Below are 144179 nucleotides of genomic sequence, written 5' to 3' on the forward strand. Positions count from 1 at the left end.
ACCTGAAGATATTACAAACCTGAAAATTGGTGTTTGGGATCTGCTTAAAAAATAAAGAAACACGTATTTTTCTTTTTTTGGAAAATCCAATTAATGGGGGGGGTGAAAATGGGGTGATTTTTTAAAATGAGTGTATCTATATCTCAAAACTTTTTAAGTTTATAGATGTAAAAATTGGTATTTAGAATCTCCTTTAAAAATAAAGAAACATGTATTCTTTTGTTTTCGGAAAATCCCAATAGGAAGGGTGTAAAAGGGTGAATAATGGGTTGATTGCCTTTCATGAGGCTACTTATATTTCAGAACCTGAAGATATTACAGACCTGAAAATTGGTATTTTGGATCTACTTTAAAAGTAAAAAAACACGTATTTTTTCGTTTTTGGAAATCCAAATATTGGGGGGTGAATTTTTTAAAATGATTGTGTCTACATCTTAAAATTTTAAAATTTACAGATATAAAAATTGGTAGTTAGAATCTCCTCTAAAAATTAAGGAACACGTATTTTTTGTTACCTGTAAATCCTAATAGGAGGGGTGTAAAAGGGTGAAAAATGGGTTGAATGCCTTAATTGAGGATACACATATCTCAGAAACGAAAGATATTACAGAACTGATAATTTGCATATGGGATCTCCTTTAAAAATAAAGAAACACGTTTTTTTTAGTTTTTGGAAAAGCCAATTAATGGCGGTTAAACAGGAGTGACAAATTGGGGTGAATTTTTTGAAAGACTGTATCTACAGAATATCTTGGAAACGTAAAATGTTACAGAGTAAAGAGTGAGTGTAAATCTCCTGTAAATGTAAAGAAATATAGGTGATTGGTTTTGGAAACTTCACTTAAGGGGAACTCAAAAGGGGTGAAATTTTAAAATGAGAATTTTTACAGTATATCTAAAAAAAACTTAACATGTTACAGAAGTGAAAAATGGTATTGTTTATCTCTATTAAACATAAAGAAACGTGTACTTTTAGTTATCGGAAATACCACTTGGGTGGAGGGGGGGTAAAAGTGACTGAAAACGGTGATGAATTCTTTTAATTAGGCTACTGATATCTCAAAAATGAAGATGTTACAGGCGTGAAATTTGATATTTGCAATCTGCTTTAAAAGTAAAGAAACAGGTATTCTCGGAAAATCCAATGAAGGGGAGGGGGGGGGGGGTTGAAAGAATTGAAAAATTAATTGACTGAATTGTATGAGAATACATACATCTAATAAAAACTAAAGTTGTTACAGACGTGAAAATTCTTATTTGGACCTCCTTTAAAAACAAAGAAGAACGCGTTTTGGTGGGGAAACCATCTTGGAGGGCGAGAGTGTAAAGGAGTTGAATTCCTTTCATGAGGACACATAAATCGAAAACTGAAGACGTTAGAGTCGTGATAATTGGTATTTAGAAGATCCTTTACTGTTAAAGAAACAAGTATTATTTGCGGGAAAGTTCAATTAAAAGGGGGGGGGGGATTATTGTGAAATGAAGTGAAAAAAAATAATTATTTTTTAATCTCAAAACTGAAGGTAATAGACGTGAACATTGGTGTTTTTAATCTCCCTTAAACATAAAGAAACAAGCATTCTTTTAATTTTTTTGGTGGGGTGGGGGGTGGCGGTAAATAAACTTAACGGCGGTGGGGTGTAGAAGGAGGTGAGACCAATTGATTTTACTGTTATTAATGTACTTATAAGGATACTCCGTTGCTCAGGCGGCAGCGCGCCGGCCTCTCACAGCTGGGTTCCGTGGTTCAAATCCCGGTCACTCCATGTGGCATTCGTGCTGGACAAAACGGGGGTGGGAGAGGTTTTTATCCGGATACTCCGGTTTTCCCTATCATCAGCCATTCCAGCAACACATAATATTAATAATTATAATAATAATAATAATATTCCGGACCGTCGTCAAATGTGCGGACCGCGCTGGAAACGGCTCCTGGACGGGTAATGACTAAGAATGCAGCCCGGCCGCGGGTTCAGTGCCGCCGAGGCACCCAATATGACACCACGCCGGATCTCCTGAAGGATTTTATCCATATTAAAAATATTATAGGAAAAGATGGCAAAGATTTACGGACCCAACTGACCGGGAGGAATACCTGAGCCTAGCCCGGGAAGTACGAAATCGATTGCTGGAAAGGAAGATTTAAAAGTGGGAGGAAACGTGCCGTAAAATCATAGAAAACCAGTCAGATCGGGAATTTTGGTGGATTCTCGCAGAAAACGAGTCAGATCGCGAATTTCGGCGGATTATATATCTAATACAATAAGCATTCAATTATAAATTTCAGTATAATACCGTAGCGAAGCACGGGTATCTTGCTAGTATCGTATAAAGGATCTCTGGTGACACAATATTTGTTCACCCGACAAAATTAATTAAATTCAGCCACAGACACCCAAGAGAGTTTCGGAATACTCTGCCATTTAGAAGGCCAAAGTCAATATCAACTTTGAAAATGGTGAGTGAGCAGCAAGATACCTGCACGTTGTAGCTGAGGCCATAAGACTATTATTATTATTATTATTATTATTATTATTATTATTATTATTATTATTATTATTATTATTATTATTATTATTATTATTATTATTGTTGTTGTTATTATTGAATTGTTATCCCCAAGTAAGTATTAAGATTCTTCCCCTCATCCCAATATCTCTTCATTCGTTCACTGAGAGCCTTTCTGCGTTCTTCTGTCTACACTTGCACATTTTCTTCTATCAAAATCAATCAGTCACTACTGATATGCATTTAGGGCAGTTGCCCAGGTGGCAGATTCCCCATCTGTTGTTTTCCTAGCCTTTTCTTAAATGATCGCAAAGAAATTGGAAAATTGTTGAACATTTCCCTCGGTAAGTTATTCCAATCCCTAACTCCCCTCCCTATAAACGAATATTTGCCCCAATTTGTCCTCCTGGATTCCAACTTTATCTTCAAATTGTGATCTTTCCTACTTTTTAAGACACCACTCAAACTTATTCGTCTAATGGTGTCCTCCCAAGCCATATCTCCACTGACAGCTCGCAACATACCACTTAATCGAGCAGATCGTCTCCTTTCTCCCAAGTCTTCCCAAGTCTTCCCAACATGTTTGTAACGCTACTCGTTTGCCGGAAATCACCCAGAACAAATCGAACTGCTTTTCTTTTGATTTATTCCAGTTCTTGAATCAAGTAATCCTGGTGATGGCCCCATAAACTGGAACCATACTCCAGTTGGGGTCTTACCAGAGACGTAAATGCCCTCTCCTTTACAACCTTACTACAACCCCTAAATACCATCATAATCACATGCAGAGATCTGTACCATTTATTAACAATCATATTTATGTGATTACCCCTATGAAGGTCCTTTCTTATATTAACACCCCAAAAGGTACGTTCACCCCAACAACGCAGTAATTAAAACTGAGAAGACTTTTCCTATTTGTGAAACTCACAACCTGACTTTTAACCCCGTATCTCATCATCATACCATTGCCCTCCGTCCATCCCACAACACTATCGAGGTCACCCTGCAGCCGCTCACAATCTTGTAAATTATTTACTAGTCTGCGAAAAGCCTTATCTCTGATTCCACTTCTATACACATATCGCACCCTCAGAACAAGACTGTCGTAACTCCCAATAGTTGAATTTTGAGTTACGAACACATTAAAAACTGATATTTTGTCCTCTATCGAAAAGTAAAACGGTTGTAACTGTAAGCTATACCATTCCATTCAAAACACGCAAACAACAGTTTTTAGGTTTTGTGAATTTGTAGAGGTACATACTGAACCCTACAGAGGCATGATCCAAGGACCTCTGGTCAATACTGATGTTTCAAATTACAGACGCAATGCTATTTAAGGAAAGGGATACCGAAACTAATTAGCATCCATATTGTGACCGTACACAGGTCTCGGCTGACTGAATATGGGTCAGTGTGCTACTGGGGTTCGCTTTGTTGGCGAGGCGCGTGTGGCCTTGGCCAGGTGATAGAGAACCAGTTTCTGACTTGAAGGAGCTAGCTGGCTGACTGACAAAAAAAATAATAGAAATAAAAGCGAACGATAGATAAAAATGACCAGAGTGTGTTCATCTTCAATTACATCGATTTGTAATAAATGAAATATTTATAATATCTTTGGTGTCGTGATATGCATAATTAAGCAGGTAAACATGAATCATATTTGACTGAACTGTGTTAATAATGTCACGTGTGAATTATAAAAATTAATAACTGAATTTTTACTTGCTTTCAACGGTATTTCGGCTAGAAATGATGGTGAAATTATGTAATAAAACCCCAGAAGAATTCAGTACTTGAGTTGACTTCACTTCCGACCACGAGTGCCACGCACGATATTTAAAGCAAGTCATAAGAGTACAAGTTCTCACATGCTGACATGTTCCTGGTCTACTATCTACAGTCACTTCGTGTACTTCGCCAGCGGATTTCAACGCAGAACTTCAGTGGAATACTATCGTCAGGGATAGTGGACTCATTCCTGTGTTCGACGCTTTCTATAATTATGCAAATCTACGACTTGAGTTAGTGCAGTAAACAGACGTCGAAATAGCAGATAAATTTTTTAAAGTACGTGTTGTTTTCATCCTAAATTACATGTGTGCTCAGGATTTCTTTTAACACATTTGGTACAAGTTTCAGCAACCTCACGAGTGTAAACGTGGAAGAGGACCTCTACGTTATCATCCCCACAAGAAGATGAAACTTCGTACTATGGACTCCACGTATTTCATCATGAAGTTCTAAGCCCATGACCAGCGTCGGCAGCGGCGAAATGCAGGGACTTTCGCCTTAGAATGGTTGATTGAGGACTCCGGACTTCCACATGTGAAGACAACTAAATACGTTAAGTCGACTACGTCTTATTTATATCTGTTCTATGTAGCTCTTTATTTCTACTCTTCATCTTTCCTTAGATTTGTTCTATAATATCTAGTTAAGTTATTTTTACGACATTTCACTGGTTATTTCTAGAGGTATGATAGGACTTGTAGCTTAATTTGCATACTTGCTTGATTCATGACCACGTGTTGACAAGTTTGATCATGATGGATCAGTTGAAGTTATCCATGTGTTATCGGAACCATCCTTTCATACTGTACGAATTTCATTATGATAGTGAGTTAATCTGTGTCCGATCAATTTATCGAAGTGGTATTTTTAACGTTTTCATGGTTATTGGACGTTTACTCGTACCTTATATTTACGATGCATATCATCAGGATATTAATTCCGAATCGAGTGTATGAATTTATTTAGAGTACATGCAATATGGTATGTGATAATTAATGGGTTAGTTAATCATCGAGACAAATTTAATGAGGATATGACTTGTTTTGGGACGATGACACGTCCTTATAATTTTCATGGCTACACATGAGTGATAACGGGTTACGATGAGTTAGAGTCGTCGTTATGATGTTGTACTGTACGTGTGATTTATGAGGAATTTGTACGTGCGATATGAGTTTTTGTGAAATTGGAATTTTCACATGTTAATGTAGTGGTATTTTTATACATGATGTCGATCATGATATAATGGAAATATGGAATCTTCGAGATTTTACGAGGTGTAGTTAACATAATAATGTCTTCTGATGATAAGGACAAGTCCATGATGATCGATATACTCCATAATTCAGGATAATATCCTAATAGTACTCATGAAAGTCAGTAATTGCAAGTTTAAGGTACGTGTAAATTTACTGGAAGACCTTAGGTAGGGAGAATAGATCCTCAATTGAATATTCTAATACTGTTACTGTTTGAAACCAGACATGCTCACTTTCGATGTCTTTTTTCATACTCACGTGGAGACTTTATCCTTTCACATGTTGGAACGAGATTGATTAACACCCGATGATGATGTGTAAATATTGTAGATATTTTCTTCTTTGAAATTATTCCGTAGCTAGTAGTAGATTTAGAGATTTTCTAGTGGTAAGACTGTTATTTCCTATGTTTTTGTGTTGTGGTGATATGTGACACTTTCATGGTGTTAATTCGTTATGTGGACGGGATTTCCACGTTGAGGATATATTTTTTCCTATTTATTGATTTCTCTGATGGGTCATAATACTAAACTTTTGTTCATTTAATGACCAAGCGATAAGTTTGTTATTAGTTCTCACGAGGAGATAAGTGGGAAGACGTGAACAGATATACTCGACGTCTCGAATTAACTTTTACAAAACAAAGGCAAATTCAAATTTTCATTTCAATGTTAACAAAAGTTTTATGAACAGAATTTAACTCAGATTTTAACACGGTAGTAAAACGAATTAATCATGGATATTTTTATTGTACACTTTATTCAAATTAATGCATTTTTCCAGATTGTTCGAGGAATACTACGCAAGACCTCATTTAAAAAAATTAACTTGACTTTAAATTACTAAATGAATGTTTTAAAACGAAGAAAAACAATGTTATATTCAAACACTCTGTTAGAATGGTAGGGAAATAAAGTTACGTGTACCATCCCATTTGTTTGTACTTTTCTTTGTCACATCACGAGCAATAGTAATTAACGTAAAGTAGCGATCATTTTCATTATCATAGATGTCAGGATGGCTAATATTTTATTTTCATTGAATAAAAAGTATATGTTCTCTCTATTTAAAACATTCTTATTTTCCGAATCTTATGTCAATCCCGCCACTTTCATATATTTTTAGTCAGCGGTCCTGTGAACTGAGAACCCCTGGGGTGTCTCTTGTTCACCGGCAGACCTAGTCGGGGACAACATCATTAAGACAGATAGTATGAAGTCTTTTAAATTTATTATACAGAATTTCATGGTTTGCGATCTATTGCCCAATACTTCCCTTTGTGTAACGGGGCCACGCAGCAGAAGTCAAGCCTACCCAAACTCGGGCGAGGCTGCAGTCGGTCGTTTCCCATGACGTAACTCGAGGGGAGACATCCCTTCCTCACGACTAAGAGAATGAGGGGAAACTGACTTTTTCGAAGCGAAATATGAAGCCATCTTTAATTCAGACCAGCCAACCTAATTATCTACGATGCAAAATTTAATCTAATATGAATTCTTGAGTCGTTCTTCATTTTAAAAGAGACAACAATTATTGAGACATTTATTTAGAGTCTCTAATGTCCTATTACTCGCTAATTTTTGTAGGGAGAAAGAATACAGGCTCAGTTGTGCGTGGAAAATTACCGAGGGTCATCTGCTTATCGTCACCACACATCCTCGAGACGGGACTTCACCCTAGCAGAGAGGGGGAGGCAGTACAAACATTAATTAATTAAAGGAGATCCAATTAAGGATAATCGCACGGATATGACTCGATCACATCAGGTGAATACTGGTCACCTGATCGTCGTACTATTAAACCTCAATTTGCCGTGGATAGGCCATATGCAGATTAGGGGTGGGAGAAAGTGCCTCCTTGTAAAAACCACTGCCGAGGGCGCGGCCTCTTATTCGGGACTCTCAGCTTGCAGACGGCAGAGCTATGTTTTGCTAAGCTCTCATTAATTCTTTGTTCAAGAGAATTTAACTTCAATTTCAAGTGAAATAATAGAATTCGCATAAATAGTGTATAGATTTGGTCTCCGTGACACCAGTGTTAACTTTATATAAAACCGTGATGTGTCGCGAACATTTAGTGCGGAAAGTAATATTATTATTATTACTATAGCACGATAGTATTAGGTAGCGACAAAAGGTATAGTGGCTGAGAGATAGACGGAATTCGGTACTGAACCGCGGACTACGTAGTAGTATTCGAAATCGTGACCGGACGTTCACGCTGAACGCTATTAACCAGAGTGTGAAATTAAACAGTGACCTGTTTGTGTACAGGATTAATGCCAGCGGCTCCATCAGCGAGGAACTATGGTCTCCCAGCCTGAAGGTGGAACAGAACTGCAAGTGATCACCGCGGTGTCCATTGATCAACAGTACACCCAGGATGGATCTCCTGAGTTAATGAAGGTGTCATCAAGTGATAGAGATGAGTACGAATCATATTATCTGGCCTGGTTAGAGGGGATGGGAAAGGTTTATCATAAGCTGACGCTATAAAGGTTAGGGATGTAATTTCATTTGAAAATGAAGTGCCATAATGGAGCACGTAGTTGTTAATTCCTATTTCATGTAGTCAATAACAATCTGAGTGATTAATTGTAAATGATTTAATAACTATAATATGTTAGTCTTGCTGGTGGTAGAGATTTATTCATTTATTTTACCTTGGGGAACCTTTGGTCGATTATTGCGTCAGAAGACCAGTAGTAATGAGTCTAGGGTAATTCCAGCTAGATTATAGTTAGTCTAATATTGATAAGTGCATGACTGGTAAAGGGGTAATTATTATGTTACGTGAAGGCACAGAGCTACGAGATTTGTCGACAGAACTGATACCCCAAGGCCTCCCCTGAAATATTTAGATGGGGAGTGTTATAATCTAAGTCGGATTATTTGATTTAATTGATCAGGATTTAATTAAAATTCGAGTGTGAGATAAATATCGTGTGAATATTGAATTGATTATTGTTTTGCCGTATGACGATAAAGTAACCAAGTGTTAACCATCAATTAATTAGAAGTTATTAATTAGGTGTTAATTGCCGTTTGAGTACGTAATTATATTGTAATTGCAAAGTAGATTCCGCACGAAAGACCGGTATGACCTAAGCACCAGGTAAGTCATGTGGAATGACCGTCTAAAGATGAAGATAATAATAATAATGGTGGTCATGTAAATATTAGCATCGTAAAACCGGTGTCGTGTTGTAAGATTGAGGTGATGTTGGAGTCATGGTTTGGCCATGAAATATATGTGTTGAATTCAAGGAGATTTATCGGAAGCTGGCGCGATTTGTGAGGATTAGACCTCAGGTTATTGTGGACGTACTACAGAACGAAGTGGTCCTGTTTTCTTATGAAAGGAAATGTTACACCTATTAATGGGAGGGTTGTTGACCGCCTGTGGAAAGGGGCGAAACCGTCTGACCCTGCCACCAGAAGTGTTTTTGTGTGTGTCCTATATCTGTGAAAAGAGGGGCTTTTAAAGTAAAGAGAAGTAGGCTTGTCTGAACGGCTAATAATGTGAAATATTCAACACGCTAGAATGATGTATGCGTTGACAAATGACACAGTGGATGATGGTAATGTTTGCTAGAGAATCATTGTTAATTATTTGAATATAATTTAGCTAGGGGTTTCAGTACCATGTCTTCATCGCAAGGGATGTCCGACTCGTTGGCTGAACGGTCAGCGTACTGGCCTTCGGTTCAGAGGGTCCCGGGTTCGACTCCCGGCCGGGTCGGGGATTTTAACCTTAATTGGTTAATTCCAATGGCACGGGGGCTGGGTGTGTGTGTGTGTTGTCTCCATCATCATTTCATCCTCATTACGACGCGCAGGTCGCCTACAGGCGTCAAATAGAAAGACTTGCACCTGGCGAGCCGAACCCGTCCTGGGATATCCCGGCACTAAAAGCCATACGACATTTCATTTCATCCCAAGGGGTTGTCGGTTCAATGCTCAACCAAGTATTGGAAATCTACAATGTTGAAAGGAAGAGTTGGGTGCCTCACGTACTTATTGCATATAATGTGTGATTTTTTAAAATGTTGTTTTCTGTGTCCTGCTGGGACTATAATTATGGTCGGCGGTATGTATCCCAGCGTGGGTTGGTTCGAACCCGGATGTTCATTCCACATTTGTATATTTTTATCGTATTTCATTGGGATTTCTTTTTATTTGTGCATTAGAATAGGGATCGCTCAGCCTTGTTGCATGCATGTTAGTTTTTTTGTTAATAACGTGATATAGCCTCAGTGTTGATGGTAAATATTTCCGTCCGCTTCATGGCACGATATATGGCTTTGCGATAAACTTACTCATTTCTATCACGAAGAAAAAAGATCCACTGAATAGTCCACAAAGGTGATCATTAACAATTAATGTAATTTATCTGTGAATAGCAATGCGTCATCCCCATCATCATTAAGGTTGAATAAACCGGTTTTGTTAGTTAAAATTTTAATTCGAATGTGTTCTCATTTTAGTTAAGTATGACCCGTTTCTCCTACCCTGTATGCCTTTAAGGTTTCTTTAGTTAAGCGCCTATTTTCTTATTCTTTCGACCCGTCAACGCCCTGTAGACGTTTTTTCGGAGCCTTTGGGTAGGGGCGGGTACAATACTGATAAACTGTCGTAACTCTATTACGACAGTCTTCCTATAGAACATTTTGCAGAGGTACATACTGACAAACTGTCCTAAGTCGTTGTGTATGGGGCACATTATTATTGTGTGTATAGTGTTGACAGTATTGTGCTTTCTATAGAAAGACAGTGTTGTACCAAGTCACTGGCAAGTTGCGATTGTGTAGCGAGTAAAATTCCACAAAGTGATATAGATGTAATGATGTCCTGTCGAGATTGCAAACGTGTATTCCCAAGTAGAGGATCGTTGCTATGTCACATTTTTTCTGGCGAATGTTGTATTAGTGTAATTGTAAGAGCAGAAGAAGTCAATGCTTCAAACTCGCATCTGATGCATGTTGACACCGATAATTTGCCACCTCAAGTAACATACATAGACCTGCTGCCGTGTCCACTAGGGGACAAGAGAAATGCTGATTTAGGAAAAGCACTTGGAGGTAACTATATTAAAGTATGCGATTCTGATCTGCAGTCTGTCCTTCAGGCACCGTGTGGTGACCTATCAGTGATTTATTATAAATAACGGCTAAATGTGTACAATTTTATAATTTTTGATAATGCACCCAAAAAAGGTTATTGCTACCTTTGGAATGAAGCATCTGGTAAGAAAGGAGCAATAGAAATTGCATCTTGTGTCTATGAATACCTCAAATCCATTGAGTGTGAAGACTTTATATTTTACAGTGATAATTACCCTGCATAGAAACAAAATAAGTTCCTGGCAACAATGTATCTGTATGCAGTGGATACCATTCCAAACCTACAATCCATAACCCACAAATATTTAATTGTAGGAGATACACAGCACACTGGTGGTTCTATGCATTCCTGCATAGAGAAGCGAAAGAAATGAGCTTTAAAGAGTGGCCCAGTGTATATGCCTGCGTAGTGGACCGGAATCATACAAGGTGCCACGAAAAGAGGGACAGAATATCAGGTCAGAGAGATGAATTACAGTGAATTCCATGACTTCAAGAAATTAACTGACAAAATGGGCAGCAACTGTACAGTGAATGATAAAGGAGAATCAGTTAAATGGAATGAATTAAAGTTTTGAAAGTTGAAAAGGGCCAGAAGTATACTCTATGCTACAAGACAGACTTCGAGTGTGAAGAGTTCAATTATATTAATATTAAGGGCCGTCAAAGGGGAAGGAGGGCAACTCGACACACATCGATTTACTCCTGCCTACACACGACAACCGTGTATTTCGACTGAAAAGAAGAAAGACCTAATGTCATTGTGTGATGGAAATATAATACCACGAGTGTATCATGTTCTTTACCAATCATTGGCAGTTTCACAAACTAAATTTTATAATACTATTTATTCTTTTTATTTTAAGCATTTATAGTCCATTTAATATTAGGACATATCAATTGTAATATTATTCACTTTAATGACACTTTATTTAAATCCCAATGATGTTTCAACTCACTTCAGTGAATTTCCTACTGTATTGTATGACTGATGTAACTTTTTCATTTCAACAATATACCAACACATAAACTGTCGTAACTATAGTTTGTTGTTTATTTTGTGGCTGTTTTTATACATTGAAAGTAAACAGTGACATTTCCAGGTGCCAGATTGATATAAAAGTGTGAGTAAAAAAATTCTAGTGTCTATCTTAAAACCCTGAATTTTGAAGTGCATTCGAAATCTTTTATCGCAATTTACTCAAAACAGTGATTTGGTAGTTACGACAGTCTTGTTCAGAGGGTGTGATATCATTGATATACATAAGAAAACATAAAGGTCCCATAATACTGCCTTGAGGAATTCCCCTCTTAATTTTTAGAGGGACAGATAAAGCTTCACCTACTCTAATTCTCTGAGTTCTATTTTCTAGAAACAGAGCCACCCTTTCAGTCACTCTTTTGTCAAGTCCAATTGCACTATTTTTTGCCAGTAGTCTCCTATGATCTACCCTATCAAATGCCGTAGACAGGTCAATCGTGATACAGTCCAATTGACCTCCTGAATCCAGGATATCTGCTATATCTTGCTGGAATCTTACAAGTTGGGCTTTAGTGGAATAACCTTTCCTAAACCGAAACTGCCTTCTATCAAACCAGTTATTAATTTTGCAAACATGTCCTATATAATCAGAATTGCTGTTAATTACTGAACACCGAAAATAATACACAGGAATTAGTTCTACACAATTCTAAACTACAGTTAAGTCTACCCTAATTACTGCAAAATAATTCTAGTAAGGGATTTAATACAGATACAACAGATACTATTGATACTACAGATACTATACTACATAAATATTTCACAGTTATAGAATAAATACACTTATATATAATAAGATTCCTACTATAATACACTACAATGATTTTAAACTACGTTCAGACGTATCCTAATTATAATAGGTTATTATTAAGCACAAATAGAAATGAAAATTGCAATTAGGCCTAACGTTTGAATTTCGCAAGAACTACCGTACTCAAGGATTACCAACGAAGTTAAACGCGTAGACAGAAGACAGAAGACTATTCCTTTAGTATTACTTTATCCTACTATGCTCTAATAGAAATGAAGCCTTGCGTTTGGTTAAATGCTTAAGTATCGAAATGATTGCCGTACACAAATAAAACCACGAATATAACAGGCAAGATACTATCTAATATACCTTATCTTCACTGCTATTCTCAACTGGAATGTGGTTATGTGATTATTACAGCTGGTGGATTACTGTTATTTTCACTATTGCACGGGACGGAGAATAAAAGTGTCCTTAATTAGGCCTACTGAAAAATACGAGGTTGTCTGCAATAATTTCTCAAAAATATTTCTGTCAAAACTACTCCTTCTACTCCAGAGACTTTAATTGCAATTACCGGGATAAATGAACTTTATAAGTATTAGCTAACAGCTCATAAATACTGAAAGATCGAGGGAGTGAAATATAAATTCCGGATACTTTAACTACCTACTCAGAACTACAAATGATTGGAATACAAGATCAGCTGATTTTTATTTATATTTACTTGACTACATTACACCCTTTTTTCACGACTGTAGCCAACAATGCAATATTTCAATATGAAGAGCGACAATAATCAATAACAATACAACGACTGTTAACTATTACCGTGTCATCTCGTTAACTTCTTTTTAAATGGAAGTTTACAGGCGGATCGTGTTATTTAATGTAGTAAATTATTACCTTCACGATAATTTGAACGGATATTTATACGAAATACCTGAGAAGTTTCGGCGGAAGTTACGATACTATTCCTTATGATAATCTGCATTTGTAAGTATTATACAAACGAACCTACAGATATTTACAAATATTTTTAAGTTAATTTATTACCTAAAGTATTTCCTAAACCTAAATTCGAAACAAGGTACACCTAGCTAGCCTACTTAACCTAGAAAACGTAATTTATTGAAGACCAACTGAAATACTTGTTAAGTTTCTTTGCAAATTATGTTTGCTTACTAGGCTTCCAAATGTTGTTCTACCTTGAAAGATTTATTCGGTAGTACCAATTAATTTTGGGTCTTCGTTTATTTGCATTAAACAATTGTTGTGGATTTTCAGGAATGGATCTACTTAGAAGTATCTTCGTCAGTCTGTTGGTATCCATTTTATGTAGGTGCCGGTAGAATTTTAATCGCCGTATTTAGATCCTAGGTTTTAAAAATAATATTTCTCTCCTGTTTTAATGTTACCAGCCGCCTCTTATCTGGGTATAGGATGCATTAAGTGTGTCTGGTTTGATGACTGTATTGAACTGTCATAATTTTGAGGTTTTTTTAATAGGTTTTCCGTTGTACCTATTCCAGGTGTTCCAGCAGTTCGTTCTTAGTTTGATTTTTGATTGATCCTTGCTTGATGAATAATTTCGCCTAGATACTTGAAATCATATACTTGGGAGATTTTTCAAATTTGGTGATTAATGGTTGATTTATTTTTCCTCCTCCTCTTCTTCTTATTATTATTCTCTAACAAATGCTTCACACAATACAGTCCCGGAACGGTCTATATAATTTGACGCCGTATTTCAGCGTAAATTAGACTCTACAGATATAATTGCAGATTTCAGCAGGTGATTTGCTTAACGTGTACATTATGCGGCTCTTACTGTAAAACTTATTGCTATGTGCATATTTTCACGTAGACGTCTTCTACTTTATATTTTACATGTAATTCAATTAATGTGCGTAATCCACCTTATTTTGTGAATGAATCACAACCCACGAATCTTAAGTTAATTAGCAGTTATGGATGAAACAAATGCTCATCAGATTTCGATATGGAAGAAGATGGAACTGGTGACGATCCCATGGAAATGAAGTCCTCAAAAATATCCGATAAATGGCGTGAATATTTTCTGAAGAAAGTAAGAAATGTACATATCGAAACACCTTACTGTTCTGTTGTTATTTGAGTGATTATTCCGTAGACTGGTTTGGTGCAGCGCTACATGTCACCCTATCCAGCGCAAAATTTTCATTTCTACGTAACTACCACACCTTACATCCGCTCTAATCTGATGGGCATAGTCATATTTTGTCTAAACTTGCCGGTTTTACCACCTACATTTCTCTCACAAAACAACTGAACAAGTCTGGTGAACTGATTAGCCAAATCGACCTCCTCTTAACAATTCGATTCAGTATCTCTTCATACTTGATTCGATCTACACATCTTAACTTCAGCATTCTTTAACACCACACTTTAAAAGCTTTTGCGGTATTGTCTTTCTTTCTGACCTAGTTATCGTCCATATTTCACTTCCATACCATGCTACGCTCCAGTAGAAAGTCTTCAAAAACATCTTTCTAATTCCTATATCAATGTTCGAAGTGAGTAAAATTTCTTTTCTTCAAAACGGCCTTCCTTGTTTGTCCTACTTTGCAGTTCATGACATCCTTACTTCTGCCATCGTTAGTTATTTTACTATACAAGTAACAAAATTCATCTACTTCCATGAAGACTTGATTTACTAATCCAATATTTCCTGCATCATCTGACTTTGTTCGATTGCATTCTAGAACTTTCGTGTTGGACTTTTTCTTTAAATTTTCATTTTTTATTCCTTCACCAAAGCTCTGTCCGTATTCCTCAGCAATTTCTGCAGATCTTCAGCAGACTCAAACAAAATAACAGCATCATCGGCAAATATCAGGGATTTTGATTACCTTTCCAAATTTCTCTTTGATTTCCTTTACTGCCTGTTCTATTTAAGCATTGAAAAGGAGGGGGTATCAACTGCAGATATGCTTAACTCCTTTCTGGATTGCTGCTTCTTCTTCAAAGCCCTCGAATCTTATCACTGCAGACTAATTTTTATGCAGATTGTAGGTAATTCTTCTTTCTCGGTATCTGAACCCGATAACCTTAAAAATGTGAATTAGCTTGGTCCAATCATTATTATCGAATGCCTTTTCTAGATCTACGAAAGCCACGTATGTGGGCTTGTTCTTAGTAAATTCAGTCCTCTAAGTTCGGACTAAGGGGCCGATGACCTTCGATGTTAGGCCCCTTAAAACAACAAGCATCATCATCATCATCATCAAGTTCGGACTAAAGTCAGGATTGTTCCACGTGTTTCTATACTTCATCAGAAGCCAAATTGATCTTCTCCCAACTCACTTTCAATTGGTCTTTGCATTTTTCTCTAAATAATATGTGTTGAAATTTTGAAGGCGTGAAATAGTAAACTAATGGTGCGGTAGATTCGCACAAGTCAGCACCGGCTTTCTTGGTATAACAACATTCTGCCCAAAATCGGATGACACTTCCCCTATGTCATACATCTTACACGCTAACTGGAATAGCATCGCTTTGCTGATTTCTTCTAAGGCAGTCGTCTATTCTCAGGATATGCCATCAATTCCAGGCGCCATGTTCCGATTTAAGTCTCTCAAAGCTCTGTTGAATTCTGATCCCAAAATTGGGTTCCCCTTTTCATCAGCATGAACAGCCTCTGCTTATTCCACACCCACATCATTTATTTGTTCACATTAATATAATCGTTAGATATGTTTCTGCCTTCTTCTGCCTTGTCTTCTTTCGCTAGAAGTGTTATTCCATCTGAGCTCTTTATATGCATACGCCTAGTTTTCCTTCCTCCAAATGTACATTTGATTTTCCTATATGCATCATCTACATTTCCTAGGACCACGCAAACTTTAACATCCTTGCAGTTCCCTTCATGCCACTTTCCCTTATCTGTCCTGCACTTACTATCCACTTGATTCCTTAATTCTATTCTGCCCTCCTCGTTTTTTTAGTCTTGTACTTTTGTCATTTGTTAATCAATTATATCCTGAGTTACCGATTGATTTATAGTTGATATTTTCTTTCTTCCTAACCTTTCTTCAGCAGCTCTACTGCCCTCATTATGCACGACCGTACATTCTTCTTCTATTTTATTTTCTTCAGACTTTTAATTTTGTCCTTATGCAACATGTTTCTTGAAACAATCCCTCACACACTTTTCTTTCAACCTCTCCAGGTCTCAGCTCCTTGCGTTCTTTTTTTGTTTCATCAATTGGTTATTAATCAAAGTATTAGCAATGACTAAATGATGACCCGAGCCGACTTCCTCTTCCATTCCTTTTTCCCAATCCGAATTCTCCTACAATATGTCCTTCCTTTCCTTGCCCTACTACTGCATTACAGGCTCCCATCACAATTAAATTCTTATCATGTTTTACACACTGTATTAGTCATGCACTAATGTGCTGGGCATTTGCTTGGTATCTATCCAGACAACAATTATCCTTTCACTATGCTGGTCGTAGTAGCTTACCCCCTGCCTTTTTTCTTATTCAATATCAAACCAACTCCTGTATTTCCTGTGTTTGATTTTGTGTTGAAAATTCTGTATTCACCAGACCGAAAATCCTGATCTTCGTACCAAAATACTTCACTTATACCAACTACACCTAAATTCTATCCATCTCACTTTTCAGATTATCTAACCTACGACAACTATTCAAACTTCTAACATTCTACGCTCCGACTCGCTGAATATCAGTATACACCTTTCTGATGATCGCCACCCCTCCCCCTCTCGTGTACTAGCCACCTGGAGTTCCGAATAGGGCAATATTATACCTCCGGAGTATTTTACCCTGGAGTAAGCCAATGTCAGTGCATCATTCATACAACGAGAGCTGTAGGCCCTCGGGAGTTAGTTTCTGCAGTAGATTCCCACTGCTTTCTTCCGTATAGCAGTATCAACACGGCTAAACCATGGCAAGGGCAAATGTCTGTGATGAGCACAGTTAAGTAGTGGAAAATAACTGTTTTTACGATAATAATTTTGGACAGAAATACTTATTCTAGGGGATGAATGTTATGATGTGAAATGAACGAACTTTACATTTTGTTATTGGCTTATTATTTAAAAGTTATTTCTTCATGGTTAATTTTTATGACAGTTTATTCTTTGTGATGCATAAATTAAAATTTTCCAACAACTACCCACAGCATGTGGGAACAAAGTAGACTACAATCACGATATTTGTTAAAATACCTTTTGATAGGAAAATTTCAAATATCGCTATTCAAATTTCCTTGAATTTTTTAAGAATTATGTTCTATAAATAGTGAGCTACATTCATGATTGTAGTTAACGACTGAGCAAATAACACACTAAAAGAGTGTATCAAATTACATTGGTCTCTCATCAATAGTTACTGAGATACTGGACTTTTACTTTGTACAGCTCCCCGGTAAGAGTAATTTTTGGAATAACTATCATACTATCTCCGTAACCATTAATCACCGAAAAATGAAATTCTCTACACTCTTTTATTGTGCAATTTTCTTTAAAATGGACTATAAGCATGAATGTAGCTCTTTATTAATGAAAATAAGTGCAATAACATTTTCTAGCAAATTTATGAAAATTTTAATAACCATGCTTGAACTTTTCTTGACAAAGAACATTTTTACAAAATAACGTGTTTGTAGTCTACTGCGTACCTGCATGCTACTGGGTAGTAGCTGTAAAAATATAATTCATATTACATGAATAATTTTCGAGTTTAATTTTCCGACAGCTTGGAGTGAATTTGCAGCCTTTAAAAGCAGTGCAAGGAATAAACTATCATAAAAATTAACCACGAAGTATAACCAGCAACAAGTAAGCTAATAATAATATACAATGTTCGTTCATTGCATATAATAATTTTAGTCCACCTGGAATAAGTGTTTCTGTCCAAATTAAAATAGCAAAGTTAGTGATATTTTACTACATTACCATGGGCTTCACATACACGTGCCATTAAGTGTTAATACGAGGTCATGTCAATCAATCATCTAGATTGCCGCCCTTGCTACTCCCGAAAGTATGCTACCCTCCTTTCGATGAACCATACGTTGGTCTGGTCTCTCGACAGGCATCCATCCGATATGGTTGCACCTGCTGCTTGGCTATCTCCTTCACTAGGGCGCACAAGCCTCCCCAAAGCGGCAAGGTAACATGGTTCTCAGGGGAGGCACCTTACTGTAACGTTACTGAAATTGAATTAAATTACAAATTGTACACGAATATTTCACATTTAATCCCATTCATTGGGTTTTCTTTTCTTTTTAGAGGTTAGAAGGGCAGAAAACGATCACGCAGACAGTCAACGTGAAAGAAATCAATAAGACAGCATTTTTTGTTAGTCAGGATAGAAGCACCAAAAAGGAAACAATAGACTACTCTTAAAAATTCTTTAAAAATGTCCTTTCCCATCCGTGCAGGACAAAATCTAAAAACAATGATGTTGATAATGTAAAGGAAGCATTATAAAGATTATCGGACGATGAGACCTATGGTAAAATAACTGACAGGTTGGAGGAGATTAGATTCCGAGCTGAAAGTAATCACTAATGACCCAAAACCTCCAAGTATGTATAATTTATATGTACATAATAGCAAAATCAGATTCTGTAAGGAATTATACCGGGTAGTTCTGAATATCAGCCAGCAATATACAGGTGAAGCGTAATTCGCGCACTCGGGCGTCGCAGCGCGACTCCTCACATGCCAGCAATAAAAAAATATCTCTTACAAAATTTCGTCTTGCGAGTATATCCGGTAGAAAACGGACGTTAAAGAGTAGCAATCTGGCAACAGTGTAACCATATGTATGGTAACTACCGCTGTCAGCAGGGCGACGTCGTGCTGTACAGTTGGTGTAGTGGGTAGAGTTTTTGGTTGGCATACAGGAGGTCGATGGTTCGATCCTGGCTTGAGGCGCATTTTTGATTTGCTAATTTCCATCTGACATTACCTACTGTGATACAGTAAGACACCGTTTCTGAGGTAACATGTATCCTACATTTACAACATAATAATAATAATAATAATAATAATAATAATAATAATGTCCGCCTCTGTGGTGTAGTGGTTAGCGTGATTAGCTGCCACCCCCGGAGATCCGGGTTCGATTCCCGGCTCTGCCACGAAATTTGAAAAGTGGTACGAGGGCTGCAACGGGGTCCACTCAGCCTCGGGAGGTCAACTGAGTAGAGGTGGGTTCGATTCCCACCTCAGCCATCCTCGAAGTGGTTTTCCGTGGTTTCCCACTAACTTAAGGCCACGGCCACTTCCTTCCCTCTTCCTTGCCTATCCCTTACAATCTTCCACAAGGCCCCTGTTCAGCATAGCAGGTGAGGCCGCCTGGGCGAGGTACTGGTCATACTCCCCAGTTGTATCCCCCGACCAAGAGTCTGAAGCTCCAGGACACTGCCCTTGAGGCGGTAGAGGTGGGATCCCTCGCTGAGTCCGAGGGAAAAGCCGAACCTGGAGGGTAAACAGATGATGATGATGGTGATGACTAATCTATGGGACCATTGGAGAAGGGTACAAAGAAAACAGGTTTCACATCTAGTAGATAAAGTGGTGCGAATAAACTCACGCCCACGACGTGGAAAGGACGCCTTTCGTCCATTTCTAGGATCGTAGTATGTAAGTGCAAATGGTTTCTAGAGGACCGACTGCAATCGCTGTTGACGATTAAGATGCCGGATACCATACCACCTGGACTACATTTACGAAATAAAAAACATACGCCTCAACCCAAGATCGACCACTCGACCTCCTGCATGCTAACCCAAAACTCTATCCATTGCACCAACTGTACAATACGAGTAACGTCTGCTGACAGAGGTGGTTACAGTGTTGCAAGATTGCTAATCTTCAACGTCGTTTTTCTGCCGGATATACTCGCAATATGAAATTTTGTAAGAGACATTTTTTTATTGCTGGCATGTGAGGAGTCGCGCTGCGACGCCCGAGTGCGCGAATTACGCTTCACCCTGTATATATATATTCACAGTCTGAAAGAGACGAGAAATTCATTTCGTTATAAATGACAGCATTGCTGCAACTGATCATGTTACTGCATACTGCTGTTCTAAATGGTCTGGCTATATTTAATCCTGAAGTTTTCACTACCTTATACAATCGTATAATGGAAATGAGAGTGACAATGGAAGAAAATTATTATAATTATTAAAGCGACTTTATTGTGGCGAAGATAGGGCTAATGGCCTTTTCTTACACTTACACATATCATCATCATCATTATCTGTTTACCCTCCAGGTTCGGTTTTTCCCTCGGACTTAGCGAGGGATCCCACCTCTACCGCCTCAAGGGCAGTGTCCTGGAGCTTCAGACTCTTGGTCGGGGGATACAACTGGGGAGTATGACCAGTACCTCGCCCAGGCGGCCTCACCTGCTATGCTGAACAGGAGCTTGTGGAGGGATGGGAAGATTGGAAGGGATAGGCAAGGAAGAGGGAAGGAAGCGGCCGTGGCCTTATGTTAGGTACCATCCCGGCATTCGCCTGGAGGAGAAGTGGGAAACCACGGAAAACCACTTCCAGGATGGCTGAGGTGGGAATCGAACCCACCTCTACTCACTTGACCTCCCGAGGCTGAGTGGACCCCGTTCCAGCCCTCGTACCACTTTTCAAATTTCGTGGCAGAGCCGGGAATCGAACCCGGGCCTCCGGGGGTGGCAGCTAATCACGCTAACCACTACACCACAGAGGCGGACATTTCAACAATTTACATTTTAATATATAGTGACAGGATAAAAACTGAAATGACCTAATTTAAAAATAGTAAAACTTTATAACCTAAAATATGAACTAACTAACGTACCACTAACTATAGTACCTACGTAAAGTATAATTAAAATATAAAATATAAACTGCAACAAGTTACAATAAACAACCATATTCACTGTTATTCATGCATCCCATTCACACTCAAGAAAAACTGAAACAGATAGATAAACTATTTAGGTTTTCTTTTCCGATTTCAAACGTATTTATAAATTTTTCAATATTGCGTTTAACATTTCTAAAAAGTCATTATACACTCACAATACATAAAATGTACCTTTAAGGTGTTATTTCTGCCATAATCTAATTTACGAGTAAAATCTTGTATCATCTCCACTGAAAACTGTTTAGAAAATCGAGTAAGAACAACTTGATTGTAAGACATCGATGTAGTATGCATAGTTATGAGTGCAACGAGGAACTAATAAAGTGTGCATAAGGTGGTTTTTAAATGTGCTAATTGTAAATGCGCGACCGCCGTGACGATGGCTTCTATCAGGTTGCAGAACTGAAGGACTAAATTCCACCACCCACGCCACATTTAAATTCGGGTTCAGGAAACGGATAAATCACATTATTAACTATTTTAAATTGGGTTTCTTAAACAGTTCCATTCCCTTCTTGTATCTCAACTTTTAACATTCCGCTAGCTCTTACATGGACGCGAAACAGGGATAAATGTAGAGTCAGGTAAGGAAATTTCAACTCGATAATTAGTCTGTCGTCGACTATTATTGATAGTTATAACCAGAGTCCAGATTTTATGTAATTACATATTTTTTGCTCTGTATGTATCGGTCTGGAAACTTCAAATGTTTAAGAATTAGGCTAGTAGAACCATAATATTTCATGTTAATACTACATATTTTTACGTATTTCATACAATACTGTGTATTTTTAAAGTAATTATACAACCTGTGTCTGGAAAGTTCGGTGAATGGTCGCCTAGCTTGTCCCCGTGCTAGTTAGGACGATGCGCTCGCCCATACGCATTGCGAGACATGACACTAAGTGCCCGCTATCGGGCAACTCAACACAGTTAAACGGAGTTGAACGCTGCAACACATCGCATGGAGTCAGTGTGAAGACTCGTATCATTGCAAAATGGAGTGCAAGACGGAGCAATGCGTTAACACGAAGTTAACCTAGGCAAAACGGCAACGGAAACACACGCAATGTTAGTCAAGTTTACCACGCTCAAGCAGTGAGTACAAAAGTGCGGTTCTGACTGGTTTAAACGCTTTCGAGATGGAAAGGAAGGTGTTGAGGACGAGGCGCGTTCGGATCGACCAACCACAAGCACATCTCCAAACAACATCGAACGAGTGCGACAGATGCTTGCGAATGATCGGCGACTGTCCTTACGAATGAGAGCAGATGAAGTGAATGTAGGCAAGGGCATTGTAAGGACCATTGTTCACGAATATTTGAAAAACTGGAAGATTTGTGCCCGGTTTGTATCGCACATCCTGACAGACGAGCAGAAACAAACTCGGACGGAAACGTCGAGAGATTTCATTGATGTTTGTGATCAAAATCTGAAGGTGTGGAAAACCATCATTACAGGAGACAAGTCGTGGTGCTACCAGTATGATCCGGAGACCAAGAGACAGACAATGGCTTGGTGTTCAGCGCCTTCTCCACCTACCAAGAAAAGTCGGCTCATGAAGTCCAAGATTAAGAAAATTTTGATCGCCTTTTTCGACAGCAATGGTGTCATTCATCATGAATTTGTACCCCAGGGTACACCTGTCAACGCTGAATTCTAAGAGGGAGTTTTGAAATAGCTACTGCAACGCATCAGAGGGGTTCGACCTGAAGTGTACCGGAGTGGACAGTAGAAGCGCCTCCACGACAATGCTCGTTCGCACACCGTGATCCCGTGACCCAGTTTCTCGCTGAACGCCAGGTGACTGTTCTTCCACACCCTTCGTATTTTCCGGATTTGTCGCCAGCAGATTTTTTTTGTTCCCCCGTTCTAAATTAGCCCTGAAAGGCCATCACTTCGGCAGTGTAGCAGGTATCCAACAACGCGTGACAAGTGTTCTCCGGAAGATTCCAAAAGAAGCGTTTGCTGCCAGCTTCCAGCAGCTTTACGGCCGATGTCTAAAGTGTGTTGTAGCAAACGGAGTTTAGTTTGAAGGCCAGTAAAGGAGTTTTGTGTGTAACTTACGTTGTCTTTATTTCAGGAGACCATTCACCGAGCTTTTCAGACACAGGTTATACATTTTTACACAAAACCAGCATCTATGCCAAATACTTAATTAAGTGCAGTGAAGTACTGTAGTCCTAAGTTCCTCGCAAATCTACACATTGCAAGGGATACTTTGACTCTTGCAACGGTAATGCTGTGGAATCCTATAAAAGGGAAATAGACTGTTCTTTCATCTGGTTTGCTGTGGATGAAATCACGGAAGTTTTGGGCCGATGTATTACAAACTTGGCTATGGATAGTTTGAGGTCGGACAGAGTATCGTAACCGTATACCATTGCCTGCAGAGTTCTGGAACGCACATACCGTGCAGCGATTGCCTGAATCGTTATTGATGGCCTAAATGCATTGCGGCCTGGGGGTGCACAAAAAGAAAGAGTTATTATAATGCATACTGACTCAGCAGCCTATGTTCTGAAGGCTGCAACTGCACTTAAGGTATTATATTCCCACCTTATCCATTCTACATACACTGACTGACAGAGCAAATGCAACACCAAGGAGGAGTGGTTCGAAAGGGATGAAAGTTGGGAAAAAACAGAGTCGGCACGGACGAATAATTGATGTTTATTTCAAACCGATATGCAGGTTACACAATGCGCACGGCATCGACTCAGTAGGATGTAGGACCACCGCGAGCGGCGATGCACGCAGAAACACGTCGAGGTACAGAGTCAATAAGAGGTCGGATGGTGTCCTGAGGGATGGTTCTCCATTCTCTGTCAACCATTTGCCACAGTTAGTCGTCCGTACGAGGCTGGGGCAGAGTTTGCAAACGGCGTCCAATGAGATCCCACTCGTGTTCGATTGGTGAGAGATCCGGAGAGTACGCTGGCCACGGAAGCATCTGTACACCTCGTAGAGCCTGTTGGGAGATGCGAGCAGTGTGTGGGCGGGCATTATCCTGCTGAAACAGAGCATTGGGCAGCCTCTGAAGGTACGGGAGTGCCACCGGCCGCAGCACATGCTGCACGTAGCGGTGGGCATTTAACGTGCCTTGAATACGCACTAGAGGTGACGTGGAATCATACACAATAGCGCCCCAAACCATGATGCCGCGTTGTCTAGCGGTAGGGCGCTCCACAGTTACTGCCGGATTTGACCTTTCTCCACGCCGACGCCACACTCCTCTGCGGTGACTATCACTGACAGAACAGAAGCGTGACTCATCGGAGAACACGACGTTCCGCTATTCCCTCATCCAAGTCGCTCTAGCCCGGCACCATGCCAGGCGTGCACGTCTATTCTGTGGAGTCAATGGTAGTCTTCTGAGCGGACGCCGGGAGTGCAGGCCTCCTTCAACCAATCGACGGGAAATTGTTCTGGTCGATATTGGAACAGCCAGGGTGTCTTGCACATGCTGAAGAATGGCGGTTGACGTGGCGTGCGGGGCTGCCACCGCTTGGCGGCGGATGCGCCGATCCTCGCGTGCTGACGTCACTCGGGCTGCGCCTGGACCCCTCGCACGTGCCACATGTCCCTGAGCCAACCATCTTCGCCACAGACGCTGCACCGTGGACACATCCCTATGGGTATCGGCTGCGATTTGACGAAGCGGAAAACCTGCCCTTCTCAGCCCGATCACCATACCCCTCGTAAAGTCGTCTGTCTGCTGGAAATGCCTCCGTTGACGGCGGCCTGGCATTCTTAGCTATACACGTGTCCTGTGGCACACGACAACACGTTCTACAATGACTGTCGGCTGAGAAATCACGGTACGAAGTGGGCCATTCGCCAACGCCGTGTCCCATTTATCGTTCGCTCCGTGCGCAGCACAGCGGCTCATTTCACATCATGAGTATACCTCAGTGACGTCAGTCTACCCTGCAATTGGCATAAAGTTCTGACCACTCCTTCTTGGTGTTGCATTTGCTCTGTCAGTCAGTGTATTTGGACAATGCTAATCACAGATTTGCCGAAGAGGTACAAAGCCACTTCCCTCAAGTCAATGAACTTCTTTCTTCAACCACGAAGGTGTTTGTGAAGGCTCCCTTACATGCGCAGGCTTACTAGGAGCAACTAGCAAATAGCAAAAGCGACGCTTCCTCCACAGCACATATTAACACGATGGGGCACATTGATCTAGGCACTTAATTTTTACAATGAACAATTTCAAGAATTTGGGACGGTTGTTGACTGTTTCCCTCCTGAATTAGCCGTATCGGAAAAAAATATTGCAGAATCCTAAAATTGCACGGGATGTCGCGTGCAAGAAATCTAATTTCAGCTGGATTCCTGGAAATATTGAGGAAAGGAATGTTGTGGACTATCACTCACAGAATTGATGGACTTGTTCTGTGGCGTAAAATATATAATTAATGCTGTTCGTGGGTCAGTAGACAAGAAATCATGAAAAAATGAGTTAATTCTTGAGAAAAATCCGGGTTACACCAGTTCGTTCACTTTTAGGCAGATCCTCAACGGAGATTTGTGAGAACATCTAAAGGACATCGCTCCTAGACATATCCATTTGCTTGTGTATGCACAAGTGACCTTCTGCCATATCGAGTGATAATGATAATTTTCTGTTTTTCAAGAATGTATGTTCAGATCCGAGCGGAATCTGGCTCCTGTGAACAGTGAGAAATACCCTGTAACGTACTCTTATTCGCACCTTGACTAACTTTTGCACCTCATTCTAATTTACACACAATTTTTATTAACTTAACTTATTTTTACATTTCATGCTCAATGAAATCAGTTTTAAAATATCTTTGCAATTTTGATATTACATATTTCGTACATATTATAAGGTTCTGTTTATTTTTTGTACGAATTTCATAAATTATTAGTACATAAAAATTCGTACTCTAGCTATAACGAATGCCACACCTATTAGGACTTCTCTTGCCTTAAATGAAAAGGGTACAGGAACACTGAGATGCTCCGTGAAGTCTGATTCACCACGCTGTTCCGTGGGGACAGGAAACATGTTGCTTCTTCATTTCGTCGCTACACGTGATGAGCTCTGCTGTAGCAACTTGTGCAGAATGAATGTGCAGCACGTGGTTAGGAGTTAACATATTAGCCGAGTGTGCCAATGCGGGATTGGACACTTCCACTCCGTGGTATCGCAGGGGAATGGAAGCGGTGATTCATACTTCAGTTATTTAAAAATACAGAATCCCACAAATTCCTTCCTTCAAACACCCACTACCAATATTCGGAGAGAAGGCTTTAATATTAGACCAGCTGGACTATGATATATTTAACCATTCCTTCAAGCGAATCTTTAAACTGTCGCTGGTCCGTATCAATATCTACGGTAAACTAAGAAAAGTACAAATTATCAATAAATCCGGAGAGATGAAACAAGTATTGGTTTCTCACGCAAAGCATCTTTACATTTTTATGGTTGATTTTGTGTATTAGTCATTCAGTACGAGCTACAGATGTGAGACTTTGGCAGAGGGTAGATCCTATAAGAATTGTAAAACCTGAACCCTTATTTCAGGCCTGCCAGTTTCACAAATTTGTCTCCTTCACTAGCCTGGCAGAGAGCGGGGGTTTGTATGTGGATAGCTGTAATATTGTTCTCCTTGTCTATGGCAGGCGTCATTCAATTGAGCGTCGGCTGATTTGAAGGTAGGAAGAGTAGAAGTTAACGAGGTCACAGGGCTGATAGCAATTATAGTGAAAGTTTGCCAAGCCGCTTGGTTCATTCACTGTCACTTGTTTGTTTTATTCAGAAAGGTACGTCTTACCTTAGAGGGTCGAATTAAGAAGGAAGAGCCAACGTACATGGCATTGGTAGATCTAGAAAAGACATTCGATGACTTTGACTGCATCAGTTACCGAGATAGAAGCATTGTCTACAATCTATACAAGAGTATATCTGCAGTGGTAAGAATCATGGCTAATGCAGCAATCCAGAAACGAGTCAGGCAAGGCTGCAGTACGTCTCCTCTCCCTTTCAATGTTTATGTAGAACAGGCTGTAAAGGAAGTCAGACAGGAATTTGAAAACGAATCAAATCCAAGGAGAGCAAATCAGAGCTCTGAGATTTGCCTATGGTAATCTTATTTTATCTGACTTTGGAGGCGATCTAGAAAAATTGTTGAATGGTATGGATAGTCTTGGAAAAGGAGTAAAAAGTTAACATAAATCCATAAATGCATAATGGATGCTGTAGAATTAAGTTAGATGATGCCAGCAATATTGGATTGGGAAATGCAATCTTTAAGAAAGTAATGAATAATTTTACTTGTGTAGTAGAACAACTTATACTCACAACATACAGACAAGCGCAAAGAAGGAAGGCCCTTATTAAAACATGCAAGAAATTTTCTCACTACGAACAATGATATAGAAATCAGGAAATTGATTTTTTTTTTGCTAGGGGCTTTGCGTCGCACCAACACAGATAGGTCTTATGGCGACAATGGGATAGGAAAGGCCTAGGATTTGGAAGGAAACGGCCGTGGCCTTAATTAAGGCACAGCCCCAGCATTTGCCTGGTGTGAAAATGGGAAACCACGGAAAACCATTTTCAGGGCTGCCGATAGTGGGATTCGAACCTACTATCTCCCGGATGCAAGCTCACAGCCGCGCGCCTCTACGCGCACGGCCAACTCGCCCGGTAAATTGATTTTATGACTTTCGTCTGATGCGATGCATTGTATAGAGAATAAAATTGACAATTACTACTTTAGAAAGACTGATAATAGGAGCTTTAGAAATGTTGTGCTGGAGAAGAATACTGAATGTGAGGTGGGCGGAAATAATTACAAATGTAGCTATACTGAATCAAATTGGAGAAAGGAGAACTATTTGATGAAGTTTGACAAGGACATATAGAATGATAGGAATAGTTCAGTCCATTTTTGGGGAAGTGTAGGCCGTAAGAACCGTAGTGGTAGACCAAGGCATGCATTTGACAAATAGATTGGCTGGAAGATGTAGTAGTTACGTATAAATTAAAATGTAAGCATGTAGTTGGACGGCATAGAGAACTACATCAAAGCAGTTCATGGACTGATGATGCGTACAGAAACATCATAGTTGAAGAGAAAACCTTGCTATAGTAGCTTCCAGAATACATAAGATCCCTGACAAAATACGTCACGTATCGAACTCCTTCAGCAGATGACTTTCCTCTATGACACAACTGAAGAGATTTCGCCAATATATCAGAGTTTGAGAGAGTAACGTATTATTGGCATGCATGAGACTGGATGGTTGTATCGACGAACCACCCGTCACCTAGGTCGTTCAGACCAGACAGTTAGTGCGTGCTGGAACTATGGATGTGTGAGGGCACGCACGCTTCGATAGTTTTCTTTTAAAACCTCATGTGTCCAAATGCTCCTCCTACCCATTATATTCTTTAGACTGGTCACACCTCCCGGCAGCATATTAATTTGCAGTCCATCAGAGTACTATCCGATGTGCTCATTTTTCTATGCCGATGTGTAAAAAGGAATGGACCTTACCATACCGTACTGTAGGGATGTTGTTTGCATGGCGAATTTACGCAGCCCTACAGTACTTAAGGTTCATTTCCCTTCACCCATTAGCATAGGAAAATGAACACAACGAAAATAATTCTGATGGAGTGCACATAAATATGTGGCTGGGAGGTGTGACCAGTCTTAAGGAATATAATGTGTAGGAAGAGCATTGGGACACACGAGGTTTTAAAAGAAAGCATCGGCATGAAACTGGGCTGATCATGACGTCGCCTGACCAACCCGAGTGAATCATCCGATCCTCCAACAAGAGTCAGGAGATCCTACTGTTACGGTGTCCGAATTCCAGGAACATGTAGAAACTTCGTTTCACATCCCTTTGTCTGCGTAAACCATTTCCAGGCTCCTGGCTGAAGGAAATTTAGCCTCACGATGTCCATTACTTGCCATGCCATTGACATCCACCCAGCATTTCATCCATTTAGAGTGGTAAAGGTAATACCATTACATAAACTGAATAAAAGTAACCTGTTCCAAATAAAACGTATGGAGTCTCAGACGGATGACAGTTTAAAGCAGTAATCATTTTTTATGATATCGACCATTTATATTCATTTTGTTAACACTGTTTAACTAGTTAACACTATTTGGGATTGTCTAAGAATTGATGCCGAAGACGCAAATAAGACGTACACTTGTTCTTTTTAGTATATTCCAGTGCATTGAAAATTCATTCACCTTTAATGGACGTACATTTCTTAGATAACTTTAGAACTCTTCCACGAACTTTTCACGAATTTAAAGTATAAGTGCTTACTCAGCCAGTAAAAGCGTTTCTCAGTGAGCTGAACCCTGTCACCTTCTTTTTTATATCGTCCGCTAATTCAGTTCAATTTAAACAAGGAATTTTTCATTAGAATTACAAAACATGTGTTTTAATGGGAGAGGAACACCGATTAAACGAAGACGGAAAGCTTGGTACGTTCTAAAACAAGCACCAAAGTATATTTTCGTAAATTAATGAAATACATATAGAAAGGAGGAAAGAAACAAGTAAACGCATAAACCTTAAAACGCGTTAGTTCCTGAAGTAGTTATTTGTTTAGTAGTTTATAATACTTCAACATTTCTTTTGTAACGAAATGCTTAAATTTTCATAGCACAAAACCGCAGTAGGAAATATTTTGTGAAGATATTCGGGAGTTAAGAAGCAAAACCTCGGCCATTATTTTTTCTTAAGACTGGTCACACCTCCAAGCCACATATGAATATGTAGTCCATCAGTACAATATTCGTTTTGTTTCATTTTCCTATGGTTATCCGTAAAGGCAAATGAACCTTATCATAGCGAGCAGTAGGAATGTATATTTGCATGACCTGTTTACGGACTCCGACAGTATAGAGTATTTAAGGTTCATTTTACTTTACTCTTCCTCGTGGGAAAATGAACGCAAGGAACACTGTTCTGATGGACTGCATACCCGAATGTGGTTGGGAGTTGTGACAATTCCTAAGGAAAACAATGGCTAGGAGGAGAATTGTGAGATACCAAGTTTTGTCTATTAACCCGCGTATTTAGGTAGTACACTCTGCTATATTGATAGCTATTTAACTTCTAAATTGCATGCCTTATTCGATTTTCAGTGCCATGTCACAAGAGCAAGCAAAATACAATTTTCTCAATCCAATACTATGTTAGCGATAATTGTTGTGTGGGCCAGGTACAATGGACGGAAATGTGGTTAAATCTAAGGAAACTTTAAGTGGACGATAACGAAGTGAAAGACATCAGAAGTTCCTATAAGAACTGCAGAAACCACAAACACACGGGAATTACGGTCCGGATGTATTACAGGTATGGGTCAGGGTGAGATTTATCACCTTGCGACTGAAAGACGATGAGAAAGGGGAATAAATTCTTATTGAGAAACTGGAGAATATATTTGGAAGAAACCTTTTTTAATTAGAATGTAGTGATGACGTTGCACTTATCGCCAAGAATGCACAGAACACTGAACATACAGTATTCTGACAACATGAAATAAGCGGATGTATCATGATCGTAAACTTATGGCAGAGAAGACCATGGTGATTTCACGTGACCCGGTACACCCTGAAATCATGTTCAAAGAGAAAAAAAATTGTATACATTTTTTAGATTTAAGTATCTATTGGCAAGACGTTGACAATGAGAGGACAAAATGTGTTGTGTATCGAGCAGTACGACTTTCTAATCTGACATATAACTAAGAATCATGTGCTTCGGGAAATTGACATTGGTGCGTATCACTGAGAGTACAGATGAGATACCTGTGAAGACTGAGGCAGGAGTCCAGTTCTGTACAATCAAACAATCCAGATTACCATGAATGTGGAATCTCTCAACATTCAGATACGGGAGTCACACCTGAATTGGTTTGGCTATGTAAGAAGAATATCTGGTTCCAGATACCCATGACTGATATTTGAAGAATGCTGTGCAAAGAGTCTCAGACTAATCAGATGGATGGAGAGTATTAAGACAGCATAGACTAGAAGGAGGCCTGTATTCTAGTTCATGACAGAAAGACTTGGCATGAAAGAGGAGTGGCCAAGCAAGTAGTAAGTTACCAAGCAGTAATTGTACAGGTAATCTGTAAAGGCCAATAAGTGTATTTATACTTTATGGTATAAATTAAACCTAATAATCGAATTTTAAGCCTGTTATTTTATGTACTGAACGCTTCATTAAAATGTTATCTTCAAAACAACAACAACAAGGGTTTACCCTACATCTGGATGTCTGAAGTAACGAATTCAGGTATGCACTGTTATGGACACTAGTTATTGTCGAGTTCTTCGAGCTGGTGCAGGTCCTTCGGGACACAATCCAAGAAAGTCAGAGAAATCAGAGTCACCAGAATCACTATCAGAGGTGGTCCGAATTCAAACCTACCACTCCTCGCACCTAGATAGCAGACGCAAAGTCGGCGTGTCTCCTCACAACAATTGTATGATGTGCCCTGTCCCCTTGACGTCACCATTACCACATACTATTCTTATTCGAAGGAATACAGAACCAAGTTTCATCACTGAGCATGAAACGACGCTAATAATCATCAGTACATTCTTCGTGGTTACAGCACCACTCCAAATTAAACCGCGTCTCCTCTGGTTTTAATGGAGGCTCACAAACGGGACAATAGATCCGTTCTTCGGCTGATGTAATTGTCTAGACACTGTGTGAAATACTAGATATTGTAGTAGAGAATCCCGTTATTGTGTCAATCAATCAATCAATCAATCAATCAATCAATCAATCAATCAATCAATCAATCAATCAATCAATCAATCAATCAATCAATCAATCAATCAATCAATCAATCAATACTGATCTGCACTTAGGGTAGTCGACCAGGTGGCAGATTCTATATCTGTTGTTTTCCTACCTTTATCTTGAATGATTTCAAAGAAATTGGGAATGTATTTATTGTGCTCGAATGACAAGTGAGTATGTCATTTGATTGAGCAATGAGTATAAACATTACTGCAGTTTCCTATGATTAGGGGTTGACTTGAGCCTTCTTGACCTGTATGGGTGCCCTAACGTATCCACTGGTTCCAAGAAAATAATAAAGGCCACAATGAAATCTGAATAGCCCACATGGCATGCAGTTGCAGGTTTCATCCGTCAAACTTCGACAAGAGCAAATACTACCTTCTATTACATTTATGAAACGTACTGCATGTGAAGAGACCTCCCTCACTATATTGACTGACTGTCTGACGTTTAGTACATGCCTAGTAGGAATATCGCTATAATTGTGGTGGCACCACTAATACACACCGGTCGCTGTGACAGATGTTACAGATCATTGAAAATCAATCAACACTCAACGATGGCCTGCACGCATGTCTACATAAATAGAAATTGGACAGTTCTTTGCGGGTGCTTAACTCTTATTGTCAGTGAGTGCATTTTTATAGGTATCTCAATTTCACTATATGTACGGATTTGCTTATGAAATTTATAAAACACAAAGTTTCATCTGTTGTCGTTATATTTATAACGAATCATGTATGTGTCATTCGCTGCATTCCAAAAATAAACTGCATTAGCATATTACGAAGGATCATTATCGATATTTCCAAACAGGAAGCGCATTCTACGTCAAAAAATGTGGAAGAAAAATGTCATTTGTCAGTGAGACATCTGTTGACATACAAGAAGGCAAACATATTGATTAATAGATTGAACATATGCAGGAAATAATTCCCATTTGCTTCGACAGGTTAGAGATCACAAACTGAAGAATTTTTCTAGGAGTACTGCGCGAATTAGACGTATTTGAAAACACTTACGGTTTACTATCGTTTATTCATTAGAACTGTATTAGGTAGTTTCATACAAATTATATATATACTAGCAAGATACCAGTGCTTCGCTACGATTTTATACTGAAATTTATAATTGATTGCTTAACGTTTTATATATAATCCGCCGAAATTCCGTTCTGAACCGTTTTCTGAGAGATTACGACAAAGTTCCTACCATTTCACAATCTTTCTTTCCAGCAATCTATTTCGTACTTCCCGGCTTAGGTCCAGGTATTCCACCCTGTCAGTTGGCGGTACTGAACCCGCAGGCGGACTGTATTCGTAGTCATTACCCGGCCAGGACCCGTTTTCAGCGCGGTCCGCACATTTTGACGACGGTCCAGAACATTGTTATTATTATTATTGTTCCGAGGTATCTGTGGAAAAGCAGAGGTGAAAGAAGGTGCTGGGTGGAACAGATCTCAACTACGAAATTAAAGTTAATTTAAAATTTAACAAAGGTTATATTTTCTTTTCAAGATCAAGAAATAACAAGTATAACAGGTACTCAGTAGCATATCAACAAATTAAGAATGTACAATTGCAATTTGCTAATGGATTTGGGCTTCGAGCCCCCAGACACGCAATCCTTGAGCAATGAGCCCAACTTTACCTATGTACAAAGTTCAACAAAGGGGCAGAAAACCCCAATCATGCCAAGGAGCACTAGCTCCCAATTACCCAGTTAAGCCTGCTCGAGGCACACAGAAAATGCATTTTTAAGAAAGAGCAACCCGCTCTCAAAGTTCAAGCCTGTTCAAAGGCCACACCAAACTCCACCTTCAAGCTGCCCTCCGGGCACACAAGAGCAGGGGTAATGATACCCAACCTACTGAGGCCTATTCAGTAAAAAAACAGGTTAATTACATGGCCCAAAATTCCAACTTGACTGGAGGCGTAACTTGCACTCCTAATACACTTTTACCTATTTGGCACTAGGCCGTATACACAAGGGCTAATCCCATACTAAAGAGGTAACTTGTATAAGAAGACTTTATTACATTTAAAAAAGAAGAAACGGTTGTGAAAACAAAGTCACCTCAAAACAATAGGAGTGGGAGCTCGAGAGGGTTAGCACTCTCTATCCAAATTTATAGTTAAAGAGCCGAAGTTTTACCAAGTGTCTATTACATTTTAAGGATAGGTTACATGAGAAAAGTTTCGAACCTGCCCCGACGGTTAAACTGCTGAGCTAGCAAGAAATAAAGTTATTAAACGGCCGTTACCTTGTGGATGAACTGCTGCCCGAAGAAAGAGGCGCTTCCCGCCCCCGGCTACATAATCACACTAGGAGAGATGTTACTGAAGTGGCCCCGAGACCAGAAAATCAGCAGTTTATATACCCTCGCGGAAAATTCGAGACGTTTCATGAATGATTACAACCCGCCCACAAAATTTTATTGGGTAACAGCAAAAACTAATACACCAGATAAAGAAGAAACACCTTATTGGTGGAAAATTAAATACAGAAATTCCTCATTGGTCAAATTCCAAACTGGCGGAAAGAGAAGGGTTATACTGCCAACCCAAACAATGACTGAAAGAAATTTAACAAAGAACAAACTTATGAATACCAAATATCTTCAAAAAAAGTTCCTTCACTTCGCACTAGGGTGCACAATTGTAGTTCTTACGTAGTGCCACCTAGAAGAGAATGTTCACACTTCTTACTACAGAGGAAACAAATACAAATCGTAACAGGCATAGTTCAGAACACCTCAAAATTTACAGTAGAGACATCTTCTGAGAAACCTTAGAATTAATGTGGTTGTTAAAGTTCAGGCTTTCTCCAGTAGAGGAGTTTCAACTGGCGCAATGTTTGAATTAGCGGCGTGGAGGTGTACCGCCCGGTACAATTATTATTATGATTATTATTATTATTATTAGGGTGGGTTATTTTAGTTGAATTTAGGTTATTATTATTATTATTAATAATATTATTATTATTTATTATTATTATTGTTATCGTTATTAATATTATTATTATTATTATTATTATTATTATTATTATTATTATTATTATTAATGTCTGGACCCCACAGCGAGATGCAAGACCGCTACTTGCCGGTAAATTACATAAGCTGCCATGTGTTTAAAGGAGATTCCAAATACCAACGTTCACGCCTGTTACCTTCAGTTTTGAGATATGTGTATCCCGATCAAAATAATTCACTTTTTTCACTTCCTTTCACATTCTCCTCCCCCCCGGGGAATTTTTCGACAAAAATACTTGTTTCTTTAATAGTAAAGATTCTTCTAAATACCAATTATTACGACTCTAACATCTTCGAATTTGAGATATGTGTCCTCCTAAAAGGAATTCAACTCCTTTTCATCCCCGCATCCCAAGATTATTTCCCCCCAAAACGCGTTTTTCTTTGTTTTTAAAAAGGAGATACAAATATCATTTTTCACGTCTGTAACAACTTTAGTTTTTATTAGATATACGTATCCACATAAAACTAATTCAATTAATTTTTCAATCCCTTCACCTCCGTCCCCCTTCACTGGATTTTCCGAGAATACGTGTTTCTTTACTTTTAAAAAAAAGATCCCAAATACCAAAGTTCACGTCTGCAAAATCTTTCGTTTCTGAGATAATAATATCTTCATACAAATATTTAAACTAATTTTTCAATTCCCCCCATTTTAAGTGGATTTCCGGAAACAAAAGCTACGTATTTATTTTAAAGGAGATTTCATATACGAAACTTCACGGCTGTAACATCTTCAGTTCCTGAGATATCACTATCGTAATGAAAAGGAATTCAACCCCTTTTTCATTCACACTTACCCTCCCCCCACCCAAGTGTTTTTTCCGAAATAAATATACATGTTTCTTTATTTTTAGTAGAGATAAAATACTATTTTTCACTTTTGTAAAATATTAAGTTTTTGAGATATACTGTAGAAATGCTCATTTCAAAATTTCACCCCATTTTTCGTTCCCCTTAAGTGGAGTTTCCAAAAACAAATTACCTATGTTGCTTTACTTTTATAGGAGATTCCAAATACCAATTTTTACGTCTGTAACATTTTACGTTTCCGAGATACACTGAAGTTATAATCTTTCTAAAAAATCACCCCAATTTGTCACTCCCATTTAACCCCCATTAATTGGATTTCCTAAAAAAAAATACGTGTTTCTTTGTTATTAAATGAGATCCCAAATACCCATTATCAGGTGTGTAATATCCTCAGTTTCTGAGATATAAGTATCCTCATTAATGGCATTAAACCGCTTCTTCTCCCTTTTCCACCCTCCTATTGGGATTTTCTCCGAAAACAAATAATACTTGTTCCTTTATTTTTAAGGGAGATTCTAAATACTAATTTCTACCTCTGTAAACTTTTAGAGTTTCGAGATATAGATGCACTTATTTTAAAAATCACCCCGCTTTTCACCCCCCCCCCCCTTTAATTTTATTTTCCAAAAACAAAAATACTCGTTCCTTTATTTTTATAGTATCTCCCAAATACAAATTTTCAGGTCTGTAATATCTTCAGTTTCTGAGATATAAGTATCCTGATTCAAGGCATTCAACCCCTTTTCCACCCCTCCCACCCCTCCTATTGGTTTTCCGAAAACAAAAAAGTACGTGTTTCTTTATTTTTAAAGGAGATTCTAAATACCAATATTTACATCTGTAAACATTTAAAGTTTTGAGATATAGATACACTCATTTTAAAAATTCACTCCTCTTTTCACTCCCCCCCCCCATTAATAGGATTTTCCAAGAACAAAATACGTGTTTCTTTATTTTTAAAGGAGATCCCAAATACAAATTTTCAGGTCTGTAATGTCTTCAGTTTCTGAGATATAAGTCCTCATTACAGGCATTCAACCCCTTTTTCACCCTTTTTTACACCTCCTATTGGGATTTTCCGAAAACCAAAAATTACGTGTTTCTTTATTTTTAGAAGAAATTCTAAAAACCACTCTTTAGATCTGTAAACTTTTAAAGTTTTGAGATATAGATACACTCATTTCAAGAATTCACCCCTCTTTTCACCCCTTGCGATGGAATATCCAAAAATCCTCCCTTAGCGACCACCTACATTGTAATATAAATGTATCCTCAAAATTTCATTTCTCTATGTCCAGTAGTTTTGGCTCGGCGATTGTGAATCGGTCAGTCAGTCAGTCAGTCAGTCAGGTCAAGTGACTATATATATATATATATATATATATATATATATATATATATATATATATATATATATATTTGAAAGTAAATAGTAAACATACATAAACCATTGGTGACCCCTATTCGGTAGCAATGCCTCCAGATTGATCAACATTTTGATGGCTTACTTGTAAAACCTGGTATGACTCAGTGCTCTCCCTATCTATTATATTCCTTAAGGGGAGTGGTACAGTAAACAACCTTCAAAATTCGGACATTCTAAAAAATGTTTGTGTCAGCTTCTACTGTAAATACAACAACGAAACTTTCTAAATGAAGCATACTACACGTTTACTATGCAATTACATAACTCAGAATTAATTTTGGCATTATGAAACTCGCCAATTAATTATTCAAATGGCGGCTCTTTGTGTGTATGTGCTCACCGTTTCCTTCATAGCTGGGACATTTATCAATATATTAGTGTTCAGCTTTTTAAATGTACTTATTGAAGTTGTAGCCACAAAACTGACCACTTTCAGAACTGTATTAGTAAAATTAGTATTTTTACTAAATATTACTTAAATATTGCATATTTTGGCCATTTTTCTTGCATGTAGATATTTCTTCCAAATAATTATCAACCCTAGGCATATGAGTTTGGTCAGTTTCGTAGACGCTGTCACTAAGATCATGAGAGAAATGTGGCATTGTAGTACACCATATAATTTAGGAGTTACAAGGAAATGGTTTTGAAAAATATAGTTTTGAGAACATAAGCTGCAAAGTTGTATGATCCCTGTAATTACACAGCAGCCTTCCAGTGGCTGCTAAAATGCTCATGGGGCATAGGATGTTCCCTCTAAAGCAGTTTTCTCAGTTTCATTTTCCAGTCTTAATCTTCTTCTGCTTTTTCTGGCCTCTTTTATGGCTTCTCGTACCAGTTTTTCAGCAGACTTTATACACACCTTGTTCTCTTGTAGCATTGCACGTTCACAAAAGACACCAGGCTTCATGCCCATTTTTTGAAGCACAGCCAGCCTACTCTTCACTCCTTCATTAAATATCATAACTGCATCATTTGTGGCAATCTTCACAATTGTCTTTCCATAGATTCCAGTTTTGGGGCACACTTTCCAAATCCTAGCATTGAGAGAATCATTAGCATTGTGTGTATAACCTCCTAAACAGTTCAGTAGCAACTAAACCCTTGAAAACGGGCTTAATCACATCTATAACAGCTCGTGTTTTTGTATCTGTATTCTTGAATTGTGCCTGCAGTGACAGCTCACTGGTACAGGCACCAGGAATTATCTCCTTTTGGGCAGAACTAACGATTTTCTTCAGATGAGCTTTTTGGTACCAATTATCCCAGATAGCAGTTCTCCTATCATTTACTGATGTTGAATTACTTATTATGGTACTTCCACAGTAGGTCATCAGAGTGTTTATTGCAGAATCTGTCAGTCTGTTTTTTTTTTCAGACAGTAATTTGCTATCAGAGAGATTTTTCCCTTGAATTCTTTCTTTAGATTTCTCAGTCGTGTGCCCATACGTTTCTGAACATGACCAACACATTCGGCTTTGGTGACTGATTTACTAGGACCATACGGTTGCATATCTGACACAGTTTTGAACGACCGTATCACGATCACCAATGTATGTTATGTACCGTACATCCCTACAATACGGTACGTTAAGATCTATTTTCCTTTACACACCCGCACAGGACTATGAACGTATATGAATGTATAGGAAGAGCATTGGGACATACGAGGTTTTAGAAGTAAGCCATCGATTTAAGAAATCTACAGCACTAAATTTTAAACAAATCGATGCGGATACTTTCATTTGCACGTTACATCTTAAAATGAATATAACCATTGTATAATAAGCATTCTGCAAATGTGAACACCGGAAATATGTAAAAAGAATATTTAAATATTGCAAATAATCAGATATTTTCAGTGCCTTAAAATATAACGACTGCTTTGTTTAAAACCTCGTACGTCAGAATGCTCTACTACCCATTATATTCCTTAAGACTGGTCACGCCTCCCAGCCACATATTTATATGGAGTCCATTAGAATAATTTTCGTTGTTTTAATTTACCAATGCTAAAATGTAAAGGAAAATGAACATTAAATACGCTGGAGTATATGAATTCGCCAAGCAAACAACATCCCTACAATACGGTATGTTACGATCCATTTTCCTTTACACATTAGCATAGGAAACTCAACACAACGAAAATTATTCCGATGGACTGCATATAAATATGTAGCTTAAAAGCGTGTCCATTCTTAAGGAATATAATGGTAGGAAGAGCATTGGAACACACGAGGTTTTAAAAGAAGGCCATCGATAATGCAAACTGAAATGTTCGCATTTACGTTTAGAGCAGTGGTAATATCTTACCTGTCGAAATCACAACAATACATACAACACAATAATTATTTCTCTTCGAACGCTTAAAGCACGTAAGCTATGACAAATTACTAACATAATTTGAGATAATATATCAACTACATTTAGTCTTCAAAGTATGGGAAAATTTGCGTCCATGGAGAAACGCAGGATTTCCGTCTCAAATTCAGAGTTGTCCCTTAAAGTACGGGACGCATCAGAATCATATTTGATACTCCTTTTTACGGTAGCACTGTAGATATTTAATCCCCCAATTCAAGTCCCTGGCATCGGGATCTCAATTCTCCACAGGTGTTCAGGCCTACTGGATGATGCTTTAATTGACTGACAATTTCATCTAGTTCAGTTCTTTTAAACGTATACATATTTCATTACGAATACAGAGCAGTTCTTGATATTGAGAAATGGCTTCATTTCCACCCTATTTGACAAATATGGAGACCATAAAGTGACCACAGATTAACCTGAAAACGTTTATACTGAAAGGCATAAGAGAAATAAGCGAAGAGCCTTATTGAGGTTAATACGCAAGTTAGAAAAGGATAATTACGTATGTATCAATCGGGCTACTTATAGTGTGCTAGAGTACGAAACATTTTGGTTGATTTTCAACATCGCCTGAAGAACTCTGAAACTTCAAGCTTTTAAACAAAGTCACAGGATAGAATTCTGAACAGTCGATTGACACTGAAGAATGCATAAATATCACAAATCCTTGAACATACTTTTTTGCCATGTCGAATAACTCAAATTTGTTCAAGGTTTCACCATCACAGAGTTCTCTTAAAAGCGATAATAGTTACATGGACTTTCAGAAATGAGAATTGATAGATGTATAAATGACACTTAGATATTGATACTGAAACATTTAATGAGTTAAAAGTCACGCCGATACCAAATTTGATTATGAGACAGTATGTAATCGGTATCGATTGCTAAAAGAAAATTATAGATTGCAAATTTCTTTTCTAGAGATGTATAGGAGGTAGTTGAGAAAAGTGTCAGGAAATGTTATTTGAAAATTTCCTACTCAACACGTATTTTCCATGCAATGTTAGAAATGTTAGAATATGGATCATTTACGAAAATATAGGCTAGAACAAGTCCATACTGCACTTTCTAGGATATAAGTCGCCAATCAAACTGCTGTCGATCAAAATATTGTCTGTACTCGAGTTTGTAGGTTGTTTATGAAATAACCATTAGGCCTAAAGTTCCAATAACACCATTGTTTTCTTCGTTTTATTTAAACTTATTTCATGTATATTTAGAATATTTATTATATTCTAAGACTTTTTTGCAGGTGGAACACAAAATGTGCCCTCCTTCATCTGATCGAATCCAAACTTAACAAAATATACATTGGTATGTTTTGTACATTGTTTATAAACTTTAGAATGATATTTCTCCAAGAATAAAAGTTAACAATTTTGTAAGGTAACTCTTTTACGGCTGTAACTGTGATTATGTGTATGTTGGGTATTCAGCCCGAAGGCTGGATTGATCCTCCACAGCTTCATCAACAGCTGTCATAGATAGCCTAGGTGTTACTGAAGAGGCATACTAGGGAAATGAGGAGTGAGGTAGTTTCCCATTGCTTTCCTCACTGAGCCAGAAGTTGCTATTACATATCAGTCAAGCACACTGAAGTGCATGCACCATCTGACACTGTGAGCGATATTTTTACACCATTCATAACAGGGACTCTCTGCATAAGGAATGGGATTACTATCATCGCTCATACCTCAGTCACTTTGATACTGTCAAAGCTAAGGGGGAGACTGTGACAGGCCAATGAAAGTAACAAATTTATTCTAGCTCATGCCAGAAGACACAGTGCATTGTAAACACTATATCTCGCCAGCAAAGACATTAACTATATTTGCATTGAAAGAAATGGTATTAACAGATCGTGAAAACATTTCCCATGAGCTTTTCTCACGAGTGCAGTTTAAAAAGAATGCATTAGAAAATTCCTTGTGCGGTAAGTAGACATTTGCTTATTAAGCTACAGAACAAAAATTACGTAGTTATAATATTAAAAATAATACCGTAATAATAACTGACAACACTAATTTTATACACTAACTTGTAGTTTTTCACAGGTCTCAGGAAGTCTGTGTACCGGAGTAAAAGGCCGCACGATAATTTATATAAGGATTTATTTGAGTTTTATTTTCCTTTTCAGTTTGTAACTGAGTGTATTATTTTCAAGTGAGCTGAGAGCAATAGTACGCTTGGATTTTGTCTCTCGCGAGAAAAACTGATGGGAACTATTTTTCTTGACCTTTTAACAACATTTGTTTTATTGCTAATCAGAGACAATTATAAAATATTGGATGAATCTTTTAAGAAAACGGTGAAGCAAAATGTACATGCAAGTTGTAAATCAGTAGATTCGACTCCAAGTGAGGCGTGGCATGGAGGGGTGACCGGGGCTATTGAGGCACGTCGCGCAATTTTTCCTGCATCGACCAGCTGCATATCCATATTCTTCCACCCAAAACAAATACAAACTTATATTTAAAAAACAGAATTCATTTACGCATTCCACAGTCATACAACACAACCACCGGATACATAAAAATCACAACGCGACCATGAACGCAATTTTTCAACTAGCCTGAGTCCGGAAAAAGTCACCTAACGAAATTAATAACAATTCTTTCTTTGAAAAATATCATTCTGAAATTATAAATAATATATAAAAGATCGCAGTGTATATTATGTTACAATTTGGATTCGATCAAGAATTATTTCAGTTTTATTTTCATTTTCAATTTGTAACTAAGTCTATTAATTTCAAGTGAGCTGACAGCACTACTACGGGATTTTGTCCTTCGCGAGAAAAAACTGATTTGGAGAATCAATACCTTCAATTGGACACCTGGTTGAAACACACTTAACAACGGGCCCATTTTGCGTTCCACCTCAGATAAAGAAATAGACATTAAAAATTTGTAACCTATATAAACTAACTTGACATGAAAGTGATGGCGTTATTGGATTTTCTGTAAGCCTCTTGGTTATTTCATAAAAAGATTTAGACTCGAGTAACTATATTTTTGGTCGACAGGAGTTTACTGATCAATTTATTAGCTGTCTGAATTAGAAGTAACAAAAAATAAAATAAACAACCTATTTATTAAAATAATATTAGGACGGGTCCGTAGTTGAAGGATTGAGATTCAGTGCAACAATGAACGGAGTTTCCTGCATGGATCAAATGATTTGCTTTACGTCGCACCGACACAGATAGGTCTTATGGCGACGATGGGACACGAAAGGGTTAGGAATGAGAAGGAAGCGGCCGTGGCCTTAATTAAGGTACAGCCCCGGCATTTGCCTGGTGTGAAAATGGGAAACCACGGAAAACATATGGTTTTAACCCCATGGGACTCCAGTAGCATCCCTATTCAGTCAGTTATTTTCTCAATATTCGGCACAAAGGCTTTAGCTGCCGGCCCCTCCTCGTCTTTCTTCTTGGTTGTTGGACGTCTGGGATGGAGTGCTTGCTGGATATCTTTATGGCTGTACCCGTTAGCGAGTAGGGCCCTATTGAGGTGGCTGAGTTCCCCGTTTAAGTGCTGAGGTTGACAAATTCTCTTAGCACGGTCGGCTTAATCACTTCGTATTTTTGTCGTGGGTGGTGGTTGGACGTCTTCTAAAGTTAGTGGTCGGTGTGGGTCGGCTTGCGTTATACTGTGTGTCCCAAGTTTAAATCGGCAGTCTTCATTCTCAGAACATCGGAGAAAGGGAGCTTTCCCTCGTTTTCTATCTCCATATTGAACTGAATATCCGTTTAATACTATTCAGATGCTGTAGAAACAGCTGTAATTGTTCCTTCCCGTGGCTCCAGATCACAAAGGTGTCGTCTACGAAGCGCAGCCACACTTTAGGTTTCAGTGGTGCGGTCCCGAGTGCTGTTTCTTCGAACTTTTCCATAAAGAACTTTGCTACCACCGGACTCAGAGGACTTCCCATGGCGACACCGTCCACTTGTTCATAAAAATGTCATTCCACAGGAAATAACTTGTAGTGAGGGGACGGTTGAAACAGTTGGTAATTTCCTCGGGAGAAATCTGAGCGATGTGGTCCAGGGCCTCATTCACAGGTACCTTAGTGGAGAGTGAGACCACGTCAAAACTGACGAGCAGGTCTTGGGCTTCTAACTGGATGTTATTCAGCTTTTCTCTTAAGTGAGCTGACTGTGTGCCACCGATGAAATGTTGTAGTAAGGTGGCCAGATGTTCAGCAATATCGTAGTTCGGTGATCCAAGAGCACTCACGATGGGCCATGGAGGTACGTTGTCCTTGTGGATCTTGGGCAAACAATATAGCCTCGGAGGTAGAGCTTCACTTTTGTAGGTTTCCCTCTTCACATCGCTGGCAATGAAGAGGCCTTGATGAGGTTGTTGGTGTTACGAAGAATCCGATTGGTGGGATCTTTCGGTAGTCAGTGGTAGGTCTCTGGGTCCAAAATCTCCCTCATCTTCGCAGTGTAATCATTAGTAGCTATGATGAGAGTGGCGTTCCCTTTATCCACGGGAAGAATGAGTACTGTCTCGTCCATGTTCAGAGTTTTGATGACCTCCCTCTCTTGAGCCGTGAGGTTGCTATTCGGTGCTGGTGCCTTTCCTAGTATCCATGAGGCTTCGTGGCGGATTTCTTCTGCCTGGTCAGATGGTAAATTGCGAATAAAATCTTCGATATTCTCGACGATCTCCTCCACGGGAATCGAAGGAGGGGTAACCGCCAAATTTCCTCCTTTAGCCAGTAGAGAGGTTTCTGCCTCTGACAGGCAACGGTTGGTCAGGTTGACGATTATCCGTAGGTATCCAAGGCAGGCGTAGTCGTAGGCGCGGGACGGTTCTCTTGATATCGCTCGAACTTATTCTTCTGCCGCTTGGTCGACTGATCGAAAGTCGAAGTAATGGAAGAATATATGATACGATCTGTTTTTTCCCAGTCCTGTGGTGAGAGTGTAGCGCTCAGAATATAAGGCAGCTCTAAAAGCGCCTGGTCGACAGTAGCGAGCTCCTTGCGTGTGGAGCTTATAAGTTCCCGCAGCAGTGAGCGCTCCGTTCTGTCGTAGATGCGATGGGACTGGGTAGAGCTGAACGGCCTCTTCATTCTCAGAAATTTGGGCACTATATCTCTGCATCGGAAAAGGAATGTGAGCGAGGACAAGAGCTGCGCCTTCTTCTTACGTAGTTTATCGAAGCTACGGAATGAGTTTGAAATTTCCTCCCCGCAGAGGCGATTCATGTAGCAGTTGAGACTTTCACGGCCGGCGTTACACATCACTTCACGTGAGGTGGAATTACAACCGCACTTCATTTCACTGAGAGCTTCGCTGCCATCGAAGGCAGTCGAAACCTTTGACAACGCCGAACCCAGTCTTCAGTGAAACGTCGGGACATTCAGTCACTCCTGGACCACGTCCCACAAGCCCGGAAAACGCTGACGTGATGTGTAACGTCGGCCGTGAAAGCCTCAACTGCTACATTCAGAATTGAACTAGAACTCTATATGTACGCAGAAAATCCTGAAATCCTGAGTGACAGGATTGTGGCCTCTCGAATATCTGGATAGTACTTCCATGCTCCAAGCGTAGTAGTCTTTCTTAACGTATGAGTTAACAGTCCTCTTAATTACCATTATTTCATCGGTAGTGGTTTCTTGTACAGCTCAATGAAATCATTACATAGCAATCAAAAATATGATTGATTATTTACGAAGTCTGTGAGCACATGGTGTAACGTTCCAAAGAAATTATGCTTCACTGTTCTTGATTCTGACGGCAGTCCGTGGATTGTTTTGTTACTGTTTGTGTCACCGAATTCTGCGTTAGATACTTAATTTCTCTATGACTATTCAACAATGTCATCAGTTTATTCGGGCGCGCTTGCAGCTACACTGTTCCCCTTGGACAGGCACCGCCTGCTTGCTTGCCGACATTCTAATCCTTTGCGTACGAGTGGACGCACACACATTTTCATGCAACAGCACATATTGGATGAACGGACAGGGAAACAATAGCAACGTTATTTAGCAAATTTAAATACATTAACTTTCAAAGAAGTAGTAGAAAATGTTCTTCCTGTGCTATAGGATAAGCATTTATTCGTCTTAACAAATTTTCATTAACTCGTTGCAACTCTTCTATTGAGATCTTGACTATTTCTTACTGAATGTTATTCTGCAGTTCATCAAACGTACCCAGATTTTATTTGCACACTTTATTGTTTAAGGTATCCGAGAAATAGATGAAAGGCGTTAAGTCTGGAGATCAAGTGGGCCACAACCCTGCACTAATTACCCATCACCAGAGTTGTCAGGGATTACTTTCCAACAAGTCCGAGCTCATCATCAGGATAACTTGATTACAGAACTCGAAAAGATCCGAAAGAAAGCATGAAGATTTGGTCGGGGTGATTTCCGACAAGCGAGTGGTGTTACGAAGATGTTGGAAACATTGTGCCGGGAAGACGTCGGAGTAAGGAAACATCTCGACTATGCGGATAGTCCCAAGGTGGAGAGATGGCCTGGTAGACGAATAAGGTTGAGTAGATTAATTAAAAGTAACAAAAATCATCATTCGTATGAAGATAAAGTTGAAATTCTTGAGGACAAATTGGGAGAAATTCTCGATTGTAGGAAGATGAACCAGGGACTGGAACAATTTACCAAGGGAGATCATAAATTGATAAATTTCCAAATTCTTCGGTATAATTTAAGAAAAGAATGGGTAAATAAACGATAGGGAATCTGCCACGTGAGCGATAACACTAAATACAGGTCCGTGCTAATATTTGATTGATTGTAGCTCCATCATACTGAGAAAACGCCGGGCTTTCGTTCTCCGGTAAACTGCTCCAAAATTAAGGCCTGATATCGTTCATTATTTTGTTTCGCGGAAGAAAATAGGACCAATTATCCTGGTTACACTCATAGAACACTACATACCAAACTTACGAACGTTTAGTGGACTTTCGTAAAAACTAGTGCTGTTCCATGGCTAAATGATTAGCGCCTGGCGTCCTGGTCTTAGGGTCAGGGGGTCTCGGGTATGATTACCATCCGGGTCAGGGGGTTTAGCTTTCTACAGAAAAGAGCAGCTGATTTTTGTTTTTGAAAGTTGCAATAAATGAAAACTCTTTTCTGTAGTAAAACGTTCTGTATACTGCCCCTTAGAAACGCACAACTGAACTTCATCGCAGTCCCATCTCCACCTTCTTGCATTCGGCTGACCTTACATTTGGAGCATATCACTTATCGCGAGCGAGCTGTCTATCCCCATGCGACATTGTCACTCAAGTGTGAGCTTAAACAGATGGCACTGTGTTTAGCATCTAAACTAATCCGAAGGTAATACCACTGCCTTGCAGTTGAATGAACAACAAATTATGGCATCAGCTGTGGTATTTCCATATGAGATACTGGAGCCAAGTACACATAAACCTACGACTGAGGTTAAAACGAGCTCTTGGGAAAATCATTTCAGAAACATTCTTCTGAAAACATACCTAATCTTCAGTATCTGACTGGACTGGCAACAACTATGAGCAATTTTCAGCAGGGAAGGGATGGAGCACTTTTCAGCAAAGCCAAAATCGTGAAGCTCCATGACTTGACAGGCTGACAAACAACTCCTAAAACAGTCGCTGCTGTAAAGTATTGAGATCTGGACTGAAATATTCAATGAAATTGCCACATGATAAGAAAATACAAGAAGAGTAGAGAACCTCAATATGGGTTGCTTAACCGAGGTGTTAAAGATATGTTAGGTGTACCTGGTAGGACATGGATTCTATTTCCCGTTAGAAAGTCGAAAAGTATTACAAACAAGTTTCCTACTTCTGGAGCGGCACGAGTCACTGAAGTTTACTCAGCCTGCGTAATAGATGAGTAAAACATCTTCTGTGTGGCATGATGAAGGACTTTCAGTGTTTACTGTCTTGTATAAACATAGCTCAACCTCGCGCAAAAGAAGATCTGATGGCTACAAATAAAAACTCGGTCTAAGTAACTTCGTTTCGGATGGAGGTCGTGTAATCCGAACACGAAACGTTAAGCAAGTAAACCCTCGAATACCTTACTTTTAATATCTACAACCAATTAGCCCCCTTGTACATACAAACCTCATACGAGATCTATAATATGTGTCTTATACAATGCACCTTCTGGCAATTTCCTGTGGGAATGCATTCAAAATAATGACTCCACACATCCCCTCATGTGATATGTGTTACCAGTTCCACTTAAAACAAGAGATGGAAGGGTGGCCTATCGAACTGTTTTTGGTTTACAAATGTCACACATGCTAATTTACTGAAGTAACTGCAATTCAGTGAATAAAAAATGGTTTCGATAGTAGAAATATGTGGGCTTTTCAATAATACCGTACTACAATGATTCTCGCCCATGCAACATATTACTAATTTTTTTCTTAAGAAATATAGAGCAATCCTAGTAGACTATTACAAAATTGAAAGGAAATGAATCTATAATTATTTTAAACAATGTGATTGAATTTTGAAGTGAATTGCATTGAGAAATCAATAATTTTCGCTTCGAAATAGGAATCCGTTGATAATTTTAAATATTACATAATACCTGACCTAAAGGACGCAATACCTAAAAAGTAACACAACTCTGCAGCCGGAAGAGCTACGTTTCAGGAAATTGAGGAGCTATATATTCTCAAGCACTTGGGATGCACTAATTTTAAGAAGGGGAGTTACACGTGCACATTTTTTGAATATTCAGAGGGGTTCGACAGAGTAGACAGGAATTTTTTTTTGCTAGGGGCTTTACGTCGCACCGACACAGATAGGTCTTATGGCGACGATAGGATAGGAAAGGCCTAGGAGTTGGAAGGAAGCGACCGTGGCCTTAATTAAGGTACAGCCCCAGCATTTGCCTGGTGTGAAAATGGGAAACCACGGAAAACCATCTTCAGGGCTGCCGATAGTGGGATTCGAACCTACTATCTCCCGGATGCAAGCTCACAGCCGCGCTCCTCTACGCGCACGGCCAACTCGCCCGGTAATAGACAGGAATATACGTACTATAACAACTTGCAGTTTTGCAAGAAGAAAGAAACAACTTCCTATACGTCACCTTGGCTGAATGGTCATCATATTGGCCCCCGGTTCAGGAGGTTCCGGGTACGATAATAGACCAAGCCAAGGATTTTAGCTTCGCCTGGAGGACTGGGTATTCATTTTCGCGTTTGTCCCAATAAACTCATCTTCTCCTACATAAAACCCACCAAAATACCAGCCACGAAGGTACTCAGAAGAGTTGGTATTGAAAAAGTCCTCCGGCTGTAAAACCGGGTGCATACCGTATCAATTTCCCACTCTAATCAATTAGAAAGAATGGCCAGGAGAAATAATTATAATAATAAAAATAATAAAGCGCATCCTGAAATACGAGATCTTAATCATCAATGAGAGAGTATGGAGTTCAAAAGCTATCACAAAACCTAAATGAGGCTAAGAAACTAAAGGAGACCCCTGAGTCCTATATTATTCAATATTTTAGTCCAAAATGTAGCAGAAAATGTGACTTCATCAAAGGCACGATCGCTACTTTATGCAGATGATATGATATTTTTCTCCACTCATAGAATTGGGTTACGGAAAGCTATAGACAGACTAAAGGTAAAGGGTAAGTATAATAAACTAGATTAGTAAATCTAAACAAGACGAATACCCTGAAGTTAAAAAGGAGTGGGAACACCAGAAGGTTAGACCTGCTCACATGTGGAAATGCACTCCTGTAAATATTTGAGGCTAACTCTCCAAACAACTTGTAAAGCATTCACAGAACATATCCATGAAAGAACCACTAGAGCTCTTATATCAGTCTTTGAAATCAAATACCCACATACAATTTCAATCTGCACAACACAGCAATATTTCCTGAAAGTAATACCGATAGCAACTTAGGCAGCAAGTAGTTTCTGGGAACATATCGGTATTGCAAAGCTGAGTAAGTTGGAGAGCCGCAATGCTTCCTTCCTGAAAATAACTTTGTGTCTTTGAAAAGTAACAACATCTAGCTTTCTTTATCAGTTGGTGAAAACAAGCTGCTTATCAGATATATCATGACCATACACAACCTCCGAGGAATGCCGGCAGTTGCCGCTGTGTTGCAGGAAATAGGTCAAACAGCAGAGAAGAAGACAAGAACTGATGATGGCTCCAAGGGAGTCGAAACCGGTCTTCTTATAATCTAATATATTTTACAATGTGTTGAATTTTGGAACTTCCCTCAAACTCTATCTTATTCATACACCCTAGTTTTCCCTCCTCCTAAGGCTTCCTTGATTTTCCTATATGCAAAATACAATCTTCAACATCCTTGCACTTCTTTTTCAGCCATTCTTCCTTAGCCGACCTGCACTTTCTATCTACTTCCTTCTTTATTCTCCTGTATTCTTTTCTGCCCTACTCTTTTTAAACATTCTTGTACTTTCGTCGTTCGTCAATCAGGTATACCTATATACTGCATATATGTTTCCTTTGAATAATATGAATATTCCTGAATTCGAGCAGACCGTGACTCCAATTAGTTCAGATTACCAGGGTTTTGTTGTATGATTAGAGGAAAAAGTAGCTAATTTTCTCGTTGCGTTGTACCACGGCCACTATTCCTTCAATATCACTTATGTTGATATAATTCAAAACTGGGTATAGCTATCACCTTATATATCTTCTTTTGCATCCCTGTGACCGCGTCCGTTGCTCTCCTTGGTAATACAACCAGATCCAACGAAGAATGGACCACCTAGCGGTGTTTTTCCACCGAATGCACATATGTCAACCTGGTGACAGGGCCCCGGTTAGAGTGAATCTGAAAGGGGTTGAGATCAATTAAATTGCAACGCGCTGTGTGTTTTGTTCCGTACTTAATCGCGAAATCAGTCAATCAGTCTCCACTGTTCAGCATTTATGGCTGTCACCCAGGTGGCAGTTTTCCTATCAGTTGTTTACCTTAACTATCGTTTCCTTTTTTATTTCATTTGGCTTTGCATCGCACCGATACAGGTAGGTCTTATGGATACGATGGGATAGGAAAGGCCTAAAAGTGGGAAGGAAGTGGCCGTGGTCTTAATTTAGATACAGCCCCAGCATTTGCTTAGTGTGAAAATGGAAAACCATTTAAAGCCCTTTTCAGGGCTGCCGACAGTGTGTTTCGAACCCACTATCTCCCGAATACAAACTGACAGATGTGCGCCCCTAACCGCACGGCCAGACTGCCCGGTAAATTTTTCTTTGAAATATTTCAAAGAAGTTGGCAATTTATACACCATCTCCCATGTAAATTATTCCACGCCCGTATTTCTCTTCTCTTAAACGAGTATTTCTCTTAGTTCCGTCCTGCAGAATTCCAACTTTATCTTCACATATTGATCCTTCCTAACTTTTAAACATCCATTCAAGCTTATTCGTCTACTGATGTTATTTCTTAGGGCTTGCCTAGCCGATGCGATACATGGGTTCGATTCTCTGCAGGAAGTCAAAACAATTAAGAAACGACTTATCTACTTTCGGAGCTGCACATGGCGCTGAGATTCGCTCAGCCTATATCCTACTGCGGGGGTGGGAGACGTAGAGCTAACCACTTTACCGCACCCAGTGCCGTGGTTGAGGACATTGTAAACTTTTGTCTTTCACCATTACCAAGGCTTTTATGACCTTTATGGGGATGAATGTCATTCCACACCACCTCTCCACTGATAGCTCGGAGCATACCGCTTAGTCGAGCAGCTCATCTCCTTAATCCCAAGTCTTCCCACCCCAAAGTGTGCAACATTTTCGTAACACTACTGTTTTCAAGGAAAACAACCAGAAACATTCTTGCTGCTTTCGTTTGAATATTTTCCAGTCCTCGAATCAAGTAATATTAAACCAGGTAAGGGGGTTATACAATGGAACCGTTCTATAATTCGGGTCTTAACATATGGAAGGTCTGAAAGTTCAAGTGCAAGATCATCCAAATCTGGCCAACGAGTCTCCTTCCAGTTACCACCTTATAAGGAATTGCAGAAGAGGACGTCACAGATGCATCCATCATATCAAAAAAAACCACTGGACAAGTAACGGATAGCCCCGAAATAATAAACGAAATGGCGAAGAGCTATTTTCAGTCCTTGTATAAAAAACATTCGCCCAAAATCATATATTACCACCACCCATTCTTTGATGGTATAAGGGCAAGAATTCAGCATAGGGAACAAGAACATTTGACCCAAGACGTAACCTTAGTAGGAATACAGCAGGCAATAATACAAAGCGCACCCAACAAATCTCCTAGACCCGATGGTCTAGGGAGAGCTTTTTAAGATTACATTTTGGTCATCATTAGAGACGAAATTGTTGCAACAATCAATGATGCCTGTAATCCAGAAAGGAAGATCGGCAAGATGAAACAAGACCTTGTGGTTCTTCTCCCCAAGATGACAAATCCAGCCAAGTTATATTACATTCGGACCATAACGTTCTTAAATTTCTACTATAAGCTATTACACTGACTGACAGTGACAATGCAACACCAAGATGGAGTGGTTCGAAAGGGATGAATAATGGGGAAAAAACAGAGACGGCACGGATGAATAATTCATGTTTATTTCTAACCGATATGCAGGTTACACAATGCGCACGGCATCGACTCAGTAGGATGTAGGACCACCGCGAGCGGTGATGCACGCAGAAACACGTCGAGGTACAGAGTCAATAAGAGTGCGGATGGTGTCCTGAGGGATGGTTCTCCATTCTCTGTCAACCATTTGCCACAGTTGGTCGTCCGTACGAGGCTGGGGCAGAGTTTGCAAACGGCGTCCAATGAGATCCCACACGTGTTCGATTGGTGAGAGATCCGGAGAGTACGCTGGCCACGGAAGCATCTGTACACCTCGTAGAGCCTGTTGGGAGATGCGAGCAGTGTGTGGGCGGGCATTATCCTGCTGAAACAGAGCATTGGGCAGCGCCTGAAGGTACGGGAGTGCCACCGGCCGCAGCACATGCTGCACATAGCGGTGGGCATTTAACGTGCCTTGAATACGCACTAGAGGTGACGTGGAATCATACGCAATAGCGCCCCAAACCATGATGCCGCGTTGTCTAGCGGTAGGGCGCTCCACAGTTATTGCCGGATTTGACCTTTCTCCACGCCGACGCCACACTCGTCTGCGGTGACTATCACTGACAGAACAGAAGCGTGATTCATCGGAGAACACGACGTTCCGCCATTCCCTCATCCAAGTCGCTCTAGCCCGGCACCATGCCAGGCGTGCACGTCTATGCTGTGGAGTCAATGGTAGTCTTCTGAGCGGACGCCGGGAGTGCAGGCCTCCTTCAACCAATCGACGGGAAATTGTTCTGGTCGATATTGGAACAGCCAGGGTGTCTTGCACATGCTGAAGAATGGCGGTTGACGTGGCGTGCGGGGCTGTCACCGCTTGGCGGCGGATGCTCCTATCCTCGCGTGCTGACGTCACTCGGGCTGCGCCTGGACCCCTCGCACGTGCCACATGTCCCTGCGCCAACCATCTTCGCCACAGGCGCTGCACCGTGGACACATCCCTATGGGTATCGGCTGCGATTTGACGAAGCGACCAACCTGCCCTTCTCAGCCCGATCACCATACCCCTCGTAAAGTCGTCTGTCTGCTGGAAATGCCTCCGTTGACGGCGGCCTGGCATTCTTAGCTATACACGTGTCCTGTGGCACACGACAACACGTTCTACAATGACTGTCGGCTGAGAAATCACGGTACGAAGTGGGTCATTCGCCTACGCCGTGTCCCATTTATCGTTCGCTACGTGCGCAGCACAGCGGCGCATTTCACATCATGAGCATACCTCAGTGACGTCAGTCTACCCTGCAATTGGCATAAAGTTCTGACCACTCCTTCTTGGTGTTGCATTTGCTCTGTCAGTCAGTGTAACTAAATGTGTGAAAAAGAGATTAAGTGCGTTTATGGAGGACGCCACATCCGAAAACCAGTGTGGTGCGATACCAGGAAGGTATGTAATCAACTCTATGCGTGTACTTCGGGATATTATAAGCGAGCAATTGATCAAAAACATAAAGAAACTTCTAATATCACTAGATTTTGACACGGTAAAGCACTAATGTACAATTGAAACACTAAATGCCCTTGGCTTTGACACTCGATTCACGATTCTCATGGGTAGAATTCTTAATGATGGGTCTTCGAAGCTGAACATAAATGGTTATTTAACAAGGCCAACCCACATCCATAGAGAAGTACGACAAGGGTGTTCGCCGTCAATGTTGATCTTTGTTTTCTCCCTAGAACCCCTTCTTAGTAATCTACAACAAATTTTCAGTACCGAGAATCTAGATATTTTCGCATTCGCTGATGACGTTACTCTAGTAGTAGATCAAACCGCTGATATCCAGCCTTTATTCAAGGTAATCGAGGATCACAGGAGATATTCCGGGGCTCAGCTGAGCCCGAGAAAGACAAAGGCGATGTGGATTGGGAAAACGGTCCGTGTATAATGGGCACTTCCAGAGTGTGAAACATTAACACAAGAAATGAACATTCTGAGAATAAACGTCTTCAACAATGTGCAGAAGATGATCAAAAAGAACTGGGTCGATGCTTTGCATTCTTTAAGGGTCATATTAATAATAAATATTTATTGCAGCTAATAGCCAAAGGAGAGAATGATACAGACAAGGTAAAAACGAATATAGAATACATTATAAGTGCTAGCAGGCTAGTCGTTACAACAGAAAGACGTCATGGATTCAAGTTTATGTGTACAGTGCGTCGCATGATACTTTTCACAATATTTGCCGCAGCGTTCGCATACATATTCTGCGTCTTGGTTGGTGAAACTTCTTCAACCTGCACAGCTTATGATGGAAGCCATGTACGGCAAAGCGTGTGACTGTGTGTCTTAGTTCGTAATTTCCCCGATTCCAATCGTTGTAGGTCATTGCGTCAGTGATATATTGCAACCCCTTATGTACAGATTTCTCCTCTTAAAACAAAGAATAATGTATGTGAATATGTTCAGCTTAAACAAAATATGGTATCTGAGCCAAATCTTTCCCATATCAAGTATGATTGGTAAACGTAAAATTTCGTTATTTGTTGGTTCATTTGGTAGAGATCATTAATGCGCCTTGCCAGAAGTACACTCGTCTTATTTAAATCCCAGGGTGGTTGGGACTAATCGACGTCAATGAGAAAGCAAAGACCTTATTTCTAACAAGAAACTTAAAGCTGTTACACGGAGCAGGGGACCATAAAGCGAAGAATTTCCTCACGATATGCAGCAGTCTTTAACAGTGCATTAACCCACTAGCTTATTGTGACATCGATCATCATGCACCTCACGCAAGATATCTGAGAGTAGAGTTAAGTTATATGCCAAAGGACATCGTCACTTCTCTAGATGTCTCAACGAAGAATGTTTATAATTGTATGCTCTCACAACAGTATTTAGCCTATAACATAACGAAGGCAGCTACGATAATCAAGTGGAATCGAGGATGGAGGAATATCTCCAATCGTATACTTCTAGGCACAATAAAATAAAGTTGGTATATAGTAAGCTATGACATTATTCCGACAAACAGCAGACTTCATCATATTCATTTGATGGAGAGAGATTTGTGCAACTTCTGTCAAAATAAAGACACAATCCAAAACAGACTTACCACTTGTGAGAAGATTCGACCGACATGGCATGAATTTTAACAGATGCTGCAGTGCATCATCGGACGTCCGAACACATAAATCGCACCTGAATGGGTGATCCGCCCTACACTTAGTTTACAACCACCGCAACTAAAGAGTGCTGTCGTGTAATTGTTAGGTTGTTATGTCGGCTGTATGCTGAAATCTTCTGAACCTTCCAGTGAACTCGAAAGAATGTCCGAGATAAGTGATATGTTTTAATGTATATTCAGTGCCCGAAAAGAAAGAGATGGTTGGGAGAATATGTAGAGCAGATAAGCAGAGTTATGTAAGTGTGAAGTGCTGGAACTGCCAAGGGTAATTTATTGTAATTGACGTGAAGGTGAACATTATAAACTAAATTCTTCTATTACTTGACAAGTGTAATCAAGTGATCATTACATTCTACATCAATGTTAAAGGGGTAGAAACCATATTATTCACACCTCATTCAGCTTTATGTCGTTGCCACAATCACCCACATCAAAACTATGTGCTCATACATAATCATCTGTATGTCTAAAGCAACAGGGAAAAATATCTGGAAATAAAAAACCGGCAAACTGTGATGAATTAATAATACTAATATCATTATTTGAAAATGCACTGCTTAGCGAAGAGAAATAATTTATTATCAGGGTTATTAAGTTAATTTATTATTAATGTTGTGTGATTATTAGTTATTATCGTAATCTATTATTATTATTATTATTATTATTATTATTATTATTATTATTATTATTATTATTATTATTATTATTATTATTATTATCAATTATTAGTTACTGTTTTTATAAATGTAGCTGAAAGTGCCATAAAGAGCTACGTGAAAATTTCAGTTTTAAACACATATTTGTAATCCTAACTTTGTTCTATATAACAAGATTATATAAATAAATTGGGATTAAAAACAGCGACTTGCACTCCCTATCTTTTACATTATTATTACATAAACACATACATACATTATCATTATAGACTGTTATGCCTTTTAGCGTTCAGTCTGCAAGCCTCTGTGAATTTACTAAAAGTCGCCACAATACTCTATTTGCAACTAGTGCTGTGGCCTCATTTAGTTCTATACCTCTTATCTTTAAATCGTTGGAAACTGAGTCCAACCATCGTCATCTCGGTCTCCCTCTACTTCTCTTATCCTCCATAGCAGAGTCCATTATTCGCCTAGGTAACCTATCCTCCTCCATTCGCCTCACATGACCCCACCACCGAAGCCGGTTTATGCGTACAGCTTCATCCATCGATTTCATTCCTATATTAGTATTTATTTCCTCATTCCGAGTACCCTCCTGCCATTGTTCACACTTGTTTGTACCAGAAATCATTCTCGCTACTTTCATGTCTGTTTCTTCTAACATATGAATAAGATATTCTTAGTCCACCCAGCTTTCGTTTCCATAAAGCAAAGTTGGTCTGAAAACAGACCGCTGTAAAGACAGTTTGGTCTGGGAGCTGACTTCCTTCTTACAGAATACTGTTGATCGCAACTGCGAGCTCACTGCATTTGCTTTACTACACTACATTATTGTACCCTAAATACCCTCATAACCATATGAAATGGTATAAAAACTAATTTAGAAACTCGTTAATGTGATTATCCCAATTAAGATATCGCTCAGTATACGATCTCTACTGCTCAACGTGTATTTAGATATGATTATGTTAATGGGCTAATGGACTGCAGCCACCGAACTAAGGCTCAATAAGATGGGTATGCTTAGCCGCCATTTTGGTTCATACATGCTCAATGGGCCATGTGATCAAACTCTAGTTTCTCCTACGAGCGCTCGCTTCGTCACATTGAACGTATTGCTTTAATCACCGCGTGCAGGGACGGAATAGTTCTATATTTGTGTGGATATTTATTAAATAATGATCGGTTGTTCTGCACCTAATTGTAGTAATGCCTCTACTGCGGGATACAGGTTGTTTAGATTCCCTTCTGGTCTGCGTTATGCATCCACTCTCTCTGCTACACCTTCTACTTCAACTGCTGACCTAAACCTGCATTCAGCTCCCACTGACAATACTACATCCCTTAAATCAATCACATTGATCATTCAATATTCAAACTCCGGGAACAGGAGTTCAACATCCAAACAACACAGTTATATTTGTCAAAACTAACTTCACTCGACAGAAATAATTTGTTTTACGTTGGTGGTAGTACAACAGGGGCTGCCTGGCCCAGGCGGTAAAGGCGTGCTCCGTTCGCCCGGAAGGACGTGGGTTCGAATCCCCGTCAGGAAGTCGTAAAGTTTAAGAAACGAGATTTCCACATCCGGAGGTGCATATGGCCCTGAGGTTCACTCAGCCTACATAAAAAATGAGTACCAGGTTAATTCCTGGGGGCAAAGGCGTCCGGGCGTAGAGCTAACCACTCTACCCCATCACGTGCCGAGGTTAACAATGGCGGAAGCCTTTACCTTCCACTCCTCCAAGGGCCTTCACGGCCTGTATGGAGGTTTGCTTTGTTTGGTAGTTCAGCAAATGCAGTTTAGTAAACCAAGATCTGTGGTAGGCCTATATGGTTTTAAACTATGAGCTTTCTGACTCAAGCTCTGAAATATTAAAATTGGGGTGGTTTAAAGAAACCAAATTTTGAAGTTATGAAATTAATTTGTAACTGTGAGGTCTTATATATGGATTATAAGCATTATATAATGCAAAATGGTGCAAATCTTGTAACGGAGAAAAGTTTGAATGATTAATGCACCAGTATATGTTCTCCAACATGCTGAAATTTAAAAGAAAAAATTGTTACACACTTCTTCAAAATTCGATCCTATACCGTTGTGGACTTTAAAAAAAAATGTACGGAAACGAGGTGAAATGTATGGAACTGTTTCGGAAAAGAAGAGAAAAATGTAAGCAAGGAATGGAATGTTATTGTTTTGTAAATACTGTACGGTAATAAAAGGAGACAGTAAATTTGTAAAAATTACTTAAATATCTTTTTTTTAATATGCTGCCTGAGCAAGTTTACCAATGTTGCAAACTTTTGAAGTTTAATAAGCTGAGTCGTGTTGAGAAATCATACTACTTCTCCTCAAAGCAGAGGAATCTCTGTAAAAAGAAGTACTGTTAACTTCGCCAAAGTCAAAAATTGTCAATATTCTCCACATCTCGTGGGTCACTCCCCGTACAAGTCACTGGTAACTGATTATCAGTGCAATACTTCGGGTTGGGAAAGAAGATTCAGCTATAGAAGTAGTTACTCTATTCCTATTTTCTTCCCGAGTGTAGTTTATAATAACGTAACATTTGTTTCATGAACGTTCGGTTGAACAAACTAAAATCCTCTGTTCATTACAACTGCATAAGCTGATGAGATTCATAACACTCACTAAAACTGAGCTCCATAGCTGCAGTCACTTAAGTGCGGCCAGTATCCGGTATTCGGGAGATAGTGAGTTCGAACCCCACTGTCGGCAACCCTGAAGATGATTTAACGTGGCTTCCCATTTTCACAAGAGGCAAATACTGGGGCTGTACCTCAATTAAGGCCACGGCTGCTTCCTTCCCTCTCCTAAGCCTTCCCTGTCCCATCGTCGCCATGAGACCCATCTGTCGGTGCGACGTAAAGCAACTTGTAAAAAAACACTTACCAAAAATTAAGTTTATTTTGCACATAGAATGTTTTTTTTAAATACTAGTAAATAAGAAAAGGGACTAAGTTTTTAGAAGAAAGAAATGCAGTTTAAGAATCCCAGTTACTTGGGTGTGTTCGTCTTCGTACATGACATTTCAGCATTATTCTTGTTCGAAGAATATTTTTCTTATTATTTTGACAACATTGAAAATAGCGCTGAATCAATTTTACCCAAGTATGAAATACCGACTGACATCATGGGGTATCAAAATCATCTATCACAATTTATATATCTTCGACATTGACCCATTACCTCGTCAAATTCCACGATTTAAGAATGACAGTAACCTATATCAATACCACGGTGTCCCTGATTTCGTTAGACGGTACCGCGGCGCATAGCTTACGAACAACCTATCTACTTAATAATATAATAGTAAAAAACGATTTATTAGTAAGCTATTTTTCTAATATTTCTCCAGTGAGAGTATATGCCTAGTTTGTTTGTTTATTATAAGGTAAATTATCAACGACCTTGCTTTTACAATCACCGTCTCGAGTAAAAATTACACAATAATGTACGAAATACACTAATATTTATGTTGAGCAACCGTTTGAGTAATACTGAGAATGAGTATTTTTACAGTATGTTAGTTTAGCATTATTTTCTAGCGTCGAGAACAGTAAAAAAGGGTGATATATAAGGCTGGGGCGGTCAACTGCCTTACCAACGTAGTGCAGGAATGAACCATAATGGCGAGCGAGCATACCTAGTCTTTAGAGAGCCCTACACCGAACTGCTGTGTAGTCCGCGTGGTGACATTTCTGTCACCGGGTCTTCGGAACTCAACTTGGCAGGTGTGATCCTGGCTCAGACCGATGGTATTATATTTAATTATGCATATGTATTAAATCAATCATTTCGTAAATTTCAAGGACGGTTTTCAGAAAGATTGCCGGATGTAAATGTTACAGGCCGTATTAGCATCTTCAGACTCAGAGACCAAAGCAACGGAAAGTTGAACATCGTCGCTGCCAGGACAAAACCTCCCATGTGAAATATTTTAGCTTAAAACTTTGGCCGGTCAGGTTCTGTCATCTAAGGTACAATATTGTGTGAATAATATCAAGGCATTCTCGCTCTCCAAAACGTAAGGGCTGCTGGTCAGTATTTCTCCAAAAATATTAAAACATACGAGCTTTTTTCACGGCAACGACGATATCTCTAGTAAGCCTCTTCATTGATAACCTGGTTTCGATGACAGCTGATGCCGGAACTCTTGGGAATCATTGGGAAGGTAACTCATCATACATATCTCTGGCTTTCTTTTAAAACCTTGTACTTCCAATGCTCTTCCTACCCATTATATTCCTTAATACTGGTCATGCGTCCCAGCCACATATTTATATGCAGTCTATCATAATCATTTTCATTGTGTTCATGCTAATGTGAAAAGGAAAATGAACTTTAAAAATGTCGTACTGTGGGAGTGTGTAAATTAGCCATGCAAACAACATCCCTACAATACGGTATGGTACGTAAAGTGCATTGTCCGTGACCAGTCTTAAGATATATAATAGGAAAGAAGAATATTGCGCCGTACGAAGATTTTAAAAGAAAGCCATCGATATACCGAGCAAATGGCTGCGTGGTTTGAGTCACGTAGCTGCCAGCTTGCCTTTGGGAGATAGTGGGTTCTAACTCCACTGTCGGCAACCATAAGGATGGTTTTCCGTGGTTTCCACTTTCACACCAGGCAAATGCTGCGGGCTGTGCCTTAATTAAGGCCACAGTGGCTTCCCTCCCGTTCGTATCTCATTGCAGCCATCGTCGGTGCGAGGTAAAGGAGACTGAAAAATATCAACGCGTTGCCCCCATACAGCGTGGAGCCGGATTCATCCAATCTTAGTAGATCGTCCACGTATACCTCGTATCTAACTAGGCTCTTCCTATCCATTATGTTCCTTAGGACTAGTCACGCCTCCCAGCCACTTGTGGATATGCAGACCATCAGAGCAATTTACGGTAGTATAAAGGAAACTGGGCCTTGAATCATTATACTGTAAGTGTGCGCATATACGTCATGCAAACAAGCGGTACCGTTCGGTAAGGTGAGATTCATTTTCCTTAATAATAATTTCGTATGGCTATTTGTAGCCGGGTGCAGCCCTTGTATGGCCGACCCTCCGATGAGGGTGGGCGGCATCTGCCATGTGTAGGTGACTGCGTGTTATTGTGGTGGAGGATAGTGTTATGTGTGGTATGTGAGTTGCAGGGATGTTGGGGACAGCACAAACACCTAGCCCCGAGCCACTGTATTTAACCAATGAAGGTTAAAACCCCCGACCCGGCCAGGAATCGAACCCGGGACCCTCTGAACGGGAGGCCAGTATGCTGACCATTCAGCCAACGAGTCGGACTTCATTTTCCTTTACACAACGGTACAGAAAAACGAACATAACATACATTGTTCTGATGGACTGCATGTCCGAATGTCATTGGGAGGCGTGACCACTCTGAAGGAAAGGAAGTGCATTGTCAGATACGCGGTGTTGGTTCTTAAGGGACGATATGGGAACGTGGAGAATATAGGAGATGAGTACAGGGGAGTTATAGCTGCGCTTACACGGCAGAGGTTGTCCCTCTCTCCAGTCCGCTAAAAAGAGACCACATAAATGATCAGTAGCAATTCTGAAAGTGAGAAAGAGTTTCAATGCACTTGCACTGCCAAAGAAGAAACTTCTCCCTTCCCAGTGCGTACGTTAAGGCTTAACCACACAACAATTGAGACTCCTCGCCTTCAGAATGTTGATTTTTTGAAATTACATATTGAGATTCATTTTAGCAATATGCTCTCGAAGTTCTTATTCTTGGAATTAATCGTAGATTGAGCCTCCGTGGCTCAGGCGGCAATGCGCCGGCCTCTCACCGCTGGATTCCGTGGTTCAAATCCCGGCACTCCATGTGAGATTTGTGCTGTAAAAAGTGGAGGCGGCGCAGGATTTTCTCCGGTCACTCCGTTTTCCCTGTCATATTATACAAATCGTTTATACAACTCATTAGTAAGACCGAAAATAGAATAAGTTTCTCTTATCTCGAGTCCTTCAGACACTAAGTGCATCAAATTAATTGATACAGTACAAAAGCAGTTCTTGAAATACGTGTGCTGGAAACTGTCACACGAGTACCCAACATTTCTGTCCTACTCCACAATGTTATCACACTTTGGTGTTAAAACTTTGGAACAAAGAGGTAAAAAGTACATGATGTTATTTTTATATAAAATATTGAATAGTAAAGTCAATGGTGAAGAGTTACTTGGAAGTATACCATTTTACGTTCCTCGGAAGTCTGGCAGGTTCAAGTATTTATTTTAGATTAAGAAATGCCACACAGAAGCCCATAAGAATTCTCCCCTTAATGAAATTCTGAAACTTTATAATAAATTAAATGCATATAATTTGGATATCGTTTTCACGAATCAATCTAACATTGAATTGGCGTGTTATACTTTCCTATAATACACATACTGTTGAATATTATCTCCATTTTCTGTACATGTCCTGTTTCATTCTTATAGTTGTTCCTTTATTTCTCTTCTTCTATTTGAATCCACAGTTTCAAATGACCTATAAATTAAACATTTTATTTCTCTTATTAGAATATTATTTTGCATAATGTGTCATGTTTATATCGTACTCGTTTTAAGACTAAGACTGTAAAATTTAACTGGATAGTTAAATGTGTAACTTTCTGTTAGGCACCACTGTAAAATAATTATTATTGTAGTAACTGTATATTTTATTGTATTACCAACTTTGTATTGTTTGGGTAGTTCACTCTATTTTTGTATTGTATTTGTTTAGTTAATGTTTAGTAGTGTAGCTATTAATTGTATTGTATTGTATTGTATATTGTGAACATTGTAAATGGGCAAAAGCCTGTTGTGTTCATCATCCGATAAATGAATACATATTTCATTCCAGCAACACTTTCCAAATATCATTTCATTTCATCTGTCATTCATTAATCATTGTCTCAGAGGAGTGCGACAGGCTTCGTCAGCCGGCACAATTCCTATCCTCGCCGCTAGATGGGGCTTTATTCATTCCATTCCTGACCCGGTCGAATGACTGGAAACAGGCTGTGGATTTTCATTTTAATCGTACTTTATCTTTCAGTCTTCACAGCCACCATGACAATTACATTTTACCCGCACACATCTGTTTTATTCTTCTTCTCTAACTCCACGGTCTGAAAGAGAGGAATTCCATGGTCGTATAAACTAATACAGAATGATTCTAATATATTAGTGGCGAGTTGAAATGACATCACAATTGCTGGCTCGATGGCCTTCATCAGCTAACGTCATATCGTCGCTTGACCGGTAAAACGTTCTATTCCACAAGGCTCTTCCTATCCATTATTCTCCTTAAGGCTGGTCACGCCTCCCAGCCACGTATGGATACGCAGTCCATCAGAACCAATTTTGTTGTGTTCATTTTCCTATGCGCGTGTGTAAAGGAAAATTAACCATATTGTACCGTACTGTAGGAATGTATTTTTGCATTACGTATTTACGCACTCCTAGTGTATAATGCATTTTCGTTTACTCATAGGTATAGGAAAACGAACACAACGGAATTGTTCTGATGGACTGCGTATCCATATGTGGCTGGGAGGCGTGACCAGTCTTAAGGAGAATAATGGATAGGAAGAGCTTTGTGGAATACAACGTTTCACTGGTGGAGCGACGCCATAAACCAGCTTGTGGGTAGTTAAGAAACTGAAAGGGATATCGTCGTTGCAGGGACAAAACCTCCTATGTGATAATACTTTTGGAGATATACTGACCTGCAGCACATACATTACGAAGAGCGAGAATGCCTCGACAATATTCATACAATATTGCACCTTAGGTGACAGAACTTTACTGGCCAAAGTTCTAAGCTAAAATATTTCACATAGGAGGTTTTGCCCCGGCAGCGACGGTATGCTATGTTGAATGCAATTTAAAACAATTTATTTTCTATTAGCTTTCTTTCTAACGTAAGTAGTTTAGCGTTGTACAAACGAGTACAGATTTTGGAATTGGAAAGGTATTACAGCAGGGGTAGCGGCCATGGTCTTAATTTCGGTGCATGCTGGGCATTCGCCTGATGTGAAAATAGGAAACGAGAGAAATCATCTTCAGGATAGTTCTCGTCTTTGCACTCACACTACGTCGTCTGTTATTTTTGAATGGGTGAACAGATCAACATCCTAATAGTTTATGTCTAATCCTACTGGAAAATATCTTAGTGAATACCGAATACTTCATAAGCAAACATTCATTGCTACATGCTCTTTACAAGGCACCTTGTAATATCGCATCAACTGTTAAAAATTGACAAAAATATTATGGACATCACTGAACTGTGCTTTAAGAGAAGGACGAGATGTATAGGATATGAACTGAGTAGTACAGCAGCCTCTATTTCCTCTCATGTGCTTGCTCCAGAAGAAGTCAGTTTCACTTGGGATGGGGTATTAAATTTGGACAGAAATATTTCAGGCAAGATCATTCGTAGATGTGTGTGGGTGGTAAAGGTTTGTTTACTCGTACTAGGGTAATACATCTTCCCCTTTTGTCTGACAGATTAATAGTGTATCACGTTATTAGTGATCGTTACTAACAAGGAGGGACATGTATTTTCTCCAACGCTAATGATCCACATCATGCATAGGAACATCGGTGACCTAGGATCATAAAATAGTTCCTAACAAAACTGTACAGAACAAAATCTGTAACTGCAAAACATGTTTTTATACATTCATGTGAATTAAAGGTATTGAAATTTAAGGTTTTTTTCCCTTTGAATCGGGCGGCATTGATCCCTTCGTTGGCCATTGTTATCTCCTACTCTTAATCCTCTATACAAACACCAATAGGACCATGTCGAGAGTTACTACTAATTTTTTCATTCCTCTCCTTAAGGGAGAGCTGGAACTTTCAGATGGTGACGCCGTTTCTCACGCCAGGAGATTTATGATGGTGATGGAGATGTGTGGAGGCTGTGAGGGGTTTGCGGTCAGCCTATAAAAGGTACTCTTCCGATATTAGCCTTAGTGCAAAATAATGGAAAACCACGGAAAACCACTCTTAGGATAGCTGACGGTGGGGACCAGCCTCTCTCCATCTCCCGTATGCGGAGGTGCACAGCCGTGGCCACCCGGCCTCGGCTCAATTAGTCTCTTGGAATGCAGAGCTGTCTTGCAACTGACCAGCTGTGGCTACTTGTAGACCTAAGCCTATGCTACAACCACCAAACACGAGAGTTAGAAATGCACTAGCAAAGATGGCAAGGGAGATGAACAACGTCTACGAGTGTCTACTTCTGTGAACATTTCGATTTAATCACTGTGTGACTAGAACACCAAACTCTTTGCTCAGTATACTAATTCCAATGTAATGTCACATGAATGTGATAAATATTAGACATTACTAAATAAATATTACTAACCACTCGAGGAATTACATCGAAACTAATGTATTATGTAATGTAAAGAAATTTCAAGGTTGAAAATAAAAGATAGCAAATTCATTCTCCTACTTGGTGACAAAGCATCGTACGTCAGTCCCGAATAATCTTGTATAGCCTATAACACATTTCGTAAGTTCAAAATATGATTATACACCTTCATGCGAAACAAGGATTTTGAAGTGAATAAAACTGGAACAGTTTAATTTTAAATAATAGTATAAATGTAATACCATATATTCTTCATGTAGCCTATATTAAAATTCCGTAGTGAGAAAGAGAATTGTATAGTGACAGGGGTTAAGAAGGTACTTAAGGAGATGTTATATAATATTTCTTTGTAAAGGCAATCAAAATTCAACGCAAAATTTATATCCATTAATTAGGCTTGTTTGGTGACATAAGGAAATGTCTCAGTAATTAATAACGTTGTCAACGATGTTGCTTATCGATAGCTTTCATTTAAACCTCTTATGCCTCAATGTTCTTCCTACCCATTATATTTCTAAAGACTGGTCACACCTATCAACCGCATATTTATATGTAGTCCATCAGAACAAGTTTGGTTGTGTTCATATTACTATGCCAGTGTGTGAAGGAAAATGAACCTTAAACACATTATACTGTAGGATTTAGCCATGCAAACAACAACCCTACGATACGCTGTGGTAAGGTCAATTTTGCTTAACACGTTAGAATAGGAAAATGAACACAACGAAAATTATTCTGATCAACAGGATATAACTACATGGCGAGAGGCGTGACCAGTCTTCAGGAATATAATAAGTAGGAACAGAATTCGGACATACGACGTTTTAAACGAAAGCCATCGTTAAGTTCGAATGGCACTTAAAAACGTAATATTTCCTTAATATCAAGGGCTTTCTTTTAAAGAGCATTGGGACACACGAGATTTTAAATGAAAGCCATCGATATGTGAAGTTTGATTCTTAAGGAAATAATGAACTTTTCTATATGTAAATGTGAAATGTAAATAAATAAGTGTTTAAATATTTTAGGTTTTCTCTTCTGAATTGTTTAAGACTTGTAGTTACGCCAGTTTTGCACTAACCCCTCAGGCCCTGTTCCGTAAACATTCCTCTTAATACTTCACAAAAATGGTGTACAACATAACTCAACGTATTATAACGTAGCAGATGCCAAGCTTGAGTCACTCAAGAATCATAGCCAAGAGACTTCCAGTTTATGTGTGATGTTAGCCCCATGGACGAGGCTTTTCATTTCAATAAACCCCCATTGCATTGATTGGAATTGAAATCTCAGCACCATGTTGAGGAGCCAGCTGCGGCGTCACTTGGCTATCGCGCCCGACTCCATTTCATTATTGTAAATTTCTACTGTTTCATCAATCCGAATTGATTATTTTACCACATGTCTAAAAATAAATTGGGGAAAATTCCTAAAAAACGACAAAAGTACTATTATTTACATTATAATATATTTGATTTTTTTAAACCGGCGAGATGGCTATGCGGTTACGGGCGCACAGCTGTGAGCTTTTATCCCGGAGATAGTGGGTTCGTGCCCCACTGTCGGCAGCCCTGAAGATGGTTTTCCTTGGTTTCTCATGTTAGCACCAGGCAAATGCTGGGGCTGTAACTTAATTCAGGCCATGGTCGCTTCCTTTCAATTCCCAGGTGTTTCCCGTCCCACCGTCGCCATAGGAGCTATTTGTGTCGGTGCTACGTAAAACAAATTGTAAAAAGAGAACTTTTTACGAACATGCAGCGTGTAACGATAAGGTAACGATAACATACTTCTGACATGTAGAAGAAGAAAATATCGTTCCTCCCGGGACAAAACCTCCTATGTGAAATATTTTAGCTTAGAACGTTGGCCGGTAAGGTTCTGTTATCTAAGGTGCAATATTGTGTGAAAATTGTCAAGGCATTCTCGCTCTTCATAATGTATGTGCTGCGGGTCAGTATATCTCCAAAAACATTATCACATAGGAGGTTTTGTCCCGGCAGCGACGATATGCATTGATGCATGTTAACGGTGGGCATTTCCAACATACCTTTACTTTTTTTTTTTGCTATTTGCTTTACGTCGCACCGACACAGATATGTCTTATGGCAACGATGGAATATGAAAGGCCTAGGAAGTGGAAGGAAGTGGCCGTGGCCTTAATTAAGGTACAGTCCCGGCATTTGCCTGGTGTGAAAATGGGAAACCACGGAAAAAGATCTTCAGGGCTGCCGACAGTTGGGCTCGAACGTACTACCTCCCGATTACTGGATACTGGCCGCTACTGCAGCTATCGAGCTCGGTGCGAACATATCATGTAAGGGAGAGTTTCATGTGCTATGCTATCACGTTCTGTTCCTGTGTGTTTCTTAATAGCCTATGCAGATTTGTAGAAAATGGGTTCTAACACGGAAATAAAGCTGTTCCGGACCAATGCTCATTTAGAATGTTTCTTCTTCTACAAATGAGGAATATGTTCTAAAGGTTTGGCCGTATCTTATTGATACCCTCTGATTATTATAAGAAAGTAATTCTGACTATTTTGTAATAATCAAGTGACATAATGACATAATCTCTTGACTGTCTCAATTCTAATGTTTACAACTAGTTCCGTAATTCGGATTAAATCTACACCTCTTATTAATGAATCAATGAAATCTGTGTTGAACTATCGTCTTCTTGGTCTCCCTCTTCTTCTCCATGGTCAAAACCGTTATTCTCATAAACTCCTATCCTCCTCAATTCGCCTGAAGTAATTCCACAATTGAAGCGTGTTTACAGGTACGGTTCCATCCATCGAGTTTATTCCGAACGTTCCCCTTGTTTCGAATACCCTGCTGTCATTGTTCCCACCTGTTTTTACCAGCAATCATTCTAGTTAACCCCATGTCTTTCTGGTATAACTTGTGAATTCAATTAAATCCTCAGCCCACGCTGCTTTCACTGCCATACACCGACATCGGTGTGAAAACAGACCGCCATAAGTGTAGTCTCTTTTGGAATACCGTGTTCATTGCGTTAGATTTGCTGAACCTTAATTCGGTTTCACTTGGGAGAGTCTGCATACTTTGTCGAGTGCTATCCTTGAGTCCGAAAAGGCCCTAGTTCAATTCGCGGCCGGGCTGGAGATTTTAACTGTTATGGTATTTTTGCTGGCTCAGTTACTTGATTTTAGTGCCCTTCTTGATACACATGTACAATCAACCACCAGATGAACACACAACAGTAAATTCTTTCTTCTACGGTGGTTTGGTATAAGAAAGGGCATCCGACCGTAAAACTTGGCCTTACCTACATCAAATGCTGATCCTATTACACTGGGGAAATCGACAAGTAAGAAGATATTATTCTGCCGCCATTGAAAGAAGCGAAACTAATGTAAACGAAGAACATCATGTGTCCATCCGCGATCTCCACGTTGATTTGGAGAATGACCGGACTAGGCTACTTCTGAGCACATGGCAAGAGTCACGTGTGGTTGTCTAGGTACTATCATTACCTCGCCTTTACCGCAATGGCACTACTCTGTTGCCAGATGCCACTGATGTCAACATTTTGATAAAATACAATGGTGATATATGGATTCCGAAGCAAATTATATTCACTGTCCGCGATTAATGAACAACAAGCGGATGACATGTTACACTTGGATATCTAACATCTCAGAAAAGAAATAAATTATGTAAGGTTGATGGATTTGAGAATTTGCCTAAAATACAAATTTTATAAATAAATTGCTAGGGGTCTACTGTCTGCAATGTTATTTATTTCACCAAATGGTGATATATTGATTCGTTTTAGGTCACCCCGAGGTCGTATCAGTAGTTTTCGGTTTTCGTGTCTCTCTGTTTGTCTGTTTATTTATCCGTTTTTCTATTTGTACCACCATCACGGGTAAACGGCTGAATAGATATCAACCAAACATCATATTTAGAGTCTACTCATCCAGGAGCAGGTTTCAACATGCACATCATTTAAACTGAATAGGCTGGGGGTTTATAGAATAGCTAGAAGGGTTTTTTTCAGATTTCTCTCACAGTATTGATTATATGTCGACCAAATTTCATATTTATAGTCTACTCATTCAGGAGCACGTTCCGATATACATATATTTTAAAAATCACTGAATAGACTGGGGGTTTATAGTAAGAACAAAAGAGATTCCTCCAATTTTATTTTACACTATTGATTACATCTATACCAAATTTCATATTGAGAGTCTACTCATTCAGTACCAGGATGCAATCTGAATATAATTTAAAAATCACCGAACAGACTGGGGGTTCATAGGAAAACTTTAAGTCGTCTATTTTCTCTTACATTATTGATTATATTTCGACCAAACTTCATATTTAGAGTCTACATATCCAGGAACAGGTTTCGATGTGCTTATTACTTAAAAAACACTGAACAGTCTGGGGGTTTATAGGAAGACAAGAGGAGGTTTCTTTTCTTTTTCCTCTTACGCCATTGATTATATGTAAAATCTGTGGACTATATGTTAAACGCCCCTTCATTTTAAGTAATTTTTGTTATGTGCATAAGTTACTCTTCAAATTATGGAGAAAAATACTATTTTCTACGGGCTTCATGCTCTGCAGCAGTAACGGACACCCTCGCATACCTACAGTTATTTGAAGTATCAGTAACTTGAGAATGCATAATATTTCTCTCGCCTTGAAAATTAACCCCACCTAATGTATCAGAAGTCGAGGAAGCATCAGGTAGAACCTTTCCTTTGGTGTCTGTGTGTATATCTGTCTGTCTGCTGGCTGGCTGGCTATCTGTTTGTATATTCCTAAAAGTGGAAAACTGGTGGACTTATTTGAACCAAATATTGTATTTGGAATCTACTCACTCCGGATTGTGTTATCAGGTTCATATTATGTCATTTTAATCACATGGAGTTGGTCTTTATGGGAAGATTATTCTCAAATCTGCAACAATTTGTGAAAAACCGGGTAACTGACAATGCAATTCCTAACCATTATCTTCCTTAAGACTGGTCACGCCTCTCAGCCACGTACGGATATGCATTCTATCAGAAAAATTGTCCTTGTGTTCATATTCCTATGCCCACGTGTACAGGAAAATGAACCTTACATGCATTATATTGCAGGAGGGATTCATGTATACATTTCTGCAGCAGGTGTATGCTACAAGGCATGTAAGGTTCATTTTCCTGTACACGTAGGCGTATGAAAATGAACACTACGACAATTGTTCTGATGGACTGCGTATCCGTACGTGGCTGAGAGGCGTGACCAGTCTTAAGGAAAATAATGGTTAGGAAGTGCATTGTCCCTTACCCGGTTTTTCACTATCGTTACAGAAATATTTTCGTTGACATTAGGTCTATCAAAAGACTGTATAAATCAAACGTTTAAAAATATTTTGTTTCCCTTCCTGTTTGCGTATACGTATTTATCGTACGACGGATAACAACACAGATGGTTACGAAAAATTGGATATTTAGTCTAACTCCCGTGGAGCATGTCATGTATGTCATTTCAAGGTGGGTAACGGGAAAAACTAGAGTCAGTTTACTCTTTTCGGTAGGGCAGGTATTAAGACAGGTATCATCAACATCAGAGCGCCACGCATATTTTCAGGCATACAATATGCAGCACGAGAACTGCGGAGAATTTCGAAAAACTTCGGACCAGGAATTGTACCGTACAATAAATTCGGAAATCTTCCACATTCTCTCTCTAGAATTTGTCCAGCATCATATTTTCGTTACTGCCCCGGAATGTGATAGGAAATAAACATTTTAACATGTCGCATTAAACGTGTGAAGAGAGCCGTGTTACTTGGCACACATTCCTGAAGGAAACATGTAATCCACTGCAATTTTCCGTGCGAAAAATTGGTACAAATGCTAGTACTTAATTAATCATCCAAAGCTGCAGATATCGTCGCTCCTTTCCTAAAACCACGAATGTGACAATGCTTTTCCAATCCATTATTTCGCTTAAGACTGGTCACGCCTCCCAGCCATATATTGATATGTAGTCCATCGGAAAAAATTTCGTTGAGTTCATTTTCCTATACAAACGTGTAAAGGAAACTGAACCTTACCGTACCGTACTGTAGGGATGTTCTTTGCATGACATATTTACCCGCTCCTAGCGTATGATGTATTTAAGGTTCATTTTCATTTATACATCGGCGTAGGAGTTAACTCATCGAAAATTGTATATCAATCTGTGGCTGGGAGGCGTGACCAGTTTTAAGGGAAATAATGTTCAGGAAGAGCATTGCCACATTCGCGGTTGTGGCATACGAGTGAAGATATATTGAATCAATCACGATTTTAATATTTCAATAAAAAATAAATTCTAGAAGGGAAATATATTTATGAAAAGGACATATTAAAGAAAATTTAAAAATAGAACTTTTCCTAATTAGAAGCAGATAAAGGTCGAACACCTTCCAAGTCGCATTCCTTTCTCTCTCTCTCCCTCTCCTTTGTTTGCACTGCATCACGTATCTTTAACGTCTTTAATCTTCACCGTTTCGCAAGTAACACTAACTGTACCCAACTAAAGCAGTTATTAACATCTATCTTTCTGGAGGAGTACGCAAGAGGCTGAGATCAGGCATTCTTGTGTCGAACAATCAGGAATATGTATATTTCGAAGAAAATTGTTTCTCTGCTTTAGCTTTATATTCTTTAAACCCATGTAGTCCAGAATAACAGAAGGGCTTAATGATTTACTTTCTTACTTATTATATAATGTATGTCTTAACCTTACTGGATTTGGTATCTGTATTTTCACTTTTTAAGTTTCTTGTTTAGTTTAATACTTTAATATTATAAAAATGTAGTTACTGTTTTCATAAATCTGCATTGTATTATAAGAAGACGCTGCATAAAGGGGCTTTTCAGTCTCAGTGGCATGTAAATCATGATCAATAAATTCAATTCAATTCAATTCAATTCCTCTTCCTCACTGCTGCTCGTACCAGTCGAATTAATGACAAGACAGTCGACAGTCATATCTCATAGACAGTCCGATTCTCAGAATCTCCGCATATCCGCCACCACATGATAAAAGGCACGGCAAATTTCAGCTGTAACACTCACCAGAGCCTCGTTAATGTCTTGACTTTTACGAGTTTTATTATTACGCGCAACATATCCGTTTACCACGCTCCACACCAACACAATGCAGTTTCCATCGAGCCTTCGCAGATGGACGATATCATTGTGGTTGAAGATTCAATACGACGCGAACGGACGATGCCATAGTGGATAGAGATTCAACACGGCGGGTCAAGCATGAGGACTTGGGTCCCCAGCATTCTTCAGTTTGAATTGCTTGCTTATATTAATGACAACGAATCGATACTTGCATATTATTCTTACTGAAATTATTTGAGAAATTATATTTCGGACATTGTGCTTGTAGGATCGCATTATTCAATGAAGTGGCTAACGAACTACTTTCATGTCCCCGCACAGGCGTTCTGCGGTAACAAACGTTAACATGAGAACGTGCTCACGTTTACAGCAGGACTGGTCTTCTCGCTGGCGGTGGTACACCATCCTGAGAGAATGCACGTTCTAAGTACTTGAAATGATCCACCAGTCCCACTTTCATATTCCCTATCTGGAATTCAGCCTGCTTAGGTTTCTCCCCTATTGAGGTACTTGGGTGTTGGAATTGATAATTTTCACATCATACTTGTATATCTCTTCAAACTCCAGGATTTTTATTTGAATAATTTCTTTTCTCATATACTTCATTGGTAATCGTATTTCTAAAACATCCGATAAGTTTTAAACGTAATACTTGGGCGTACCACACATTAGTTTGATCTTTCTGTATTTTCACCTCAAAAAATTTAATAATTACAAATACACATCCCATATCGTGTCAGTAGATTTTTATGGTGATTTTAAAGGCCTCCTTCGATATAATTAGCAAGGAATAATAGGCCTAAAGAAGTTTCCTTGACGAATAAAACATATCACTGCCATTCAATTCCGTAAGAAACAGGCTCTTGCAAAGTGTAACTCCGAGTGGGGATGAGTGATGGATCGCGCAATCGTAGGCTCAAACCTGTCAGAGGTTGTCATATATTTCAACGGCCGGAGAAAGTCCATTGGGTACTCCGTGTTGTATGATGATTGTGAATAAAGGTATCTGGTGATACATTAAACGTTTGCCCGAACTAAATAATTTATATCTGAGCAATAGTCCTCTGCCATCTGATAAAAGAAAACTAGACGTCGAAATCGACACTCGGCCAACAAGAATGGAGTCAAATCAGGGTACTTAATCCCTGTAACAGGGGTCTTACAATTCTTCTCCTTCTTATCCGTATTCTTCCAATATCACATTCCTACGTATAGGATTAGTAGTGGAGCATCCATGCTCAATCAGGATTTCGCCATGGATTTAAGGACATATGTTCTTCCTGCCCGGTGGTGAAGGTGTACCTTACTCGGCTTTGACCTGACCTCCACGGGTTCGATTCATGTCAAGTTCAAGTATTTCTATTCTGAACAGGGTGGTGGAACGGGGTTCACCCAGCCTTGTAAGACCAGTTGATGAGCTGCCTGACACAAAAGACAGCGGACCCAATCGCGAAAGCCAAACGTTAGGCTATCATTGAAAAATTCGTCACGCTGACTTCGTGGCACTCCAGTAACTACAGGGCGTTTGGCTGGGCAGGAGTCATCTTGGCAGGTCAAGGTCCTAATGAGATGCTGCTGCACGGGTTTGGATTGCTTTCACAATTATTGCCACCATGTACAATTTCACAATCGCTGTAAAACGAACCCTGGAAGCTGCGATTTGATTCGAGTGACAAGATTACTTCTCCAGCGTGTCCTCAATGATTCTTCTTCTTCTTATCATTATTACTAATAATAATATTATTTCGCAGTAGCGCTCTGAAGAGTCAAAAGGACGTGCTACTTGTCTTGGAGTCCAAACTTATATTAAAAAGTGCGGCGTTTCTGACCCAACCAATGCGTCGCGGCGCCCAGAAGACGCAGCAGTGGTGCAGCAACCAAGAGCCAGCAACGGTAGGTCGGGTGGTGGTAGGGCGGACGACGACGATGTTGGCAGGTGATGCGGGGAGAAGGAAGGGGCAGGGCGGAGCGGAGGCGGGGGCGGGACGGGGGCAGGCGGGCAGGCGGGCAGGCGAGCAGGCGAACGGCAGGGCCGCCAGTAGCACAGCGGCGCGGCTCGGCGGCGGCTCACACGAGACGACGCGAGGCGAGACGAGGCGAGTGCGTGGCGCGAGGCGCGAGTGAAAGCAAACCTCTAGTGCGATCGCTTTACCATGGCAGTGAGGTAGTGCGTTCCTTAGTTCTTACTGCTGCTGCTTTGCTACTCCCACCTATTGCTCTTCTTCTTCTAGTTCTTTGGTTAGTTTTGGTTCCTGTGCAAGAGAAGAAGTTAGGGAGGGAGGTGGTGTTTCTTGAGCGAATGTGTAACCACCACCAGCACCATCATCAGCATGTGGCAGACCGGGGGAATGGGGGGCCACGCGCAAAACAACCCCTGGATGAAGCTGATGGGTATCGTCCACAAGGAGAGGCGACATCACGACACCGGAGGCACGACCACTTCAACCACCGGCTCCAACGACAGAACCCTCAACCAGTAAGTACCGAACACCAGAATAGTCCATCACCTACCTTGTGCTCCACGCCGAAGAGGTAGGCAAATATACCGAGAATCTTACCATATTTCACAGGTTACAGCCTTCTAGCGACACTGTTAAATCATCAACGAAGACATACCTTCCTCCGTCTTATTATCCAGGAGGTGGGTTTATGGACCGCACGATCTGAAGTTGAACAAAAATCCTTCCCTTATTTAAGCGTTATTGCACTAGAAGATAGGTAGGCTAATAATCAATGTCTTCCGTCTGATTGAAAGACGACTGTCGGCAACCACATCATAATCCAGTAATTGCATCAGGCATACCATCCAGAATACAAGTGTCCATAGCGAATCTCAATCATGAATGCCATAATTCCATTCACAATTCTTTACGTACTGATTGTAAAGGTAAACCTATTTCTTAGGATGAAGCCATTATCACTACAAGGAACCATTCGAACGTTAACTCCGAAACTTGAACCATCTTCCGGAGATAAGTGATATAGTGTACCAATTTCACTTTAATATAATTCAAAAGTTATTATTGAGTAATGCTGGAAAATATTTTCATCCATATGTATATTAGAGTTTTTTAAGGTGAATGGGAGCCAGAACAACATTTCTTGTGCACACATTATTTAGCAAATACCCTACAAATTAAAAAAATTACTTTATAACCCGCTAAATATTCTTACAAACTGCCTGGCACTGTGCACTGCATCTTAAAATTACGTTCTTAATCAATTTTTCACATACATATGAGATTAATCGTAGATCTTTTACAAGTAGAGGCAGCTACTTCTTAGCTCCGGATAACTCCGTATCCTGTGAAATGTATGGGCCGCTTATTTGTTGCATACAAAATTGTTTCGGCTGAAGGAGGAGAATTATTTCCTTCCTCGAGGACTCAATGACAGATTCAGCGTCCAGATTAAGTTCCCTTTACATCTGTCTACATGGAAAATGGTACTTTTGTACTCTGATACAAACCTATAGTCTGATTTTCATTCTCAAACAACTTTCTTGTAGACAATTCTTCAGGGAATGACTACGAGCTATTTTGCTTCGAGGTAAGATTTATATAAGTGACATTAAACACATTCCGAAAGGGAGCAGAAGAGGAAGGATTTAAAATGGATAGATTCTATGAAAAAATTCCAAGCTCCCGAAGGAGAACAATTAGGATTATCACTTAGTATATCCATAGAAATAATATTTCGGAACAAAGTAGACAACAAATTAATGGTTTTCCTCCACTGCTTCCTCAATCAGATGATGTTGGGAGGACACCAAAGTGGACAGATGACAAGTAAGCAATCCAGCATATCGTAGAGCTTGATTTATTCCATTCTATTTTTTAATTCCACTTAATTAGAGTTGCAGCAATCGCTGCTTTGCCTTACAGTAATACAGTTAATTTTTCATAAAGTATGATAATTTCATTTATTGTTTAAAAATTTCAGTTACTCACATTTGAGTCAGCTTAATATTTATCGAAATAATAGATTACTTCCAAACTTCGTGCTCCTTGTGTTCATTCCGAATTTGCAAGACTAAGATGCGTAAGGTCTGTCAAACGGAATTAAATTTCTATAAAATAAGAGAATAATTGCTTCACGTCGGCTGAACTAAAGGATGTAAGTGATATTAAGCACAGTTATACACATGAAAGGTGCACCATATCGACAGTTTCAACTCATGTTGATGTGATAAGAAAAGCATTGACCTATGCAAATGGTAACTGGAAGTAAATCTGTTCTAGGACTTCCTGGTTATCATTTCACTGAATGACCAACCGATTTATGCTGTGTAGTTCTACTCCAAATGAAGATGCGGAAAACAACAAGAGTCACGGCGATTCGATTGCCAGAACCTGTTGGTTGCAGTACAGCACCTATTTGATCTAGCATGGTCTAAAATGTCACTAACATGATGATATGGGCTTTCTTTGTGCGCAGCAAGATATGAAATGAGGAATGATTAACAAATATATGAAGAGGACTTCATAATTAATTTCAACATACTCCTTCGTTTCATTACCGCTAGTCCTCTCGGTAAAATAGTATAGCTCTTACATTTATCATGCAATTTTTTTCTAATAGAGGCTTATAAAATAGCCATTAGCACGTTCACGTGACTTGGAAATATCTCAGCAAATTCGGAGGCGAAACATAAATGATATTATTTATCTCGAGGAATTCCCTTTAGTCACGTCTTTATAATGATATAATAAGTATTTTCGAATGTCTTGGGGATCAGCCACAATCTTCACTCTAAGATACGATTCCATTCTTTAAGGGTACCGACTCTCTGTGATTAATATAAGTTACACTTAGTAAAACTTGATTAACTTTTCCTTTTTGTTTCTAACTATGCGAGCAGAAGTACATATCCTGTTATAACATCTGCTGCATTAATACTGGATAGTGGGAAACGAGAATATTTATATTTGGAATGAAACGCTAATTGGTCATTCCTAACCAATTCAACGCACATTTCACCAAGATCTGATCTAAGAGTCTCATCCTTCCTAGATGGTGGAAAAATGTTTTGTTTTAATCATAGATCTTAATCGATAGCCAGATTAGTTATACAATCTCCGATCCCCTATACACCTGCACATTAGAGCACACTTGTCATCTTATAAACACCAGTCATAAGGAACTTCGGGACCATGTGAATGGAGTACTATGTTGAGGCGAATTACTGCCTTCACGTTAACTAATTTCATGTAAGGGTCAGAGGGAAAGTACTTTGTGGTAAAAAAATATTCCCAGGAGCAATATTCGTGTGGAATGCGATCATGTTGGTGGATATAAGGCGAAGGACGTTTACTAGGAAATATGTCGGATTACAAAACGATATACTAAACCTTGTACTTTTCTCGCAAACTTTCTGTCGTCAATTTCTATGTCAGATATATCAAAATAAATTATACTTTTGCACCTTCCTTGTTGATGCTCTTTCTGGTAATATAATGAGTATTTTGCTCCAGAAATTTTTGAAATTACTGAGAATAATTCCCTATCTATCAGGATCAATTAATTTCAGCAATTTTCTTCCACCGTCATCATACCATTGAAGAAAAAGTCAATCAATTCAAGCGATATCGAATAAAAAGTATAGGAAATGTATTTCGGGTTGACTCTAAGTCACTCGTGAATTAAACTTGTAATTATATTCCTGCTGATTTTCTTCGCTAATCGAGTTCCTCAGTGTTGCTAAAAGTATTCTGCTGATTATTTTCTTTTGTATTACAGGGAGAATTGTTAGAAAAGTAACAGCGTTTCTTGCCAACAAGGGCTAGACAGATCATTTTGCCTGATCATGTTTCGCAGTGCGTAAAATCCACTCGCAAGTTCTCATTCATGATGAATTTCAAAAGACCTAATAAACACGGATAAGAAGCTCGAATGGTAATGCAAAGAGCGTAAATATTTCCGGTATTTGACTAAGCATTTCGAAGCGAGGGCTTATGGACTTCATGCTGCCTCGTACGACATTTGAGGTAATGAAAAAAAAAACATACAGAATTTTTAGCAATGGTCGTATACCTCAAGGAAGTCACTCGTTTGCATATAAAACTGTTTAGAAATCAATCTACACTAATAACAATTTACGTTTCGTTTCAAACTGGTAGAATACATGCATTTATAAATACGTTGTAAAATCCTGTAGTATTTTAACATCAATTCTGTACTTTTCTGCAGATATTTGGTCCCTCTAAAGAACAAGAAAAACAATCATCACTATTCTGGATATTGTTGTGAAGAAGCAGTTCTTCAAACCAACATTCAATATAATAGCCTCTGAGGTTAGTCTCGAATACTCGTCGTTCATTAGTGTTCCTTAAATGATGTATGATAATTTTTAACACTTTATGATATCTAATTAACAATGTTCACTCTATCATTAGACTGACACGTGAATGAATACTATAAGATTATTTAACACACGTTATTTTTCTTTTAAAATTAAATGATGAATTAAAATAGTGACATGGCGATATCCTGTGTAAGTACAACTTAGATATTGTAGAATATTTTCCTATGGCTACTACTATTGCCACTCCAAAAAACCATGAGAGGACATGAAGTACGTTTGATAAGTTGATACGATTCTTTCTAATAGAACTAGTCGTCCCAGTTAGAAACAACACTCAAACACAGTTCGCCAGGATACCAGGATGCATTAACAGGTGTTGTAAATAAGGAAAGAAACATGAGAAAACTACAAATCCCCCTAATAATAATAATAATAATAATAATAATAATAATAATAATAATAATAACAACAATAACACGATTAGTATTCTAATGGGGCTGTAATGATGGTGTGCTCCAATGTGCAGTACTTCTGTGAATATTATGAGATGAAATATCCTTCACCATTAAGCTTTTATATGTAGAATTTTCAGGAAGATTTGAGACATTTTCTGTCACGTAGTGCGTTGAGTTGGTTTGGATAACCCAAGCAGACATTGTATATTTTCCAAAAATATGTTTCTTCTTTAAATACGCATGTAACAATGGAATGGTTACTGGATAGATACACAATTATCGGGCCATCATCACTAATAGACAGTAGTATAGTGCGAAGTTCTTTGCTCTGTGACATCTGCACCGCTGAGCATCGTTATAATTCTTTTCTAATAGTGTAACCCCTCTTAATATTCACGCCTCATCTTTATCATCGTGAGCAGAAGTCTCTGCCAAGAACAAAGTAATAAAGAGAGTTCACGCAATATTAGTTAGCACTGAGTGCCATGTGTAGAAAATAGCTATCCCTGGTTTAATTATGTGATTGTCACCTCTGTGTATACAAATCAAACGTCGAAATGAAACACATATTACAGCTGTCTTATAGTGTTTCAGCTGGATTAAAGTACTGTAACATTGCTGTAACATTACATAGTGATGAATATTTTTTTTAAATTATTTACATGATTCTATGATTTAATTACCAATTTGAAATGACTTACCTTGTATTGATTCTTTGTAAATTTCCTCTGTGAATTATTCAACATGGATTATTACTGAGTAAGTATGGCCTATTTCTGAAGATGTCGGTGTGAAGGTACTTTACACAGTACTCAGTCTGAGTTTCCTTACAGAGGCGTACTCAATATAATTCTGAGTTTTCTGTTATTAATACATAATTTTTCTTTATAAAATTGGATTAACTGAGAGTACCTGAATGATGTTCCAGTTTTGTACGACTTATTTTACTGGCAGCGTAAGGATTTAGTGCTTTTTGGATGACTATTCAGAAAGAAATGAATATTCATAAATTTCCTGGGGTAATAGGTACATGTTTCGGTAATATACAACATTTTAGTGGAAAGAACGAGTTTGGTAACATCCCTGGATGAATACTGTCTTAATCAATCATTTCAATTCAAAAATATAGCAGTCATCAAAATCAGTAAGTCAGTAAGCAACTCGTTCGTAAATGTTGCACACAATAATACAAATGTGCATTCATTAGAAAATGTTAGACATTAGAAATTACGAGTAGAAAATTATGTTTAATTTAGAGTACCACTAGGAAATTGTCGTAATGATACTGTTTAAAACTTCCTCTTTAAGAAGGACCATGTACTAAAAACAATGATACATAGATGCTATATAATGCGTTGTTAAAGTTGAAATGGAAAATCAGTTATACTTATTGTGTTGACATTCACATTACTTCTTTTTATGAATACCGAATTTACGGTAAGATAATTATATTATTAATTATTAATTATAATATTTTTATCTCTACTGACTTTTCAGACGTAGTCTGGTTACTCCTGCCAAAATCAATGTGTTCCATGATGATTAATACCAATGTACCCAGAATATGATGATACCCATTGACTCGGTTCCAGAGATTATGCGAACACGTTAACAAGTTATCAATTGTTGGACCATGTCCATTGACGTCGTATTAACCATTTTAGAAGAAGTAGAACATCAATTTTGAAATACATAATATACTTACTACTTAAAAATTAAACCTATGGTCATGTATTTAATCCTACTACTTTACAGTCTGAGATTTAATACTGCACACTAACACTGTGAGGTTCTTAAACGTACTATTCGTATAAGAAGCATTTAAAGAAAGTTTTCAAAAATAAAATTATTATATATTTTGCCCAAATTGAAACTCATTTTCCTAACAGGTGGCTTTTCAAGAGTATTATTTGATAGAAATTTCAAATAAATATTACAAATTTAATTGTGCAATTGGGCAATGATGATTTTCTAGGAATATGTCATCAATCCTACAAACCAGCAAACGTTGTACATTAGATGAGAAGTACATTTTCCCTTAATGGTAAATTCAGAACATAACATCCAAAATTAAGATCATTTTTATATGTTTTTGCTATTTTCGTTCTAGATAATTTAGTTCCTCAAGTGATTGATTTACGAAGTTTCCAGGTATCAGGAACACGAATTAAACCATCGTATAAAACAAGGTTACGTTTTAAAAATTAGGAAAAGTAGCTGAAAATTTTGTCGTTATAAACAGTATACTAGTATGCAGTAGTTAATAATATTTAGCACTTTTGGAATGGAATGACTGGCTTTCTTAGATGCCATCTGAACGTAAACCCTACACAGTAGTAAATATTTCATACGCATCATATAAAATGAAATACGAAATTCCTAACTAATTTCAAATGTGTTGATGGATCAAGTTAGTTGTAACTTTCTGTATGTAGTCATAGTTTCAAGATATCATCAGTAAATCTTCATGCTCTCAAGAGGAAATATGTCAAAATAATTAATAAATTATTTTATGAACTACAGTTCATTTTCATTAATTTGGCACTTTCGTGACAGAATAGGTGCTGTATTACTGGAAATGTCGGATTATTATCGATATTTATATATTATTACATCCAGTTTCGTAGATAGAAATATACGGTATGTATTTAAAGAGATCAAACCGTTTTGCCACTTGCCGAACCATCCGTCAAAAGCATGGTTCATCTCTGCCCATAATTTGTTTTTGAAAGACTTTTTATATAATAGTATCTCCATTAATTTGTTTATTGGTCTTGCGCTTATTAAGAAAGCATGCGTAGCGTGCTTCGACAACTTCTGAGTTATCCTCCGTCTTCACAGTCTGCCTCTCATATGTTCCACACACAGCTGATTTTTGAGATCATCGATTTTCTCCCGTTTCTTTTCAATATTGTGAATTATTGCACGTCTGACAGTATATTGATTCGCTAAATAATTATGATTCACACCTCCATCAAGTTCCTTAAGGATATCACATTTACTTTCCATTTAGCGATCATGTTTTTTTGCTTGTGTTTCTCTGATTTCGGCGTGTTTAAACCATACTTGATAATTAACGCAGATGGGAAAATAATGAAGCTGCATAAGGAGCACAGAACCAATGCATACTGTACTTGTCTTAATAAGAATCAAAATGGGTGGAAGCAAAGAATGCCTTTGATGTTTTAATGGCCGTAGTATTATGAGTCGCAATTCGGATATAGCTGCTTCAACAGAGTATGCCTGCTGAAAGGAATGTGTCGGAATACTGATCGGTGAGACTATGGAGACTGTGCTCTAAGCGTACCTACTTATGGGAAATGTATCCTTGAAATATGCATTTATTTGATTCTGTAGGTGTTTTCGACCATAAATTAGAGAGTACTGGATCAATAGAAATATTACTATAATATTTTGCCAAGAAGAGGAAATGTTCATTATCAATATATCGATTGTGCGCGTATAATACCTCGTATCCCACAATTCTCTTCGTATCCGTTATTTTCCTAAAGACTGGTCACGCCTCCCAGCCAAACATGGATATACAGTCTATGAGACCATTGTTCGTTGCGTTCATTTTCCTATGCCACCGAGTAAAGGAAACTGGACCTTATTGTACCGTACTGTGGGAATGTATATTTTCATGAAGTATATACGAACACCTGCAGGATGATGCATTTAAGGTTCATTATCCCTTACACATTAGCTCAGGAAAATGAACACAGCGAGTGTTGCTCTGAGAGACTGCATATCCATGTGTGGCTCGGAGGCATGAAAAGTCCTAAGGAGGATAATAAATCGGAAGAGCATTGTGGAATACGAGGCATTGCTCGCGCACCGTCGATATATTATTAAACGCTAATAATTGAAAGACCTGTGCATATTTATGCGGCTATAAATAAAAGTATAGTGACAAAGTAGATGTGTTTTGATTTACTTTTTTTCACGAATATAGGCAGAAAACTGCAAACTTGTGGACTTATCGACGTGCGTTTTTTATTAATTACGTAATGAGATTGAAAATTGCCTGGTGGACAAACGAAGATTTCATCAAAATTTAACGATCGAAATTACCGTTATAGACTTCGGATACCTAACTGAAGACTTCTCGTTCTCCGTTCCGCACAAAACGTCCTGTATCATGCAGTTGGTAACTTCTCCATATATTATGACTAAATTGCATGTCATTAATAATGCGCTATGTGAGGGGAAGCTGCCTAAACCTACATCATAAAAATTTCTTCGTACACGATACTCTCTGCTTTATAATTACTTGTAATCACCAATGGGCGAAAGGATGAACACGTGGCATTCATACATTAATCTTATTCTATATCGTCGACACTGATTTATCCTTGGGACTCTCATAACACAGCCACGTAGCTAATACCTTGAAATTCGAGAGATTGTATGTTATGTTTATTGCATTACAATGTTTAATCATAGGAAGTATCCTATGTTGAAGGTTCGTTTTAAGAACGAACATTCTATTTCAAAATAATTTAACAAAAAGTGAGTAATTTGCTTAAAGTCTAAAATAGTTCTGAATGAGTATTTCAGCAATCAACTTATAGTAATCATTCAAAATGTGGTAAAATGTACCTTTGAAACTTTGTTGTGCAGGCTTTATTTTGAAATGGAAGTAGCAATGAAGTGTAATCTATTAGGGTTACTCCGGAATGATTTGAATTCTTGTAAATCCATGTAAAATTTGTGTCATAAGCATGCAAATAAGGTTATATGAATATGAAAACATTTTGAAATTTAGAATTTGTTTCGTTCTATTTATCGAAATTAAGTTAGAAAATGTTGTGCTGTCTTCCGTACCGCGGGTGAATCACCTGACTTTGCTATAGTAAATATCTCCCAAATAGCCATTGAAATAATGCTCACAGAGTTAACCAGAAGAAAGGAGATAACGAAATTAATGGGTACAAATAAGTCAACAATATGTAGAAGCGAGAATGGTGGCACAAAGTCCATTCTTTTTATTGAAAACCCCAGCTAAATCAATAACAAACTAAATTAGTAATTTTTCATTTCATTGTTAGGTGCCAATTATTTTCTATTTTATTTTACGACACTCTGACACAGGCAGGTCTCATGGCGACGATGGGGTACGATAGGGCTAGGACTGAGAAGGAATTGACCGTGGCCTTAATTACGGTACAACTCGGGCATTTGACTAGTGTCAAAATGGGGATTCACAGAAAACCATTTCAGGGCTGCTCACAGTGGGGATCGAACCCACTTTCTCCAGAATGCTAGCTCACAACATCATAATCTGTACCACGGAGCCAACTCAATTCGTGTCAATTAACTTCCTTTCGATGTTAATGCAATGTGAAGGTGACGCTCAAGAGATGGAGAGTTCATTTGTATGGCCAACTTAATACGAGGCAGAGCGTGGTATGCAAGGTGTTACATCGTTTTCTCTACTAATGTGCTAGATAACTGGAATGTGCTTAGATAAAAGGTCAACGACCCAAGCCTATAGTATAATGATGAGATTTTAGACTCGTTGATAAAGTGTGTCTCATCCGCTATGCTTTACACAAGCATTTGCGCGTATCTAATACTGTCGTTGTGGTGGTAAGGAAAGCACGATGGTTTCTGTACCTATACTGCAGATCCTTTCATGTTAAGAAAACAGTGTTGTTCATATGGACCTACAAGGAGTGAACACATCCCCCGTCTTAGACACTCATAATTCGTCGCTGTTCGGGTAAAAGGCCATATCTCACAATGCTCTTCCCATTCATTATTTTCCTTAAGACCGGTCGCACCTCCCAACCGCATATGGATATGCCGTCCATCAGAACCATTTTCGTTGTGTTCATTTTCGCATGCTTGCGTGTAAAGGAAACATGAGTACATTATACTGTAGGAGTGCTTAAATAAGTCAGGCAAACATACATTCCTAGAGAATACATTCTATATTTCATATATTCATTCACGGGGAAACACAATGGCGGGAACAGCCATGAAATTGTTCCCTCCCTTCATTTTCCTTCTGAGTTGCTATGGTACATGCAACGCGTAATCCCTTACGCTTTGAATCGCATCTATTTATCTGTGTGTATTCTAATATTCCTGTACTGCACGGCAGTTGCTGTTGAAGATTTTAATGCTGTGGTTTGCAGTGATACATAACGGCATGACTTGTAATGGTAGAGAAATTCGCTATGATTTTTATCTATGCTTGGTTTTATTATTAAATACACCTCATTAGAGAGGCGCATCAGGAAGTCGTCCAATTTAAGAAACGATATTTCCACTTCCGGAGGTGCACATGGCCCTCAGGTTCACTCAGCCTACACCAAAAATGAGTATTGGGTTAATTACTGGGGACAAAGGCTGCCGGGCGTAGAGCTAACCACTCTACCCCATCAAGTGCCGAGGTTACGGATAATGGAAGCTTTTAACTTCCACCCCTCCAGGGGCCTTCATAGCCTTCATGGTGCGGAGATGACTACAATTTGGTTTTATTATTTAGCTATTGTTTCATAGGCGCATTTATTTTTCCACTGTTTTCCAGCACTGTTGCGAAAACCAAAATGAGCCCCCACCAAATCCATCGACCCTTTGAGTTAATAAAATTAATTTGCAGCTTAGTGTCTTCACCCTTTTATCTTGAAATTTAATATTCAATTTCACAAATGTATGTGCCCCTTCCCCTTGAGTTCCTAATAATAATTTGCAGCTTAAAAGTTATCATATTCCCCCCTTTACTTTGAACTTACGTACTGTGTTTTACAAAGTTATGTGTAACCATTTTTCCGTATCGCTGTGAAAAACAAACTCAGCCTCTTCTAAAACAACCATCCCGTTGAGTTCTAAACACAATTTTCTGCTTAGTTTCTTCCCCCTTTTTATCTTGAAATTAATTACTGAGTTTCACCAGTTATATCTACCGCTATTTTCCCGAAATGCTGTGGAGCACAATACTGTTTTCTTAACAAGGAATGATCTATAGTCGTCAGTCACAGCACGTAAGGTAGGACGTAATGGGTGTTACATGGTAAATGCTATTTCCGAATACTGAAAAGACAAAGCCGCTGAACCTAAGATAAGTACAGTACAAAAATGTATTTTTGTGGGTAAAAAAGTAACCAGACAGGCGACACTCATGTGAGTACAGATTGGGGTCTGCTTTATGCAGCTAAGCCACACTCACAGCACAATGAAAATGAAAATCCACAGCCTGTTTTCAGTCATTCCACAGGGTCAGGGTCAGGAATGAAATGAATGAAGCCCCCATCTTGCGGTGAGGATAGGAATTGTGCCGGCCGCCGAAGCCTGACGCACACCCCTAGGGCAATGATTAATGACTGAGATAATAATAATAATAATAATAATAATAATAATAATAATAATAATAATAATAATAATAATAATAATAATAATAATAATAATAATAATAATAATAATAATAATAATGGAAATGTGAAAGGAGGGAGAAATTCGAGAGGGAGAGATTTCTTTTCTGGATGTTGGGAGGGAATTTCTCCCACTTTTCATTATTTCCATTTGTAGTTACCTTCACTCGGAGGCACATCCTAAGCAATGTTACTGGGGAGAATTGCCAGAATGAAAGAAAATCCTTTCCCGCCCCAGTCGGCAGCCCTTTGGTTTTCGGTGAATCCCCATTTTCACACCAGGCAAATGCTGGGACTGTACCTTAATTAAGGCCACGGCAGATTCTTTCGCACACCTAGGCCTTTCATATCCCGTCGTCACCATATGAGCTATCTGTGTCGGTGAGACGTAAAGCAAATAATAATAATAACAATAATAATAATAATAATAATAATAATAATAATAATAATAATAATAATAATAATAATAATAATAATAATAATAATAATAATAATAATAATAGTGGAAATATGAAAGGAGGGAGAAATTCGAGAGGGAGATATTTCTTTTCTGGATGTTGGGAGGGAATTTCTCCCTCTTTTGATTATTTCCATTTCTCGTTACCTTCACTCGAATGCACATCCAAACAAAAAACTCTGGTGACGATCATGTATTGCTTTACGTTCTAAATCGAGTGAATTGTATACCTGGGCATTAACGAAAGAATTCTTTGCCGAGAAATTGGTTTACCCATGAAATTCTTCTCACTAGTAACAGAGGAATAAACTTATGGTTCTTGCATTTCTGGTCAGTTGAAAACCGACTTGACATCGAAAAGTAGAATGACGGTGAGTACGGCGCTAAGAATACCTGACGATCGTCCTATTGGAGTTGATGGGATAACTGCTGCAAAATGAAAAATAAATTGCATTTCTACGAAATTATTTGCCACTCGGGTCAGACGATATCCCACTGGACGCTCGGATCCAGATTTTATATCGACCAAATTGCTGTGCTGCTAACTCATCAATGATCAGTACAGCACTACTTGATCGTTGGGTCGCACATAAAGTGGCCAGCCTCATTTCACGATTATGTATCTCAAAAGTGTATGTTTGAGGAACGGCGACTATCGCGAGCTGCCTACGACACATGAAAGCACTCAGCCCATAGCAGGATTTCGTTAAAAAGCATTGGTTTTCTTGACCGACACCATAACTTACTGGTTATCCCACTGGTCTTGGCCCAGTTGGGTGTTAGGTTCTATTCCAGGACATTTCAACGATTTTAAACTTTATAGCTTATTTTCTCGAGACTGGGTTTATATACAATCTTCAACATTAGATTCATAATCAGAATGGCCCCAACTCAACATACGCACACTTCACCTAGAGTCATCAACTTCAAAAGTAGGTACTTGCAAGAATTGCAGAGGTTAATCTCCCTATCCGTGTCGAGAATTTCAGTCTGAATATGAAAAGACTTGGAAAAAATATCTTGCAGTGTAACGTAATTTTTCCTGTGGTTTTAGGTTAATTTAATTTGATTAAAATTAATGGGAGGTTTCCATTTCAAAGGAATTAACTCCGAGTTCCATTTGTTGCTTCTTTACATTCTTGGATGAAATTTTACCCTTAATTTCATGATACACTCTCCTGATTTTCTCTCCATGCAAACTGAACATTGGTGTTTGTTGTTGTATAAGAAACAGTTACAGTAGAAAAGGTAATATAAAGTAGGTGATATTCCCGGAAAAGTTTCCATACTTATACTAAAATTCTCTTCTCAGTTACCTAACAAATATGTTCGATGATAATAATAATAATAACAAAATTATGAATAAAGGAAAAAATCCGAGGGTGTAAAGTCATTACTTTGACTCGAAGATACTTGAGGATGTGTCGGTTGATACTTTGCCATTACCGTTAATGTTAACTTTCGCCTAGATGACCTAGGATAAGGAATTTCTTACCAGAATTTTATTTATGTTACGTTCAGACAGATGGCCTTAGGCTTCAACGTAAATATCGCTCGATAGAGAGCAGAAAGCACTTAATGAACATAAACAAACTGCAGTATCGATTAAGGGATTGATGTCATTGGCCACTAAACATTCGCATTAGTGATTTAATATGCGTCAATGCTCGTTTCTGTTCCTGTAGCTAAATGGCGTTTGCATGCAACATAATCTGAAAACGATCTAATTAGTATCGTTAACACAGTAAGAATTAATAGAATAGTGACTCTTAAAACAGCAAGGGAAGGAAACAAAAGTTTAAGAATTATGTATAAACATAACGGCTAAAAACTTTTCCGCAAAGGTGTTTTGCTTATTTCCTTATTGGTACTAAATTTTTATTTTTCACACCATGCTTGTACTTTGTGCTATTCATAAATATAAAAATTACTACTAAGAATGATTTTAGTGCCTCATTTACGTAATGTTGCCCCGAATGCAATTTTTCAGAGTATAAATATAGTTCAGCTGAACGTAGAAAAGTCTATCCTTTGGACGTAAAATGCTATTAAATCTTCCTTCTAGGCCAAATTACGGTATAATTTCATCATACTTGTGTTAGTTGCTCAGAAGACTATTATTGATATAAATATTGATGAACTATTCTATTTTTTGATACTCTATTCACCTTGATCGATGAAGTTTAACAGAAATATAGAAGCAAAATTTATCTTCTGATAGTGTACATTGGCTACATGGTAGTTCGATTAATTTTTCGGTAGATTTCATGGGGTTAAGGTATTTATGACTGTGTGATAAGTTCATATCTTCTACTTATGTTTGATAAAATCAATGGTTTTTATTTTCGCAATTCTGGCCTCGATTACGCGGAAAACTGACTCTTTGCTGAATTAGTTTGAAGACGATGTGTGCTGTTCTAGGTGCTAATAATTCCACAGCACACACATTGAATTTACGCTTAACTTCCTTACTGGTACTAATAATTATTATATCAGTCATCGAAATCGCATTTTATGCTATTAATAAATATCAAATAGCGGACTCGAAAATGATGGATTCGATCTTGGTTCTATAAGAATTACTGAAATTGACGTGATAGGAATTATTCTAATCTGGGTTCCACAAAACTCCATTACATTTTAAAATAATAATGCCTGTCTAATCCCATTCCCGTCGTTCCGTTGCCGGATACGGGATAGGAATTATTTTATGATGATGATGATGATGATGATGATGATGATATCGTCGCTTCACCGGTAAAACGTTGTATCCCACAATAATCTTCCTATCCGTTATTCTCCTTAAGACTAGTCACGCCTCCCAGCCACATATGGATACGCAGTCCATCAGAACAATGTCCGTTGTGTTCGTTTTCCTATGTCGACTATTAAACGAAAATGAACCTTACATGCATTTTACACTAGGAGTGCGTAAATACGTAATGCAAACGTACATTCCTACAGTACGGTACTGTAAGGTTCATTTTCCTTTACACATGGGCATAGGAAAATGAACACACCAAAATTTGTTCTGATGGACTGCATATCCATACGTGGCTGGGAGGCGTGACCAGTCTTAAAGAGAATAATTGATAGGAAGAGCATTATGCAATACAACCTTTTACCGGTCGAGCGACGATATTATTAATAATAACATATTAATACCAATAACAAGAATAATAATAATAAACAACATTATTATTTTACATTAAAATACCATAACATTTCCTAATTAATCGAAGGATAAATTGCATATTGAGATAGCTAGTTTTAGGAATTATCCTAAACATTGAGGCACTAAATTCCATTATAATTTACGAAGTAATAATAATAATAATAATAATAATAATAATAATAATAATAATAATACGAAGGTTGGAACGTAAATAGTGGCAATTATTTATTTACAACAGATACAAAAGAGTTACAGTACATGTTAACAACCTTTACTGTCCATCAATGTAGTCACCTGCGCTGTGTACAAACCGTTGCCAGCGATGTGGAAGTCGTAGTATACCTTCAGCAGAACCTGTTCCGTTGTTAGTGCGAATGGAGCGGTCTACTGCCTGTCCAATCTCTGCAAGAGTTCTGAAGCAAATGCCACGAACTGGTTCCTTCACCTTCGGAATAAAATCGAAGTCACAAGGACATAATTCCGGGGAGTATGGTGGATGGTACAGTACTTCCCAGTCCAATCGACCGAAAAAATTAGCCACAGCTTGCGTTGTATGCGCCCGAGCATTGTCGTGCAAAATTATTGATGGATTCTGCAGAAAGTGTGGCCGCTTCCTTCTCAAAGCTGGTCGCAGGTGGTGCCCCAAAAGCGAACAGTAATACTGTGCATTGCCGGTCTGCCGTGGAGGAATGTAATGCGTTAGGATAACACCATCATCGTCGTACACGAGGATAACCATAACTTTCACCGTACTGGGGCTCTGACGAACTTTTGACTTTATTGGTAACCCATAATGACGCCATTCGTTCGATTGGCTTTTTTAATCTCATACGAATTGGCCATTTCTCCTCCAGGTTATGATACGGCGCAAGAAAGTCTGTCCTTCGAGCTCACAGCACTCATACGCGGGTGCGCGTCTTAGCAGCATCGTAACTCAACCATTTGTGCATTTCCGTCAAATCATGCGGAATCCATCGTGATGCAATTTTTCGCATGTCCAGGCGTTCCTTCAGGATGTGAAGCAAGTCATATGCGCTAATCCGATTTCTTTGGCGAGCTCAGAAGTCGACTGCTTTCGATCACTGTCCAGTAACGAGGCAAGAGCATGCATGCACTTCTTCACTGACGCTGGTAGGACGACCTGCCCGATGAATGTACGCCACAGTATGCCGACCATCGTTGAAGGCTTTTACCCAACGTCCCACTGTTCTATAAGGCAATGCAGATTTCCCACAAGCCTCTTGAAGACCTTGATGACAGTGTCGTTATATATGACCTCTGGCTCATTCAATCTTGATCCAACTCCGTTGTTCCCGTTTGGAAAACATAGTGACAACGTTACGTTAGACCGCTAGCTCGCAACTCTTGTGCGCACGCAGGTGATGCGGGAAAAGCGAGTCCATTTGCTCTGAGATATGGTAGCGATATATCCAACGTGTACTATCAGCGACAATAGTACATTCCGTTACATAGCGTCTCAACATCAGTATTGCGACTATTCCAGTTCCAACACTCGTAATAATAATAATAATAATAATAATAGTAATAATAATAATAATAATAATAATAATAATAATAATAATAATAATAATAATATTTTTCCGTGGTATTTGTGGTTTGCAGAAGTGAAAGAAGGTGCCGGGATGAGTGAGTCTAACTACAATGTCAAGAATAGAATTTAAAATTTAAAGTGAAGGTTATATTTTAAGAAGTTCACATATGACAATATTTTATGACAATATTGCAGGTACAAGTTGCGATCATTGAACAATATTTTAAAAAAATCCAAGATTCAGAACCTTAACACCTTCGGGCTTAAGCGCCTAACTTTACATTTCCTTAGCTACAAGCTCAAAATTACAAAGAGCACAAATTTTACTCAAGGGCAGAAAACCCCCTAATTCATGGAGCACTTGCTCCCATAACACAATATCTAGCCTTACAGAGGCCCTCGTTACAATCACAAAATAGAAAAAGAGCTAACAAGCTCTCATTTTGCCAAGCCTACTCAAGACAACATTGCATGAAAATATAAAAAAATCTCTGGCCTTACAAGGCACTCTTTACAAATAGAAATCACATTACACAGAAGTAGCTAGTACCCAACCTACAGGGCCTTAGTGAAAAAGAACAGGTTAAATAAACGACCCGAGTAAAATTTGAATGGAGTCAAAAACAGCGCTCCAAAAATAACTTAAAACTTATAGGGCGCTGGGCCGACGAAACAGGCGCTATTCCCTAACTACTGGGGTAGCACGAATGGAAATAACTTTAATACGTTACAGAAACAAAACGTGGCACCTCAAACCAAGACGAAGGGGAGCTCGAGAGGGTACATCACTCTCTATCCCCGATTTACAGTTGAAGATTGTATGAAGTTATTACATTAGCCGTCAGAAGTTTACATATCGTCGCTCGAACGGTAAAAGGTTGTATTCCACAAAGCTCTTCCTATCAATTATTCTCCTTAAGACTGGTCACGCCTCCCAGCCACGTATGGATATGCAGTCCATCAGAATAAATTTTGTTGTGTTCGTTTTCCTATGCCCATGTGTAAAGGAAAATGAAACTTAGAGTACCGTACTCTAAGAATGTACGTTTGCATTACGTATTTACGCACTCGTAGTGTACAATGCATGTAGGGTTCATTTTCGTTTAATCGCCGACATAGGAAATGGAACACAACGGACATTGTTCTGATGGACTGCATATCCATATGTGTTTGGGAGGCGTGACCAGTCTTAAGGAGAATAATGGATAGGAAGAGTATTGTGCGATACAACGTTTTACCGGTGAAGCGACAATATTTAGAAAAGAAGTTTACATGGTTAACGATTTCGGACCTTTCCCTAGGGTTAAACTGCGGAGCTTAGCAAGAAATAAAGATATTAAGTGGCCATTACCTTATAGAAGTTCTAGCGGCTGACGAAGAGGCCTCAAGCCTCCTGCTTGACACACACATACACTCAGTAAAATGACGATCATCTGGCCAAGAGACGTGAAAATTCGTAGTTGATAAACCCTCGGAGAAAATTCGAGACCATTCAAGATTAAACTAGCCACACCCTCTCACTTTATTGGGTAATTTAAAGGTTACACTCAAAATCGAAGAAGAAGAAGAAGAAGAAGAAGACTGTGATTGGTAGAAAATTAATAACAGAAATTAGGGATTGGCTGGATTCAAAACTGGCGGAAACAAAAGATAAATAATGCCAACCCAAAAGTAAATGAACATCAATTAGTAAAACAAACTTATGAATACAAAACTTCTTTAAATCAAAAATTCTTTCATTTCGCACCAGGGTGCATGATCATAGTTTTTAGCAGTGACATCTATGGAAGAATGTCCAAACATCTTGATGAATGGCAAACAAAACAAGTAGAAATACATTCAGTTCAGGAAACCTCACATTAATAAAATCAATCATATTTTACTGGTGACATGTTCCGAGTAAATTTATAAGTTGGTCTAGTTTCAATTTCACTGTTTCACCAGTAGAGGAGTTCTTATAGGCGCTAGATTTAAATGCGCGGCGTCGGGGTGTACCTCAAGGTACATTAATAATAATAATAATAATAATAATAATAATAATAATAATAATAATAATAATAATCTATATATATAAAGTAGCTTGTCCTGACTGACTGACTGATTCATCATCGCCGAGCCAAAACTACTGGACATAAAGAAATGAAATTTTGGGGATATATTCATATTAAGATGTAGGTGCTCGCTAAGAGAGGATTTTTGGATATTCCCTCGCTGAGGGAATGAAAAGGGGGGTGAAATTTTAAAATGTGTGTGTCCAAATCTCAAAACTTTGAAAGTTTACAGATGTGAAAATTGGTATTTAGAATCTTCTTTAAAAATAAGGATACACGTATTTTTTTGTTTTCTGAAAACCACATTAGGAGGGGTGAAAAAGGGTGAAAATCGGGAAAAATGGGTTGAATGCCTTCAATGAGGATACCGGTACTTATATCTCAGAAACTGAAGATATTACAGACCTGAAAATTGGTACTTTTAATCTCTTTTAAAAATAAAGAAACACGTATTTTTTGTTTTTGGAAAATCCAGTTAATGGGAGGGTGAAAAGGGGGTGAATTTTTAAAATGACTGAATCTATATCTCCAAACTTTTAAAGTTTGCAGATGTAAAAACTGGTATTTAGAATCTTCGTTAAAAATAAAGAAACACGTATTTTTTGCTTTCGGAAAATCGCAATAGGAGGAGTGAAAAGGGGTGGAAAAAGGGTTGAATGCCTTTAATGAGGCTACTTATATCTCAGAAACTGAAGATATTACAGACCTTAAAATCGGTGTTTGGGATCTCCTTTAAAAATAAAGAAACACGTACTTTTTGTTTCTGGAAAATCCAATTAGGGGAGGGGGTGAAAAGGGGGTAATATTTTAAAATTAGTGTAACTATATCTCAAAACTTTTAAAGGTTATAGATGTGAAAATTGGTATTTAGAATTTCCTTTAAAAATAAAGAAACACGTATATTTTGTTTTCGGAAAATCCTAATAGGAAGGGCACCGGGCGAGTTGGCCGTGCGCGTAGAGGCGCGCGGCTGTGAGCTTGCATCCGGGAGATAGTAGGTTCGAATCCCACTATCGGCAGCCCTGAAAATGGTTTTCCGTGGTTTCCCATTTTCACACCAGGCAAATGCTGGGGCTGTACCTTAATTAAGGCCACGGCCGCTTCCTTCCAACTCCTAGGCCTTCCCTATCCCATCGTCGCCATAAGACCTATCTGTGTCGGTGCGACGTAAAGCCCATAGCAAAAAAAAAAAAAAAAAAAAAAAAATAGGAAGGGTGGAAAAGGTTGAAGAAAGGATAGAATGCCTTTCATGACTCTACTTATATTTCAGAACCTGAAGATATTACAGACCTGAGAATTGGTGTTTGGGATCTCCTTTAAAAAAGAAACACGTTTTTTTTTGTTTTCGGAAAATCCAATTAATGGGCGGGGGTGAAAAGGGGGTGATTTTTAAAAAATTTGTGTATCTATATCTCAAAACTTTTAAAGTTTATAGATGTAAAAGTTGGTGTTTAGAACCTCCTTTAAAAATAAAGAAACACGTATTCTTTTGTTTTCGGAAAATCCCAATAGGAAGGGTGTAAAAGGGTGAATAATGGGTTGAATGTCTTTAACGAGGTTACTTATATTTCAGAACCTGAAGATATTACAGGCCTGAAAATTGGTATTTGGGATCTACTTTAAAAGTAAGGAAACACGTATTTTTTCGTTTTTTTTTGAAAATCCAAATATTGGGGGGTGAAAAGCGGGGGTGAATTTTTTAAAATGAGTGTGTCTACATCTTAAAACTTTAAAATTTACAGATGTAAAAATTGGTAGTTAGAATCTCCTCTAAAAATAAAGGAACACGTATTTTTTTGTTTCCTGTAAATCCCAATAGGTTGAAAAATGGGTTGAATGCCTTTAATGAGGATACATATATGTCAGAAACGAAAGACATTACAGAACTGAAAATTTGTATATGGGATCTCCTTTAAAAATAAAGAAACACGTATTTTTTAGTTTTTGGAAAATCCAATTAATGGCGGTTAAACAGGAGTGACAAATTGGGGTGAATTTTTTGAAAGACTATATCTACAGAATATCTTGGAAACGTAAAATATTACAGACGTAAAAAGTGGGTGATTGGTATCTCCTGTAAATGTAAAGAAACATAGGTGATTTGTTTTTGGAAACTCCACTTAAGTCGAACTCAAAAGGGGTGAAATTTTAAAATGAGAATTTTTACAGTATATCTAAAAAAACTTAACATGTTACACAAGTGAAAAGAGGCATTTCTTTATCTCTATTAAACATAAAGGAACGTGTATTTTTCGTTTTCGGAAATATCCCTTGGGTGGAGGGGGGGGGTAAAAGTGACTGAAAATGGTGTTGAATTCTTTTAATTAGGCTACTGATATATCAAAAATGAAGATGTTACAGACGTGAAATTTGATATTTTCAATCTGCTTTAAAAGTAAAGAAACACGCATTCTCTTAAAATCCAATGAAGCGGGGGGGGGGGGGTTGAAAGAATTGAAAAATTTATTGGCTTAATTGTATGAGAATACATACATCTAATAAAAACTAAAGTTGTTACAGACGTGAAAATTCGTATTTGGATCTCCTTTAAAAAGAAAAAAACGCGTTTTGGGCGGGAAAACATCTTGGAGGGCGGGAGTGTAAAGGAGTTGAATTCCTTTCTTGAGGATACGTAAATCAAAAAATAAGAAGTTAGAGTCGTGATAATTGGTATTTAGAAGATCCTTTACTATTAAGGAAACAAGAATTTTTTGCGGGAAAGATCCCTTACGGGGGGGGGGGGGAATAGTGTGAAATGAAGTGAAAAAAGTAAATTACTTTTATGGGGATACTTATATCTCAAAACTGAAGGTAATAGACGTGAACATTGGTGTTTGGAATCTCCCTTAAACATAAAGAAACAAGCCTTCTTTTAATTTTCTTTTTGGGGGCGGGGGTGGCGGTAAATAAACTTAACGGCGGTGGGGTGTAGAAAGAGGTGAGACCAATTGATTCTACTGTTATTAATGTACTTATAAGGATCCTCCGTTGCTCAGGCGGCAGCGCGCCGGCCTCGCACAGCTGGGTTCCGTGGTTCAAATCCCGGTCACTCCATGTGACATTCGTGCTGGACAAAACGGAGGCGGGACAGGTTTTTCTCCGTCGTCAAATGTGCGGACCGCGCTGGTAACGGCTCCAGGACGGGTAATGACTAAGAATGCAGTCCGGCCGCGTGTTCAGTGCCGCCAAGGCACCCAATATGACACCAAGCCGGATCTCCTGAAGGATTTTATCCATATTAAAATGATTAAATGAAAAGATGGCAAAGATTTACGGACCCAACTGACCAGGAGGAATACCTGAGCCTAGCCCGGGAAGTACGAAATCCATTGCTGGAAAGGAAGATTGCAAAATGGGAGGAAACGTGCTGTAAAATAATAGAAAACGAGTCAGATCGGGAATTTTGGTGGATTCTCGCAGAAAACGAGTCAGATCGCGAATTTCGGCGGATTATATATCTAAAACAATAAGCATTCAACTATAAATTTCAGTATAATACCGTAGCGAAGCACGGGTATCTTGCTAGCAATGGATATATGAAGAGTGTGAGAAATTCAAGCGAGAGTTTTTCTTTTCTCAGGGCGAAGGGAGGGAATTTCTTCCTCTCTTCATTTTTCCAGTTTCGTTTTTAACTGTAAATCTAAGATTCCTTAATGATATCGTCCCTGTTCTGCCAAAACGGCGAATGTTACAATGCTCTTCCTATCCATTATTTCCCTTAAGACTGGTCACGCCTTTCAGCCACATATTGATATTCGGTCCATCAGAACAATTTCCGTTGAGTTCATTTTCCTATGCGAGTGTGTAAAGGAAAATGAACCTTACTGTACCATACTGAAGGAATGTATGTTTGGATGATATTTACCCACTCCTAGAGTGTGATGTATCTAAGGTTCATTTTCCTTTACACACGCGCATAGGAAAAAAGGACTCAACGAAAATTGTTCTGATGGACCGCATATCAATATATAGCTGGAAGGCGTGACCATTCTTAAGGGAAATAATGGATAAGAAGAGCATTGTAACATTCGCCGTTTTGGCAGAACAGGGACGATATATAGGCTGGTATACTGCCTTTGCTCATTTTCATGCAATATTTCTAATTTACTTTTTGTTATTAAAGAATGGTACTGTGAGTAACTAATAATAATAATAATAATAATAATAATAATAATAATAATAATAATAATAATAATAATAATAATAATAATAATAATAATAATAATAATAATAATAATAATAATAATAATGGAAATATGAAAGGAGGGAGAAATTCGAGAGGGAGATATTTCCTTTCTGGATGTTGGGAGGGAATTTCTCTCTCTTTTCATTATTTCCATTTCTCGTTACTTTCACTCGAATGCACGTCCGAACAAAAAACTCTGGTGACGATCATGTATCGCTTTACGTTCTAAATCGAGTGAATTTTGTACATTGGCATTAACAAAAGAATTCCTTGCCGAGAAACTGGTTTACCTATGAAACTGTTCTAATATATTAGTAACGGACGAATAAACTTATGGTTCTTGCATTTCTGGTCAGTTGAAAACCGACTTGACATCGAAAAGTAGAATGACGGTGAGTACGGCGCTAAGAATACCTGACGATCGTCCTATTGGAGTTGATGGGATAACTGCTGCAAAATGAAAAGTAAATTGCATTTCTACGAAATTATTTGCCACTCGGGTCAGACGATATCCCACTGGACGCTCGGATCCAGATTTTATATCGACCAAATTTCTGTGCTGCTAACTCATCAATGATCAGTAAGTTACAGCACTACTTGATCGTTGGGTCGCACATAAAGTGGCCAGCCTCATTTCACGATTATGTATCTCAAAAGGGTATGTTTGAGGAACGGCGACTATCGTGAGCTGCCTACGAAACATGAAAGCACTCAGCCCATAGCAGGATTTCGTTAAAAAGCATTGGTTTTCTTGACCGACACCATAACTTACTGGTTATCCCACTGGTCTTGGCCCAGTTGGGTGTTAGGTTCTATTCCAGGACATTTCAACGATTTTAAACTTTATAGCTTATTTTCTCGAGACTGGGTTTATATACAATCTTCAACATTACATTCATCATCAGAATGTTCCCAACTCAACAGACGTACACGTCAACTATAGACATCAACTCCAAAGCTAGATACCTGCAAGAATGGCGGAGGATAATCTCCCTCTCTGTGTCTATAATTTCAGTCTGAATATGAAAAATCTTGAAAAAAAAATTCTTGCAGTGCAACGTAATTCTTCCTGTCGTGCTTCCTTAATTGTATCGACTGAAATTGATGGGAGTTTTCCATTTCATAGGAATAAATTCTCAGTTGCCTTTATTGCTCCTTTACGTTGTTGGAAGAAATGTTACCCATAATTTCCTGATACCCTCTCCTGATTTTCACTCCATGGAAACTGAACATCGGTGCTTGTTGTTATATAAGAAACCGTTAGGGTAAAGAAGGTAATGTACAGTAGGTGATATTCCCGGAAAAGTTTCCATATTCGTATTAAAAATCTCTTCTCAATTACCTAACATAAATGTTCGATAATAATAATAACAAAATTATGAATAAAGGTAGAAATCCGAGGGTGTAATGTTCGTTTTCATGATGCCAATTTTTCATGTCATTACTTTGAATCGAAGATACATGAGGATGTGTCGGTTGATACTTTGTCATAACCGTTAATGTTATCTTTCTTACCAGAATTGTATTTATGTTACGTTAAGTCAGATGGTCTTAGGCTTGCACTTAAATATCGCTCGATAGAGAGCAGAAAGCACTTGATGTACATAAACAAATTGTGGTATCGATTAATGGATTGATGACATTGACCACTAAACATTCGCATTAGTGATTTATTTGCGTCAGTGCTCGTTTCTGTAGCTAAATGACGTTTGCATGCAACATAATCTGAAAACGATCTAATTAGTATCGTTAACACAGTAAGAATTAATAGAATGGACTTAAAACAGCAAGGGAATTATACAAAAGTTTAAGAATTATGTGTAAACGTAATGGATAAAAACTATTCCGCAAATGTGTTTAGCTGATTTCCTTATTGGTACAAAATTATTTTTATTTTTCACACCATACTTGTATTTTGTGCTATAAATAAATATAAAAATTACTACTAAAATGATTTTAGTGCCTCATTTACGTAATGTAGCCATAAATGCAAATTTTCCGAGTATAAATATTGTTCACCTGAACATAGAAAAGTCTATCCTTTGGACGTACAAAAGCTATTTATTCTTCCTTCTAGGCCAAATTACGATATAATTTCATCATACTTGTGTTAGTTGCTCAGAAGTCTATTATTGATATAAATATTGATGAACTATTCCGTTTGTTGATACTCTAGTCACCTTGATCGATGAAGTTTAACAGAAATATACAAGCAAAATTTATCTTCTGATAGTGTTCATGGGCTACATGCTAGTTCGATTAATTTTTCGGTAGATTTCATGGGGTTAAGGTATTTATGACTGTGTGATAAGTTCATATCTTCTACTTATGTTTGATAAAATCAATGGTTTTTATTTTCATAATTCTGGCCTCGATTGCACGGAAAACTGACTCTTTGCTGAATTAGTTTGAAGACGATGTGTGCTATTCTAGGTGATAATAATTCCACAGCACACACATTGAAATTACGCTTAACTTCCTTACTGGTACTAAACAATTATTATTTCAGTGACCAAAATTGCATTTTATGCTATTAATAAATATCAGATAGCCCACTCACAAGTGATGGATTCGATCTAGGTTCTATAAGAATTTCTGAAATTGACGTTGTAGGAATTATTCTAATCTGCGTTTCACAAAACTCCATTACATTTTAAAATATTAACGCATGTCTAACCCCGTTCCCTTCGTTCCGTTGCGGGATATGGGATAGGGATTACTTTATCATGATGATGATGATGATGATATTAATAATAACGTCATAATAATAACAATAATAATAATCAACAACATTATTGTTTTACATTAAAATACCATTAAATATCCTAATTAATCGAAAGATAAATTCCATATTGAGATAGCTAGTTTTAGGAATTACCCTAAATATTTAGGCACTAAATTCCATTACATTTTACGAGATAATAATAATACGAAGGTTGGAACGTAAATAGTGGAAACTATTTATTTACAACAGATACAAAAGTGTTACATGTTAGCAAACTTTAATGCCCTTCAATGTACTAACCAGCGTTCTGTATAACCCGTTACCAGCGATGTGGAAGTCGTAGCATACATTTAGCAGAGCCTGTTCCGTTGATAGTGCGAAACGAGCGGTCTACTGCCTGTCGAATCTCTTCGAGTGTTCTGAAGCAAATGCCACGAAGTAGTTCCTTCATCTTCGGAATCAAATCGAAGTCACAAGGACTTATGTCCGGGGAGTATGGTGGATGGTACAGTACTTCCCAGTCCAATCGACCGAACAAATCAGCCACAGCTTGCGTTGTATGCGCCCGAGCATTGTCGTGCAAAATGATGGGTGGATTCTACAGAAAGTGTGGCCGCTTCTTTCTCAAAGCTGGTCGCAGGTGGTGCCCCAAAAACGAACAGTAATACTGCGAATTGCCGGTCTGCCGTGGAGGAATATTGCGTTAAGATAACACCATCATCGTCGTACACAAGGACCACCATAACCTTCACCGTACTGGGGCTCTGACGAATTTTCGACTTTCGTGGCAACCCATAATGACGCCATTCGTTCGATTGGCTTCTTTTTTATCTCGTACGATTTGGCCATGTCTCATCCAGGGTTATGATACGGCGTAAGATAGTCTCTCCTTCACGCTCATAGCGCTCCAAGTGCGTTTTAGGAGGGTCGTAACTCAACCATTTGTGCATTTTCGTCAAATCATGCGGAATCCATCGTGATGCAATTTTTCTCATGCCTAGGCGTTCCTTCAGGATGTGAAGCACAGTCATATGCGTTAATCTGTCGAGCTCAGGAGTGGTCTGCTTTCGATCACTGTCCAGTAACGCGGCAAGAGCGTGCACTTCTTCTTCACTGACGTTGGTGGACGACCTGCCCTATGAATTTTCGCCACAATTTGCTGACCATCGTTGAAGGCTTTCACCCAACTTGCCCCTATTCTGTAAGGCAATGCAGATTCCCCACAAGCCTCTTGAAGACCTTGATGACAGTGTCGCGCTGTACGATCCAACTCCGTTGTTCCTTTTTGGAAAACATAGTGACAACGTTACGTTAGACCGCTAGCTCACAATGACTGTGTATCCCTGCCTTGTGCGCACGCAGGTGCTGTAGGAAGAGGGAGTCCATTTGCTATGAGATAAGGTAGCTAAGTAACCAACTTGTGCTATCAGCGACAATATTAGATTCCGTTGCATAGCGTCTCCACAGCAGTATTGCCACTATTTCGGTTCCAACACTCGTAATAATAATAATAATAATAATAATAATAATAATAATAATAATAATAATAATAATAATAATAATAATAATAATAATAATAATAATAATAATAATGGATATATGAAGAGTGGAATAAAATCAAGTGGGTGTGATTCTTTTCTCAGGACGTCGGGAGGGAGTTTAGACCTCTATTCATATTTCCAGTTTCCTTGTATCTGTAAATCTAATATTCCTTAATGTTATATAGGCTGGTAGACTGTCTTTGCTCATTTTCAAACAATATTTTTAACTTACTTTTGTTATTAATTAATCGTAAAGTAACGGATAAATAATAAATAATAATAATAATAATAATAATAATAATAATAATAATAATAATAATAATAATCATAATAATAATGGAAATATGAAAGGAGGGAGAAATTCGAGAGGGTGATATTTCTTTTCAGGATGTTGGGAGGGAATTTCTCCCTCTTTTCATTATTTCCATTTCTCGTTACCTTCACTCGAATGCACATCTGAAGCAAAAGATACTGGTGACGATCATGTATCGCTTTACGTTCTAAAACGTGTGAATTTCATACCTCGGCATTAACAAAAGAATTCTTTGTCGAGTAATTTGTTTACCAATGAAACTGTTCTCACTAGTAACGGACGAATAAACTTATGGTTCTTGCATTTCCGGTCCGTCGAACACCTCCTTGACTTCGAAATGTAAAATGACGGCGAGTACGGCGCTAAGAATACCTGGCGATCGTCCTATTGAAGTTGAAGGGATAACTGTTGCAAAATGAAAAGTAAATTCTATTTCTATGAAATAATTTGCCACTCTGCTCAGATGATATCCCACTGGACACTCGGATACAGATGTTATAAGAGCCGAATTGTTCTGCTGCTGACTCATCAATGATCAGTACAGCACTACTTGATCGTTGGGTCGCACATAAAGAGGCCAGCCTCATTTCACGATTATGTATCTCAAAAGGGTATGTTTGAGGAACGGCGACTATCGCGAGCTGCCTACGACACATGAAAGCACTCAGCCCATAGCAGGATTTCGTTAAAAAGCATTGGTTTTTCTTGTCCCAGTCCGTGACTTACTGGTTATCCCCATGGTCGTGGCCCAAGGGGGGGATTTAGGTTCGATTCGCGGCCAGGGCAACGATTTTAAACTTCATAACTTATTTCCTCCAGGTCGGGGACTCGGTTTATAAACCATTTTCAAAATTAGATTCATCATCAGAGCGGCTCCAACTCACAGATGCACACGTAACCTACAGGCATCAACTCCAAAACTAGATACGTGCAAGAATTGCTGAGGTTAATCTCCATCTCCGTGTCTAGAATTTCACTGGTTAATCTCCATCTTCGTGTCTAGAATTTCAGTCTGATATGAAAAAACTTGCAAAAAATTTCTTGCATTGCATCGTAAATTTTTCTCTAGTTTTACCTTAATTTCATTCTATTAAAGTTAATGGGAGGTTTCCATTTCGAAGGAATAAATTCCGAGTTGCCATTATTGATTCTTTACATTGTTGGAAGAAATTTTACCCACAATTTCATCATACCCTCTTCTGATTTTCTCTCCATGGAAAGTGAATATCGGTGTTTGTTGTTGTATAAGAGACCGTTACGGTAGAAAAGGCAATATACAGTAGGTGATATTCCCGGAAAAATGTCCATATTTATATTAAAATTCTTTTCGCAAATACATGACATAAATGTTAGATAATAATAATAATAATAATAATAATAATATGAATAATAATAATAATAATAATATGAATAAAGGAAGAAATCCAAGGGTGTAAGTTTTGTTTTGTGGATGTCATTATTAAAATTCTAATTACTTTGACTCGAAGGTACTTGAGGATGTGTCGATTGATCACTTTGACATTGCCGATAATGTTAACTTCCGCCGTGATATCCTAGAATAAGGAATTTCTTACCAGAATTTTATTTATATTACGTTCAGTCAGATGACCTTGGGCTTGCACTTAAATATCGCTCGATAGAGAGCAGAAAGCACTTAATGAACATAAACAAATTGCAGTATCGATTAAGGGATTGATGACATTGGCCACTAAACATTCGCATTAGTGGTTTAATTTGCGTCAGTGCTCGTTTCTATTTGTGTAGCTAAATGACGTTTGCATGCAACATAATCTGAAAACGATCTAGTCAGTATCGTTTACACATTAAGTACTAATAGAATGGTGACTCTTAAAACAGCAAGGGAAAGAAACAAAAGTTTAAGAATTATGGTTAAAGGTGTCTTGATGATTTCCTTATTAGTACTAAATTATTTTTAGTTTTCACATCATAATTGTATTTTATGTTATTAATAAATTGATTTTGATTTGATAATACACTGTTTTCGAAAACTGGAACGTGCATTTAAAACCAGCAATTTCTATGTTCAGGGTCACAAAATTTTCCATATTCTGAAGTTGTCGCCGTTCGATCGTATGCAGTGTAGTTTGAGAGATACGACATACAAGTCTAATTTTCGGCAAATAATAATTATTTTCGTTCATGGTTGAGAAACATTATCCCCTTCAAAATGTCAACAATACACTAGGATATTATCAGTAAGATGGTCATAATAAATAGTAAGAAGCAGCGGTTCATTTAATGTTTGAAGACCTAGAGCTTACTAACAGCATATTATAAAAAATTTTCAACGCGTGATTCATGTAATTACATTTATTATCTTGTACTCCTATCCAGTTTTTAATGTACATAATTCACAAGAATGTTCGTTCTCTTTTCCATTTTCGTTATATCGTATTTCGAAGTTAATTCACGGAGGTACATAGTGATGATTTTGCAGAGGAATAAGTTATATTTCGGCTACTGGGTGATATATTTATGCTCACAGTCCTAATAAGAATATTCATCTCTCTCCAATGCTGTTGCAAGTTTGAAAAATGTTGTTTTATTTTCAATAATCCCTACATGCAAAACTCCTCAGAACGTAATGGGCAATTCTGTGTAGAAATGAGGGCTAATAGTCACGTAAACATTCCACAGCATACAGCTTTCATACAAAATAAACAGTGACGATTTGCTTAGAATTTTTATTAAATCATTAACTTAGATTACGATTCAAAATGGCCATCTGGTATCTGAAATCTCTGTTTTATAGCGTTCAGTACGGTACTGTACTAGTGATGTGAAGTTAGAAAATTCCCGAACAAACGATAAAATGCTACAGTTTGCTCATGAACATAACAGTACTGTATTACCGAACTAGTTCAGAATGAATGAATGAATTTATCTAATCAGTTAGTAGGAGTGAAGGAAATTTCCAGACTCCTATCTCCCATTGTAATGCTCACGATCAATGCAATCAGTTATCCTTTAGATATTAACCAGGCTGCTTAACACGTGCTCAGTCAATTATATACTTTGAAGTCTATATTCAGATTAATCGTTCATATTAATCCACTATTTCCAGAACATTTTTATTTATGGTACTTTTGAATGAAATTTCTTAGTCAAATCATATTCCATCTTGACGACCACTTTTAATATCAGAAAACCTTACGTTCACTAAGATCAGCTGTATGCACTTAAACGTTTTATATCCATCCACTACATCCAGCAATTCAGCGCCTATTACTCTCTTCCAAACGGTGCATTATTTTGTGTACATGATTCTCTTATCTTGTTTCAACATTTCTCCTGTAACCTACTGCCCATTATTCTCCACACATTAGCTAATTTACTCTTCAATTATTTCAGGAATTCGCCCTTAAATTATTCTTGTTGATATACAGTTTATTGTTCACCTTGTTTTAGAATGAGAAACATGGCAATAGAGAGGTTAGGAAATACCTCAGAAGGAAATGGTTTACTTATCATGATGTTAGGGACGAATATTTCTTCCTTTCTTCGTTACTCCAATTTCTAATGCCATTTTTCCTGTTTAATCTCAAGATAATCCACATTTCTCTACCTTCTTTAAAAAGTGAGAATAGCTATTATTTAGCTGCGTGATAATTCATAAGGAGCTATTCCATTTGTCATTAGGTTTGTAGTAAATGTATAATTTGTTTATGATCTGATGCTACATACCACTTATTATATTGTGTGTTGATAGCCAGGCATCGAATTTATTATTATTATTATTATTATTATTATTATTATTATTATTATTATTATTATTATTACTATTATTATTAATATTATTATAGAGAACAGAAGAGGTAATACGATCCTACGGAAGTCAACTAACACAATTTGTGATGTTTATTCTTTAGTGTCTTCCTTCGAGAGACGTCAGGATTCCTGGAATGTCACCTTCATTCGTAACGAACACAAGAGTAACGTATCCCAAAACCCAACATGTCGAAGGATGGAATAAAGGAATTACGTTTTACATTCAAACGGAGACTTTCTGCGCCAGTTCAAGTATCGTAAAACGAGAATTCAAAATGAAATCATATCGGAAACATGACATAGAGTACAGGACATACCAAAGTTCTTAAAATGTTTGATACATTACGGTATTGCTTAACTTAAGGTTTAATTAAAGACATCCGAATAGACGTCCATTGGTTTAGTTCCAAAAGGTTAATTTAACCTCGGTGTTAAAACAGTGAAGGGAACTACTTTCGAATGACACCTGAAGAATAGCTCCTCTCTTCTTGGAAACAATGAGTAGTGAGAATAACAGTTGTTATTAATCGCCACACTTCAGTTCGTCAGCTACTGGACTGAGGCCAGGGCAGGAGTTACTCATGAAACCTGGCCTGCTAATTATTTTAGTACCATAGTGTTAGACGTTTTTCTACACAAAAAAATATTTCTTTATTTTACTGCCACTTACTGTTCAATTTTCGTGTACTAAGCAGATACATATAAAACTATTTCACAAGATCCAAACATTTATTATCCCTTAGTCCTCGCATTTGACCTTCTAATTACCTATGTACACTGGAGTAGACATCAGTTGCAGGTTAATTTTGGTATGTCTTATTCAGGGTTCTCTTTCCCAATTCTACAGTAAATGATCATTTCTTTAATTGATTTGCTTTAAAATTCACACTATTAGCAGTAATTATATTGTATACGTTAGGTGAAATCCTTTACATTGTGAACATTTGAGGGCATTGTTGGAAAAACAAGGCAAGTCCAATATTATTCTTGAGAAAACGTAAATAAAAAGAGTGTTATTCGCAAATTTGTTTGAATATTTGAAAACCAATTGCACTGATTGATTCCTATATGTCTTGAGCCCTACGCTAGGAAAGGAACCAGAAATAAGTGTGTATTTCTTTATAAGAAATATATTATATTTCTTACTGGACTTGTCCTTTATTTGCATCAGTAATTTAAATTTTATGTTTTATATCCGTTAGATTCAAGCGGGGTAAATAGTGATTGGGTGCATCGTGTATGAACAATAAAATTAAAATTCATACTGACCATAGTCTCATCGAATTAAATAAATAATCACTCACTTCACAAGGTATTTTCAATATTGTACTCTAGTGTATATGGCGCGTAAGAGCAAACAATTTAGAAAAAATGAACACACATTACATCAAGTAAGCAATCAGTTGTAAGAAATGAACTAAACAAGACAAGTCTTGGACTTAACAGATTCTGACCCCAGGCACAACTACAGCTAGGTTTTACAATAGGCGTATTTCCTTCAGATAAGTCCATACAAGTCTGGTTCATACACCAAAACGTGCACATCATCATATAATACATTATATACGTTCTACCTCGTTTATGACTAAAAGTGGACTTACCTAGTTTTTGCATCTATGCCCTCAATTATGAATCGCGTGTCCACATACCTTACAGAATTTCGTGATTGGAAAACAAATTTCTGATTGTTAATAATTTACAGGTGTCAGTATTAAACATATCTGTCTCACCTCTAACATAAACTTCGAGGATATAAAGATATTGCCTCCGGTTTTATGTTACCTAAAGTTCTATGCGCTTTAAATGTTAAAGATATTCTGCACACCCCGTTATATGAGCTGGGCGAAAGAACCATATTTCAGTGTTCTTCGTGTGTACCGGAGAATATCATTAAGACGAGTCAAGTGTCGCACGTGCTTGTCTTGACCCTTAATTAGTTCCGTGGCCTTCAACTCCACCGCCATAAATCTCGCGTAACCTTTCGAGGTTCAAGTTGAAGCAAAATAAGCGTTTTATGGAGCAGATCGGGAACTATCGATGTCATTCTGTTCGACCACATCTCCAATGGACAAATAGATCTAGCGTTTTACCATCAATGAAGGAATGAATATTTCCCCTCGATGAAAGATTTAATACAAGTAGTGCATGAAATATTACACCTTTCATTGCTTCCTTTTCTTTCCAAAATATCGACAAAGTTTCTGATTACACGTCATAACTTAACTTCTTAGATGTTAAAATAATTGATGATTGTAAGTATACAGCGGGATTCGCTGAACTTAACAATTAAACACATTTCATAATAATAATAATAATGTTGTTTGCTTTACGTCCCACTAAATACTTTTATGGTCTTAGGAGACGCCGAGGTGCCGGAATTTAGTCCCACAGGAGTTCTTTTACGTGTCAGTAAATCTACCGACACGAGGCTGTAGTATTTGAGCACCTTCAAATACCACCGGACTGAGCCAGGATCGAACCTGCCAAGTTGGGGTAGAAGGCCAGCGCCTTTACCGTCTGAGCCACTCAGCCCGGCTAAACACATTTCCAATGATCACTAACAATATCACATTTCAATACTAACAGAGTATCAAAGGTGACATCTTTATTAGAAATCTTATTATGACCACGACTACGTAGAATATCAAATGCTTATCAATATATGTGGCCTATCTATATTAGAATTAAATGATGTCAAAGCCAGTTACTATTGAAACCTTTGTGTTTTCTAGAAACGATTAATTTCCATGAAGTTTTCACTATAAATAAAACAAACGCAGCCATAATGAATCACTGCGATAATAGACATGTAACTAGAGAAGTATTTAAATCATTCACGAATCACAAAGCATTATTGAAATTAAATTTTGGGATGAATCTGGAATTCATCGGAAAATTGGATGAGTTATTGTAACAGAACAAAATTCATATTTAACGGAGTTATTTATAAAATAGCCTATGTTGTAAATTTACTGTTATACCGATATTAAGGTTTTCTATACTAAGAAATCCACTTATAACATAGGCTTTGGATTTCAAACAGGAGGAAGCCCGCAGAGTCAGAATTTACACCGGACTGTAGCATAGGATCCACAATTATTATATAAACAAAAATCATGAAATATTATTATTTTAATCTTCTAATTATTGCATGCTTCATACAGTCGAATGCAAATCGGTCAGTCGTGTATAAAGTCTAATGTTCAGTGCCAGATGTCTGAATGGTTAGCGTACTGGCTTTCGGTTCAGCGTGTCCTGCGTTCGATTCCTGGCCGGGTTGGGGGTTTTAACCTTCATTGTTTAACTCCAATAGCTCTGGGGCTGGGTGTTTGTGCTGTCCACAACATCCATGCAAATCGCATCCCACACATAACACTATCCTCCATCACAATAACACGCAGTTACTTACACATGGCAGATGCCGCCCACCCTCATCGGAGGGTCTGCCTTACAAGGGCTGCACTCGGCTAGAAATAGCCACACGAAATTAATTATTAATGCCAGATATGTATGGAGGATGTGAATGGATTCTGAATAACTTGCAGTCGTGAAACAGAACTCAACCATGTGTGATGATGTAGTACTTCTTTGCGACAATTATGACATATGACCAGGACACACCACCCACTGACTCCCTGCACCTTATGTTAGTGTCCGTGGAATGGTGTGAAGCTTGCATTTCTTTGCCGTAGTTTCTCTGTAGGACTCGGAGACTTGTTATAGAGATCATTTGGATACTTATCTGCAATCAATAGGGCTATTAGTGACCACACTAATGGTACGAAAGTAACCACGTTCTGACCACTCAACTCTGGTTTCCCAGTCGCATTCTGCATCACATATTTCTTTCGAGTGCAAATGAGGGTGCATAAAACATTCAATCTGATTAATGAAGTTGTTTTCTTTCCTCTAAATCACATCAGCTGGTTTGAATGATGCACACCAGTGGTTTTGGCCTCAAAATAGGATGTATGAAATTGAGATACGTGCCAAATATCATTCCGTTCTTAATTCCTTTGCTATCAATTTCTATTTTTACGAAGGGTAGCGACTGTTGGTTCTGTTGTTTATTTGCTGAAAATAGACGGTCGTTATTTTAAGACTTCTTTCGTCACATGTGTTACTAATGAGTGGGCCACTTTTCTTACAGTATGTCAAGAATCTTAAGCTCCGTCATGAATATATTAGGCTTAATTTATGAAGCAGCACCAGAAAGGAAAGAAGACAGTTTGCGCACGCTCTGTAGATCGTCGTGCTGGAGTAAAGGCATGTGTATTTCTCTCGACTATCGCCGACGCTAAACGAACCGATCCGTTCGTTCTAGCGGGGGTATGCTGACTGACCAGCTCCTTGGAATACGTCTCCCTAAGACTAGAAATAATTCATGTTTTACCGAATAGCGGATAAATGTTAAGAAATATAACAATACCTGTATGTGGGTTGCTATAGTGTATATTCCAACAGCAAATTTCAATTTGGGTTGCGTCATGAGTATTGTTTCCTTTCTAAGGTGTAAGTCCTTGCTGAAAATCACCGTGTTTGTAGAACTTAAACACTCTTGTAAGATAATTAAGAAATAAATAGCTCAAGCTCCACAATTCCCTTATTGATTTCACGCTAAATATTGAGACCCAACTGAAAAATAGCCTGTACATTATACAACACTTGAACAAAATGCCGAAGTTCCCCTTAAAATTGCGGTTAAATTGTATAACTTTAAAAAGCCATATTATTAATATTCTGATAAAATATCACGGTTTTTAGATATATATTTAATAACTATTAAGCCGTTAATTGAAACTAGTATTTATGCGTAAACATTTGGTGTCTAATACTATAAAGATTGGAATTATATTTTAATTTTTTACCACTTCAACGTCTTCGCGTGGAAACCAGTTTACTGGTGTATATATTGTAACCGTTCATCACCATGCCATAGGAATGTTAGGAGGTTTGGTCAATTATACATGCCTATTTTTCTTTCTCGAACATGCCATTGCCCGTATGCTTTATGAGTTCAGCCGGTAACGAAATGAAAGTAGGGAGGACGAGACTTTAAACCTGGTAAGTGACTTCTGGAGGTTCTCATCCAACTATTCCATCTATACATCTGTTTGTGAAACCAAATTATGTATTGGCTGCCCTATATTACCTAGTATGGGTACAATATAACGGAATATGTTTTAGTGATAAAATTAACGATAATGATAAAATGCATTATCTCATAATACATTTCGTTTATATACATTGTTTTACTATAGATTGTAATACAAAAGACAACACTGAATGCTTATTACATATACACACCTGATGGACGCATGGAGATCTACCTATCCATGATGAAGCATATCGATGGCTTTCTTTTAAAACCTCGTGTGTCTCAGTGTTCTTCCTACTGATTATATCCCTTACGATTGGTCACGCCTTCCAGCGACATATGGATATCCAGTCCATCAGAACAATTTTCGTCGTGTTCATATTCCTATGGATGCATATAAAGGAAAACGAATCTTAGCGTACCATACTGCAGGTTTGTGAGTTTCAGTATAATATACTTAGGGTTCATTTTCCTTTACACACCCGCATAGGAAAATGTGCACAACGAAAATGGTTCTGATGGCTTCGATATCCATATGTGGCTGAGAGGCGTGACAAGTCTTAAGGAGAATAATGGAAAGGAAGAACATTGTCAGATACGTGCTATTAGAACTAGGCCGTCAACATGCGGTCCATCAGAATACTTTTCTTTGTGTTCATTTTCCTATGCTCCTGTGTAAACGAAAATGAACCTTAAATACATTGCATCGCAGGTGTGCGTAAATTCTCAATAGCCGGGCTGAGTGGCTCAGATGGTTAAGGCGCTGGCCTTCTAACCCTAACTTGGCAGGTTCGATCCTGACTCAGTCCGGTGGTATTTGAAGGTGCTCAAATACGACAGCCCCGTGTCGGTAGATTTAGTGGCATGTAAAAGAACTCCTGCGGGACTAAATTCCGGCACCTCGGCGTCTCCGAAGAGCTTAAAAAGTAGTTAGTGGGACGTAAAGCAAATAACATTATTATTATTAAATTCTCCATACAAACAACATCCCTACAACATGGTATGTCAAGGTCCCTTTTCCCTTACAAGTTAGCATATGAAAATGAACACAACGAATTATTCTGATGCATACATACATACATACATTATCATTATAGACTGTTGTGCCTTTCAGCGTTCAGTCTGCAAGCCTCTGTGAGTATACTAAACGTCGCCACAATCCTCGATCAAGGAGTCCCTCGCCTGTCAAATGGGAGTGGGATTCCGTTACTCCACTGGACTGCATATAAATATGTAGCTGTGAGGTGTGACCAGTCTTAAGTTTAATGGGTAGGAAGATCTTTGGGACATACGACGTTTTAAACAAAGCCAACGATAAGAAATCTTTGGCCCAGTCATGTTTACTTAGTTTATAATCTAACGTAATATCTCCTCATTTAAATCGGTAAGTGTCACTTCTGTTTCACATTTTCACATAGTGATAGAATGCTCATTGAATTTTCTGCAAAGGGAAGCACCATTTGTCAGTAAATTTGTCGGGCGTCCGAGGAAACTGTATAATATCTATCGATAGACCACCATCAAAAAAATTAGAGTTTCTGTTGGGACAACGGACAACAAACGAGTAGAAAAGACATACAGGATGTGAGAGATGACGTAAATGACACAGAAACGGCAACCACTTGGTAGGAGAAGGCGCGTAATAGGTAACAATATGTGTAACTTTACATTATGGAGTTAAAAAGGGAGGTTATATGTTTAAACTTCCAAGCATCTCAGACCCAGAGAAATTAATTCTAACATCAGTAATCAATATGTTTCGTCAAATTATTATTTACGAGGGTTTTTCTGCATTATTTTGTGTAGTGTAGAGCAGTCATAATTGTGGGAATAATCTCAAACGTTTGATAACCAGGCGAGTTGGCCGTGCGGTTAGAGGCGCGCGGCTGTGGGCTTGCATCCAGGAGATATTGGGTTCGAATCCCACTGTCGGCACCCCTGAAGATGTTCTTCCGTGTTTTCCAATTTTCACACCAGGCAAATGCTGGGGCTGTACCTTAATTAATGCCACGGCCGCTTCCTACCACCTCCTAGGCTTTTCCTATTCTATCGTCGCCATAAGACCTCTCTGTGTCGGTGCGACGTAAAGCCACTAGTAAAAAAATATTGATAGTTGATGAATACGCAATATGAGTGGTAAATGATGATAAAAATGAACTTATTCTGTATAATATTTTAAATCCCACGCCCTGCTGTACCCTCCTGCTGTATACAGATTGAGCCATAAACTGTTCTTCTCAGTTGTGCGACGTCCCACTCGTTGGCTGAATGGTCAGCGTACTGGCCTTCGGTTCAGAAGGTTTCGGATGGTCCCGGGTTGAATTCCCGGCCGGGTCGGAAATTTTAACCTCCAGTGGTTAATTTCAATGGCCCGTGGGCTGAGTGTTTGTGCAGTCCACAACATCCCTGCAACTCACACACCGCACATAACAATGTCCTCCACCACAATAACACGAAGTTACCTACACATAGCAGATGCCGCCCACTCTCATCGGAGGGTCTGCCAAGCAAGGGCTGCACTCGGCTAGAAATAGCCACACGAAATTACAATTATTAGTCGTGCCACGCAACATTGAATTGTATCTAACTTGTAATATAAAATAATCATACGGTTATTCAATGCTAGTCGAATTACTCTCTCCATGCTGGAGGAATTTTGTTTCAAGGAACCAGTTTTTGTATTTTGGATCAAATAAAGTCTTCATTTTTGCTATAACATACAAAGGAACGCCATACGAAGTGTCCGCGATTTCCTTCTCTATTCGAGAACTTTTACTTCATTTTACCTTTCCGTATGCCAGTCAAGTACCCGGCTTTACTCTTATAGGATTCATAAGTCGATATTATAGAACACGGCTTGAAACTATACTAGTTGGAGAGAAACATAGATTTATACATTCAGTCTAACTTTCTGCTTACGCTTCCCTGTGCCAATTATTAATAAGTAAACGAGGAGAGAAGGCAACTAGAACTTGATGCAAATAACAGTGACGCGTGCAAAAACCAGAAGTAGCACTCCCCAAGCAGCGGGCAAACTTTATTATATACTTCCCCAGTTAAGAAAGTCTTGGTTCAAATATTTCATTCTCATGCTGGTGGGCGCACTATCAACAAATCCTTAAAGAAAGGGGAGATGTTTAGTTCGCCAGATGCTTTCATACACATCTGGCAAACTTGCTGGACAAGGAAGAAACAAGTGATAAAAAAATAACAACAGCGTGATGCACCATTGCCAATTCCTTGCTACTGTTCGTAATAGGTCGTTACTAGAACACTATCCGCCTCCATGGCTTAAATGGTTAGCATGCTGGCCTTTGGAACATGGGGTACCGCGTCGATTCTCAGCAGGGTCTGGAATTTTCACTTTCATGGGTTAATTCCTGGCTCGCGCGATGGGTGACTTGTGCCGTCTTACTCATTCGAATTCACCTAAAGTAGGGCTCCATCTTCACAAACACGCAGGTCACCTACAGGGAGTCAAATCCAGAGACCTGCATCTGGCCTCCCCACAGGCCAAAGTATGAGCACACTGCTCATAAATTATGTTAATGTTCTTAAGATTTTCCAGGGGTTAGACAAGGCTATAATTTTTCACCTTTGCTGTTCATAGTTTACATGGATCCTCTGCTGAAAGATATAAAGTGGCAAGGAGGGATTCAGTTAGGTGGAAATGTATTAAACCGTTTTGCCTATGGCTGATTATGCCGAAAGCCTACAGTCTAATATCTTGGAACTTGAAAATAGGTGCAATGAATAAGGTATGAAAATTAGCTTTTCAAAAACTAAATTGATGTCAGTAGGTACGAAATCCAAGAGAACTGAACGTCAGGTTGGGGATACAAAACTGGAACACGTAGATAATTTCAAGCATATAGGATGGGTGTTCTCTTAGGATGGTAATATAGTAAGTGAGATTGAATCAACGTGCAGTAAAGCTAATGCAGTGAGCTCGCAATTGCGATCAGCAGCATTCAGCAAGAAGGAAGTCAGCTGCCGGACGAAACTGTCTTTACATGGATCTTTTTCAGACCGTCTTTGATTTATGAGTGTGAAAGCTGGGTGGACTCAGGATATCTTATTCATAAGTTTGATGTAACTGACAAGAAAGAAGCGAGAATGATTGCTGGTACAAATAGGTGGAAACAATGGCAATAGGGTACTCGGAATGAGGAGATAACGGCTAAGTTAGCAATGAAGCCGATGGATGAAGCTGTACGCATAAACCGGCTTCGGTGGTGGTGACATGTGAGTCGAATGGAGGAGGATAGTTTACCTGGAAGAATAATGGACTCTGCTATGGAGGGCAAAAGAAGTAGAGGAATACCAAGACGACGATGGTAAGACTCAGTTTGTAACGATTTAAAGATAAGAGGTATAGAACTAAATGTGGCAACAGAACTAGTTTTTAATAGAGGATTGTGGTGGCGTTTAGTAAACTCGCAGAGGCTCGCAGACAGAACACTGAATGTCATAACGTTATATATTGAAGATGTATGTATGTATGTATGTATGTATGTATGTATGTATGTATGTATGTATGTATGTATGTATTGCACCCGTCATGCCGGGCTCAGCTCGGCCGGTGAGCGAAGATCTCCAGGGTGCAGATCGTTCGCTTATCGGCTGTGCGAAAATTTTAAAGTGCAGGGATAGATAATGAACTAGTGGCAAATGAGAGAAAGCTAAGTAGGTTTTAGACATTTATTACAACTACTGCTCTTCATAAATTATACAATAATTAACAAAATCTAGGTATTTTGTTTATATGATTTGTCTTCTTTTATGTCGTAGTCACATAGATACTTCATCGGTAAACGAAACAGGAAATGCCTGTATCTGCAAATATAATATTCATATTTTTAGTGAAAAATTAATTAAATAATTAATAATAATTAATTTGAGATGATCTCTCTTATTTATAATTTAATAATTTGAAAATAAACTCCCTTCCTTCATGGATTTGATTTTAAACAAATTTGAAAATGATCATTTTCATTTCTCTTTGAAAATTAAATAAAATTTTTTCTCTTATAAAATTATAGTTAAGTCGTCTTCTTTGACCTTTAAATTAATAAATAAACTCAACTTTATAATTATCTAGTAGTTGCTTCACACATAATAGCTCGGAACTTGACCTCATGTCAATTTACATTTATCCGTTACTCGAAACAAGTAATTAAATTATTCTTACAATTTTCGACTTTGTGAGTTCAATCCACTGACATGGCCTATACTTATTCATGTGTATTCGTTAAATAAGATCCTATTCCTCCTTAAAAACGAATAAAATTTACTAAAGGTTTGAATTCATTCAAATGGTGAACCACTAAAGTTGGCGTAAATTCAGGCCGAAAATTCCACAAAATAATGAAGAGCATCATCACAAATATGGATTATAAACTTACATTAAGCAAAACACAGTCAAATCACACATACTACACTCACACAAGGATACACGGAAATATTATATACATATTTACACGAACGCTAGCCCTTGATTATTAATTTTTATGTTTAGACAAAGTTAGGAAAATTATTCTCCGATGACACTATCGTGGTGACCTCCTCTCATCAACTGGGAAATGTGACAGAGCAAGGATTATCACTTAATTATAGAACACAGTTATACGACAACGTTTAGAGAAAATTTACGAACACAAAATCATCCAAAAAATCATCGATAAATCGCTTAAACATAGGCCAGAATAAATATTCCGCGCACGCGGTTCATGAGCTACGACATTTATTTTTACTTCTCCACTATAATTGTGATTCTCGATTAATCTACACTCATAACGAAGACATTACATCAAGTAACATATTTATTCCATCATTGACTCATTAATGGATGCACAGCTCGACTGCTGAATTCAATAATATCCATCAATCAATCAACTAATCATCACAGCACAGCAAATATATAACAAACTGTATCGGTCAGATACTGCCATTTCCCAGGCCTAAATTACAATAATGAGCGCACATCAACCATTTTCAATAATAACTAATATTATGCTCATGACCTTAGGTGTTCTTTTACGCGATAATTTAGTTAAATTATTTTTATTATTATTATTATTATTATTATTATTACTGGCCGCGCAAGATCATACGTGCGGAAGCTACTACACAATAATATTTCAGATGACTCTATTGCACACAAAACTCAACCATATGTCGCATAATTGAAGAATGAAATCTGACATGATAGAATCCACGGAATTTCTGTCCCATTTGATCTCATTAAAAGTCAAAAAAATATTTAAATAGTCCAAGTTTAACGTTGGGGTCAATTTACAATTATTTCTCCTGCCACGACGAACTCGGGACAGTTGAAACACTTCTCGAGGACATCCACTCAAACAAACTAATAGGTTCAAATACTCACTCATCCTCAATCTACCATCACCAAGAAAGAAGAGATGGAAAAATTCTAACTAATAGAAAATGTCTAAACAAATAAGTAGAGGCTATGTCATTACAATTACTTTACAAAAGGAAAGAAAGAATAACAAAGTTTAAATATTACTTGGTGGTGACTGTCGGTTGTAGAACTCGGGCTGATGACCTAGTGCATTATCACCTTACGCACCATCGATCCTCGTCACGCCCGTCTGGACTGCCTTACATTTTACTCGTGCATTGGAGACATGCTGGCGCGCTGGAAATCACACCGTTCACGAAGAAAGAAGACTGACATCCTGACTCGGACTCGAACCGGTGACCTCTTCAGTGGAAATCTTGTGAAGCTGAAACTAAAAATCACGTCTAAGACAAGGTCCAAAACTCACACCGATGTCTGATAAGATGACAAGGAAACTTAACTTTTAGAGTCTGCTGAATTATAGATGGAGTCCGCAAACATCTGAACTGCAGTTGTAACCAGTTGTAGGCTCTGAATGACGAAGTTCCCTGGCAAGCGAAGTGCGTCTTCTTCTGCCCGTAGTCGAAGCTTGAGTAATTCTTCTCAGTAAGCGAAATACGTCTTCTTCCGTCCGTTGTTGAAGCTAGAGTAATCCTCCACAAGACGTGTTCAGAAGTAGAAATTTCTGTGTAAATTTTCCCTAGGAAAATCCATTATTCACTGTCTTAAGACAGGGGTGCGTCTTTTCCTCATAAGCGATTGGTTAATTTATTAACTTAGCACCAAATTAATCGCTTGATTGGCTGCCATAGTCAGACGTCATGCACCTTCACAATTATCGATCGAGCACTTGACACACATTCAGCCTGGTCACGTGTCATTCACGGCTGATTCCAAGGTTATTTGGCTAGCTGTCTCTGCGTTCTCCCCTCGCCTGGCCTTGAGTGGAATTCCCAACCACCTGGCATATCTCGCTCAGTCAACTCGACGTGATAAAACTCCCTTCCTGGTTCATAAAATAATATTTTAACACACAGTAGAAATAAATGCTTTCCAATAAATGATTTTGCCAATTTTGAAGGGGACATCATCTCCCTTGGTTGGTTAATGATTTAGTCGGAAGATGAAATCATTAATGCTGGAAATAGACCCTTAACATGTTCCCTGAAAAATTTGAGTGGTAAACATGCGTCACACTTCTAAGCCATATTTTCAGCTCTTGTTCCGGCACGTAGCCTCCTGTTGTCCGCTTCTAGTGCTGCGCCCAGTAGTCGAAGTTGATTTATTATAGTGTTCTGCATTGCTTGACATTCCTCACAGGTTTCTTCTTGCAGGTTGACTTGGGTCGATGCATGGTGGTACACTGCGTCCTCACTTGTATCCCATGACGTTTCTTCTTCCATTATAGTGTTGACTTGGGCATTATTTACTGGTCTAGGGCAGTTGTAGCTTCGTAAATTTGAGGCATCATGAATTCCCTCATAGCTCTTATCAAGACTTTGAATTTTATAGGCATTATTCCCATATACTCGGATAATTTTATAGGGACCCACGAAAAGAGGTGCGAATTTCGCGTAGAATTTACTGGTAGGTTCCGAAATGGCTGGTTTCTTTAAAAGAACATATTCATTCAATCTCAGGGGTCGACGGAATTTCTTTTCTCTTACCCTCCGTTGTCTGCGATCAGCTTGCTCCCTTAATGAGATAGCAGCCTTTTGAATGTTTTCCTCTAGTGTTGGCCTTAAGTTACCGGGGCATTGAACGATGCTATCCCAAGGTCGAGTTGGTGGTCGATTGAAATGGAGACTGACAGGGATTTGTGCCGTGGCCTCATGTACAGTATTGTTTAAACACTCTATCATTATAGGTAGGACATCGACCCATAACCAATGTGTATTTCCACAATAAATCCTACAGAATTTAGCTAGCTCTTGCATCACCCTCTCTGCCGGGTTGCTTGAAGGATGGCGGATAGAGTTCAGAATATGCTTAATTCCAAGCTGTTCCATGGCTTCACGGAATTCTGTGGATGTAAATTGGGACCCATGGTCAGTGAGTAATGTCTCTGGTTTGCCCATATCTGGAATCAGATTGCGAGTGATGCGCCAAATTATTGATTTCGAGTTCGCTTTCCGGATCGGGTACAAAGTTACGTATTTTGAAAATACGTCAATGGTGACGATGATATGCCGGTTACCTCGCTTCGATGTCGGAGCAGGTCCAAATAGGTCCATTGCGTATAGTTGTTTTGGCCTAGAAGGAATGATCGGAATCGGACTATCTTGGAGCAGATGGGAGCTCGGTTTCACTCTTTGACAAACGTCACAAGTTCGGACTATGTTTCTTACAGTTGACCGGAGTTTGTCCCATGTAAACTTTTCTTGTATCGTGGCTAGTGTCTTGTCAATGCCACCATGGCCGGTGATTCTGTGAGCATGCCATATCAATGGCTCGCGTAATTTAGAAGGTACTAGTACTCTCAGCTTCGATTTCGCTGTATCCACAAATTTAAATAAAGTACCATCTAAGTATTGATACCGGGACGCTTTCCTTCTTATCTTTCTGTACCCAGGGTCCTTAGGTTTAGTTTTGTTTTCTAGAAAGTCAATAATAGGCCTCAGGTTACCATCTCGCTTTTGAGCTTGTTTTATATATCTCAATTTTCTCAAAAACTCGTGATCTTCGGGAATTAATTCCAGTTGGTTGACTTGTAAAGTTTCCTCGTTGGGATTACGGCTCAAGCAGTCAGCTAGCATGTTACTCTTCCCTGAACAGTGCTCTAATTTGATGTTAAATTGTTGTACGAACATGGTCCATCTAAAAATGCGCTCAGACGCCATCGTGGCCTTTAGCATGAATATCAGTGCTTTGTGGTCTGTCCTAATAATTATCTCGAACCCATAGATAATTTTCTGCCAGTATTTTAAGGCATAGACGATAGATAACATCTCTAACTCTGTTACTGAATAGTGTTTCTCGTGGCTGCGCAGTTTTCTACTGACGAAGGCTAGGTAGATCTTGTCCTCGGGATTCCTTTCGTTTTCTTGAAACAGTACGGCCCCAATTCCGACTCCTGATGCATCTGTTTGTAGAATAAAAGGTTTCTGGAAATTGGGATATCCTAATTTGACATGATTTGACAGCATCTCTTTGGTCTTTGCGAAGGCTAAATCACATTCTCTGTTCCACTTCCACCTGTTGCCTTTCTTCAATAAGTCTTGCAATGGAGCGACGGTTTCTGTGAAGTTCGGACAGTGATTCGCGAAGAAGTTGGCCATGCCTAAGAACTGCCGTACTTGCTTCACGCGGATCGGCCTTGGGAACTTGCTGATGGCCTCTATTTTTACAGGATTGGGTCGTATTCCTTCCCCATCAATTATATGGCCTAAAAACAATATTTCAGTTTGGCAAAAATGGGATTTCTTTAAGTTGATGTGGAATCCAGACTTAGAAAGGTTATCTAACAATTTCTCCAGTTTAATTAGGTGTTCTTCAAAAGTTTCACTGGCCAGAAGCAGATCATCAATGTACCTGGTGGTAAAGCTCTTAACTTCTTCTGTAAGGCATCTATCTAAGGCTCTGACGAGAAAGGCTCCGGCGTTACAAATGCCGAATGGAAGCTTTCTAAAAACATAGGTCTGCTGGTCGAACATAAACCCAGTTAACAGCCTAGACTTCTCTTCTAACAGTATGTGATAATAGGAGGCTGTAAAATCAACTGATGAGAACAATCTCATGCCATGGAATTTCCTCAGGACGTCTTTGATTGCCGGTGCCTGGTCTCTTTCTGGTACTAACTTCTTATTTATATCGCGCGCGTCGATGCAAATGCGCAGAGACCCGTCTGGTTTATTTACTACTACAAGAGCACTAAGAAATGATGTGCAAGCTTTCATAATAATTCCATCCCGTTCCATCTCCTTGATAATCTTCGCCACACGAGAGTGAAATTTCTCTGGGATCGGATAGGGTTTCTTCTTAAATGGGGTCCAATCTGTAGCTACCAGTGAGTATTTAAAATCAGGAATCTGGCCTGGTTTGTCATCGAACAGCGATTTATATTTCATCAGAAGATCTCGGAGCTGGCCTCTCTCTTTCTCTGTTCCTAATGCTTGTTCAGCCTTGGAGTTTATAAGATCGTACGGGTGTGTTGTACTATCGCCCTCTTCTATTACGTTGTCCAGGGCCTGGTGAACTTCTTCTGTGGCCTCATGGTCTTCAGATTCCCACGGTGCATAGGCGTTACTAATTTGGAACACACTCTGATCAGCTATTTCTGATGGGTTAACCATGACTGTTTCAATTGTTTCATCTGACCGGAATAGTATCTGATTTAAATTAAGATCGATGTTGGCCTGATAAGTAGTTAAGAAATCCACCCCAAGGATGATATTGAATTTTATATTTGACATGGCCAGGAAAATATTTTGAAATTTTGAATTCCCAATTTCAACATCCAGTAAAGTTTGTTGTCTACATGCTACAGTTTTATCCGGGATAATTCCCTTTATTTTTACATGAGACACCGGAATAATCGGAATGTTATATCTTTCGTTCAAGTCATTTAGAAACGAATTGGAGATGACACTGATGGTGGACCCTGTGTCGACCAAACATTTTACTCTAACACCACACACTCGGGCTAAAATTATTGGCAATGTCCTCGTACAAATTCTACTTGAATCCATATTTTCTTCTAGTAAATCATCCGACTTTGTCATCCAAGAATCAATCTGCACTATTATCCATTCTTGTGTCGTATTGTCAATACAAGGGCTAGAATTCCGGCTATCTCCCGTTAGTTCAGGGATTGTTTTTTTTTTAATAGCGCCCTGACTCTGTTCTTCTCTTTCAGGACGTTCCCTTTCCTCCTTTTCTTTAGCTCTCTGATATTCTAGGCTCTCGGCGCCGACCATGTCAGGATTGACGTCTTGGTCGTGGATAGCACGGTGCCATTTGCGTCGTTCTTGGTTGGATTGTTGTAACTCGCGGATATATTTTTCCCGCTCTTCTTGCCTCCAGTTTCTCTTCCGGGTTTCGAGTCTGCGGTCGTTGGGTTCTCTTCTCCAGCGATCTCTATTATTTTCATACGGCCTTCTCCAATTGTTCCGCCGGTAGTAATTCCATTCTCTTTCATTCCTATAGCCTGGTCTTGGAGAACGATCCCTTTCGCGACTCCGGTTTCTCCCTTGGCTGGTAAGGTTCCTGTCGTCTGATCGATTGACAGTTGCATGGAACACCTGTTGCTCTGGGTTTGTACTTCGCCGAGACGGTTCCCTAGATGTCATATCTAACTGTCTGAGAATAGCCTCTGCCTGAATTGCCGTCTGGACGTTCGAGGCTATCATAATTCTTTGGATATCCGCAGGCAGTTGTCTTACGATGACCTTTATTAGTTCAGTTTCTGTGGGTGGCGCGTCAAGCTCACGCAATTTGCGTAATTGTCTTGAAAAAAATTCTGAGAAGCGCGTGGGTGTAGACTGAGCATATTTCTTAGCGTACAGTTCTGTCTTAAGTTGGTCCTGAATATCTGAGTTCCAGTACTTTTCTAAAAATGCCCTTTTAAAGCCTTCAAAATCGTCAAACGAGTATCGGAAGGCTGTGAACCACGTCAACACTGAGTTTTCCAGGTATCTCTCGGTTACTCGTAGCTGACGTTCCAAAGGGATTTTATTGTCTCGGAAGAACTCCTGCAATTCGTTAATAAAACTCTTGGGGGTTATTCCTTTTACATTATTGAATTTCTTTGGGTGGTCCTCATGCAATCGTATTATATTTACGATTTGGGTTTGACCAGAAGTGTTCAGTTGACTTGTTTCCCCTCTAACAGGCTCTAAAAATGGGTTGGTGGTGTTTACGGGAACGTTTAGAATTACCCTTTCATCGGTCTTAGGAGTTGAAAATTGAACTTCCCCAGATAAACGTTTCTCCAGTTGTCCCTGCCGTTCTATTAAAGAATTAGCTACAATATTATTACTCTCTCCTTGTAACTTGAGTAGCTTCAGCTCCTTGGTAAGCTCCTGTATTTCTCTCTGTAATTCCTGTTTGTAGACTTCCGAGCTAGCTCTAACTTCACTTATCTCCTTGTCCACGGATGTTTTTATTGTTTCAAGACTCTGCTGGGTTTCCTCGATTGTCTCATAAAAGTATTCGAGTCGTTCCGAATTAGTGACTTGGGCTACCTTAATCTCGGCTATTACGCCCTTCTCCACCTGTTTTACCGTTTCATAGATTTCAGTGAACTTTCTGCCCCATGCGGTTTTAGTTGCAGACAAGTCCTCGGCATTGTCACTAATTTTCTCTTCAATGGTCCTAAAATTTTCTTTTACTTCGTCCTTGTATTGATCTAGTCCATGCAGTATTCCTGTCTGTACTTTGGCTAGCCTTTCGCTAAACTCATTTGACATAGCTGACATGGAGCTATCGATTCCGGCCTGGATTTCCCCTTTCAGGTTAGAAAATTTTTGCTTAACGGACACCAATTCACTCTGGACTGACGCTAGTTTTCCGTTAAATAATTTAACGTCCATGTGCAGTTTCCCTAAGTTTTCATCCGTCCTAGCTTGAATTTCCTCTAGGGCACCCTTAAGATCTTGTTTGAGTTTGTCCTGTCCTGCATTCAGTTTTCCTGTTAGTGTAAGTTCCAACTGAGTGTTATTTTCGGTTAATTTGCGTTCCAGCAATTCACTGTTCTCACTAATCTCACGTTTCAACAGTTCATTGTTCTCACCTAACTCACGTTTTAACTCCTGTTTCAGTAAGTTATTGTTTTCATTTAATTCTTGTTTCAATAAGTTATTATTTTCAGCTAACTCCTGTTTCAGTAAGTTATTGTTTTCGTTTAAACTGTCCTTCAAGTCCGCAGTCACTACCTCTAGGAGCCTACGAAGGTCCTCCATAGTCACAGTACCCATTCTAATTTGAGACAACTAGCAGTTCAGACATTGGACGGACTAGGTTCGATGGTCTAATACCCGAGTTCCGATCGACAGTCACGTGTGGATTGAATTCACAGTCATAAAAGAAGATTATTATCGCATAAAATAATATCTTATAATTTAAGTCCAAACTATGCGGAAATCTGCCGCAAAAGGGATAAATTTTGAAAATATCATCCAGATTTTGTTTATAATATAGCACCAAGGCCCTTCCTAACCTTTAACATGAGCGTAGTTCGCCACAAAAATTTGGGCTAATAAATGTCACAAAATAAACCTGAAAATTTTAATTTGCCACTGCATCTTGTTTGCATCCAAATTCTGGACTACAAGATCGAGTTCTTTATTGGTACAGCCAATAAATCGGGCCTTAACACGTTGGCCGCCAAATCTATACCTGCACCCGTCATGCCGGGCTCAGCTCGGCCGGTGAGCGAAGATCTCCAGGGTGCAGATCGTTCGCTTATCGGCTGTGCGAAAATTTTAAAGTGCAGGGATAGATAATGAACTAGTGGCAAATGAGAGAAAGCTAAGTAGGTTTTAGACATTTATTACAACTACTGCTCTTCATAAATTATACAATAATTAACAAAATCTAGGTATTTTGTTTATATGATTTGTCTTCTTTTATGTCGTAGTCACATAGATACTTCATCGGTAAACGAAACAGGAAATGCCTGTATCTGCAAATATAATATTCATATTTTTAGTGAAAAATTAATTAAATAATTAATAATAATTAATTTGAGATGATCTCTCTTATTTATAATTTAATAATTTGAAAATAAACTCCCTTCCTTCATGGATTTGATTTTAAACAAATTTGAAAATGATCATTTTCATTTCTCTTTGAAAATTAAATAAAAATTTTTCTCTTATAAAATTATAGTTAAGTCGTCTTCTTTGACCTTTAAATTAATAAATAAACTCAACTTTATAATTATTTAGTAGTTGCTTCACACATAATAGCTCGGAACTTGACCTCATGTCAATTTACATTTATCCGTTACTCGAAACAAGTAATTAAATTATTCTTACAATTTTCGACTTTGTGAGTTCAATCCACTGACATGGCCTATACTTGTTCATGTGTATTCGTTAAATAAGATCCTATTCCTCCTTAAAAACGAATAAAATTTACTAAAGGTTTGAATTCATTCAAATGGTGAACCACTAAAGTTGGCGTAAATTCAGGCCGAAAATTCCACAAAATAATGAAGAGCATCATCACAAATATGGATTATAAACTTACATTAAGCAAAACACGGTCAAATCACACATACTACACTCACACAAGGATACACGGAAATATTATATACATATTTACACGAACGCTAGCCCTTGATTATTAATTTTTATGTTTAGACAAAGTTAGGAAAATTATTCTCCGATGACACTATCGTGGTGACCTCCTCTCATCAACTGGGAAATGTGACAGAGCAAGGATTATCACTTAATTATAGAACACAGTTATACGACAACGTTTAGAGAAAATTTACGAACACAAAATCATCCAAAAAATCATCGATAAATCGCTTAAACATAGGCCAGAATAAATATTCCGCGCACGCGGTTCATGAGCTACGACATTTATTTTTACTTCTCCACTATAATTGTGATTCTCGATTAATCTACACTCATAACGAAGACATTACATCAAGTAACATATTTATTCCATCATTGACTCATTAATGGATGCACAGCTCGACTGCTGAATTCAATAATATCCATCAATCAATCAACTAATCATCACAGCACAGCAAATATATAACAAATTGTATCGGTCAGATACTGCCATTTCCCAGGCCTAAATTACAATAATGAGCGCACATCAACCATTTTCAATAATAACTAATATTATGCTCATGACCTTAGGTGTTCTTTTACGCGATAATTTAGTTAAATTATTTTTATTATTATTATTATTATTATTATTACTGGCCGCGCAAGATCATACGTGCGGAAGCTACTACACAATAATATTTCAGATGACTCTATTGCACACAAAACTCAACCATATGTCGCATAATTGAAGAATGAAATCTGACATGATAGAATCCACGGAATTTCTGTCCCATTTGATCTCATTAAAAGTCAAAAAAATATTTAAATAGTCCAAGTTTAACGTTGGGGTCAATTTACAATTATTTCTCCTGCCACGACGAACTCGGGACAGTTGAAACACTTCTCGAAGACATCCACTCAAACAAACTAATAGGTTCTAATACTCACTCATCCTCAATCTACCATCACCAAGAAAGAAGAGATGTAAAAATTCTAACTAATAGAAAATGTCTAAACAAATAAGTAGAGGCTATGTCATTACAATTACTTTACAAAAGGAAAGAAAGAATAACAAAGTTTAAATATTACTTGGTGGTGACTGTCGGTTGTAGAACTCGGGCTGATGACCTAGTGCATTATCACCTTACGCACCATCGATCCTCGTCACGCCCGTCTGGACTGCCTTACATTTTACTCGTGCATTGGAGACATGCTGGCGCGCTGGAAATCACACCGTTCACGAAGAAAGAAGACTGACATCCTGACTCGGACTCGAACCGGTGACCTCTTCAGTGGAAATCTTGTGAAGCTGAAACTAAAAATCACGTCTAAGACAAGGTCCAAAACTCACACCGATGTCTGATAAGATGACAAGGAAACTTAACTTTTAGAGTCTGCTGAATTATAGATGGAGTCCGCAAACATCTGAACTGCAGTTGTAACCAGTTGTAGGCTCTGAATGACGAAGTTCCCTGGCAAGCGAAGTGCGTCTTCTTCTGCCCGTAGTCGAAGCTTGAGTAATTCTTCTCAGTAAGCGAAATACGTCTTCTTCCGTCCGTTGTTGAAGCTAGAGTAATCCTCCACAAGACGTGTTCAGAAGTAGAAATTTCTGTGTAAATTTTCCCTAGGAAAATCCATTATTCACTGTCTTAAGACAGGGGTGCGTCTTTTCCTCATAAGCGATTGGTTAATTTATTAACTTAGCACCAAATTAATCGCTTGATTGGCTGCCATAGTCAGACGTCATGCACCTTCACAATTATCGATCGAGCACTTGACACACATTCAGCCTGGTCACGTGTCATTCACGGCTGATTCCAAGGTTATTTGGCTAGCTGTCTCTGCGTTCTCCCCTCGCCTGGCCTTGAGTGGAATTCCCAACCACCTGGCATATCTCGCTCAGTCAACTCGACGTGATAAAACTCCCTTCCTGGTTCATAAAATAATATTTTAACACACAGTAGAAATAAATGCTTTCCAATAAATGATTTTGCCAATTTTGAAGGGGACAGTATGTATGTATGTATGTATGTATGTATGTATGTATGTATGTATGTATGTATGTATGTATGTATGTATGTATGTATGTATGTATGTATGTATGTATGTATGTATGTATGTATGTATGTTTGTCTTAAGGTCTGCGGTAGACTGAAAGATAAGCCAAGCATTCCCCTAGCAACCCCCTTGTTCAGACGAATGTTGTGCCTTTCTGTTAGTCCTGAACGAGGAACATCGAAGCTCAAGTTATAGATGTTCAATGTTACGGTTTGAGCGGTAGGTATGTTTGTAGGTGCCATAGTAGCACCGAATGTACACTTACCCTCTCGCCTACCACGTGCCACATTTATCTGGGCGGGGCTAAGTGGCTCAGGCGGTTGGAGCGCTGGCCTTCTGACCCCAACCTGGCAAGTTCGATCCTGGCTCAGTCCGGTGGCATTTGAAGGTGCTCAAATACGTCAGCCTCGTGTCGGTAGATTTACTGGCATGTAAAACATCTCCTGTGGGACTAAATTCCGGCACGTCGTCGTCTCTGAAAACCGTAAAAGAATAGTTAGTGGGACGTAAAGCCAATAGCATTATTATTTATTACACTTATCTGGAACGAGTTCAACCGTCGCACCTGATAGCTACCACATAGTGATGAACTGCAGCCCCGTCAATAAATACACATCCCATAGTATAAGTAAGTAACGTATAGTTAATAAAGGAATTATCGTATTTACGTGATATCAAACACGAAGCATCCTTCCCATTTTAATAACAGAACAAACCAGGAAATAGTGTTGGATATTGCTCTGTCTTGGAAACATTAAAACGCATTCTGCCTCTTAGAAAACCGCCGAGGCCACGGTATATCGATAAACGGAGCTGAAAGTCAGGTTGTGAGTTTCACAAACAGCATAATTCCTCTCAGTTATAATTACTGCGTTGATGGGGTGAATGTTCCTCATGGGGATCATTGTAAGTAAATAGGTGTTAATATAAGGAAAATTCTTCATTGGGGTATTAACATAAATGGGATTGTAAATGAAGGGTTCAGATCTCTGCACTTGGTTATGAAGATATTTAGGAGTTGTGGTAAGTAGTAAAGGAGATGGCATATAAGTCTCTGGTAAGTCCACAACTAGGGTATGGTTCCAGTATGTGGGACCCTCACCTAGGTTAGTTGATTCAAAAGGAAAGTCCAATGGAATGCACCTCCATTTTGCAAATGTTGCAAATTTTGTGCTGGAAAGATTTGGGAGAAATGGTGTGTTCCGAACTGTCAGTGGATAGATGGCGTGGAAAGGCATTAGTGAACACAAAATGAAGATAAATTTGGAATTCAGGCGGTCAAATTGGGACAAATATTCGTTTATAGGGAGGGGAGTGAGGGATTGGAATAATTTACCAAGGAGGTATTCAATAAATTTCCAATTTCTTCGCAGTCATTTACGAAAAGGCTAGGAAAACAACAGATAGGGAATCTGCCACCTGGGATACTGGCCTAAATGCAGATCAGTTGTGACTGATTGATGCCGTGACTTGCCGCTCAGAAAAATGTCATTTGTTGAGATTTACCCCCTAACGTCTTTTTCCTTAGGGGCTTAATTTTTTAAGAAATTCGAAGTTTTACTTATGATCTAAGAGGAATCTATATGCCAAATTTCACCCACTTTGGTTAGGTGCTTCCAGAGATTTCATGAAGAATGTATGAGTGCACGAGCCGTATTTCGCATGTACGTACAGTATGCAGATTAAGGATCGTACAGTTATACAGTATAAAGGACCAGGGCACCTTTAGGACCGGTATATTCTTTTCATAATGCTACTGTTGTAAATATACGTAGTGGTCTTCGAATCCTATTGCAACTGACCACAAACGACTATGGATTTTAATACAGTATGAGCCATTCCTGTCAACGGACAGCCATCACCATGAGATATACTCTACATGACTAGTGAATTGTAGAAGTTAAGTATATCTGACATTTTTATCCTGTCAGGCGAGCACGTCAATTCTCTTCACTTTGCCATTCAGTGGCACGAATCGGAGAGAGTGCCTCAGCAGTCTCCATTGATATCAGTTTCAATCAATCAATCAATCAATCAATCAATCAATCAATCAATCAATCAATCAATCAATCAATCAATCAATCAATCAATCAATCAATCAATCAATCAATCAATCAATCAATCACTACTGATCTGCATTTAGGGCAGTCGCCCAGGTGGCAGATTCCCTACCTGTTGTTTCCCTAGCCTCTTCTTAAATGATTGCAAAGAATTTGGAAATTTATTGAACATCTCCCTTGGTAAGTTATTCCAATCCGTAACTCCCCTTCCCATAAACGAATATTTGCCCCAATTTGTCCTCTTGAATTCCAACGTTATCTTCAAATTTTAATCTTTCCTACTTTTAAAGACACCATCCAAACTTATTCGTCTACTGATGTCCTCCCACGCCATCTCTCCACTGACAGCTCGGAACATACCACTTCGTCGAGCAGCTCGTCTCCTTTCTCCCATGTCTCCCCAGTCCAAACTTTGCAACATTTTTGTAACGCTACTCCTTTGTCGGAAATCACCCAGAACAAATCGAGCTGCTTTTCTTTGGATTTTTTCAGTTCCTGAATCAAGTAATCCTGGTAAGGTTCCCATACACTGGAACCATACTCTAGTTGGAGTATCAAAAGAGACAAATATGCTCTCTCCTTTACATCCTTACTACAACCCCTAAATACTCTCATAACCATGTGCAGAGATCTGTACCCTTTATTTAAAATCATATTTATGTGATTACCCCAATGAAGATCTTTCCCTATATTAATACCTAGGTATTTACAATGATCCCCAAAGGGAACTTTCACCCCATCAACGCAGTAATTAAAACTGAGAGGACTTTTCCTATTTGTGAAACACACAACCTGACTTTTATCCCTGTTTATCATCATACTATTGCCTACTGTCCATCTCACAACATTATCGAGGTCATTTTTGCAGTTTCTCACAATCTTGTAACTTATTTATTACTCTGTACAGAATAATATCATCTGCGAAAAGCCTTATCTCTCTTTCCACTTCTTTACACATATCATTGATATATATGTAAGAAAACATAAAGGTCCAATAATACTGCCTTGAGGAATTCCCCTCTTAATATTTACAGGGACAGATAAAGCTTCACCTACTCTAATTCTCTGAGTTCTATTTTCTAGAAACAGAGCCACCCATTCAGTCACTCTTTTGTCAAGTCAAATTGCCATCGTATGAGCAATATTTAAATACACTTGCCGTTAAATGATTTGTTAATTTATGTTTTTATTTGCTTGTTCATTTTATTCACAAAACGTAAAATCCTGGTACTTCTCACGTATAGTGTCAACAGATAAATGTAATGAATATAAGCTTTGATATACAAGAACGGTTAACAAGAATGGTTCAGTTCAACAGCACTACAACTCAAAAAGTGCATTATCCGCTACAAGAGTTTTAAGATTTTAGCAGTTCCAATTCCATTTCGGAACTATTTACCTGAGTTATCCTATGCGTGAAAATTTGTAGGTAGTGGATTTTCCCGTACGTACATATTTGACATGTATGGCTGTTGTAATAAAATGCGAGATTAATTTCTCAGTTCATCACCAAGTTATTTTCCCGGAAATCCTCACTTGACGACTGAACACTAGCAGCACTTTTACGATGAAGATATATGGGATAGTCGGGAACAACGTGAACCGAGTATATGAGCGTTACAGCGTTGGTCATACTGATGAGTAATTTGCTTGAGGGCCATGCCGAGACATGAGCACCAAACACTAACACACCGTAGGTTTTAGCCAATGCAACCGTAGCGTGCTTGCTATGGGCCGAGCCTATAAACACGGAGGTCTTTGTTGAAGTCCCTCCCCTGGAGAAGTTTATCTCTTCTATTGACGCTCTCAAGCCGATCATAAGCTGCGTGCAGGTTTGGCAACACAGCCTCGAATAGACCATCTGAATTCGCCCGATAAGCGATCTGATAGACTAACTTAGCAGCCGATAAAATGACAACGGTGCCGGACATCTAATTATTCTGTCCAATTATTTATCAGCACGTACAACCCACTAAAGCTCACATGCCCAGTTCACGTTCTTTCCGACCCCCCTGTATACGGCCGTGGTTCTAGGGACAGGAAAACCTCAAAGATATCAATTTTAGAGTTGTAGCAGTATGAACTACGTAGTTGACATTAACAACAACTGTTCAAATTTGCAGATCACGAGATTGTCCGTGATCATAGCCAAGTCCTTATTGGTCAAGATGATGGCTGAAAACTTTACCGTATATTAATTAACATCATAAGGTATTATTTATCCTACTCTGGTATATATATTTACTTGTTGATACAGTATGTCAAGTTGACGTCTTTTATTGATGTTGTTAACGAGAATTGGGAGCCAGACTTAGAAATATTTTTGGATTGTGGTGTGCTTAGTGTCATTTTTTGGTTAGGTACAATTTTATTATATATATATTATATTAACAAATAATAACTTACTGATGTACATGCACCTTATGCTATCGTTAATCGGCGATGGTGGAAAGGGACACGAAGGAGACGTCACCATATATCTGCTTTAATGCCAATCATTGTGAAGCACATGACATGAAGCACTAAAAGTAAACGCGTGTCCTCATCCCGAGGTGGTGCAGCTCTTTTCAGGCACACCCCCATTGGAGGTGAGCTGCATGTACCATTCCAACCACATACCAGCCCTCCTGCCATTCTTAAATTTCTAGCAGTACCGGGAATCGAACCCGGGCCTCCGAGGACGGCAGCTAATAACACTAACCGTTACGCTACAGAGGCGGACTAAAAATGTAAACTCGTGTCCTCATCCCGAGGTGGCGCAGCTCTTTTCAGGCACACCCCCATTGGAGGTGAGCTGCATGTACCATTCCAACCACATACCAGCCCTCCTGCCATTCTTAAATTTCTAGCAGCACCGGGAATCGAACCCGGGCCTCCGAGGACGGCAGCTAATAACACTAACCGTTACGCTACGGAGGCGGACACATGAAGCACTAGCATGATGGTACACTAAAACACAATGATTTGTGTGAATATTGGAAAACAGATGATTCTGAGTGAAGTTCACTCCCATAAGATAAATAATATAATTAATATTTTCAATATTTTCTCACAATTTTGCCTAGTGTACTACATCAAATCCTTAATATATTCTCTGGCTGTGCGGTTAATTGTGATAGCTATATTTCAAATATTTCCAAAATTGTATACATACGTTTTGACATAAGTTGAACAGTTCGTCAAGTCTATGTAGACATTATTAAGCTATGCTAAAGGTTACAAGCGTTTGTTAAAAAGATTATAGACGTGGTATTTTGTCTTTGTTGGAGTAAGTAGACCACTTCCTGGGCTGGAAGTTTAACGACACGCGACATGCCTCATGAAGGGGGCACCTGTGAACTTTTCAAACCACAATGTAAACACGCGCACATTATGCACAGTGTAAAGGAAATGTATCCTATGTCCCACGCCCACGGAACTTTCAGTTAACCGTTTCGATACATCATTCGTTTATTATTATTTTTATTATTGTGTGAATGTTATGTACATTTAATTATTCCATGAACGTTCACTTCTTGTTCGGAATACTTTACGTTAATTTTTTGTAGGTCTCATGCTATGGACTTCCTTAATAAAATACAAATACTGCTTTAATATTCATTTTTCCAGTAATCACTTGTCAATAACCTTATATAGTTATTTTAGAGAAGTTGTAAGGAGTTCTTAGAGAAAATTGTTGTAAATATTATAATTCACCAAAGCATAGAAATGCACCAAATTAATGACAAGCGAAGTTGTACCTTCATGCATCAATTACGCAAGAAGTCTCTGATAATGTGCTCCCTTTTTTTCTCTTTTTTAATAATAATTTGCTTCAAGTCGCTCCGACACTGACGTTGGGATAGGAATGGGCCAGGAGTGGGAAGGAAGGGATCGTGTCCTTAATTAAGTTACACCCCCATCATTTGCCTGTGTTAAATTGGGAAAACGGAAAACCATCTTCAGGCCGACAGCGGGGTTCGAATCCACTATCTCCTGAATGTAAGCTGATAGCTACGTGACCAATGCCACGCGGCCACTTACCCGGTAATGTGCGTCTTCATTTTAGTCTTGAACATGCAATTTATTTAAACATGTGTGTCCTAGGGTCTGTTTCTATATATTATCATATGCTATACTGTGTACTGCCCTGAATAGCTGTTGAAATCCAAACCGTAGAGAGTATATTACAATTTTAACTTTTCTATTAAATTCCGTTTCATAGTTCATGGTTTAACAATCTGAGATATGCTAAATATAGAGCTCAGATGTCGGCAGGAGTATTTCATTCTATTCTAGGTATTGTTACGTGGCCATGCAACTGCCAGGCCTCTGGATGCTCTCTTTGGTATTTCCTGGAATGGGTGAGTGAGTCAGGACGGGAAGCTCCCAGCCTGTCTGAGGGCATGTGTTAGCCTTCTTTTCATCTGGTGTCTTCTTAGACTTTCGGGAATACGAAACCAGAATATTCGTATACGGCCGTAGACCGATGTTTCTAATACTTCGTCACCGGTGATATACAAGTAAGCACGCTGTCAGCAAAGAGCGGTAGTGTTGTTGGAGAGTAATGTTGAGACAGTGTCGTAATGGGGAGTGTTGGAATTGGTGCTGTGTTTTTGGTGAGCGATACGTTTTGAATAGTTCAGTGCTTGGAGCAGTCACCTGAATTTACTTTATGAGTTATCGGCCTAGTCTGGAGTCGAGCTAAGTGTACAGTCGTAGTGCTACGTAATAGTCAACAGACTTGTGTTCGAATCTAACTACAGGAATCTGTTTAGAGAATAGAATGATGCGTCCGTAGCGAAGTGGAAAGTGAGGTCTGTTAGTCAAGATTACGGAGGGACCGCCTCTTCCAGGTGAATACCCCTGTGAGGGCTATACACTTTGTAAATTGCCGCTAAGTATTGAAATGTGGCCATTCATTTTCAAGTGTAAGTGTTTATGTGTGTGTGCTTGATTGGGTCAGATAGATTAAGTTAGTTGAATTAAGCAGACTGTGTCTTACTCGCAACAATATGATCTGTCTAATTCATATATCAGAAAAAAAAAATTTAGTTCTTTTTTCATCATCATATTGCTCTTTATAGTGTGTAATACGTTACCTTCAATGCAATTTAAGCAGCTCTGAAGTAACATAACGACGGCTTTCTTTTAAAACCTCCTATGTCCGAATGCTCTCTCTATCCATTATATTCCTCAGACTGATCACGCCTCCCAGCCACATATTTATATGCAGTCCATCAGAATAATTTTGGTTGTGTTCATTTTCCTATGTGAATGCATAAATAAAAATGGACCTTACCATACCGTACTGTAGGGATGCTGTTTGCGTGACGAATTTACGCACTCCTACAGTATAATGTATTTAAGGGTCATTCTACTTTACATACTAGCATAGGATAATGTACACAAGGAACATTATTCTGACGGACTGCATATAAATATGTAGCTGGGAGGCGTGACTAGTCTTAAGAAATATAATAGGTAGGAGCAGCATTCTGACATACGAGGTTTTAAAAGAAAGCCACCGATAAGCAGTAAAGTAAAACAGTAAACAACAAAGTTCAAAAATAAGACAAAACCGTCTGCATTGTAAGTCCTTGTGGAGTGGTAGGGGTTATCAACCGCTGATTTTAACCTAGGTACGATATTGGACATAGTGAGTATTTAGGCTCCTGGAATTAACCGGATAGTCTACGGACTAAGTTTGTAGACTGAGATAATCCATACATCTCTTCAAAAGTTGCGTTCACACTATTTCATTTCATGGCTTCCTGAAGGCCAAAACTCCCACGGCCTTCCAATGGGCCTTTACCACGTTCAAGGAAGCCCCATTAAACAAAATATACCATGACATGTTGCAATTATTTCTATGCATTTTAATATACCAAAGTATCAATGAAACGACGAAATTCATTTGGAATTGAACATTTCACTCACCGTAGTCGAACGTGACGGGACGAATAAGATTGTATACCTCCTGATCAATGGCAGCATACACGTAACCATCTCTTACACCAAACGGACTTAAATTTGTTATTCCTTGATACAATCCGTTACTTCACTCCTCACTGTTCACTGAATCACACAAAACACCACTTGTGGCCATTCGCTTTCAAGTATAATATTGTGTGTGTATATATGTGAGTCTAATGATTGGGTCATCCTAGATCCATAGTCATAATTTTTTTCGGTCTACAGTTGATTAGAAACAGTTCAGGGATTAATTACCACTTCCGAGGTGAAATTCCTTTAAGCAAACAATAGTTATCATCATTTTTTTTGGCATTACGTGTAAGTGATGTTAATATATGTAGGTGCCTTAAGGCTTGTAATTGGTACTTTTCTAACACTTAGTATATGACGTAGAATCTGTAGAGCGAAGTTTCCTAAATCCTAATTTCTAGATGTAAATTTTCTGGATATAAATAAGTATATCATAGTTACAAAAGCTCAAATATAAGTAATCACTGGAGCAAGTACTACGAATTGAACATACTCATAGTTTGAATCTCATAAATCTTAGTATATCCAGACAATCCTCATATTCCCAATGATGCGAGGTGCTAATGTGTGTGGTTGAAATGCATGCGGAGAAGAGTTGCTGCTACTTAAAAGCTACTAAATCAGACGTCAAAGACAATTCTAACGATAGGGGTGAGGAACATTAGAAAAATTACCGGCAATGTTCGGCACAATATGTATCCATGTCAAAAGAATATTATACTGAGAAAGCTGAGTATTAAACGTGGGAATCTGCATTTTTTGATTATTATAAGTAGTAGTAGTAATAGTAGTAGTAAATGCTTATGTGTTCACACTTTCTCAGAGCAGAAATCATAATTATATTCGTCTACCCTGCTTTAGGCTTCATGAAGGAATTTACATTGTGAAGGTGATGGCGATAAAAATAAAGAAGAATTTGGTGATGATGTGGCTTTACAAGGCAGGATGTATTCTTTTACAAATTATACGTGTATTGTACCATTACACTTATTTACATCTTGATGTGGGAATATAATATACTGTATCTAGCTTTAAAAGTAAACTGTTAATCCACACTGTGCATTAGTAAGTACCTGTAGCAGTAGTAATTACAGTAGTTACCCATTAAACATGCCATCGAACGCATCCTCCACTTACCAATAAATGTCACACAATAATCATCGCCTTCATCATATTAATTTTATTTTGCTGTTTATTAATTTTCATCTTCGTCTATTCGAGACTACAAAGATTCCTGTAACTCTAAACTAATGTCATTAATAATATAGCATTGAACTTTATAAAAGGCAATCATCTGAAAAGCCCATGATTTACTAGAATTATATGAACATGTTCTTGCCATGTGCTGTCATTATGCATACAGCCATTACACAAATATTGCTGTACATTATATTGTATACAAATTGATGCAGACGTGGTCATTTCGTTGTACTGATGTATGTTATCTGCAGTTGTTTCTACGGTATTCCTTACTGTGGTAGGAATCTCAAACCACTGATCTTGGGAGTCTAATTTATACTGTATAGCTCCTGATTTACATACAACAGGCATGCACTGGGCCGTAGCGTACAGATTGTCCTGTGTCCAGCCCTCTCTCAGACCACCTGCTTGCTAATTAGGTTGGAGTGCCATAGTGGGTTCTCCGATGAAACTGAACAATATGAAGTACTGAAGATCTTATCTATTCACAAGTTAAATATATCGTTCAAATCTATGTTATGATTAATTTCAATTAAAATCCACTTGGAGCAGTCTGGAGATAAACCTACTCAATGAATTTATATTAAATTTTCTAAATAATAGAAAAGGTATTTCTCAAAATCTATAGGAGGTATCATTTTAAGTAACATACTGTAGTCCAGGAAAAGTTGAATTCTTTTGACACTTATAAATCATTCATCAGGCAATCACCACTGATCTCCATGTAGCACTGTTCCCCAGGAGGAAGTTTCTCCAGCAGGCGTTTACCTGTTTTTTTTCTTAAATGATTTCTAAGAAGTTAAAATGTATCAATCATCTCCTTTAGTAAATTATTCCTGTCCATATTTCCTCTCCCTATAAAAGAAAAATACCGGACAAGTTGGCCGAGGGGTTACGAAAGCGCAGATGCAAGCTTGCATCCGGTAGATAGTGGGTTCGAACCCCGCTGTCGCCAGCCCTGAAGATGGTTTTCCGTGATTTCCCATTTTCACGCCAGGAAAATGCTGGGGCTTTACATTAATTAAGGTCACGTCCACTTCCTTCCCACTCCTAGGCCTTTTCTATCCCATCGTCACCATAAGACTTATCTGTGTTGGTGTGACGTAAATCAAATTGTTCACTCATAAAATAAATATTTGCCGAAATCCATCCTCTTCAATTCCAACTGTATCTCCATATTATTCGCCTCCATAGCGTAACGGTTAGCCCTATTAGCTGCCGCCCTCGGAGGCCCAGGTTCGATTCCCGGTACTGCCAGAAATTTAACAATAACAGGAAGGCTGCTGTGTGGCTAAAATGGTAAATGCAGCTCGCTTCCATTGTGGGGCGAAAAGAGCTGAACCACCTCGGGATGAGGACACGAGTTTACTTTATCTTCATATTGTGATATTTTCTACTCTTAAGAACACCGCTTAAACTTATTGGTATCCTAATGCCATTCAACGCCATCTCTCCGTGGCCTTTGCTGACTTTGAGTGTTGGTTATCAGCTGGCTCTCGGTTTGTCCGTGCATGGCATAGACGCATGATTACTATGTGTTGGTAAGTTTAGGGTTATCAAATACCTACACCTAAGCCGTTCACTTATTATTATTATTATTATTATTATTATTATTATTATTATTATTATTATTATTATTAATAATAATATTAGATGAGAAAAAGTACCGATAACTGATCACACAAAGCTCACTTAGAGGTTGTGCATTTCCTTATTTGCCAGGCAGCCTTCAATTTTTCTCTCGTCGTGGTTCTTCATTCTTCTGTCCACTTGGGTCCTGTCTTCTTTTGGTGGGTTTTCTCTGACTCTACTTCCCACTTTCTGATTTTGCTTCTGTAGCAGGTTCGGTCTGCGATGTCGGCAACATGGTTTCCTTGTTTTTCCAGGTCTTGGTGGATTTCCGATGTCCACCTATTTGTTTTGATGTTTTCTGTTGCCTCTAGTAAGATTCTTGTCAGTCTTTCCTTCTGGAAGGCGTTTGATGTGTCCGTAAAATTTCAGGCGTCCTTTTCTGATGGCGACCGCAAGGTTTGAGAGCTCCTCGGTTTTTGTACGAGACTGCTGTCGGTATCCTTCTTCAGTCAATTTTGGGCCGAGAATTTTTCAGATTATTTTACGTTCCTCTTTCAGGATATCTTCGAGTTCTGTGGAGATCCAGTATTTAATCACGTATAGTATTTCAGGTTTGATCACAGTGTGGTAATGTACAATTTCGGAGAGGATTGAGAGGCATATTTTGTTGTAAATGTTTTGCGTTCGGACAAGGGCTCTCTTCATTTTCTGGACGCGGACATCGAGGGCCTTTGTTCTTTTCCCGTTGGTACTACAATTTCTCCGAGATATCGGAACTCAGTTACTTTTTCGATTGTGCCTAATTTTGTGTTCAAATTCTCGAGGCTACAATAGTTGCATATAACCTTGGTTTTTGAGAAGGAGATTTGTAGATCGAATTTTTCTGAGCATTTCTTGAGGGTTTCGATTTGGCTGATTGCCTGTTGTTCGTTTGTTGCGAGGATCGCGAGATCATCTGCGAAAGCGAGGCTGGAGATGTTTACATGTTTTCTTGCCATACTCAATGGTTGCCAATTTCCTTGAGCTCTTAGAGCTTGTTCCGATTCTCTCATGATTTTGTCCAGGGCTATGTTAAAGAGCAGCGATCGAAGTCCATCTCCTTTTCTGACACTGGTTCTTATCTGATATTTTCCAGATATATTTCCCATGAATTTTACTTGGGGGTTTGTGTTGGTGACAGTTAGTCTGATGATTTTTTTGAGTCTTGTTGTCCAGTCCGTATTCACTCAGTATTTGGAAGACGGATTTCCAGTCAGTGGAGCCGCATGCTTTCTGGAAGTCCACGAAGTTGCATATTGTGGGTTGTTTTCTCGTGTGTCATAATTTCAAGATGGTTTTCAGGTTGGGTATCTGTTCCGCACAGGATCTGTGGGACTTGAAGCCCGCTCGGTATTCGCCTATGAGTAGTTCTAGTTATTCCTGTGTTCTTTGGAGGAGGGCTGCGGAGAGGCTTTTGCACCAGGGAAATTCCCCTGTAATTGTTCACATCTGTTCGGTCAAATTTCCTGTGAAGTGGAACAAAGAGGGCGTTTGACCAATTTTCTGGTAGTTTTTTCCGTTGTCCAAGCTTCTTGTACGATTTGTGTGAGTTCTTGGAGTGAATTCTTTCCTAGATGTTTAAGAATCACTGCTACGACACCGTCGTCTCCGGATGCCTTGTTTTTAGTCCTTGTATGTGTCGGTGTACTACCTCTTGTGTAGGTGGGGATGTGTCTGGGTTTGGGTCCGGGTGGGGTTTATGTGGAAATCTCGCTGTTGGTTCTGGGCAGTTGAGTAGTGACTCGAAGTGTCTCGCGAGTTCCTAGGTGTTTTCGTCACCTGTGAGTGCCAGTTTTCCGTTTTGTTTTCTGAAGCAGAGGTTCTTGGGCGTATATCCATTTAATATGTTGCGGAAGACGCTGAAAAAATCTCTGGTGTTATAGCTGCGGAAGTCCTGTTCGGCCGACTTCAGTTGGTCTTCCAGGTATTTCCTCTTGGTTTGTCTGATGAGTTTAGAGGTCCGTCTGCGAACTTCGCGGAATTTTTCCTCTTTTTCAGGTGTACGGTTGCTGTTGAACGTCTGGTATTCGTTTTTTTCTATTCAATATGGTTTGGTCGCATTCGGTGCAGTGGGATTTTCTCTCATCCACTTTTCATGATTTTGTCGTAGAATTCTTTCTATGTTTCGGCTGGAATTTTTTCCCACGTTTCCCTGAGATTTGATGTTTTTATTTGTGTTATGTCCAATTTTATATTTGCCTTAGATTTATGGTAGAAGCGTTTTGGGGTAAATTTCATTTTGATTCTCGTTAGATGATGGTCCGAGTCAATGTTGATTCCTCTGCGTACTTGGACGTTGTGTACTTCTTTTTGTGCTGGGAAGGAGATGGCGGCATGATCGATCTGGTGTTTACAGCAGCAGGTGGAAGAGGTTATTGGGGTTTTCCCGTAACGATGTTGACATGATTTTTCAGGTCGTGTTGGTGACAGAGCTCACTGAGGCGTTTACCGTTTTCTGTTGGTCTTTTGTGTGCTGAGAGCCTTCCTGCGGTTTACCTGTAGCACTTTTCTTTACCAATTTTACCGTTGAAATCGCCGGGGAGAATGATTGTGTCTTTTTCAGGGATTTTGATGAGTGTGGTTTCAAGTTTGTTCCAAAAAAATTCTGTTTGTTTCTGATGTTTGCAGTCGTTCGGGGGTGCATGGGCATTTACGAAGATATAGTGGCGATTTGCACAGGGAAGTCGCAAGGTCATTAGTCTGATCTCTTCCAGGGAGTTCATGATCGTTTTTTGTACGGAAAAGGCCATGCCTAACATTGGTGTGGCTTTTCCTACTCTTCGTGTAATTTTCCTCTTGAAAATGTGGTAGTTACCATATTCTGATGTCTCCAACTCAGTGAGTATGGTCTCTTGCACGGCAAGTAGCTGGATTTTTTGCTGATCTCATTCTGATGTTAATCTGAGATGCTTGCCTACTTGCAGGAGTGTGTTTATGTTTAGCGTTCCGATGTAGAAAGGAGTTTTCGTGGGAAGTTTGCCAGAGAGCTCCGACTCTCCCTTTCGTGTAAACCCGGCTCCTCCAGAATCCGAGTGGCCGGTTGCCGCCTTCGTTTTCAGTTGGAGGGTGGATTGGTTACCACCTGGAGTAGTGTTGTTCTTACTTGCACTATTCATCGTGTGCTTGTTCTCAAGCGACTGAGTTGATCCCGAGGACAATCAGGTGGGTGATTTCCTGAAGCTATTCTGAGGCTGCCGCTCCGACTCGGAGTTCAGAATCTGAACAGTTGCCGCACCAAATAGGTGAACAGACGCTACTGGATTTATTATTATCCTGTGCCGTTGGCCATCTAGTGGCTCTTGCGCCTTTAGGGGCATTTTACACCCCAGGTGCAAGAGAGTACCGGAGAAGCTTTACCCGCTCATCCGCACTCTGAAGAGGCCTTTGGCACTTGGTAGAGGAGGATCACTTATACCTGTGACCAGTCGGCTTGTGGACGCAGTTTAATGTCATGCCTGGGACGTTATTATTATTATTATTATTATTATTATTATTATTATTATTATTATTATTATTATTATTATTATTATTAATATTATTATTATTATTATTATTATTATTATTATTATTATTATTATTATTATTATTATTATTATTATTATTACTGGCATTTTTTTCCATTTTTGGGTTCGGCACTTGTTATGGAATGGCCCAGTTTTATAGCCTAACACAAACCCTTTGTGGAGGTATGTTTTCACTATTGCGTGTTTCTGTGGTGGTTTGTAGTGCAGATAAAGAGAATTGTATTACGAGATACACAGACACCCATTCCCCGAGCGAGAAGAATTAACCGTACGCAGTTAAAGACCTCACAGCCAGGAATGGAACCCGGGCCCTTCTTACCCGACAGCCAGTACGCTGACCATTCAGCCAAGGAGCCAGATATCTAACCTGTTTTATTGCATGCAAGTGTAAACAGCCATACGCACTAGCTCCTGAAACCGATTCTGAATTCTGTGAAATAATGCAATTATTGCACTGTGCAGGCAATGCTGGTTGTAAGATCCCAGTACACTGCCTGCTGATCACGCTACCGTCTTATCTACCGTACTATTGAAATAGTATAATAGCCCCTTGACCAATATATCAACACTTATTAATAGATGTACATTTTTGTTTAAAACAGGTTCTTAGTTCGAAAACTCACTGTGGTGTTCTATTTTATTATTGTTCATAGAAAAGAATTCTACTGGCAGAGAATGAATCGGTTTGAAGGTGTTTAAAGCCAATTTCCTAAGAAATTAATAATTACATTTTAATTACATTATTATATTCTGTATTGGCCAATCAAGGGTTGATGTTTTGGTGAGCTGTATCATGTGCAAAAGGGAAGGTTTCATCAGTAGAATATATTTATTTAGTGCAATACTTGGAAGCAAAGTAGTCTTCTCTAGTTCAGAGAATATTTCCACCCTTGAATTTCATCTTGAGACGTCTGCAACCAGACACATGGAACTTTAAGGAGTTCTCCATCTTTTTCTTCCTAGGAAATTCGTTTGACAGAGAAGACTGCACAGCATTCTCTCAGGCGCCCAACTTTACCAACTTGTCACCAGACAGATAAGTTCTTCTCACCCTCAGCAACTTCCCAAGTCCTCAGATGGTTCATTTAAAGCCCGAGAAATATTTATAGTGTACTTATAACCATTGATCGGAGAATAGATATACTGCAATGAGCAAGTATTTTGATGGTAATAACCCTAGATGTGATGATGAAGCCTCGTACGTACTCTTCATAGGTGTAACACGTAAATATGACGGAATGTCATCTGTTTAGTGTTGTACAATTATTTTTTTAAGGAATTTTGGTTGTTGTTGTTGT

The sequence above is a fragment of the Anabrus simplex genome, chromosome 2 (genome assembly GCF_040414725.1).
Source record: "Anabrus simplex isolate iqAnaSimp1 chromosome 2, ASM4041472v1, whole genome shotgun sequence".
NCBI classification, from domain to species: Eukaryota; Metazoa; Arthropoda; class Insecta; order Orthoptera; family Tettigoniidae; genus Anabrus; species Anabrus simplex.